This window comes from Oncorhynchus keta, chromosome 6 (genome assembly GCF_023373465.1).
Source record: "Oncorhynchus keta strain PuntledgeMale-10-30-2019 chromosome 6, Oket_V2, whole genome shotgun sequence".
Taxonomy (NCBI): domain Eukaryota; kingdom Metazoa; phylum Chordata; class Actinopteri; order Salmoniformes; family Salmonidae; genus Oncorhynchus; species Oncorhynchus keta.
In genome coordinates, this window is record NC_068426.1 from 11,337,741 (window position 1) to 11,476,200 (window position 138,460).

Consider the following 138,460-nt stretch of genomic DNA (forward strand, 5'->3'; position numbering starts at 1 on the left):
GCCTTCTAGATGGTAGCTGGTGACTAGATAGTGAACAGGCCAGGCCGTGGCCCGGGTGGTTTATGTCCTTGATGATCTTTTTGGCCTTCCTGTGACATCGGGTGCCTTATGTGTCCTGGAGGGCAGGCAGTGTGCCCCCGGTTGATGCGTTGGGCAGACCGGACCACCCTCTGGAGATCCCTGAGTTGACGTACCAGGCGGTGATACAGTCTGACAGGATGCTCTCAATTGTGCATCTGTAAAAGTTTGTTAGGGTCTTAGGGGCCAAGCCAAATTTCTTCAGCCTCCTGAGGTTGAAGAGGTGCTCTTGCACTTTCTTTACCACACTTGTCTGTGTGGGTGGACCATTTCAAATTGTCAGTGATGTTTACGCCAACGAACTTCAAGCTTTGCACCTTCTCCACTGCGGTTCCGTTGATGTGAATGGGTGCTTGCTCACTCTTCTGTGTCCTGAGGTCCACAATCAGCTCCTTTGTTTTGTTGACTTTGAGGGAGAGGTTATTTTCCTGACACCACTCTGCCAGGGCCCTCACATTTAGGCGGTCTCGTCATTGTTGGTAATTAGGCCTACTACTGTCGTGAATCAGCTGTGTAGTGCTAGTGCAAAAAAACAAAACGTGCACCCAGTGGGAGCCCCAGGACAGAGTTTGGGAAATTCTGCGCTAGACTACCTGCCGCCCCTGAGTTTACACAGGCAACCCAATTCTGACTTTTTTCAACAAATGTGTCTTTTGACCAATCACAGATCTTTCTCACGTTCCTCTGCCCAGGCATTGCTGATTCATGCCAGATCTTACAAACCCTGGATTTGGTATTTTACATACCGGCTAACAACATCTTATAGCAATCTGTCAGTCGATGAGGCACGCAATCATTAGTTGATGCATGCAACATCTGAGCAGGGGAACGTGACCTTTGTAACTGCTTTGTAATGTAAACTCATTTGGGCTATTACCCTTCATTGGCCAACTTTTTGACCTTTCGTCCAATGTACTAATCATTGGTTCCAAATAATTGGGTGTGGTTCATGTTTTAAAGTAAAATGACTGTAAATGATCTTTGGGAGATTTCTAAACGTGACACTACTAGGGGGAATACCATTGTCAAACAGGTAAATGTCTATCAGATTTTCTCTGACAAATTCCCCTTATTAGAGAAGAGTCTATTATCCCTGAGGTGCAATTCATTTTGCAGTACATAGTAAAAACTATAGACACATTAAATACAGCAATATGTGCACAACAAATATACCTCTAAACCAGACAAGAATAGTACGTCCCTACCCAAACAGAACACATTGAGGGATTGTATTATACTCAAATGTTAGGTCCCATAAACACAAAACCTACTTCACTTTTCTAGGGGCTGGTTTCCAGGACACAGATTAAGGCTAATCCTTAAAAAGCATAGTCAATGGAGATTCTTAATTTAAATCGTTTTTTTAGGCCAGCATTAAACTCTCTAGGAATCCTGCCCTAGAAGTTCCAACTAACCATTAGATCTCTTTAACAAGAAAATTGTTTACGGTTTAGTCACATGTTATCCATTATATTGACCAGATACTTAAGTGGCAGCTCTAACAATGAATTATAGTTAATGAGAGGGAAAATACGCGTGTGGACAGGCACAACTCCGATATAAAGTGTTTTTCTCAACGTGGCTGGGATGTCACATGTCCTACTTATATCAATCAGTACACTAGTGACAACCTGAACATTACAAAATGTATATTCGATCCAATAAGGCATACGTAGCAAATAAGCAATTACTTTTTTCGTTAATCAAATTCGAAACTCCTATTGACCTCCAGCAAAAACGACTCGCTTGGTGAGCGAATAAAACAAAGTTATGCTTCGCTTCGGCTCTTCCTCTCTGGTTGAATTGCTGCAGACACCTAAGATATTGTAGTTCCTCTTTGTGTTAAATAAAATATTCCACCAACAACTGCTGATGCTGATCAAGTCAGCCAATCAGAAATAATTTAATGAAACCAAACTGTCCAACCTGAGTTTATTTTATGAGTCAGGGACTTTCCTTGAATTTGACCAATCTCAATTTCCCTTCTCCTCGGACAGGTTATAAACGGTGTCTGTTTTGGGTGAGCCATTTCAGATTGAAACCCCCTTTAAAGGTTGTAACAGAGAGACTACTACAGGATGTCGGACCCACAGAGACAGCCCCTCATCGGAGCTTCCAGCGAGCAGACAGCAATTAATGTAGGAACTACGGCAGAGTAAGGAATATTACATACATTTTATCTTGTCAATGTCTTTATTCTAATTTTCTAACATTTACAGGGTAATTTCAAATAAATCGTGTTATGTCGAAAAAATATTCCCTGGGGAAAGGAAACAATGATCAAACTGACAAAAAAATTACTTTTTTTTGCCAAACTAAAAAGCATGATCATCACTTCTACGCTGGCCAAACGCCTATCTAGATATACAAATAGTTGAGCAGTATTAGTTTTAATCTGTGATTACATAAATTGGGCATATATACGCTGATAGATGTTATCTTTGTTTTAATGTGATTTAGAATCTAGATAAATTCCTGTGTCTGCCCAACGTCATTATTTTTGTTGTGAAAATAATATTACCGTCATAAAGAAGGCATGATTTAGTATGGTCTAGTAATTGATTCAAATCTTTTGTTTGTGCCACATACACATTTATATTGATTACTGTAATAGCGGAATTATACGAAAAGTCCCATCCATCAGACTTATAACAAAGCAATAAAGTATCCATCATGTTCTCAATGTCTATATTCTGTCTCCTCACAGAGGATCCAACAAGAGGGCCTTCAAGATAGCCGGTTTCACCCTCTTGGCCTGCCTGCTCATTGCTGGTCAGGCTCTGACGGCCTACTTTGTCCTGGGCCAGAAGAACGACATTAAAGACCTGCAGGAAGAGAGCAAATTCCTGAAGAATGAGCTGAGTCAAGGGCGCGCTGGTGAGGCAATATGCTCTGCTCAGGACCTGGTCCTGTAAAGTTCCAGTGTTAGTTAATGGCTATCAGAGCTACACCCTTTATTTGGAGCCTTTTGAACAGGAAATGAGTGAACTACCACTCAAAAAGATACTGTAGCTTATGTAGGCTAAACTTTGTAAATGTATATGAAAGTTTCTCTCTTTCTGTCTACAGCTGCTGTCCCCATGAAGCTGCATGTGCCCATGAACACCAAGCCATTGCTGATCGATGAGTCTGCTGATGAGGTCAGTCTTCAGCTAAAGAAATGACATGTTAAACTATGATTAGCATGATTAGCAGTCTCTTGAATATGCCTTTATTCTCAGTTCTGTCTTTCGGCTTCCCTTTTCAGGGGACATTTACCCAAGGGCCAAAGGAAGGTATGAAATGTTATTAATTGACATTTCAACTGTCATGCCAGTAAACCCCCCTTTCAAAGCTCCCCCGCCCCCTCTTTATCTCACTTCCTCTCTCATCAAGTAACATGTAGGTCTTTCATCAACACAGGATCAGTTTCTCCCACGCAGTGTCAGCTGGAGTCAACAGGGTTGAAGCCAGTGAGTATTGAATCCTTCCGACCCCAGTGTGATGAGCAGGGCAACTACCTGCTCCAGCAGTGCTTGAACGACAAACCCCTTTGCTGGTGTGTGGATGCCAGTGGGAAGCAGCTCTCTGGCACCGTAACCAGTGGGCCTGCTAGTTGCGGCGCCACATCCGGTAAGATCCTGTTTGAAGTTGATTATTCATTTTGAAGTTGAATATAGATGGATATTCATTTTTTATTATTATACTCAGATGTTGGGTCCCATAAACACTAGACCCACTTCACTCTTTTCTACTTTAGGGACTAGTTTCCCAGACAAAGATTAAGCCTTATCCTTGCGTCTGCTAAATGGCATATATTATTATTATTATTATTAAAAAACAGGCTCAATAGAGAATCTCCATAAGAATAGTTTAAGTCCAGGTGTTATCTTAATCTGTTTCTAAACAAACTGACCCTAGAAGTTCCAACTAACCATTTGATTTCTTGAACAAGTGCACTATTTTTGGTTTAGTTGCATCAGAGACAAGATATTTGAGTTCCCCTTTGTGTTCAAGAAAATCTTCCACTAACAACTGATGATGCTGATCAAGTCAGCCAATCAGAAATACTCAAATGAAACCAAACAATTCCAACCTGAAGTTCCCTTATGAATCAGGAATTTTCCTTGGACCTGACTAGTCTCAGTTTCCCTTTCTTCAGAGAAGATAGATATTAATGCATTTTTTTGTGAATTAATCCATTGTGGTTAATGCTCTTAGATTCTATATTATTATTATGTATTCATACTAGGGCTGTCACAGTTAATCCGTTAACTCAAATGTATTTTTGTCATTTTAGGGCACTATTTATTTTATGCAATAATTCACAGTCTGAAAGCATTCAAAATAGACTGAAAACATCCAAAATACATAATCTATTCAGCTAAAAACAACAGTGCGATGTCAAAACAAGTTTACATTGAGGTTAGATTTTGTTTACCATTACTTAGAACAAAATCAAGATGTCAATATGCTTGTAATGCCTTTTGTATAAAAAAAATGTAATTAGTTACATTTAAGCAAATTATGAATTTGCGATTAATCACAGCAAATACAGCGATTAACTCTCATAATAGTTTGACAGCCCTAATTCACATCCATTTTTACTACCTTTTGCAGCACTCAATCATGTGATGGCCATACCTGATGTGATGCTGAGTAGTAAGTACCCTTGTGGCATGTAATTTTCCAATAAAATAGGAAGCAATTAATCGTTGACCTTTCTTCAAGTATCGCCTGACTACATGTGTATGCTGTAAGGAACCATCTGGCTATTCTGTTGGTAATGTACATTTCTCTTTATTTACAGATGAGTAAAAACCAGTGAGCTGTGAGGACCAGTAAAACTGTCCCACTAGACATATCTACATTTCAGCACTTCCTTTCAGATTGCCCCGATTCTGTGGACATTCTAAATAATCCAGCACATGGATTTGGAAACTAACAAGTTCTCGTTTGTTGTAATTTCTTTATGGGTCTATTTAAGTAACCTATGATTTTGATACAATAAGGCCAGGTGTACTAACTGCTGCTCACTGCTTACCATAAAACTGTCATTCTAGCTAATAAAATTAAGTCAAAATAAATGCCACTGAAATGAAACACTTTATTTCAAGGGCTGCCATATAAATGAAATGTCATACCATTTCAAGTGTACACACCAAAGCAAAAGAAAATGTGCAGCTACATTTTGTCACAACAAGAACAGACATCACTGACATAGCATACCTCATGTATTGAAAACCAATTATAAATGCTCTGCTATTGGTGATTTCTCATGTCACTGTGAGATGAAACCGATATAGATTGCATGTTAGTGCTGAGAACATGAATAACTGTGAGCATCTCATTCTATTAGGCTCTCCAACATCTGTCAGTCTGATGACAATGGCAGTGGTTTTCAAATCTCTCCTCTGGCATTTTTAAAGTTTAGTTTTAGCTCTGAAATGGCCTGATTCTGATTCCCCTATTCAATGGTTTGATGATTAGTTGAACCAGGTGTGCTAGCTGTGGAATATTTAAAATACATGGAACAGCTGGGGGTCCTAGAAGCTAGGAGACTACAACCCACTCTGAGGACAATATCATTAACCTAATAGTGCATGGCTCAAGATTGGGCCTAGTAAACAAGTATTGTGGTAAATCAGAAACTTATCCCATGTAGTTTGTTCTGGCTGAGAAGGCAGTACTGAACATTAATAGAATTGCAATGCTTGAGCCAGATGTCCAGGGTTATATCAGTTGGTATATGGATTTACTTTGCTAAATCACAGGAACTCCTGGCAGGACCACCTGACCGATATGGATGCAAACTGCAGGTCGATAGTTCCCCTGCAGAGGTCACTGTGCACCATTATATAGACTGCATTGTGATGTACTCAGTGTACAGAACTATCAACCAGACACAAAAAACACTGGTCTACTAGGAACAGGTCAATACAGGTTTACAGTGACCTAAAAGTCAGAACATAGGCAGAGAACGTGCTAGGGACAGATCTGTAGATATTAACATAATATTCTCATGGTCATGTTTAACATATGGGTACTACAGTATGTTGTAAATATAATTTGGGTATAACAAGGGTTGGATGGTTAATCTACAAGCAAGACCAAATTGAAAGCTGTCCTGAGGCAAAGAAAATCTCCCCCTATAAAGCACCCACTTCCATCAGTAAAATCCCCATTGCATAAAACAAGAATATTATCTTTCCAGTTAATATATATATAAAAAATACATAAGCCCCTGAGGAGTATTGCACACATTGCAAGAGATGATTGTAAAGACGTGATGCATAATTCAAGCAACCATATTGGTTTTTCCTAAATTTCTCCACACAAACAAAACATAATTTTTCTGAATTCAGTACCATTGTGCAATCTAAAACTGAAGGCTGTGGAGTGGAGTAGTTCAATGGATCTTTTTTAGGGGGCAGTTTTTTTGGTTCAGTGACCCATCTTCTCCCCCAGAACCAGGGCTGCTATTTGCCGGGTCCTTTTAGAGTGTTGAAAAAGTCTTTCAGGGTTTGCTCGATGTTGGGCACACCAAAATTTTGAGCTGCAAAGATGCCTGTGCAAGTCCCAAGGATCACACCCAAAACCGCAGAGGATCGCAGCCTAGACACAATATATCCTGCCATGAAGCCCTTAAGGAAAGGAGAGGCCAGCACACTGCCACCCTGGAACAACAAAAAGTCACCCTCATGTTTGAAACACACAACAAACAGGTATGATGTTCATCTAAGGCCCATCTGACAGTTTGACAAGATGTATGGAAAACGTGTACTCTTATCTGCACATATACAGACCTGATCTATAACAACTACAGAAAAGTGAGGGTTTGTATGAGGTCATGTTTGCGTGAAAGCAGCCAGAGGCCTGCGTTTGTGTCAGACATCTGACCTGTGGGATCCCAGCCTGTACTTCCTTCTCCACACGCCGCTGAATGTCCTCTAGCTGGTCCTTGAGCTCTGCCAGGTCCTTCAGTGGTCTCAAGGGGTCCTGTTGTAGTACATGTCAAAGGTCAATGACATACATATCAAACAGGATTTCAGTTAATATATGAATCTTCTATAATTAGGCGTGGTTGGTCATATCCTGGGTGGCTACTGATAACTGGGAGAAGAAAAAAAATCTACAATGACAATATTAAGAGAACAGAATGCAGTAATTCTTAGGACCAAAATGTGAGCCTCAAAACAAGAAAGTAGGGTCAGCCCGCCCGCTCATTAGGCCGGCCCTCCACCAACGTTCCATCAATTTTTTTTTACATAAATCATGTAGCATATACAGTCTATGGTAGAAATAATGTGGTCTTTTCTGTAGCATACAGGATGGAGATAAAAATGTATGACAATGTAATGCGACAGACTTTTTTCATCATGCAGGTTTCTCCGATCAAATAGCCTAACCTAAATGGCGCCCAATCAAATAAACAAATGCACTGCCATGTTAAACAATGTATCCTAAACATGGGCCTGGTCAAAGTAAAATGGACAACCAGGATACTCACAACTGCTCTCCAGGAGTTACACCCCGTGGGCTAAATTGTCATTATCAGTGATTTAAAGTTCGTATCTCTCCAGGAGTTACACCCCGTGGGCTAAATTGTCATTATCAGTGGTTTAAAGTTTGTATCTCTCCAGGAGTTACACCCCGTGGGCTAAATTGTCATTATCAGTGGTTTAAAGTTCGTATCTCTCCAGGAGTTACACCCCGTGGGCTAAATTGTCATTATCAGTGGTTTAAAGTTCGTATCTCTCCAGGAGTTACACCCCGTGGGCTAAATTGTCATTATCAGTGGTTTAAAGTTCGTATCTCTCCAGGAGTTACACCCCGTGGGCTAAATTGTCATTATCAGTGGTTTAAAGTTCGTATCTCTCCAGGAGTTACACCCCGTGGGCTAAATTGTCATTATCAGTGGTTTAAAGTTCGTATCTCTCCAGGAGTTACACCCTGTGGGCTAAATTGTCATTATCAGTGATTTAAAGTTCGTATCTCTCCAGGAGTTACACCCCGTGGGCTAAATTGTCATTATCAGTGGTTTAAAGTTCGTATCTCTCCAGGAGTTACACCCGTGGGCTAAATTGTCATTATCAGTGGTTTAAAGTCATCAGTGGTTTAAAGTTCATATCTCTCCAGGAGTTATTGTCATTATCAGTGGTTTAAAGGCACCCCGTGGGCTAAATTGTCATTATCAGTGGTTTAAAGTTCGTATCTCTCCAGGAGTTACACCCCGTGGGCTAAATTGTCATGATCAGTGGTTTAAAGTTCATATCTCTCCAGGAGTTACACCCCGTGGGCTAAATTGTCATTATCAGTGGTTTAAAGTTCGTATCTCTCCAGGAGTTACACCCCGTGGGCTAAATTGTCATTATCAGTGGTTTAAAGTTCGTATCTCTCCAGGAGTTACACCCCGTGGGCTAAATTGTCATGATCAGTGGTTTAAAGTTCGTATCTCTCCAGGAGTTACACCCCGTGGGCTAAATTGTCATGATCAGTGGTTTAAAGTTCATATCTCTCCAGGAGTTACACCCCATGGGCTAAATTGTCATGATCAGTGGTTTAAAGTTCGTATCTCTCCAGGAGTTACACCCCGTGGGCTAACTTGTCATGATCAGTGGTTTAAAGTTTGTATCTCTCCAGGAGTTACACCCCGTGGGCTAAATTGTCATGATCAGTGGTTTAAAGTTCGTATCTCTCCAGGAGTTACACCCCGTGGGCTAAATTGTCATGATCAGTGGTTTAAAGTTCGTATCTCTCCAGGAGTTACACCCCGTGGGCTAAATTGTCATGATCAGTGGTTTAAAGTTCGTATCTCTCCAGGAGTTACACCCCGTGGGCTAAATTGTCATGATCAGTGGTTTAAAGTTCGTATCTCTCCAGGAGTTACACCCCGTGGGCTAAATTGTCATGATCAGTGGTTTAAAGTTCGTATCTCTCCAGGAGTTACATCCCGTGGGCTAAATTGTCATGATCAGTGGTTTAAAGTTCGTATCCGTATATTTCTGATAAACTGAACATTGAGAATTTGAGAATCTGAATTTCCGCTGTGTAAAAGCGTAGATTATTTTTGCAATAGGCTCCGCTTAACTCCTGGGTTGCTGATATTCTGAATTTAAATAGCCAAATTGATTAGTCACAGAAATCAGGACTAATAAAGCCAATGCAACTGCCTGTTTAACAAACCGTAAGCCTACCACATGGATGGGCATTCATAAAATTCCACTCTAGCCTACACCCCAGTAAGCACGGCCCAACGCCAGAGTCTTTCTTTGGTGCATTCCGGACCGGCCTTGACCTTTATGTTTGGTTCAAATTTTGTTCGGTCTGGACCAATCTTAATTTAGCCGAAACGTAGACTACATATAAAGTTGGTAGCACCTTAATTGTGGTAATGGCTGGAGCAGTCTGTTACATATACATGGTTTCCAGGTGTTTGATGCCATTCCATTTGCTCCATTACAGCCATTATTAGGAGCCGTCCCTCCCCTCAGCAGCCTCTTGTGATGGACGTCCATGTTTGGTTCAGATTTGGTCTGGTCTGAATTTGGTCCAAACATAGACATCTATACAACTTTCATTCAGAACTGAAAATGAATTCACGTCTGTAAAATAACTATTTCAACGTCCAGAAAATACGTATTTTTGCCATTCATTCAAAACCTACATTTAACCTAACTTCGGCGTCTGGAAACCACGTATTGTAATGAAACAGGCAGGGAGCAGGTCTCGAACCCTCGACCTTCTAGCCCGAAGTCCAGCGCGCTCTCGACTATGCCCCAAAATATGCTCGAGCAGCAGAGTCGATATCCGCGCTTATAAACCCTGCGTCGTTTCAACCTCATTTTGCTGGGACTTCGGACTAATCTAGTTTGTTTCACCTAGTGCAGCAGAACGGCCAAAATATATTCCATCCAAATCTTCTAATGGTTACTGTCACATTACCTACATTGTAAACTAAATCCATTATTCCGGGATGCTAATGCTTGTAGTAGTTTACGTTACTGTTTTACTTTCTTGATCGACTTTTGATTACTCTAGACTAGTGTACACAGCACAACTTTGACAGCTCATGGGAAATCTACAGGCCATAAATATGGCTTATGAGTATCGTGTTTCTATTCTACATTCTTACAGACATCATACCCAGTATAATAACGGCTGCAGTCGCACAATGGACTAGTAAATCAGGTTGTTGATACAAATGTTTAGTTAGCTAACATTAGCTAGCTAGTAGGCTAGCGTGACAACTCTTCCGCAAAAACATAAAGCTAGAAAAACCACGGTCACCTTATCTACATTGAACAGACCCGAAGGTAAATAACGTTAATAAACAAGTACTACAACTGCGAATAAAAGCTCAGATTTTAACTCCCCAATTTACGGCACTAACCTTGTCGTCCGCCATGTCTTCAAATCAATGCTCCGTCAGTCTGTACCACTGACTTATGACTGGGCTCGATTTTCTTTCCTGCTCGAAGACATTTAGTTATTTATTTTAATTTAACCATTATTTTATCCGTCATAGAGTCCAATGTATATTTTACAAATGAGCCATGAATGACAGAAATTACAAAATGCATGCAGAAAGAAAACAAGGGCATAAAAAACAAACACATTCATCAAGGTATTCAAGCTTTCTGAATTGCCATAGACACTAAAACATCCTCTCAGAATGCCGTATTCTGGAAGACGGTAACTCAAATCAGCGCCGACTGTTTTTACTGTGCTTACTTGCTACATCGGTGTTTCATTATCTTTACAATGTGTCAATGTTTTATATCTTGCTAGCTTTATGACATTGAGGCCAGTCATGTAGCCTGTGCACAGGTAACAGGACATACCAGGCGTAAAGTCAGCGTGTTTTATTATTAGTAAAAATCAACTGGTTTGAGACTTTTTTTTAAACTAGGGCCAATTTGAATTTGCCTGGCTACCCAGCTCCTTGCTCTGGCCTAACGCTATGCCACGGTCACGGACGTACATTTCTTCTCAGCAATGAAGTATGTAGCGAACCAGAGATATTAGAGAAAGGAGGAGATAGTAATCCTTACATGGCAATGAATGGAGGAACGTGTAACTCCCCACCCAGCAGACCGTTGACCAATCGCGTTCACGTAGTCATGTTGCGTCACGCAGTTGCTAAACTCATCTCCGATTTGTGTAATATCTGACTTCAGTGCTTTCAAGACAACTAGGAACTGGGAAAAAAACGAGCTCCAACTTCGAAAAATCTTTTGAACAGTCATCCAACTCGGAATTCCAACCCGGGAACTCAAGCCTCTTTCTCGAGCTCAGACTTTTCAACCCAACCTCATATTTTTCAGAGTTCCCCGTTGTCTTGACAGCACCAAAAGTCAGGGTATTGGTGCTTTCAAGACAAAAGACAAAAAAAACAAGGTCAAATCATGACACTGATGACCTTCAGGTTGGAAAGTCAGAGCTCAAGAATGATAAGAGTTTCCGACTTGGAATTCCGAGTTGGATGACCATTCAAAAAGATTTCAGTCAGAGCTATTTTTTAAAAATAAGTTCCCAGTTGTCTTGAATGCATTGAAGTCGGAAGTATGAGATTTACAGAGTTCTCAGTTGTTTTGAACGCAGCATATGAGTCTAGAAACCTGCCCTTTTCCCTTGAAATAATGTGTAATGGCACGATTCCAAAGCTATATGATATTACAGAGAACAAGTTAATTATCTCACATCACGAAATAGAGCCCCACAGTGGAGGTGTCATAGTACCCATTAAACCTAGCAGTCAAACAGGGAAATGGTTCCAATATTTTCTTCTCCATTCAGTTTTCCCATAGGGGATTTTAGAAACACTTAAAATAAGGTCTGTGTTTCGTGTAGGCTTACCTCTGCAATTACGTTTTGATAATCATGCAAATCTCTCTTGGACAAGGTGACTTATCAATATATTAGTCTCTGTCTGATTCGAAAATTATAATTAGCGTCAAAGTAGACATGCAAAACTACAAATCTCACAAGCTCCTGCATGTCACATCTCTAGCTGATGCCTTTGCTAACCAGTATTGTGTTAATTGTACAGAATTTATCTAACGTCAGATTGTATTTTTTTTTATACTAGGCAAGTCTGTGAAGAACACATTCATATTTACAATGACGACCTACTGCCTTGTTCAGGGGCAGAACAACAGATTTTTACCTTGTCAGCTACGGGATTCGATCCGGCAACCTTTCAGTTACTGGCCCAACACTCTAACCACTAGGCTCCCTGCTGCCCGTTTAATCCAGAGATTCTTACCTTTGCCTTGATTTGAGTCTTGTCCAGATCATCATGGCATTTGCAGCTATTTATGATAGCCACATCAGCAGCTAATTAGCAATTCATTTGTGTTGGGGGTAAATAGAGGCAAATATATTGATAAAAGTTACCTTGTCCTAAAGATATTTACAAGGTTATCAAAATGTCACGCCAGGGTAAGTTTACATGAAATAAAGCCCTTATTTCAAGTGTTTCTAAAATCCCCTATTTATTTTACCTTTATTTAACTAGTCAAGTCAGTTAAGAACTTGTGGGAAAATGATTGGAACCATTTTCATGTTTGACCGCTAGGTTTTGTGTATTATGACTCATACTGTGGTGCTCTATTCATGCTAATGTTGGGTTTTTCAGCTAGCGCCCAATAGACTCCAATTGAAGGAGTGCGCTCCTTGTCTCAGAATCGTCCAGCTACCCATTGACGACGCATGGGCAACGTTCACAATTGAGTTTCCCATCTCCTCAAAAGTATCTCTGAGCGAACACAGAACAGAGGAAGACTTCAGTTTTGTCGTCAGGCAAACTTTGTATCGTCTGCATAGAACGATCGCGCAGCGCGCACTCTCCCCTCATCATGTGCTATCAAGGGATAGCTTCGCGCGAGCTGGGAGGTGGTTGCCACGGCAACTCAAGTGAAGGTGAGAATCGGATGACGCAAGCAGACTGGACGATGACGGGCAGTGTGAGCCTTCAAGACGTGGATGCTGATTAAGGTGGACCATAGAAATAATGTAGGATGGAACTGTAGACCATGTGTAGCCAATGGCAGTCAAATGTTTTTCACTTTCCGTATAAGCATGCTCAGTAAAATTTAGTTGGCTATATGCAGCTAGGGAGTCGAGTCTTTTTTTGTTGATAAGTCATCATTCATCAAATTGTACTGGCCATAGAATGACATACAATCTCTCTGCCTTACGTTGCCCTGCCGAGCCAACCAACAATTTCTGCTCAGTTGATTTGTGGAGACTGGGATAAGGATCACTTTACTGTCAGATTGATGGCCATCACTTTAATTACACTAAAACATTGCATCTAGGTAAATGAGACGTTTTAGAAAAGCTACAGTAATTCCCTTTAAGGGATGCTGCTTGTAGAACACCTCTGCTCCCAACACCTTAGCATAGAGAGGCCCCCATCAGGAAAATGAAGATTTACATGAGCTATTCCTGTATTCTGTCAAATTTAAATGTTGCTGGCATTGCTATAAAAAAGTGCTCTTAATATTGCCCTCCCAAATATATATTTTTTTAAAACAGTAGACCATGACAGATGCGGGTTCTTTGTGTGGGATAGATTTATGTCACTAATCTTCCTGAGACATCCCATTTACACAGAGAGGTGTGTGTATCCCATCTCAAATTGAATGAAATCCTATTACAGCTCCCTCGCTACACAGACACTTGATATAGGCTACACCAATCGTATTAACTGTTTGAGAAAGTGTGTTTGTTTTGGTTTCTGTATTGCCCTTTTATTGGCCTCCATATTCCTATAGTATGTATTCTATATTCTAGAAAAGTACGATTTTGTGTCTGTTTGCTGGTGTGCACTTCACCCTTGACCCTAAAGTACATGTTCTGTGCCTCCTGCCCAGCCGTCCTTAAGGCACAGAGAGAGAGAGAGAGAGAGAGAGAGGGAGAGAGAGAGAGAGAGAGAGAGAGCAGAGCCAGGGGACAATCAGAGAGGGAGGGAGAGAGAGAAAAAGCTAGAGTGTGTGTGAGAGAGGTAAGGGGTGGGGGGAAAGAGGAGGAGGAGTGGCCGAAGCTGCAGGCACCACTGAGCACAATACAGAACGAGAGAGAGAGAAACGATAGGCGGCAGCAGTATAACAAACAGCATCCCTCCAGCACAGAGATAGAGATCATCAAGACAGAGAGAGATCATCAAGACAGACAGAGAGAGAGATCATCAAGACAGACAGAGATAGAGATCATCAAGACAGACACAGAGATCAAGACAGACAGAGAGACAGTTCATCATTACAGAGAGATCATAAAGACAGAGAGAGAGAGATATCATCAAAACAGAGAGGGAGATTTTCAAGACAGAGAGAGATCATCAAGACAGAGAGAAAGACAGAGATTATCAATACAGACAGGGGGATCTTCAAGACAGAGATAAAGCTCCTCAAGACAGAGAGGGAGAACTTCAAGACAGAGATAAAGCTCTTCAAGACAGAGAGGGAGATCTTCAAGACAAAGATAAAGCTCTTCAAGACAGAGATAAAGCTCTTCAAGACAGAGAGGGAGATCTTCAAGACAAAGATAAAGCTCTTCAAGACAGAGATAAAGCTCTTCAAGACAGAGAGGGAGATCTTCAAGACAAAGATAAAGCTCTTCAAGACAGAGAGGGAGATCTTCAAGACAAAGATAAAGCTCTTCAAGACAGAGATAAAGCTCTTCAAGACAGAGAGGGAGATCTTCAAGACAGAGATAAAGCTCTTCAAGACAGAGAGCGAGATCATCAAGACAGAGAGGGAGAAGGGATTATATTTTCATAGCTTTTACTCAGAGTGCTGGCCAGGGCTTGCACAAAGAGAGGAGAGAGTGACACAGACGGAGATAGAGAGTGGAGTGAAGATTTTAATCCTCTTGGCATGCGAGTGTGTCCCTGGCTGCTTGGAATGTGTTGCAGCTAACCCGGGGGCCAGGACGGAAGGAACAACTCTCACCATGCTGGGGAAGGATTACATGCTCGCCATCATCATCGTCAATTATGACGGTGAGTAGGCTACACACACACACACACGCACACACACACACGCACGCACGCACGCACACACACACACACACACACACACACACACACACACACACACACACACACACACACACACACACACACACACACACACACACACACACACACACACACACACACACACACACACACACACACACACACACACACTGTCCTGGGCTCCTCCATACTTTTTTCTCTTAGCCCTCATTCCTCAGAGGAAGTGGAAGAGAAGAGGAGGAGTGAGTTAGTGTTGGTCTGTAGGTGTGAGCTGATTAATTGTCCCACAAACACTGAAGAGTGATTGTTGGCGATACATGTACAGTTTAAGTGATCATGGAAATACAATGTTTATGAAGACTGAGTTAGATGATTGTGGTTTTGTTGAGAGGTCAGGTAGTGAACTATAGTGCCTCTGTTAGACGAAGAACATGTGGATCTATGAATGTTTTGTATTTAGCTTTGTATTAAAGATAATAATGGTGATGGTGGGTATTTCACGACCAGTGATGCATCATATATGTATGTATGTTGCTTCTGAGAAGTTTCATATATCACATTGGTACTAGCTGGTCTCGCTCAAAGCATTGGACCATAAGTCTCCTCCCCCCTCTCTCTCTGTCTCTGTCTCTGTCTCTCTCTCTCTCTCTCTCTCTCTCTCTCTCTCTCTCTCTCTCTCTCTCTGTCTCTCTCTCTGTCTCTCTCTCTCTCTCTCTCTCTCTCTCTCTCTCTCTCTCTCTCTCTCTCTCTCTCTCTCTCTCTCTCTCTCTCTCTCTCTCTCTCTCTCTCTCTCTCTCTCTCTCTCTCTCTCTCTCTGTGTCTGTCTCTCTCTCTCTCTCTCTCTCTCTCTCTCTCTCTGTCTCTCTCTCTGTCTCTCTCTCTCTCTCTCTCTCTCTCTCTCTCTCTCTCTCTCTCTCTCTCTCTCTCTCGACAATTCACAGTTTTCCCTTGCAATACCAAACGTCTGTCTAGTGAGTCCAGTCTGCAACGTGGTCCTTGAGGGCCTACCTACATGAATTCACAGGATGGCTGCTTAAAATTCTGTGCATCCGTATCTGTTTTGTGGTTTTAAAATATATCATGCCATGATTTTGAATTTTCTGTCCAACTTAGTGTCCCTCACCCTCCCCACAAACAGTAAACAAATACCAGCCCAGAGATGTTATTTATAGAGGACAGGATGTGTTGTTCACCTGTGTGACTGTGTGGGTTGCCATGTGACTTGGTGTTGTCTTGGTAACTGTTGCCCTCCTGGTGTAAGGAGCGGCTGTCAGCTAGTATATTATTGGGAGTATTGGACAGGACAGTAGCCAGTTAGCACAGTGTTTTGTTGTAAGCACAAAGGAGAGTGGAGTCAATGGAGAGAATAATCAGTTTGATGACTATAAAACATCGATATTACATTTAATGATTTATTCTACAGTATGTTATTGTAGTAATGATGAATTAAATGTCAAATCCAAAACATATTGGTGAGCAACAGCATTGTTAATATCCTATTAGTAGGCTATAGAAGGCTTGTCCCTCTGTTGTTAAACCTTTTTTGTTATGAACTTTTCCCTCATTCATAAGAAAAAACACCACCGGTTCCTGAAATAAAGCATCTGTCTTAACTGGGTATGTCATTGATCCCAAAATAACTCTCTTTGAAAGAGAGAGAGGGAGAGAGGGGAGAGAGGGAGAGTGGGGAGAGAGGGAGAGAGGGAGAGAGGGGAGAGAGGGAGAGTGGGGAGAGAGGGAGAGTGGGGAGAGAGGAGGAGTGGGGAGAGAGGGAGAGAGGGAGAGTGGGGAGAGAGGGAGAGAGGGAGAGAGGGGAGAGAGGGAGAGTGGGGAGAGAGGGAGAGTGGGGAGAGAGGGAGAGTGGGAGAGTGGGGAGAGAGAGGGAGAGAGGGGAGAGAGGGAGAGATGGGAGAGAGGGGAGAGAGGGAGAGTGGGGAGAGAGAGGAGAGAGGGAGAGTGGGGAGAGAGGGAGAGTGGGGAGAGAGGGAGAGAGGGAGAGTGGGGAGAGAGGGGAGAGAGGGAGAGTGGGGAGAGAGGGGGAGAGAGGGAGAGTGGGGAGAGAGGGAGAGTGGGGAGAGAGGGAGAGAGGGAGAGTGGGGAGAGAGGGAGAGAGGGAGAGTGGGGGAGAGAGCGAGAGTGGGGAGAGAGGGAGAGAGGGAGAGAGGGAGAGTGGGGAGAGAGGGAGAGTGGGGAGAGAGGGAGAGTGGGGAGAGAGGGAGAGTGGGGAGAGAGGGGAGAGGGGAGAGAGGGAGAGAGGGAGAGTGGGGAGAGAGGGAGAGAGGGAGAGTGGGGAGAGAGGGAGAGTAGGGAGAGAGGGAGAGTGGGGAGAGAGGGAGAGAGGGAGAGTGGGAGAGAGGGAGAGAGGGAGAGTGGGGAGAGAGGGAGAGTGGGGAGAGGGGAGAGAGGGAGAGAGGGAGAGAGGGAGAGTGGGGAGAGAGGGAGAGTGGGGAGAGAGGGAGAGTGGGGAGAGAGGGAGAGAGGGAGATTGGGGAGAGAGGGAGAGAGGGAGAGTGGGGAGAGAGGGAGAGTGGGGAGAGAGGGAGAGTGGGGAGAGAGGGAGAGAGGGAGAGTGGGGAGAGAGGGAGAGTGGGGAGAGAGGGAGAGTGGGGAGAGAGGGGAGAGAGGGGAGTATGGAGAGAGGGAGAGTGGGGAGAGAGGGAGAGAGGGAGAGTGGGGAGAGAGGGAGAGTGGGGAGAGAGGGAGAGAGGGAGAGTGGGGAGAGAGGGAGAGTGGGGAGAGAGGGAGAGTGGGGAGAGAGCGAGAAGGCGTCATACTTATGCTGGGCACGATAAACAGGGGCACGCTGTGTCAATAGGACAGTTTGTTAGAAAATAGTCTCTGCGATAGTAGCCTAATGTTAGTGTAGTATACACATCGTTCCTGCTATTGTTCTGTGTAACGAAGGGTTTTGGTGATGGATTATTTAACTGGTAAATCCAGTGTAAAAACTTGGTATATTGTCGAGTCAAGGATATACACTTTATATGATAGAGAGTTTGGGTGTGTGTTCGTATATGTGTGTGTGACTGTGTGTTGGAGGGGGTTAGGGTGTGGAATGGAGTAGATAGAACCCTCTGGAATATAAAACTGGTCCCAGTTTGTGCTTTAACCAACGTCATCTGACTGTCATTGTCACGCCATGTATGGGTTAGGTTGGACCCTGATTCAGTGCTGAATCCCAGATTGATGTTGTGATTCAGTCTGACCCATAATCCCTCTGGCAGAGAGAGCCTAGCTCTGACCTTGCACAGACACACAGCTGGGATTACTCTCTATCTCTCTCTCCTCCAGATGTACCTCTCGCTTTTTCTCTCTCGTTGTCTCTCTCTCTCCTCCAGATGTACCTCTCTCTCTCGCTCTGCAGTTTATCATATTACTGTTATTTATAGTCTCCGCTTAATTGCAATTTCTTGTCTCTAGTCTACAGCAGGGTGTTTTCTTACATTGTTACAGTATAAACATATTCTGTTATTTTGATCTAATTTGAAGCATTGCTCTCAGTTGAGACGGCTGAGGGGAGGACGGCTCATAATAATGGATGAAATGGAGTCGATGGAATGGTATCAAACACATCAGAGATGTGGTTTTCATGTGATTGATACCACTCCATTGACTCCATTTCATCCATTATTATGAGCCGTCCTCCCCTCAACAGCCTCCACTGCTCTCGTTTATAAATCGCATTACCCCTAAATATTCCATTTGTTAAGCTGTCCCAGTCCGTAATTCCCCATTCGGTTGTGTAAGGGGTAGTTCTGGGCAGAGAGAAAGATGAGAGCTACCCGACTGCAATCACTGCTTAATTACAGCTGTTTACAGCCTTGTGGGGAGCTCAGTCTTCATTGGCCATTTGGGAGTTATTTGGTAACAGGCTCAGTCCAAACGTGTGTTGAGAGACTCCAGTGTGTATCTGCATCTAGATTAGATAGGCCATGATTTATTTTGGTCACTGGTGTCATCAGTGACAATGACAAGGGGGTGAGGACCGTACTGCACCCCTCCTCCATAAAGTCACTGCATCCACTAGTCTCAAAGGAGACTTGAGGTATTTGAATGAGGTCCACGAGTAAATAAAGCCTGCCAAAATTGATGAAGCAAGATACTTGGGAACACTTCTCAAGTCCAGGCTGGCATCCATTACTGCACAGTAGGAAAGGCAATGTTGACAAAGCTATAGTTGACGGTGCATAGAGGACGAGCTAGTTTCTGCCGGTACCGGGAATATCAGTCACATTCATCCTCATGCGTCAATCTAATGTACATGTACAGCTCACACAACAATATCACGTGAAATCTCTCTACCCCGTTTAGCTTATTCGATTAGCTGATTTAGAGAAGTAGTTGCTATAGGAACTGATCACGCATTGCAGACTCACTCTCTGGGATTCATCAATAATTCACTAACATCGTCTCTCTGTCTCTCTCTGTCTCCGTCTATGTCTCTCTCTCTCTCTCTCTGTCTCCCTCTCTGTCTCTCTCTCTCCCTCTCTCTCTCTCTCTCTCTCTCTCTCTCTCTCTCTCTCTCTCTCTCTCTCTCTCTCTCTCTCTCTCTCTCACTCTCTCTCTGTCTCTGTCTCTGTCTCTCTCTCTCTCTCTCTCTCTCTCTCTCTCTCTCTCTCTCTCTCTCTCTCTCTCTCTCTCTCTCTCTCTCTCTCTCTCTCTCTCTCTCTCTCTCTCTCTCTCTCTCTCTCTCTCTCTCTCTCTCTCTCTCTCTCTCTCTCTCTCTCTCTCTCTCTCTCTCTCGCATTACTTTAGAGATCACCATTTGAAATGGCCAGGTATTACTCTCCTGTATCATTAGTGTTGAGAGAATACACCAATACTTCATGGACTTCATGGACTCCACTATTCAATAGAAAGCCCTCTGAGTAAGGAAAGCCATTACAGATACATGCAAACAGTAAACAATGGCTATTTTGTGTACTGTTTCAACATCGAAAAAAAGGTTTAATCAATACTATTCACTTACCATGGGAATTAAATGCACAGCACATTGAATCTGTTATTGGGAATAATTTTACAGTGGAGACTGGTTGAGAGCAGGGTACTGGGTGCAGGCCGGCTAGTGGTGACTGTTTAACAGTCTGATGGCCTGGAGATAGAAGCTGTTTCTCAGAACAGAGTCTCCCATAGAGATGGAGCCATTGGAACAGTCTCTCATAGTGTCCCATAGAGATGGAGCCATTGGAATAGAGTCTCTCATAGTCTCCCATAGAGATGGAGCCATTGGAACAGTCTCTCATAGTCTCCCATAGAGATGGAGCCATTGGAATAGGGTCTCCCATAGAGATGGAGCCATTGGGACAGTCTCTCGTTGTCTCCCATAGAGATGGAGCCATTGGAACAGTCTCTCATAGTCTCCCATAGAGATGAAGCCATTGGAATAGGGTCTCCCATAGAGATGGAGCCATTGGAACAGTCTCTCATAGTCTCCCATAGAGATGGAGCCATTGGAATAGGGTCTCCCATAGAGATGGAGCCATTGGAATAGGGTCTCCCATAGAGATGGAGCCATTTGAATAGGGTCTCCCATAGAGATGGAGCCATTGGAATAGGGTCTCCCATAGAGATGGAGCCATTGGAACAGTCTCTCATAGTCTCCCATAGAGATGGAGCCATTGGAATAGGGTCTCCCATAGAGATGGAGCCATTGGAATAGGGTCTCCCATAGAGATGGAGCCACTTGAATAGGGTCTCCCATAGAGATGGAGCCATTGGAACAGTCTCTCATAGTCTCCCATAGAGACCAAAAAAGCTGGACACTCACTCTGTACAAAAGTCAGTCAGAGAGGTATGATGATGCTATCTAGGATAGGATTGGTGCCACTATCTTGGTGAATGAGGTCAGTTGCATGGAAGATGATGATTCACTGTTTTGGATTGAAGTATTGTAATATGAGGATTATCCATCATCAGCCCTGGTGTCAGGTTATATAATACCAAATACCCTGGCATAAGATACAAATTCAGCGTAGCAGTAAGAATCCAGCATAGCAGTAAGAACTCAGCGTAGTATTAAGAATCCAGCATAGCAGTAAGAACTCAGCGTAGCATTAAGAATCCAGCATAGCAGTAAGAACTCAGCGTAGCATTAAGAATCCAGCATAGCAGTAAGAACTCAGCGTAGCATTAAGAATCCAGCATAGCAGTAAGAACTCAGCGTAGCATTAAGAATCCAGCATAGCAGTAAGAACTCAGCGTAGCATTAAGAATCCAGAATAGCAGTAAGAACTCAGTGTAGCAGTAAGAACTCAGCGTAGCAGTAAGAACTCAGCGTAGCAGTAAGAACTCAGCGTAGCATTAAGAATTCAGCGTAGCAGTAAGAACTCAGCGTAGCATTAAGAATTCAGCGTAGCAGTAAGAACTCAGCGTAGCATTAAGAATTCAGCGTAGCAGTAAGAACTCAGCTTAGCATTAAGAATTCAGCGTAGCAGTAAGAACTCAGCGTAGCATTAAGAATTCAGCGTAGCAGTAAGAACTCAGCGTAGCATTAAGAATTCAGCGTAGCAGTAAGAATTCAGCGTAGCATTAAGAATTCAGCGTAGCAGTAAGAACTCAGCGTAGCATTAAGAATTCAGCGTAGCAGTAAGAACTCAGCGTAGCATTAAGAATTCAGCGTAGCAGTAAGAACTCAGCGTAGCATTAAGAACTCAGTGTAGCAGTAAGAACTCAGCGTAGCAGTAAGAACTCAGTGTAGCAGTAAGAACTCAGCGTAGCAGTAAGAACTCAGCGTAGCAGTAAGAACCCAGCGTAGCAGTAAGAACTCAGCGTAGCAGTAAGAACCCAGCGTAGCAGTAAGAACTCAGCGTAGCAGTAAGAACTCAGCGTAGCAGTAAGAACCCAGCGTAGCAGTAAGAACTCAGCGTAGCAGTAAGAACTCAGCGTAGCAGTAAGAACTCAGCGTAGCAGTAAGAACTCAGCGTAGCATTAAGAATTCAGCGTAGCAGTAAGAACTCAGCGTAGCATTAAGAATTCAGCGTAGCAGTAAGAACTCAGTGTAGCAGTAAGAACCCAGCGTAGCAGTAAGAACTCAGTGTAGCAGTAAGAACCCAGTGTAGCAGTAAGAACTCAGCGTAGCAGTAAGAACTCAGTGTAGCAGTAAGAACTCAGCGTAGCAGTAAGAACTCAGTGTAGCAGTAAGAACTCAGCGTAGCAGTAAGAACCCAGCGTAGCAGTAAGAACTCAGCGTAGCAGTAAGAACTCAGCGTAGCAGTAAGAACTCAGTGTAGCAGTAAGAACTCAGCGTAGCAGTAAGAACCCAGTGTAGCAGTAAGAACTCAGCGTAGCAGTAAGAACCCAGCGTAGCAGTAAGAACTCAGCGTAGCAGTAAGAACTCAGCGTAGCAGTAAGAACCAGTAAGTGAACTCAGTGTAGCAGTAAGAACCAGTAAGTGAACCCAACGTAGCAGTACTCTGTGGGAGAAGGCATTCTAAGATGGGAGAACTCTGTGGGAGAAGGCTGGCTAAGATGGGAGAACTCTGGGAGAAGGCAGGCTAAGGTGGGAGAATTCTGTGGGAGAAGGTAGGCTAAAATCAGAGAACTCCGTGGGAGAAGGCAGACTAAGATTGGAGAACTCTGTGGGAGAAGGCAGGCTAAGGTGGGAGAATTCTGTACCAAATTGTCTCCTCGAGTGGCCATGTTCTCAGGGCTGAGATGAATTACAATTATGCACACAGCTTCATCATCCCCCGAAGATGCTGCACTGACTGACCCATCAATCAGCCGGTGAAATGTGCTGAATAGTGGTGTCATCCAGAGGCTGGTCCAGTCCTTAGCCCCATGCCCAGGAGGCCCGCCTGTCTACCTACCTGCCTAAAAAAAATAAAAGCCTGGAGTGTTCTGCCTCCCATCTTTCTCTCACACTGTTGTCTCATTGATTTTCTCTCCCTGTAACAGGGTTCAGCTGATCTGTTTCTGGGTCTAATCTTCTCATGCTGTCCATCCCAGGGATGTGTGGTGTTGTTTTTCATTGTCAGACACAAGGGTGACCAGGGTTAAACAGCGAGATGAATGGGGATGAGATGTACAAGGCATAAAATCATGTAAAATTAGCAATAAATGACAGACCAGACTTAAAGAAAAACTGGCATAAATGGTTTTTGCATGATTGATTTAGCACCTATTCGATTTAGCCTCTATTTGATTTAGGCTCTTTTTGATTTAGCCTCTATTTGATTTAGCACCTATTTGATTTAGCACCTATTCGATTTAGCCTCTATTTGATTAAGGCTCTATTTGATTTAGCACCTATTTGGTTTAGCCTCTATTTGATTAAGGCTCTATTTGGTTTAGCCTCTCTTTGGTTTAGCCTCTATTTGGTTTAGCCTCTATTTGGTTTAGCCTCTATTTGATTAAGGCTCTATTTGATTTAGCACCTATTTGGTTTAGCCTCTATTTGGTTTAGCCTCTATTTGATTTATCCTCTATTTGGTTTAGCCTCTATTTGGTTTAGCCTCTATTTGGTTTAGCCTCTATTTGGTTTATCCTCTATTTGGTTTAGCCTCTATTTGGTTTATCCTCTATTTGGTTTAGCCCCTCTTTCTCTCTCGTTCCGTGATAACAGCGAGAAAACTGTGGCATGCTGCTGAGAGAGAAACACCCATGCTCAGGCAAACCTGTCCCAAATGACACCCTATTCCCTATGTAGTTCCTGGTCAAAAGTAGTGCACTACATAGGGAATAGTGTTCCATTTAGGATGCTGTCCTCGTGTCACTTCTGACCCACTTCTTGCGTTCTATCTCTTTTTTTGTCGTTTTTCACCACTCCATTCACCCAGCTCTCCTTCGAGCACATTGAGTTAATGGCAGAATTAGTCCAAACTATATTGAAGTGTCCAAAGAAATCACTCTTCGTCTGCTGAGCATAAGGTATTTTTCTCTCCCATCACATCTTTTAATTGAGTCTTTATGTCTCTACTCCTCTCTGCACATTTTAAATAATTGATCTCCTGATTTACATATTCATTTGCCCTTCCAAACACAAATCTGTCCCATCGCATATTCAGTGTTAGGGGAAAACAAAGGAGGCGAGCCTCAGACACTAGTTTTGCCAGCCAGCCCTGTGTGATGCAGAGGGACTGTTCTGAATTCTACTCTGGTAATTGGTAGATTTATCATGTGGCCAGAGGATCTCACACGCCCTGCTGTGCTCTCCTCTGCCGGTCACGTGTAGCAGGGCCGTGAGAGCAAGGCCAGCCGTGGAGCTTACATAGGCTTTAGATTGGGTGAGGCTAATGCTAGATGCCGATGGGATGCAGCCCGCTGTGTACGAGAGACCTCAAAGAGCTATGTTTATGCTAGAGCCAGCCGTCATTATGAACATAATGAAATATTGACCTGACACTACTGTTACATTTTGACACCAAAATGCACTGCAATATTGGCCATGAGTGCTTCTTCATTAAGATGACTTACTGTCACCTGTCATCATTGTGCTTCCTACCTGTTCTGTGTTCTTCAGACAATATTTGGAACGACCCAAGCCTTGATTTGGACTCTGACCTACCGTCAGGGTGGCGCACCATCCGGGACAGCACTGGTACCTATTACTGGCACGTGGCCACTGGCGCCACCCAATGGCAGCACCCGTCCTACAGCACTGAGGAGGACCAGAACTCCATCAATGGCATCACTGCCGCGGACATCAAGGTTAGGGCTTCAACTTCTAAATAAAGTTCAGTCTCACCGTTTGACTTTCTGTCCTTTATTCTGAATGTGGTGCCATCACCTCTAATATTGTCTCTTGTCCTCTTTTCCAGAGCCTGGAGGCTGGGGGCAGACGTGAATCAAGGGCAAGGCTGACAGAGAGCCCATTGGCCTCCATAAATGACAGGTAGTCTTTCAAAATCCTCTGCAGACCCAAACCAACACTCATTCACCTGCGCAAGCCCTGTAGCCTTGTTACTGGGTTATGCTATCCACGATGGAGTAATGACTACATTTCAGTTGTGTGATGAAGGTTGTTCTACAAGGTGACTGGGTTGACTACATTTCAGTTGTGTGATGAAGGTTATTCTACAAGGTGACTGGGTTGACTACATTTCAGTTGTGTGATGAAGGATGTTCTACAAGGTGACTGGGTTGACTACATTTCAGTTGTGTGATGAAGGTTGTTCTACAAGGTGACTGGGTTGACTACATTTCAGTTGTGTGATGAAGGTTGTTCTACAAGGTGAATGTGTTGATGATGTAATCAAATGAGAGGGTTAGTGTTTTGGATGTATTCTCTCTCTCTCTCTCTTAATCCGTTCGATGGCTCCATGGCTCATGATGGCTTCACTGGCCTGGAAATGTGGCAGATCACATATCCCTATGCCTCCTGGAATACTTCCCCCACTATTCCATTCTCTGTGTTCTGATCTGAGGCCTGACATATTTGTCCCCAGGCTGATAAAGTCAGGAATAGATAAATCCTCTGAGATTTAGGCCCTAGTTCAGCACCACACTACATCATATCATTATTACAGTTCAGACATTGTACCATGATCTGAATACATACAAGCGATTAGGGAAAATACTGTTTGATGTAGTTCCTGAGGATGAGTCGTAACCATCTGTGGCACTTCTGTGTTCTTAGGTTTCTTTAGCGTAGACCGGTTGGCTGACAAGATCAAAAATGCTGCATGCGCATCGATGCGGCCGGAAGCCGTGCTTTGTTATGATTCTGAATGGTCATATCGCTAGCGACCATGAAAGGAGCAGCCTTGTGGGGAATCGTAGGTGGCTCGTTTCAGCTTGCATATTTTATTGATACCATGTTTTGAGGTGTTTTGACTGATGTCATGTCTATGCTAAAATGGCTCAAATTCGCTAGCTAGCTGTAACGATGTATTTGAGAGACAACAAGTGCTCATTGTGCAAATGTATTTATGTTTTCAATAAACATTGGAGACTACATCTAGTTTTCACGTTGTCAACATTCTAAGCTGACCCCGTCTGTTTTGCCGCCTCGTTTTTGTTGCTAAACAACCAACCCGTCTTATACAGCAAGGTCAAACCTGTTAGGTCAAATGCATCTTAGATCACCTTGATGGTTGTTCATAGGTTCTTTAATATTATGTATAGCTACCTTGCCTTTACCATTAAGGGAAAAAGCACTTAACAATTCAATTATCTGAAGTTATCTTATTTTAGCAGCCCCTTGAGGGACCCTGTGTTAATGAGCCAACCAATAAACACAGTCCCTGCTGCAGTGATTATGTTTTGAATCAGGATGCATTTGACACAGGGGAGCTTAATGTTCTGTATGGACAGAGATTGTGGAGAATAGTGAAACTCAGTTCACTGAGCGTACCATCAAGAAATGCATCGGTCTAATAATGGACACTTTATCTTATCCTGCTCTGCTTCACCAAAGAGTTTAATGGAAAGAGAGGGAGAGTCTTGGGCCCCTGGTTGCAGGAATAGTAGCCTCTTGGGATTGTCTCCAGTCAGCTGTATCAGGGAGGTAAATGTCTAACATCTCCACCTCTGAGTCAGCCGGTGTGAGGTGATCAGAAAAGCTCTCTGTTTATTTTTTATCATCCATGACCCACTCAACAGCTGTTTCCCCATCAAGAGCAGACAGGCAGGCAGCATCAAACTGTAAGGAAAGGCTTTACTTTCAAAGTCAAACACAAACAAACAGATGAACAAAGAACTAGATAATAACATCGTGTAATACGCCATACCAAACAGCATCTTACAGGGCAGCAGGGAGGGATGCAGAAAAGGCAACAGCGTAATTTGTGCTGTCGTGGTGGTAATCCTTCATGTCATTTGATTGTTCTGATAATCTCCCACAGGGTCTCCTGGCAGGACGATTATTTCTGCACCAACGTTGATCCTGACTCCAAGGTAGAGTGGGCTTTGATGTTGTCCAAACCATAGAAATACAGTAGAATCCTTAGAACGGGCCATTCATTTGAGGCAAGCCTGTTCTATAGATTACATTTCTATGGTCCAAATCCCTCTTCTTCTGCACTCACCAAAACAGCAGGTTCTGACCAATAACATCCATACCCAAGACCAATTTCAGGGGGGGTAAACACTTCTGTGCTCCTCCAGAGTATACTAATCTATTTTATCTGATTTTTAACTCATAACACTATTTTCTATAATTTATTATTTAAGGGTTAAAAGTGACCACATTTATAATGTTAGCTTTGATCAATATATTTTTGTTGTTGTTCAGGCTAGGCAGCTCTTAGAAGAATTATTGAGAGTCACCTCTTGAGTCAGGCAAGGAGCAGTGTTGATAGACTGTAGATACAGTGAATACATTATATAGAGGCATCATGTTGATAGACTGTAGATACATTAAATACATTATATAGAGGCATCATGTTGATGGACTGTAGATACATTAAATACATTATATAGAGGCATCATGTTGATGGACTGTAGATACAGTGAATACATTATATAGAGGCATCATGTTGATGGACTGTAGATACAGTGAATACATTATATAGAGGCATCATGTTGATGGACTGTAGATACATTAAATACATTATATAGAGGCATCATGTTGATAGACTGTAGATACATTAAATACATTATATAGAGGCATCATGTTGATAGACTGTAGATACATTAAATACATTATATAGAGGCATCATGTTGATAGACTGTAGATACATTAAATACATTATATAGAGGCATCATGTTGATGGACTGTAGATACATTAAATACATTATATAGAGGCATCATGTTGATAGACTGTAGATACATTAAATACATTATATAGAGGCATCATGTTGATAGACTGTAGATACATTAAATACATTATATAGAGGCATCATGTTGATGGACTGTAGATACATTAAATACATTATATAGAGGCATCATGTTGATAGACTGTAGATACATTAAATACATTATATAGAGGCATCATGTTGATAGACTGTAGATATATTAAATACATTATATAGAGGCATCATGTTGATGGACTGTAGATACATTAAATACATTATATAGAGGCATCATGTTGATAGACTGTAGATACATTAAATACATTATATAGAGGCATCATGTTGATAGACTGTAGATACATTAAATACATTATATAGAGGCATCATGTTGATGGACTGTAGATACATTAAATACATTATATAGAGGCATCATGTTGATAGACTGTAGATACATTAAATACATTATATAGAGGCATCATGTTGATAGACTGTAGATACAGTGAATACATTATATAGAGGCATCATGTTGATGGACTAGATACATTAAATACATTATATAGAGGCATCATGTTGATGGACTGTAGATACATTAAATACATTATATAGAGGCATCATGTTGATAGACTTTAGATACATTAAATACATTATATAGAGGCATCATGTTGATAGACTGTAGATACATTAAATACATTATATAGAGGCATCATGTTGATAGACTGTAGATACATTAAATACATTATATAGAGGCATCATGTTGATAGACTGTAGATACATTAAATACATTATATAGAGGCATCATGTTGATGGACTGTAGATACATTAAATACATTATATAGAAGCATCATGTTGATGGACTGTAGATACATTAAATACATTATATAGAGGCATCATGTTGATAGACTGTAGATACATTAAATACATTATATAGAGGCATCATGTTGATAGACTGTAGATACAGTGAATACATTATATAGAGGCATCATGTTGATGGACTGTAGATACATTAAATACATTATATAGAGGCATCATGTTGATAGACTGTAGATACATTAAATACATTATATAGAGGCATCATGTTGATAGACTGTAGATACAGTGAATACATTATATAGAGGCATCATGTTGATGGACTGTAGATACATTAAATACATTATATAGAGGCATCATGTTGATAGACTGTAGATACAGTGAATACATTATATAGAGGCATCATGTTGATGGACTGTAGATACATTAAATACATTATATAGAGGCATCATGTTGATAGACTGTAGATACAGTGAATACATTATATAGAGGCATCATGTTGATAGACTGTAGATACAGTGAATACATTATATAGAGGCATCATGTTGATGGACTGTAGATACATTAAATACATTATATAGAGGCATCATGTTGATAGACTGTAGATACAGTGAATACATTATATAGAGGCATCATGTTGATGGACTGTAGATACAGTGAATACATTATATAGAGGCATCATGTTGATGGACTGTAGATACATTAAATACATTATATAGAGGCATCATGTTGATAGACTGTAGATACAGTGAATACATTATATAGAGGCATCATGTTGATGGACTGTAGATACAGTGAATACATTATATAGAGGCATCATGTTGATAGACTGTAGATACATTAAATACATTATATAGAGGCATCATGTTGATAGACTGTAGATACAGTGAATACATTATATAGAGGCATCATGTTGATAGACTGTAGATACATTAAATACATTATATAGAGGCATCATGTTGATGGACTGTAGATACATTAAATACATTATATAGAGGCATCATGTTGATAGACTGTAGATACAGTGAATACATTATATAGAGGCATCATGTTGATGGACTGTAGATACAGTGAATACATTATATAGAGGCATCATGTTGATGGACTGTAGATACATTAAATACATTATATAGAGGCATCATGTTGATAGACTGTAGATACAGTGAATACATTATATAGAGGCATCATGTTGATAGACTGTAGATACATTAAATACATTATATAGAGGCATCATGTTGATGGACTGTAGATACATTAAATACATTATATAGAGGCATCATGTTGATAGACTGTAGATACATTAAATACATTATATAGAGGCATCATGTTGATAGACTGTAGATACATTAAATACATTATATAGAGGCATCATGTTGATGGACTGTAGATACATTAAATACATTATATAGAGGCATCATGTTGATAGACTGTAGATACATTAAATACATTATATAGAGGCATCATGTTGATGGACTGTAGATACAGTGAATACATTATATAGAGGCATCATGTTGATGGACTGTAGATACAGTGAATACATTATATAGAGGCATCATGTTGATGGACTGTAGATACATTAAATACATTATATAGAGGCATCATGTTGATAGACTGTAGATACATTAAATACATTATATAGAGGCATCATGTTGATGGACTGTAGATACAGTGAATACATTATATAGAGGCATCATGTTGATAGACTGTAGATACATTAAATACATTATATAGAGGCATCATGTTGATGGACTGTAGATACAGTGAATACATTATATAGAGGCATCATGTTGATGGACTGTAGATACAGTGAATACATTATATAGAGGCATCATGTTGATGGACTGTAGATACTGAACACGCTGTACATTATTATCTAGTCTGAATAGTCTCTGCTTATTCCCTTCTCTCTGCCTCCTCCCCACCTCTACCCCCCACTCCTGTCCCTCCTGGGTCTGTTGGCATGGTATGGTGTGGTTATGTTCATACGGTGTGCTGTGGTTGTGTTGGCATGGTGTGGTGTGGTTTTGCTGGCATGGTGTGGTTTTGCTGGCATGGTGTGATTGTGTTGGCATGGTGTGGTTGTGCTGGCATGGTGTGATTGTGTTGGCATGGTGTGGTTGTGTTGGCATGGTGTGATTGTGTTGGCATGGTGTGGTTGTGCTGGCATGGTGTGATTGTGTTGGCATGGTGTGGTGTGGTTTTGCTGGCATGGTGTGGTTTTGCTGGCATGGTGTGATTGTGTTGGCATGGTGTGGTTGTGCTGGCATGGTGTGATTGTGTTGGCATGGTGTGGTTGTGCTGGCATGGTGTGATTGTGTTGGCATGGTGTGGTTGTGTTGGCATGGTGTGATTGTGTTGGCATGGTGTGGTTGTATTGGCATGGTGTGATTGTGTTGGCATGGTGTGCTGTGGTTTTGCTGGCATGGTGTGATTGTGTTGGCATGGTGTGGTGTGGTTGTGCTGGCATGGTGTGATTGTGTTGGCATGGTGTGGTTGTGCTGGCATGGTGTGATTGTGTTGGCATGGTGTGGTTGTGTTGGCATGGTGTGATTGTGTTGGCATGGTGTGGTTGTGCTGGCATGGTGTGGTTGTGTTGGCATGGTGTGCTGTGGTTGTGCTGGCATGGTGTGATTGTGTTGGCATGGTGTGGTTGTGCTGGCATGGTGTGATTGTGTTGGCATGGTGTGGTGTGGTTGTGCTGGCATGGTGTGATTGTGTTGGTATGGTGTGGTTGTGCTGGCATGGTGTGGTTGTGCTGGCATGGTGTGGTTGCGCTGGCATGGTGTGGTTGCGCTGGCATGGTGTGGTTGTGCTGGCATGGTGTGGTTGTGCTGGCATGGTGTGGTTGTGCTGGCATGGTGTGGTTGTGTTGGTCAGTGTTTTGCAGTGCGCTCCCTGGGCTGGGTGGAGATTCCAGAGGAGGAGCTGATCCCGGGGAAGAGCAGTCTGGCTGTCAATAACTGCATCCAGCAGCTGTCCAGCAGCAAGGCAGAGGGCCGCGATGACACACTGGGCGCCTGGGGAGAGGTGAGAAAGGCGACATGGGGGGGGTTGAGAGAGTCTTCTCTGTCCTCCCTGTCCTCTCTGTCCTCCCTTTCCTCTCTGTCCTCCCTGTCTTCTCTGTCCTCTCTGTCCTCCCTTTCCTCTATGTCCTCCCTTTCCTCTCTGTCCTCCCTGTCCTCCCTATCCTCTCTGTCCTCCCTTTAATCTCTGTCCTCCCTTTCCTCTCTGTCCTCTCTGTCTTCTCTGTCCTCCCTTTCCTCTCTGTCCTCCCTGTCCTCCCTTTCCTCTCTGTCCTCTCTGTCTTCTCTGTCCTCCCTTTCCTCTCTGTCCTCCCTTTCCTCTCTGTCCTCCCGGTCCTCCCTGTCTTCTCTGTCCTCTCTGCCTCCCTTTCCTCTCTGTCCTCCCTGTCCTCCCTATCCTCTCTGTCCTCCCTTTCCTCTCTGTCCTCCCTTTCCTCTCTGTCCTCTCTGTCTTCTCTGTCCTCCCTTTCCTCTCTGTCCTCCCTGTCCTCTCTGTCCTCCCTTTCCTCTCTGTCCTCCCGGTCCTCCCTGTCTTCTCTGTCCTCTCTGTCCTCCCTTTCCTCTATGTCCTCCCTTTCCTCCCTGTCCTCTCTGTCCTCCCTGTCCTCTCTGTCCTCCCTTTCCTCTCGGTCCTCCCTGTCTTCTCTGTCCTCTCTGTCCTCCCTTTCCTCTATGTCCTCCCTTTCCTCTCTGTCCTCCCTGTCCTCCCTATCCTTTCTGTCCTCCCTTTCCTCTCTGTCCTCCCTTTCCTCTCTGTCCTCTCTGTCTTCTCTGTCCTCCCTTTCCTCTCTGTCCTCCCTGTCCTCCCTTTCCTCTCTGTCCTCTCTGTCTTCTCTGTCCTCCCTTTCCTCTCTGTCCTCCCTTTCCTCTCTGTCCTCCCGGTCCTCCCTGTCTTCTCTATCCTCTCTGTCCTCCCTTTCCTCTATGTCCTCCCTGTCCTCCCTATCCTCTCTGTCCTCCCTTTCCTCTCTGTCCTCCCTTTCCTCTCTGTCCTCTCTGTCTTCTCTGTCCTCCCTTTCCTCTCTGTCCTCCCTGTCCTCTCTGTCCTCCCTTTCCTCTCTGTCCTCCCGGTCCTCCCTGTCTTCTCTGTCCCCTCTGTCCTCCCTTTCCTCTATGTCCTCCCTTTCCTCCCTGTCCTCTCTGTCCTCCCTGTCCTCTCCGTCCTCCCTTTCCTCTCTGTCCTCCCGGTCCTCCCTGTCTTCTCTGTCCTCTCTGTCCTCCCTTTCCTCTATGTCCTCCCTTTCATCTCTGTCCTCCCTGTCCTCCCTATCCTCTCTGTCCTCCCTTTCCTCTCTGTCCTCCCTTTCCTCTCTGTCCTCTCTGTCTTCTCTGTCCTCCCTTTCCTCTCTGTCTTCCCTGTCCTCCCTTTCCTCTCTGTCCTCTCTGTCTTCTCTGTCCTCCCTTTCCTCTCTGTCCTCCCTGTCCTCCCTTTCTTCTCTGTCCTCCCGGTCCTCCCTGTCTTCTCTGTCCTCTCTGTCCTCCCTTTCCTCTATGTCCTCCCTTTCCTCTCTGTCCTCTCTGTCCTCCCTTTCCTCTCTGTCCTCTCTGTCTTCTCTGTCCTCCCTGTCTTCTCTGTCCTCCCTGTCTTCTCTGTCCTCTCTGTCTTCTCTGTGTTCCCTGTCCTCTCTGTCCTCCCTTTCCTCTCTGTCCTCCCTATCCTTTCTGTCCTGTCTGTCCTCTCTGTCTTCTATGTCCTCCCTTTCCTCTCTGTCCTCTGTCCTCCCTTTCCTCTCTGTCCTCCCTTTCCTCTCTGTCTTCTCTGTCCTCTCTGTCCTCTCTGTCTTCTCTGTCCTCTCTGTCTTCTCTGTCCTACCTGTCCTCTCTGTCCTCCCTTTCCTCTCTGTCCTCCCGGTCCTCCCTGTCTTCTCTGTCCTCTCTGTCTTCTCTGTCTTCTCTGTGTTCCCTGTCCTCTCTGTCCTCCCTTTCCTCTCTGTCCTCCCTATCCTTTCTGTCCTGTCTATCCTCTCTGTCTTCTCTGTCCTCCCTTTCCTCTCTGTCCTCTGTCCTCCCTTTCCTCTCTGCCCTCCCTTTCCTCTCTGTCTTCTCTGTCCTCCCTGTCCTCTCTGTCTTCTCTGTCCTCCCTGTCCTCTCTGTCTTCCCTGTCCTCTCTGTCCTCCCTTTCCTCTCTGTCCTCCCTATCCTTTCTGTCCTGTCTGTCCTCTCTGTCTTCTATGTCCTCCCTTTCCTCTCTGTCCTCCCTGTCCTCTGTCCTCCCTTTCCTTTCTGTCCTCTCTGTCCTCCCTTTCCTCTCTTTCTTCTCTGTCCTCACTTTCCTCTCTGTCCTCCCGGTCCTCCCTGTCTTCTCTGTCCTCTCTGTCCTCCCTTTCCTCTATGTCCTCCCTTTCCTCTCTGTCCTCCCTATCCTCTCTGTCCTCCCTTTCCTCTCTGTCTTCCCTGTCCTCCCTTTCCTCTCTGTCCTCCCTGTCCTCACTTTCCTCTCTGTCCTCCCTATCCTTTCTGTCCTGTCTGTCCTCTCTGTCTTCTATGTCCTCCCTGTCCTCTGTCCTCCCTTTCCTCTCTGTCCTCTCTGTCCTCCCTTTCCTCTCTGTCTTCTCTGTCCTCACTTTCCTCTCTGTCCTCCATTTCCTCTCTGTCTTCTATGTCCTCCCTTTCCTCTCTGTCCTCTGTCCTCCCTTTCCTCTCTGTCTTCTCTGTCCTCACTTTCCTCTCTGTCCTCCATTTCCTCTCTGTCTTCTTTGTCCTCTCTGTTCTCCCTGTCCTCTCTGTCTTCCCTGTCCTCTCTGTTCTCCCTGTCTTCTCTCATCTCTCCCTGTCCTCTCTGTCCTCTCTCCCTGTCCTCTCCCAGGGCCAGGACATGATGATGGTTCTGAAGAAGGATACCCTCAGCCTGATGGACCCAGTGGACCGCAGCCTTCTCCACTGCCAGCCTATCACTGACATCCGCGTGTGGGGCGTGGGCTGCAACAATGGCAGGTGGGCCAACCTGGGAAACGTATTGGGAAATACTCCCCAGTCCTCTCACCTTCTCTTTTCGTTTTGGTCAGTGTTGATACCTGAAGTTACATGTTGAAATACGGTACAATATGGTGAACCAACTAAGCACAATGATCTTGGGTTGATGGTCAGGGAAGACTGTTTAAAGTTGTTGTTATTGTTTATACTTGATGACATGGAAATATTCCATTGAAGAAAGGAAATAATTTATGAATTAGTGTTTTTATATGGGCTACACAGCCTTGGGTTTGGTTGGTAATTCAGCGTAGCAGACATGTCAGGTCTATTGTAGTACACTGGGAGTTGAGTGCATCTGAGGGCAGTTATATTTGGCTCTGTTCTTGCTGGAGAAAATTCATGCATTGACCTATTGGCAGTGTCAGTGGTACTACGTCTCAGACGCCGGCTGAGTAGAATAGACTAGCCCTGAGGAAGAGACATGCAAGGGTAGAGAATTAGAATTAGTTATTTTTTTGTATTTTTTATTTAACCTTTATTTAACTAAGCAAGTCAGTGAAGAACAAATTGATATTTACAATGACGGCCTACCCCGACCAAACCCAGACGACGCTGGACCAATTGTGCGCTGCCCTATGGGCCGGATGTAATACAGCCTGGACACAGAAGGACTGAAACTAGTGAAAATAAGTCAGTACAGCCGTGCAAAATTGTTACTGACAGTAGGCTTGTTGTATGAGGATCATAGTTATGAAGCAATACAACCGTTTTGTCTCCTAGTTAAGGTAGTTGTAATAATGAACTTTCTTTCTTTTTTAAATGCCACTCGTGAAAACAGAGACAGGTAATCACTCTTTTCTTGGTCAACTCATTTTCTGTTGACATCCCATGTGTGACTTTGCCAGCTTGCATCAGGGTCTCAAGAAGAAGAGCTCAGTGCTCCAGTAGGTCCGGCGTACTTTCTATAGTCCTGCTCTGTATTATTGCCTCATCAATAATGTAACATGCGTCTGCCCGACATGTTTCTCATGCACGTTCAAAGAAACACGTCTATTTCTTTCTCCATTTCTATCGACCGTTATGTCTTTATGTACCAAGCAGTTCTGTCCTTGTCTCAGAACAAATGCCCACCCAGCCTTATTTCAGACTGTTGTCTTGCACTATTCCCAAATGAATACTGCTGATGATTGAGCTATAATGTGAGAATCATAATGGACTATCTTCCTGGGGTCAATTCTGCTCAAACTCCATAATGATTGCATTCCTCTGAGAGCTGAATGGAGGATGCATCAATGTGTAAATTCATGTAACAGACTTTTCTACAACAGTTGGATGGGCCTTTGTGAAGATAAATGGACAAGGAGAGCTTGCTGGGTCATGTCCAAATGATGAGCCCCCCCCCCCCGTGCCTTAGCCAAGTCTCAAGGTCGCATCTGCCACTGTGACAAATGATCTTCATTTACACCTGGCTTCATAGTATTACACCCCAACAAAAGACATGGATTATTGCCATAAAACAACTCCCGTTCCACTGTGGATGGAATACAGAATATTGTACACACACACACACACACACACACACACACACACACACACACACACACACACACACACACACACACACACACACACACACACACACACACATCTTACCGTTTGTTGACACACCGCTGATGCCAAAGGGAAGCTCATCTGTTATTCCCTCTGACTCCAGTGTTTTCCTCAATATTTGAGTTCCTTTCCCAGGCATCAGCACATTCTGGTATGGCAGAGCCGTGGCCTACATAACAGCACTGTTGCTCCTGATCGTTTTAAGTGGGGAAACCCACTGAGGATGTTACAGGGACAATAGAGAGAATTACACCTCGACAACACTCACCGAGCCATTTCCCATTTAGCAGCTGCACATTGGGCACGGAACCGTTCTTCATTTACTAACTATGTGTCAGAGAGTTTACAGTACAATGTCAGTTGGGTGCTTTTACTCTGATACGTGATTACAGGACCATGTCCCTTTCTGATATGTGATTACAGGATCATGTCCCTTTCTGATATGAGATTACAGGACCATGTCCCTTTCTGATATGTGATTACAGGACCATGTCCCTTTCTGATATGTGATTACATGACCATGTCCCTTTCTGATATGAGATTACAGGACCATGTCCCTTTCTGATATGAGATTACAGGACCATGTCCCTTTCTGATATGTGATTACAGGACCATGTCCCTTTCTGATATGTGATTACAGGACCATGTCCCTTTCTGATATGAGATTACAGGACCATGTCCCTTTCTGATATGTGATTACAGGACCATGTCCCTTTCTGATATGTGATTACATGACCATGTCCCTTTCTGATATGAGATTACAGGACCATGTCCCTTTCTGATATGAGATTACAGGACCATGTCCCTTTCTGATATGTGATTACAGGACCATGTCCCTTTCTGATATGTGATTACATGACCATGTCCCTTTCTGATATGTGATTACAGGACCATGTCCCTTTCTGATATGAGATTACAGGACCATGTCCCTTTCTGATATGTGATTACAGGACCATGTCCCTTTCTGATATGTGATTACAGGACCATGTCCCTTTCTGATATGTGATTACAGGACCATGTCCCTTTCTGATATGTGATTACAGGACCATGTCCCTTTCTGATATGTGATTACAGGACCATGTCCCTTTCTGATATGTGATTACAGGACCATGTCCCTTTCTGATATGTGATTACAGGACCATGTCCCTTTCTGATATGTGATTACAGGACCATGTCCCTTTCTGATATGAGAACTTGGTGACAGAGCAATACATTCCCTGTCCATGTTGCTTAACGTGCCGAGAATAATGTCTGTCCATATGGATCCCTGGTATTTATAGACCTCTGATATCTGACACTGCCTGGTCCTGTCAGCTCCTGAGGGACGATGCCTGAGGTCACCCCCCCCCCCATCTCTTCTAAAATATGAGCCAGAGTAACTGATAGTATCAATGTTAAAAATAGTCTGTGTTGTCTGTATTCAGTGCTCAGTTGCTTAGTAGTCGTTTGATGATTGTGCGCTTGATCAAACAAACTGATGATGCTGGCTGGTGCACCGTTGGCTTTAGTTCAGTGTGCTAACGCAGTGATGTAGGACTAGTGCAAAAGGTGTGTATTCAATATGGCTTTCAATTCCTTTCCATTCTCTAGTCATACTAATGGAATTATATTGTTATACATACAGTACCAGATCGCCAGGTGAAGCAGGAAGTCAGCTATCCCCTCCACAATCCAGACCTATAGATAGTGCCTCTACTCTGTGTTAATCTATGCTGTTGTGTTCTGTTCCTTTCCAGAGACTTTGCCTTCGTGGCCAGTGACAAAGACACCTGTATGCTGAAGTGCCACGTGTTTCGCTGTAAAGCCCCAGCAAAAACCATTGCCACGGCTTTGCACAAAATGTGCTCAAAGGTAACCACAAAGTGAAGCATAGGAGGTGGTTTAACACCCCTTTAGTCCACCGTAGTAGTTTAGGTTCATTCTAGAGTGAGCCAGTGTGAATGCTGTGTCTGTGTGTATGTGTCCAGATCATGGCAGAGAAGACCACAAGAAGCCCATCTATGGCGCGCTCCCTCACCATGGCGACCATCTCCCCTGAGGACCTGCCACGCCAAGGTACAGTAGGTCACAGAGACCTTCAGTTACAGTCTGTAGGCGTTTTCTCAATGGAGCAATGTCCAGTTTATACAAGTTATCAACTCCATAATATCATGTGACGTTTTGATTCTTATGTTTTTACTGCAGTGGACTTCGTGGATGCAATGAGGCAGAGGGTGCAGAAGTTTGAGGTGCAGTACATCGGAAACCTGCCCGTCTCCAGGGCGATGGGTACTGTATTCTAATCTAGTCTATTATTAAACTGGCAAAATACCATCACATTTTTCATCTGTTTATTTATTAAAATAGCTCAAAGAAGAAAGACAATCTTCTCCTTCCTATATCAACCTTGAGACTCAACAGGGGAACACAAGATCTGTGATGTCTCATCAACAGATATGGAGGATTAGACAGCAGCCAAGACTCACAGGCATGTTTGAAATTGGGTTTGGATCATTTAAGAGACAGAGGACATCGTCTCATTATTATCAGCAAACGCGCCGAGTCACGTTGTGATTGTGAAGCTAGCGCTCAGGGTCACTCTGTCAGTTGGCAGTCCCTAGGTGTATTCACTACAAGCTCCAACACGGTAGCATCCATCAAGGTGCCCTGCCTGTCTGCTGTTAGCTGGACCTGCTGTTAGCTGGACCTGCTGACTGACCGACATAGAGCTTGTCCCAGATGCTTTATGTCTGGGGTATTATAGTCCACTGAGGTGTTCTTGATAGTGATGACAAGCCATTTGTCCTCATTTGAGATCACACACCTTTGCTATATTTTAACAATCACTGGAAGTTAGGCAAGGAAATCAGTTTGGTACAACGCAAAAGTCCTTGAAACTCTGAGCATGTTCTCTCACAACGGAAAAGAGCAGAGAATAACACTAGAAGCCCATCTATGGTTTTACCTCGCTTTTGGAGGTCACTGTGGCTGTGTTGTTGCTGAAGCAGCTGTATTAAGGTCCTCTATGTGGGATACTCTGGCAGGTATGGAGGTGCTGAACCGGGCCATAGAGAGCATCATGAACACCTCAGACAGTGACGATTGGGAGCCCATCGTCATCCACATCTCTGACAGTGTCCTGTCACTCTGGAAAGGAGAGGTGAGGAGGATTAATCAGGAAACCTGTAAACACTGGTGGTCAGACCAACCAATGAAATTACTACATTTCTCTGGCTACCTGTTGTTTCTCTCTCTCACTTAAAAAAAAATACTTTTGTCTCTCTCTCTATTTCCCTCTCTCTCTCACTTTCTCTTTCTCTCTCCCTCTCTCTTTCTTTCCTAGCCACCATGCTTTTACACCTGCATTGTTTGCTGTTTGGGGTTTTAGGCTGGGTTTCTGTACAGCACTTTGAGATATCAGCTGATGTACGAAGGGCTATATAAATAAATTTGATTTGATTTGATTTACCTTCTCTATGATTTCTCTTTCAGGATGGAGATGATCCATTTTGGGAATGTCAAGTGCGTTTGTTGACTTTTCTGGGTGTGGGGCATGATACACACACCTTTGCAGTGATAGTGGACGGCGGGACACAGCGGTTTGAGTGTCATGTTTTCTGGTGTGAGCCAGACGCAGGGATCATCTCTGAGGCTGTGCAGGCTGCATGCATGGTGAGTCACTTAGTTAGGGGTCCCCCTGAAGGATGAAACACAGTAATGGAGAACCAGTGGACAAAATGGATTCTGTAGACAAGCTGGCAGGAAAAATACTTGAATTTATACATGCTATCATGGCTGAATGATTAATATTTTAAAGGGAATTGGCAGAGAATGGTAGAGAATGTCATGGAGTCATGACTCATTTACGGTATCTTTCTAACATGAAGAGGGACATTATGGTCACTGCTTAACATGACTCCATTGTGTCCCCTGCAGGTCCAGTACCAGAAGTGCTTGGTAGCCCAGACTCCACCACCCAGGTCCAAAATGTGGCGGGCGGGTTCCAAGGTGAAGCGGGCCAACTCCATGGACGGCTTCAGTTTTCCAGCTCCCCGTCACCAAGGACTGTCCCCGCCCAAGGCTGGCTCCTCCACCACCAAAAAGGGCATGCTGGCGTTTTTTGAGACTTTCAGAAATAAACAGTCAGCCGTTTCCACACCATAGCAACCAGAGAGGGTGGGAGGGAGGGAGGGAGGAATGAGGGGAGGGAGCAAGCAATGGGGGGAGGGAGGGAGGGAGTAAGAGACAGAAGGGGAGTTGAGTTGAGTAAAGGGGGGTAGGGAGGGAGGGAGGGAGGGAAGGAAGGAAGGAAGGAAGGAAGGAAGGAAGGAAGGAAGGAAGGAAGGAAGGAAGGAAGGAAGGAAGGAAGGAAGGAAGGAAGGAAGGAAGGAAGGAAGGAAGGAAGGAAGGGAGTTGAGTAAAGGGAGGGAGGGAGCGAAGTGGTTGAGCGAAGGGGGTAGGAAGGGAGTTAGTTGAGTAAAGGGTTGCATATCAGATTTAGGGGAATAGTAGAATGAGTAGTTAGAGGGAGGACAATACAGATGTAACCAGCCATTTGAATGTGAAGTTTGAAGGCTAGCTGAGTTTCTATTTTACCAGGCAGGGATGGCCATTATCTTAAACAAAACAAACTGGCAGCATTTCTGCTTCTACTGTGTTTTTGTGAGTATACAACATATCTTACCTAGGCTGGTTTGTGGTACAGTAACATGGAGGTGCTGTACTCTCACATTCCATACCTTGTTTAAGTCACTAGGACCTAAACTTGTACTTTTATGACAAACTACAACCAAATACACAACAATAACCCCTTGCTTCTAAGTGAAACATACAGTATCAAAAACATATGGTGCAATAATGGACAACTCTTTAATATAGTTTTCTGGTATTGAACATCAGCTAAATGTAACAGTGACTTGATTCTTGTACAATTAATGTAGTTAGATAGGTTATATTAACTACATATACTGTTCTTTCTAATAAATGTAAAGTGATCTTTAACTTCAAATATATACATCACAGTGTGTCAACCTTATAGCTTTAAAGTCCTCCTGGCAGTTGACAACAAAAAGTCCTCTAATGTGAGATTAGTCGTCATAAAGATGGGACATAAGATATCACACTATATATTCCTCCATTAAGTCCTCTAATGTGAGATTAGTCGTCATAAAGATGGGACATAAGATATCACACTATATATTCCTCCATTATTGTAATTAGACATCATGACAAAATTGAGAATTAGACCGTTGAACATCCTAGGCCCCAGTTTGTCAACAGAAAATGAAGACGAACCGGATCCGGGCTTTGGTCCAACTCTCTATTTTGATGCAACATACTCAGACAGAATCCCTTTAGCTAAAAGTGGTGCCAGTCCTACAGTGGCCTTCCCATTAAAGAGAAAGAGTTTCAGTTCTGAAAAAAAGTTTGTGTTAGGACATACAACACAAAAAGCTTTGAAAGTGTTAAACAAAGGCTTAGATCTTTATATTTAATGGGGAGAGTGTTATTCCAATCCAACAGTTTGCTTGAAGCCCCTTAAAGCTTTACAGAAGCACTGCATGCTTTCGGACATGCTTGGGAATGAAATGCTTTGCTCAGGTACTTTCCATGCTATTGGCGATAAAAAAATATATATATATATATTGGCTCTCACAAGTAAAAGTGAAAACACTTAGAAATCAGGTCAATGACTAAACTCTAAATGCAACCAGTCACCACCACTGAAAGCTTGTTCCTAATGGAGGAAATACTAAACAGCATTTTCACGAGAGGAAACACCAACAAAAAAAACACAGAATTTATATCACTGTTGTGATTCACCCCAAAATAAAAACTTATTTGCACTTCATTGAATTAAATATGTTAGGGGTTATCAACCGTATGCGGGGTGAAAGGCACTTGGTTTAATGCATGCTGATTTTCTAAGTAATTTGCAATAGTAGGCCCACATTATGCTGTGAGACACTTGGACACAAAAAGAATGGCACTTCAGAGAGGTCATGCTATATGTTACTGATATGCAACTGCACCTTGCTCATTCTAAATATCTATTATATAACAAAACAACTCAGGTCTCCTTATTAAGGATCATGTCAAAGTTGGGAAAAATTAAAAGGCAGAGCTTTGGCATATAAGAACATGAATGGAGAAGTGATATCCTTATTATCCAGGAGAATTAGTTAGGGGCATTGGTTAGTGTCATAGGTCATGTAGCATTGGTTAGAGGTAGTGTCATAGGTCATGTAGCATTGGTTAGAGGTAGTGTCATAGGTCATGTAGCATTGGTTAGAGGTAGTGTCATAGGTCATGTAGCATTGGTTAGAGGTAATGTCATAGGTCATGTAGCATTGGTTAGAGGTAGTGTCATAGGTCATGTAGCATTGGTTAGAGGTAGTGTCATAGGTCATGTAGCATTGGTTAGAGTAATGTAATGTCATGTAGCATAGGTCATGTAGCATTGGTTAGAGGTAGTGTCATAGGTCATGTAGCATTGGTTAGAGGTAGTGTCATAGGTCATGTAGCATTGGTTAGAGGTAGTGTCATAGGTCATGTAGCATTGGTTAGAGGTAATGTCATAGGTCATGTAGCATTGGTTAGAGGTAGTGTCATAGGTCATGTAGCATTGGTTAGAGGTAATGTCATACATAGGTCATGTAGCATTGGTTAGAGGTAGTGTCATAGGTCATGTAGCATTGGTTAGAGGTAGTGTCATAGGTCATGTAGCATTGGTTAGAGGTAGTGTCATAGGTCATGTAGCATTGGTTAGAGGTAGTGTCATAGGTCATGTAGCATTGGTTAGAGGTAGTGTCATAGGTCATGTAGCATTGGTTAGAGGTAGTGTCATAGGTCATGTAGCATTGGTTAGAGGTAGTGTCATAGGTCATGTAGCATTGGTTAGAGGTAGTGTCATAGGTCATGTAGCATTGGTTAGAGGTAGTGTCATAGGTCATGTAGCATTGGTTAGAGATAATGTCATAGGTCATGTAGAATTGGTTAGAGGTAGTGTCATAGGTCATGTAGCATTGGTTAGAGGTAGTGTCATAGGTCATGTAGCATTGGTTAGAGGTAGTGTCATAGGTCATGTAGCATTGGTTAGAGGTAGTGTCATAGGTCATGTAGCATTGGTTAGAGGTAGTGTCATAGGTCATGTAGCATTGGTTATAGGTAATGTCATAGGTCATGTAGCATTGGTTAGAGGTAATGTCATAGGTCATGTTGCATTGGTTAGAGGTAATGTCATAGGTCATGTAGCACCTTAAGAAAATGTTGTTTTTGTAAATAAACTAGTAAATAAATATGTATCTCTCTATATATTTGCAGTACTTTAGCACAGAAGAAAATAGGATGTCATGTAAATGCTATTTTTTTTAATTGTGATTATTTCGCACAGTTGTATCTAACTAGGTCCACATTGTGGTGGTCTATGCTGGAATAATAAATTGCTCGTAAATCCTGTTCTTTTCTGTTTCCTGTGTGTGGCATTAATCAAAGTTTAACTTCAACTCCTCTTACATGATTCCATATGTGTTATTTCATAGTTTTGATGTCTTCAATGTTATTCTACAATGTAGAAAATAGTAAAAATAAAGAAAAACCCTTGAATGAGTAGGGGTGTCCAAACTTTTGACTGGTACTGTATATTTTTAGACTGCAAATTGACCGCAAGAAGCCCAAACAGCTATAATATTAGACTAAAACCTTGATTACCTTTGGGGACATTGCACTGCGTAGGGTGCTGTTTTTTTGGACGTTAAAACGGGTTAAAACGGGTGCTCATTCAAAATCCCATGACACTTATTGTAAGAGTAGGGGTGTTCATCCCAGTGTCATGGCTAAATTCACAACCTGGCCACATTCCATCATGGCCACCTAATAATCCTCCTCATTCCTATTTGGCATACAGTGCATTCAGAAAGTATTCAGACCCCTTGACTTTTTCCACATGTTGTTACGTTACAGCCTTTATTATTAAATGGATAAAATATTGTTTTTATTCATCAATCTACACACAATACCCCATATTGACAAATCAAAAACAGTTTTTAGATTTTTTTGGCAAATTATTTATTTTTTTTAACCAGAAATACCTTATTGACTTAAGTATTCAGACCCTTTGCTATGACACTTGAAATTGAGCTCAGGTGCATCCTGTTTCTGTTGATCATCCTTGAGATGTTTCTACAACTTGATTGGAGTCCACCTGTGGTAAATTCAATTTAATGGACATGATTTGGAAAGGCACACACCTGTCTATATAAGGTCCCACAGTTGACAGTGCATGTCAGAGCAAAAACGAATCCAGGAGATGCAAGGAATTGTCCGTAGAGCTCCGAGACAGGATTGTGTCGAGGCACAAATCTGGGGAAGGGTACCAAAAAATTGCCAAACTGAGCAATTGGTGAGAAGGGCCTTGGTCAGGGGTGTGACCAAGAACCTGATGGTCACTCTGAAAGATCTCCAGAGTTCCTCTGTGGAGATGGGAGAGGCTTCCAGAAGTACAACCATTTCTGCAGCACTCCACCAATCAGGCCTTCATGGTAGAGTGGCCAGACGGAAGCCATTCCTCAGTAAAAGGCACATGACAGCCCGCTTGGAGTTTGCCAAAAGGCACCTAAAGGACTCAGACCATGAGAAACAAGAGTCTCTGGTCGGATTAAACCAAGATTGAACTCTATGGCCTGAATGCCAAGTGTCACGTCTGGAGGAAACCTGGCACCATCCTTTTGGTGAAGCATGGTGGTGGCAGCATCATGCTATGGGGATGTGTTTCAGCAGCAGGGACTGGGAGACTAGTCAGAAATGAGGGAAAGATGAATGGAGCAAAGTACAGAGAGATCCTTGATGAAAACCTGCTCCAGAGCGCTCAGGACCTCAGACTGGGCGAAGGTTCACCTTCCAACAGGACAACGACACTAAGCACACAGCGAAGACAATGCAGGAGTGGCTTCGGGACAAGTCTCTGAATGTCCTTGAGTGGCCCAGCCAGAGCCTGGACTTGAACCCGATTGAACATCTCTGGAGAGGCGCTCCCCATCCATCCTGACAGAGCTTGAGAGGATCTGCAGAGAGGAATGGGAGAAACTCCCCAAATACAGGTATGCCCAGCTTGTAGCGCCATATATGTCTTTTATTATATAAATGTGCATAAATGTCTAAAAAACATTTTTTGCTTTGTCATTATGGGGTATTGTGTGTAGATTGAGGGAATAAAAAAAAATAAAAAACACTTTAGAATAAGGCTGTAACGTAACACAATGTGGGAAAAGTCAAGGGGTGTGAATACTTTCCGGATGCACTCTATATCACTCTTCACCTCTCCACCTGACGGCTGATGTGTGGTGAGCGTTCTGACACAAAAAGGGTTGCCGTGCATCACTGAGGTGGATGCTACATATTGATGGCGAATGTGGTGAATTTCTCTCTGCTATATAAAGCACTTTGAGTACCTCAGTTGGTAGAAAAGAGCTATATAAATTCAATCAATATATTATTTGGATACGATCACATACACTGCCATTCAAAAGTTTGGGGTCACTTAGAAATGTCCTTGTTTTTGAAAGAAAAACATTTTTTTTTTATCCATTAAAATAACATCAAATTGATCATGAATACAGTCTAGACAAAAATGACTATTGTAGCTGGAAACGGCTGATTTTTAATAGAATATCTACATAGGCGTACAGAGGCCTATTATCAGCAACCATCACTCCTGTGTTCCAATGGCACGTTGTGTTAGCTCATCCAAGTTTATCATTTTAAAAGGCTAATTGATCATTAAAAAAACATTTAGCAATTACGTTAGCACAGCTGAAAACTGTTCTAATTTAAAGAAGCAATAAAACTGTCCTTCGTTAGACTAGTTGAGTATCTGGAGCATCAGCATTTGTGGGTTTGATTACAGGCTCAAAATGGCCAGAAACAATGTCCTTTCTTCTGAAACTCATCAGTCTATTCTTATTCTGAGAAATGAAGGCGAGAAATTCCCAAGAAACTGAAACTCTCGTACACCGCTGTGCACCAAATACATTAGTGTCTAGTTTGAGAAACCGACGCCTCACAAGTCCTCAACTGGCAGCTTTATTAAATAGTACCAGAAAAACACCAGTCTCGTGAAGAGGCGTCTCCGGGATGCTGGCCTTCTAGGCAGAGCTACTCTCCAGTGTCTGTGTTCTTTTGCCCATCTTAATCTTTTCTTTTTATTGGCCAGTCTGAGATATGGCTTTTACTTTGCAACTCTGCCTAGAAGGCCAGCATCCCGGAGTCGCTTCTTCAATGTTGATGTTGAGACTAGTGATTTGCGGGTAGTATTTAATGAAGCTGCCATTTGAGGACTTGTGAGGTGTCTGTTTCTCAAACTAGACACTAATGTACTTGTCCTCTTGCTCAGTTGTGCACTGTGGCCTCCCACTCCTCTTTCTATCCTGGTTAGAGACAGTTTGCGCTGTTGTGTGAAAGGAGTAGTACACAGCGTTGTACGAGATCTTCAGTTTCTTGGCAATTTCTCATATTTCTGATCAATTTGATGTTAATTCAATGGACATTTTTTAAAGGACAGGACATTTCTAATCGTCCCCAAACTTTTGAACGGTAGTGTGTCTTTCTATTATGCGTGGGAATACTTGGGAACAGATTTCTGAAATTAAAACATCTTGGAGCTGATTGCCTGGTGTTTTTACAGTCTTATGTCAACAATGAAAATATCTCCCCCACTCAAAAAATCTCTGAAAACTTGGACAAAATTCAAACCGCTGACCACTAGTTGCTGAACGTTTTCCCACCATCTAATATTGTAGCGTGAGGAAATCTAATTATGGGTTGGGCCGAATTATGCTAATTTTCTCAATAAATGTTTCTGTTCCCAAAACTAGAATATGTTACAAACACAGTGCATTGCGTTTTATAGACTTTGACGTTTTGCCAAAGTTGTAAAAAAAATTGCGTTGTTTAGATGGAGTGCAAGGTGGAATTGAGTTTGTGTACACGCGCACTTCACATAAGAGGCGTTCCCTAACGGAAATATGCAAATAAATGATACAACGCACCAATAGCCGTTGCCAACCTCATTGATTATTCTGCTCACTATGCTTCATTTGCTCCCACTGTAACACACACAGACACTACCTTGGGTTAGTTATAAATATGTTGTATTTATGTTCGACTCACCAACCGGATATGCGTTATGTCAATGTTTAACATCCTGTCCACGTGTCCGGGAAAACGAGTGGAGAGTTTATTTTGTTTTGTGAAATAAGCAATGGAGGCTGAGGACCTTTACATCAAACCAGGTATTTTCTGTCCAATTGAATGCTTCTATTGTGTTAATTTATCTAGAATATGTAATTACATACATGTTGGTGGTATTAGTTTACTGCAACTCTACTATGGTGAGAACTAGCAGAAGCAAGCCAGTTTGATAGTTAGCTAGCTAGCTAACAAAGTTATAAAAACTTTTTGAATATGCTTTTGCCTTTACTTAATGCTCTTCACCTTTAGTTGTCTCCTCAGTGCTTTAGGGCATCTAGTTTGAGTATGACTACTGGTACATCACATTATGTTGGTGACGATTATAAGCAGTTTTGATCACGTGTATGACTGAATGTGTACTACAAGCTAACTGGTTAATGGTTGTTTCATCCATCTGTTCTCAAATTCTGATAGGTCTTTTGAAATAAAACTCTCACTGGCTTTATTACCCAAGGTAACCAGGAGCGGGGCTGGAATGACCCTCCACAGTTTTCCTACGGTTTGCAGACAGCAGCACAAGGTGCACCCAAGAGGACCCCTCTCAACAAGAGAGTGCCCCCACCTCAACTCACTGGATCCCCCAGTACGTTCTCTAGACTGTCGGAAAGAAATGTATATATTCACACCTTTAACATGTTTAGAAATCCATTAATCTTTGGGAGTATCATGGTACTTTGATGTCTACTCAGGGGCTGTGTGATTGTCTTTCCGATGTCTGGACTTTCCCTAAAATGTCAGAGGAGATGATGAATCATCCTGGTTCTATTTATCCACAGTAGTGGTGCGGGGTCCGCTGTTTGTTCACCTGCCCTCAATTGCCAACAACTCATCCGCAACCGCCTGACTATATGTGATAAAGTGAAAATCCCAACCCTAACTCTAGAATAGGCGCTATAGGCTACAGTCAGACTGCAGAACAATTTTTTTGACATGGGGTGCAGGATTTTTGTTTTGCCTGATTTTTAGATACGTTTCTGGTTATAATTTCAGACATTTTGGTAGCTATTTGTTAGTACATTTTTCTATAATTAGATGCATGTAGCTCTTTTGTCATATGTTGCCCTAGAAGACTAAATAAACCGTTGCTCAACAGAATAATGTCATAGATCGATAGAATGAATGCTTCAATATAGTTGACATTGGCTCAATTCTGTCATCTTTCACGGAGCAAAGATGTTTAGGGACCGGGTAGAAAATACAATAAAGCAAAAACAAACAGGAAAGATTTTCTGTGCAAAATGTCCAAATGACGTCAATTTGACTGGTTGCAAGGAAAAAGAAAGCTGAAAACCACCCAATGTGTTTCTGATAAGATTTCAGAATATTGCATGTTTTATGTGGTTGAAATGCTATCAGATATTATTATGCTTTGCTGATGAAGACCGCACCTCTTTGTATCTCTGAGCATTGCATTCTCTCAAGATGCAGAAATAAATCATTTCTCCACTCTCTTGTTCCCAAGTCCCAATTTTGCCTACATTTGGTGTATAATTTTACACCAATAAATGCATAATTCTGCAGGAGTTATCATTAAGGCTGTAGCCCTACTCACATGGGACTAGTATTACTACAGAACGTTGGTTATGTATTTATTTCCCAGAATGTCTGTTATTTCAGAGGATGATTTGGATGGGATATGTTTTTTTTCCAAATGACAGTTGACGGGAAGACTGGAAGTTTTTTTTAAATTTTATAGTTGTGATGCTATTTGAACAAGTCCAGGCAATAACAGGCTACACTGATAACTCAAGCTTGGTTCCCAAGTTTCTAAACTATACCAAACCATCATTGGTATAGTGTCACCATAATATTTGAATTGAGGAAGTGTGATCGTAGTCATTATGATATTGTAGGCTATGGAGGAGAAAGTGAACTTGTTCCAAACGTTTAGCTCAGTTGTATGCTGCTTTGCCATCTATTAACAGCAAGGGTAGCCTAGTAGTTAGTGTTGGACTAGTAACCGGAAGGTTGCAAGTTCAAATCCCCGAGCTGACATGGTACAAATCTGTCGTTCTGCCCCTGAACAGGCAGTTAACCCACTGTTCCTAGTCCGTCATTGAACATAAGAATTTGTTCTTAACTGACTTGCCTGGTTAAATAAAGGTAAAATAAAAAAGAAAGAAAAATCATTCCCTGTGAAAGTTGATACATGTAGGCCCTTCATATGGCTATGCGCAGCACTTTGTTCAATTCATCCAATCAGTTATTGTTTTCTTGCTTAAACTGTGAGCAACACCTGTAAAACCCAGACATTTGTCTTAAAACACGGGGATGTCGATTCGCACAGGTCTAGTATTATCAGAGGTCTTTGGAGTTTGCCAAAAAACAGACGGTTATTCTGGTTAGTCAATGTACAAATTTAATTTTCCATTGAACCCATCTAAACAGTAGGCTACAGTTTCCTTGACATGCCATAGGCCTATTTGAAGTCCCGTCTTGTAACTGTCTAATTTGTATAGTGCCTCACAATAATCACACATAACAGCCGTCATTACTATCATCCGCTTTCCTCCCTTCAACAAATCTTTCCCAAACATGACTTTTCTGTCCCTCCCTTCTCTTTATTTTCAACTCTCCTTTCGCAACTTTTGTCTTATTGAATTAAACCGCAGATATAACTGTGGCTAATGAGTCATACCACACATCACTAATCCACAGGTCCGGTCCCAGGAACTTCTCCAACCTCAACAGTTCCAATGACTCCTCCTACCAACCCACTGGTCCCTCCTCCATGTAGTATGAACATGTCCTCTCGGCCATGTCAGGTTGCAGCCCCTCCTGTTGGTGGGGTGATGATGATGGCCACATCTCCACCACCTTGCCATGTGGTAGCGCACACAGAGTCTGCCAGTGACCAATCAGAAAGTGAGCCAGATGTCGACAACGTAGTTACTCTTCTCAACTGGGCACTGACAGCTTGTCGACACACAGTCAAAGTAAGAAGGATTTCTCTAGCTCTAGAATTCCCAGCCACAGTTGACACACCATTTACAAATAGCACTGTGTATGTAGTTCTGTCATTTCGGTTAACCCAAAACCTAAATTGAGTGTAATTTTTGTCAGATGTCATCTGGCCATGATAAATTTGTAGCTCTGTTATTGTGTACAGGGTGACTCACTGCTTTACCAACCAAAATGCTGAATGTTTGACATGTGCCCCTTGCAGAAACAGGTGTGTGACGATGTGGCAAAGCGCTTGAAGCTCTTTGAGGACATGTGGAGGTCTGGGAAGTTGTCACTTCCTGTTAGACGAAGAATGAATGGACTGGTGCAAGGTAGGAGAACCTGTTCACTTTGATAGATGTCATATTTCTGCTGAGGAAAAAAATACAGTGCCTTGCGAAAGTATTCGGCCCCCTTGAACTTTGCAACCTTATGCCACATTTCAGGCTTCAAACATAAAGATATAAAACTGTACATTTTGCACGCCCAATTTTTCAGTTTTTGATTTGTTAAAAAAGTTTGAAATATCCAATAAATGCCGTTCCACTTCATGATTGTGTCCCACTTGTTGTTGATTCTTCACAAAAAAATACAGTTTTATATCTTTATGTTTGAAGCCTGAAATGTGGCAAAAGGTCGCAAAGTTCAAGGGGTCCGAATACTTTTGCAAGGCACTGTACATGGGTCAATAAGCGGCTCACCCATTTAAATGAAAGAAATTCTTTGAAATGAGCCAAAACGCATCTGTGCTGCTTCTGTCTTTATGCTCCTGTCAGAGTTGAAGAGCTGGAACTGGGACGCTGCTGATGAAGTCCATCGGGCTCTGATGGTTGACCATGTTAACGAGGTCAGTCAGTGGATGGTGGGGGTCAAACGTCTCATCGCTGAAACGCGCAACTTGAACTCAGATCTTCTGCACAGACAGGAGGTAGACCAGAGTCTAGACACCAGCAGCACCGCTAACTCCAACTAGATCAATAATTACACTTGTGGAACTTTTTTATTAGGTTGTGGCATCCGGAGGCCTCTCGGTCGTCCTTATGAAAGCTGTTGAAATTCTTAACTTTTAGGCTATCTCTGTCTTTTGATTTTGCAAATATTTTGACATGGGTTTCATGTAGTTATGCAATATGCTTTTTTAAAAATATTTTTTAACATTCTATGAATTTCATTTGATCGCAGTGTCGATTGCTATTACCGAGATCCACCCATTCAGACAATACAAAGAGAGCTTTTATCTATAAATAACATTGTTTACGTTTGGTAGCCTTTCCTTGTCGTGACTTGTTTGATTTTTAAGGTGCTTATATCAAAGATGGCAGTAAAACCATATTTATTTTGGCCATTCTCTGGTGTATAGTCTCCCTTGGACAGCCTTGTAAAAAGTATTTCTGGAGCTGGGACTAAGATCACTTTATTCATCCAATTGTACACGGTACTATGTATTATTCCTGATGCATGAGAAAGCTTAACACTTGACAGTTTTCAATGACCTGTCACCCCCCCTGTGTGCTGTACATAATCATAATAGCAATAACTACAATAATGTAAAAGCCATCATCTGCTTATGTTGGCAGTGGCATTGCACTTTAAGATGGACCATACATGAGAAGACAAAATAAATCAGATTTGTGGTGAAAATAATACCTGTTTTGTTTTTATACATTTAGTTATGTATCAGGTAAGTTAATGAATTTGATCGCAGACTGTTATTTCTGTCTGTTCTGTAGTTAGACAATGAGGATGTTCCAGCTTTTCATACTGGTTGGTCTTCCTCCATAGAGACAGATGCCAGGAAAAGCCACAAATTCTCACCAATAGGTGGCGTCTTAGGCCTATTTATCACTGGCGGCCGTGTTGAATGGATTTCTAGAGAAACTTGGGCACTTTGAGATGGGTGGAAACAAGATTTTCATTTTCTAGACATGAGGTGTGGCTTCGTTTTGACCATGTGAAGACTGTGACGACAACAACAACATTGTTTATTGTTACTATGTGAGACTGTTTATTGTTGCTAAGTGAGAGTAATTCATGTGAACTCATCACGAATAACGTCATACATCTGAAAATTGCTCCAGTCGACATGAAAGATTGGCGCATGTTTGTGAAAAGAATATGTTGGAGTAAGGTCTGAATGTTTTAATCAAGTGGTAATTGAGCTTAAAGGAGGAGAGATTGCTGATTCAGATCTCCTGTGCTTTATCGGAGAGAGTGCGATTGCATGTTGGCAGGGTTGAGGTTTTGTTTAGTACAATCTGTGTTTACTGATTCCCAATACTGTATCTCTCTGTGGTACTGAATAACCTGTTGTCTGGGTTGGGACTAATACTGTATCTCTCTGTGGTACTGAATAACCTGTTGTCTGGGTTGGGACTAATACTGTATCTCTCTGTGAAAAAATATCTGTGTTTTGTAAATGCAGATACTAAAAATAAAAAATCTTATTGTAAATTCTGCTAGGCTACAAATTATGAATGTAATGGGGCTAATTTTGTGCTTCAGTTGCACTTCTCCACTCAGATGAAATATCTTTGCTCTCCTCATTGGATCTCTAGTGATGAGCATTCCGAGTCTTTTCAGTGAACCAGCTCATTTGGGTCCGTTGGCTTATTTGGTTCAAAATCCTTACAAAATGATTTAGAACCATGATATGCAGAACCACCTAGAACCCATCTCCAATACAAAGCCCCAAAAGTAGGCTCCCATTGTGTCCAATGAAATCCATTTTTACCTGGCCAAATTAGATCACCTGCTTTTTTTTTTTTTACCGCTGAGCGTGAACCAGAATATATGCTCTCTCCCCACTAATTATTGTTTCTGCAGTGCGGATTCACCCTCAGAGAATCATTTTGTAACGTGTCTGCAGATAGTCGTTGTTTTGATCTTTAAAAAGCAGTAGTAGCAATATGCAAATCAGGGAGCCAAATGAACGTCTCTTTCACCGATGTGTTTCGGTTCCCGACGTTCACCAAAAAAGATCTGTTCAAAAAGAGGCAGCATTTTGACTGATGTGTAGGCTACTTTTCTACCGTGCGTTCCTCCTGGGTAGCTTTTCTCCTGTAGCAAATACACATTTATTCATTTATTTTACTTTTACTAGGCAAGTCAGTTAAGAACAAGTTCTTATTTTCAATGATGGCCTAGAAACAGTGGGTTATAACTGCCTGTTCAGGGGCAGAACGACAAATTTGTACCTTGTCAGCTTGGGGATTCGAACTTGCGACCTTTCGGTTACTAGTCCAACGCTCTAACCACTAGGCTACCCTGCCACCCCGGCACGGTTATCTTCAACCAAAACATTATGAAATGTAGCTAGCTGCATTCTTTTTTTTATGGTAAACATTTGAAATATGATGGCCAAGCATCGTTTTAGAAAAACATATCTTGCTTTTAACATTGTAAGCTAATTTACTTGTGTGGTTGCCAGCCAAATAGGTGTTGCACTTCTGTTGTCATTGACAAAAAGATTTTCTGCCAAATATGTTGCACTAATGTATTTATTTTGTGTGAAGAAAAGGTATAGTTGCACTCCCCTACCTGCTCCCCTTCTTCCCCTCCTGCTCCCACCCCCCCAATGGACATTTATCATTGTTACAGGTGTAAACATGTACACCTCAACACAGTCGTGAAGAGGGTACGACAACTCCTCTTCCCCCTCAGGAGACTGAAAAGATTTGGCATGCACCCTAAGATCCTGAAAAAGCACCATCAAGAGTGGCTGCATCACGGCAACTGCTCGGCATCTGACCACAAGGTGATACAGAGGGTAGTGCGCACGGCGCAACACGGGGGCCGAACTCCCTGCCATCTAGGACCTCTATATCAGGCAGTGTTAGAGGAAGGCCCTAAAAATTGTCAAAGGCTCCAGCCACCCAAGTCAAAGACTGTTCTCTCTGCTGCCACACGGCAAGTGGTACGGAGTCCGGGACCAAAAGGCACCTGAAAAGTTTCCGACTTCAAGACTGCTGAATTTGTTGATCAAATGGCCACCCGGACAATTTACATTGACCCTCTTGATTATTTATTAAATAATCTTAATTGTTTGTTGTGTTACTTCGTTTTTTTATTTAGTAAATATTTGTCTTTTTAACTTTGCGTTGTTGGGAATGGACTTGTAAGTAAGCATTTCACTGTAAAGTCTACACCTTTTGTATTCAATGCATGTGACCAATGCATTTTATTTTTATCTATTGTAATTCATATTGTATTTTTTATTATTGCTTCAATCACTTCGCTTTTTGACCTGCACTGTTGGAGCTCGGAGTTGAAGGATTTCACTGTATCCTGCTATTAAATCTGCGACCCTGTTCGTGTGATGACTAAACTCATCTAGTCTAATAAACAATGGTGTCTGGTGTACTGTAGTAAACTCTGTTGTAGGCTAATCATGGAAGGTTGGACATACAACAGCCCTGGCAGCCACTGTCGTCACAAGGCCTTGTGTCAAAACCACTCCCCTGTCATTATTTATTTGGTGAGAACATTTACATAAAAAGTATTGGGAAGCAAACTTAAATTTAATGAAAGGAATGTGCATTTATAGTGTTGATTTCAACACCTACTGCATAGTCTACAGTGCAAGCAGCCACGCTGTGGAGGTTGAGAAATGATCTTGTGTTATTACACACATCACACCATGCCAGGGCATCAGCACTCCTTAAATCCTGAGTGGCTGGCTGTTGTATCGGATGTTTTCTCATCCAAACAATGGTGTATTGAATTGTGAAATGCCTTTCATGGATTAGTTCTTACATTTCCTGATTCATCTCCAGATTACTGGTAGGTGGTTGTTTTCATTCCACAAAGTCAACATTACAAAATCCTGGTCAAAGTGAAAGCATTAACATTATCTGACGCAGTTACACCTATAAAAACAGTTTCATGTTAGAGTTAACTGATGCTATTTCTTTGTATCTTGCCCAGATCTTAGTTTGGTCTCCATGGTTTGTGTGTGGAGGAGTCTAGTTTACCGCCACCTACAGTACACAATCAACTGTTTTAAAGTTTCCCCGTTAGCTCCTGAGAAAAGGCCCATCTTTTTTGTTTGTTCAACAACAGTTATTTTTGTTAAATTTGTTTATCAACCATTTTGTTTGCACCGTTACTTGTAGAGGAAGGTCCAGTAGGTCATGGTGCATTCTGAAAGTATTCAGACCCCTTGAATTTCCCCACATTTGTTATGTTACACACAATACCCCATAATGACATCAAAATACCCCATAATGACATCACAATACCCCATAATGACAACACAATACCCCATAATGACAAAGCGAAAACACCCCTTTTTAGAACATTTTTCTAACTATTAAAAATGTAAAACAGTATTCAGACCCTTTTGCTATGAGACTCAAATTTGAGCTCCGGTGCCATCCTGTTTCCATTGATGTTTCTACAACTTGATTGGAGTCCACCTGTGATAAATTCAATTGATTGGACATGATTTGGAAAGGCACACACCTATATATATAAGGTCCCACTGTTGACAGTGCATGTCAGAGCAAAAACCAAGCCATGAGATTGAGGGAATTGTCTGTAGAGCACCAAGACAAGATTGTGATCTGGGGAAGGGTACCAAAACATTTGAAGGTCTTCAAGAACACAGTCATTCTTAAATGGAAGAAGTTTGGAGCCACCAAAATTCTTCCTAGAGCTGGCTGCCCTGCCAAACTGAGAAATTGGGAGAAGGGTCTTGGTCAGGGAGGTGACCAAGAACCCAATGGTCACTATGACAAAGCTCCTTAGTTCCTCTGTGAAGAAACTTCCAGATGGACAACCATCTCTGCAGCATTCCACCAATCAGGCCTTAATGGTAGAGTGGCCAGACAGAGGATACTCCTCAGTAAAAGGCACATGACAGCCTGCTTGGAGTTTGCCAAAAGGCACCTAAAGACTCTTAGACCATGCGAAGCAAGATTCTCTGGTCTGAAGAAACCAAGTCCGAACTCTTTCGCCTGAATGCCAAGCGTCACGTCTGGAGGAAACCTGGCACCATCCCTATGGTGAAGTATGGTGGTGGCAGCATCATGCTGTGGAGATGTTTTTTAGCGGCAGAGACTGGGAGACTAGTCAGGATCGAGGGAAAGATGAACTGAGCAAAGTACAGAAGTACTTTGACGCAGCCCGTCTGGTGTTCAACCTTCCCAAGTTCTCTCACGTCACCCCGCTCCTCCGCTCTCTCCACTGGCTTCCAGTTGAAGCTCGCATCCGCTACAAGACCATGGTGCTTGCCTACGGAGCTGTGAGGGGAACGGCACCTCAGTACCTCCAGGCTCTGATCAGGCCCTACACCCAAACAAGGGCACTGCGTTCATCCACCTCTGGCCTGCTCGCCTCCCTACCACTGAGGAAGTACAGTTCCCGCTCAGCCCAGTCAAAACGGTTCGCTGCTCTGGCCCCCCAATGGTGGAACAAACTCCCTCACGACGCCAGGACAGCGGAGTCAATCACCACCTTCCGGAGACACCTGAAACCCCACCTCTTTAAGGAATACCTAGGATAGGATAAAGTAATCCTTCTCACCCCCCTTAAAAGATTTAGATGCACTATTGTAAAGTGGCTGTTCCACTGGATGTCATAAGGTGAATGCACCAATTTGTAAGTCGCTCTGGATAAGAGCGTCTGCTAAATGACTTAAATGTAAATGTAATGTAAATGTACTTAATGAAAACCTGCTCAGGACCTCAGACTAGGGCAAAGGTTCACCTTCCAACAGGACAATGACACTAAGCACGCAGCCAAGCCAATGCAGGAGTGGCTTCGGGACAAGTCTCTGAATGTCCTTGAGTGGCACAGCCAGAGCCTGGACTTGAACCTGATCAAACATCTCTGGAGAGACCTGAAAATACCTGTGCTGCAACGCTACCCATGCAACCTGACAGAGCTTGAGAGGTTCTGCAGAGAGGAATGGGAGAAACTCCCCAAATACAGATGTGCCAAGCTTGTAGCGTCATACCCAAGAAGACTCGAGGCTGTAATCGCTGCAAAGGTGCTTCAACAAAGTACTGAGTAAAGGGTCTGAATACTTACACTACCGTTCAAACGTTTGGGGACACTTAGAAATGTCCTTGTTTTTGACAGAAAGGCATTAATGTCCATTAAAATAACATCAAATTGATCAGAAATACAGTCGACGTCAACAGTGAAGAGGCGACTCTGGGATGTGGCCTTCTAGGCAGAGTTCCTCTGTCCAGTCTCAACATCAACAGTGAAGAGGTGACTCTGGGATGTGGGCTTCTAGGCAGAGTTCCTCTGTCCAGTCTCAACATCAACAGTGAAGAGGCGACTCTGGGATGTGGGCTTCTAGGCAGAGTTCCTCTGTCCAGTCTCAACATCAACAGTGAAGAGGCGACTCTGGGATGTGGGCTTCTAGGCAGAGTTCCTCTGTCCAGTCTCAACATCAACAGTGAAGAGGCGACTCTGGGATGTGGGCTTCTAGGCAGAGTTCCTCTGTCCAGTCTCAACATCAACAGTGAAGAGGCGACTCTGGGATGTGGGCTTCTAGGCAGAGTTCCTCTGTCCAGTCTCAACATCAACAGTGAAGAGGTGACTCTGGGTCTCAACATGTGGACTCTGGGATGTGGGCTTCTAGGCAGAGTTCCTCTGTCCAGTCTCAACATCAACAGTGAAGAGGTGACTCTGGGATGTGGGTTCCTCTGTTCTAGGCAGAGTTCCTCTGTCCAGTCTCAACATCAACAGTGAAGAGGCGACTCTGGGATGTGGGCTTCTAGGCAGAGTTCCTCTGTCCAGTCTCAACATCAACAGTGAAGAGGTGACTCTGGGATGTGGCCTTCTAGGCAGAGTTCCTCTGTCCAGTCTCAACATCAACAGTGAAGAGGCGACTCTGGGATGTGGGCTTCTAGGCAGAGTTCCTCTGTCCAGTCTCAACATCAACAGTGAAGAGGCGACTCTGGGATGTGGGCTTCTAGGCAGAGTTCCTCTGTCCGCTGTCTGTGTTCTTTTGCCCATCTTAATCTTTTCTTTTTATTGGCAAGTCTAAATATGGCTTTTTCTTTGCAACTCTTTTTCTTTGCAACTCTGCCTAGAAGGCCAGCATCCTGGAGTCACCTCTTTACTGTTGATGTTGAGACTGGACAGAGGAACTCTGCCTAGAAGGCCAGCATCCCGGAGTCACCTCTTTACTGTTGATGTTGAGACTGGTGTTTTGTGGGTAATATTTAAGGAAGCTGCCAGTTAAGGACTTGTGAGGCGTCTGTTTCTCAAACTAGACACTCTAATGTACTTGTCCTCTTACTTTTCACCGGGGCCTCCCACTCCTTTCTATTCTGGTTAGAGCCAGTTTGGTCTGTTCTGTGAAGGGAGTAGTACACAGCAGTGTACGAGATCTTCAGTTTCTTGGCAATTTCTTGCATGGAATAGCCTTCATTTCTCAGAACAAAAATAGACTGATGCGTTTCAGGAGAAAGTACTTTGTTTCTGGACATTTTGAGCCTGTAATCAAACCCACAAATGCTGATGGTCCAGATACTCAACTAGTCTAAAGAAGGCCAGTTTTATTGCTTCTTTAATCAGACAACAGTTTTCAGCTGTGCTAACATAATTGCAAAAGGGTTTTTGACTTTTAAATGATCAAGTTGGATTAGCTAACACAACGTGCCATTGGAACACAGGAGTGATGTTTGCTGATAATGGGCCTCTGTACGCCTATGTAGATATTCCATTAAAAATCATCCGTTTCCAGCTACAATAGTCATTTACAACATTAACAATGTCTACACTGTAATTCTGATCAAAGTAGAAAAAGTCAAAGAGTCTGAATACTTTCCGAAGGCACGTCATTCATAACACAGCTAAATCAGCCTCACAGTCGCAGCCAGTACATGGTCTTCTTCTCTGACAAATAGCTTTAAGCAGAAGTGATGGGAACTAAACACTTCCTTTAGACCGGGCCTGGGCAGTTCCAGCCCTTGGGGGGCTGATTGGTGTCACTCTTTTCCCCCATCCCTAAACACTACCTTTTGACAGAGCTCCAGAGGCTAGTTTGACAGAAATCAGTTATTTCTTAAAATGTAGCCCACTGGGCAAAAACTAGTTAAATCAACATTGTTTCCACGCCATTTCAACAAAATAATTTAATATGATGACTTTAAATCAACGTGGAAAACTGATTGGATTTGCAAAAAGTAATCAACTTAAGAGAATTTCATATTTTTTTCCACCCAACTTTTAACCTAAATCAAATGACATGGTGCCATTTAAAAAATAAAGATTTCACATTGAATTGATGTTAGTTGACAACTCAACCAAACGTAAATCAAAACTAGATGTTGATGTCTGTGGGGAGTGTCTGTCTCAGGAGACCTCTATGTTTGAACAGGTGATGCAGGAAAGGAAATTGACAGGATATCCATACTTATATTTGGTTGTATATGTGAAGATACTGTGAGACTGAGTTGTCCATGCTGTTGCTGCTGTAAAGAACTAACACCCAATTACAGTATTCATGCTGGGTTGTTAACCTCCCTCTCTCCAGATGAGGGGCAAAGCAAGTCAATCATTTTCTCCTGCTGTGGTGGTGATTGCTGAGACCATAGGCACTCATATACCCCTAGCAGCATTCATACACCCCTAGCAGCACTCATACATCCCTAGCAGCACTCATACACCCCTAGCAGCACTCATACATCCCTAGCAGCACTCATACATCCCTAGCAGCACTCATACACCCCTAGCAGCACTCATACACCCCTAGCAGCACTCATACAGCACTCATACACCCCTAGCAATAGGCACTCATCCCTAGCAGCACTCATACACCCCTAGCAGCACTCATAGCAGCACACCCCTAGCAGCACTCATACATCCCTAGCAGCACTCATACAGCACTCTAGCAGCACTCATACACCCCTAGCAGCACTCATGTACCCCTAGCAGCACTCATACGCCCACTAACGATAGGCACTACATACAGCACCCTAACGCAATAGGCACTCATAGCAGCATACACCCCTAGCAGCACTCATACATAGCAGCACTAGCAGCACTCATACACCCCTAGCACATAGCAGCACTCATACACCCCTAGCAGCACTCATACACCCTTAGCAGCAGGCACATCATACACCCAGTTATTTTTGTACAGAGGTGAGCTAGTAAATGAAGCACTCATACATCCCCAATAGCAGCACTCATACACCCCTAGTAATAGGCACTCATACGCCCCTAGAAGCATTCATACACCCCAAGCAGCACTCATACACCCCTAGCAATAGGCACTCATATGCCCCTAGCAGCACTCATACACCCCTAGCAGCGATAGGCACTCATACGCCCCTAGCGATAGGCATTCACACGCCCCTAGCAATTGGCATTCACACGCCCCTAGCAATAGGCACTCATACGCCCCTAGCAGCAGGCACTCATACGCCCCTAGTGATAGGCACTCATACACCCCTAGCAATAGGCACTCATACGCCCCAAGCAACAGGCACTCATACACCCCTAGCAACAGGCACTCATAGCAGCAGGCACTCACCCCTAGCAACTCCTAGGCACTCATACACCCCTAGCCACAGGCACTCATACACCCCTAGCAGCATTCATACACCCCTAGCAGCACTCATACATCCCTAGCAGCACTCATACACCCCTAGCAGCATTCATACACCCCTAGCAGCACTCATACATCCCTAGCAGCACTCATACATCCCTAGCAGCACTCATACACCCCTAGCAGCACTCATACACCACTAGCAGCACTCATACACCTCTAGCAGCACTCATACACCCCTAGCAGCACTCATGTACCCCTAGCAGCACTCATACGCCCCTAACGATAGGCACTCATACGCCCCTAGCAATAGGCACTCATACACCCCTAGCAGCACTCATACACCCCTAGCAATAGGCACTCATACACCCCTAGCAGCACTCATACACCCCTAGCAGCACTCATACACCCCTAGCAGCACTCATACACCCCTAGCAGCACTCATACACCCCTAGCAGCACTAATACACTTACAACAGTTTTATTGCTACCTCTCCATTTGAATGTAGACAGCTGGTTTCCATCTTATTCTGCCACTCTGTACTTCTCTCTGTCAGTTATTTTTTGTACAGAGGTGAGAACTAGTAAATTAACTTGTCCAGCGTCTCATAATGTGTGCCAAATCTACAGGTTGCTGCAATGAGTTGTTTATTCAGAATAATTCATGGTGGTTATTAAGACTTCACAGGGCAGATTCAGACTTGACTGTCCTGGCCACAGGCATAACATAGTATGTTTTCCATCATTTATACCAGGAAGATTTAGGAAGAGCATCAATGAGAACTGTGTGTCTTCCCATTCCTCCCCTTCAATCATAGTAACTGTTGATTGAAAGTAAGAGTTGTTGCTCCAGGTTTAGGAACAACACAAAGCTGGAAGAGACTCTTCACAGGGCAGATTCAGACTTGACTATTCTGGCCATAGGCATAACATAGTATCTTTTCCACAATTTATGCTAACAGGATTTAGGAAGAGCATCAAAGAGAACTGTGTGTCTTCCCATTCCTCCCCTTCAATCATAGTAACTGAGAAAAATACATTTCATGAGATCAATTGACACTTTAATTGACACTTTGAGACAGTGGTGTAGCCTTGAAATTGAGATTCACAATATTGAACTTTGTAAAAACAAAAAAAAGTGACCTTTCCGCTAACAAAACATATAATACCCTTGACAAAGAGTCAACCGTCTAAAGTACTGTCTCTACTCTGTAGGCCTACTTATAAACCAAACTATTTGGATTATCACAAACAAAAGCTACTATCACTGAGTTTAGCTATGCAGACCTGTTTCTGTACAGAGGGCTGCGCTGGTTTAGAGTACCAACTGTGGATGGCAGTTTCTAAAGACACAAGCCAGACGTGAATTAGATCTCTCTGCAATTGACCTCGAGATAGTGTTTATTGTTCCAAACACATACGGCTGGTATGAGGAATTTGAGACAAAGGTCTTGGATCCCTTTTCACTGCAGGAGTGTTGTGTTTTTCAATTCCTTTGTTTTGTGCTTGGAGACATCACATCACACTCTCCATGGTGCCAATCTGGTCTGGTTCCCATAGTCTGTTGTCAAACTTCTTGTCACAAAACTCTTATCAAACACACAACCGTACACATTTACCAAAGCCAATCAAGTTTGTATTTTATTTTATCAATAGCGTGTATTTTAAATACAATACAAATAGGATATGACATTAAAAACACACTTTTCATTCACAGACACCACTGACTACAGTCACACGTTTTGTACAATACAGTATATGCATGGGCTTTACATTTCAGTATTTTGTCTTCCTTCTCATGTCAGGGCGTTTCTTCCCAGTTACGTCATCGTCATCTCGGAGAGCTGCAGGGTCACTTGCAATAAATATCAATGTCAGATAATCTAAAAATTATTTCATTTTATGGAATGAATATTTTTTTTCATTTTAACAGCCACACATAATGAATCTGAGGCAATGTCAATAATGTCCATGATTCTGACCATGACCTGCAGTATATAGATGACTGCATCGTTGTGTGCTTCATTGTATGTTCCCTGGTCTGACGATGGAGAGCCTCGCGGCCTATCAGGAGAATTCATTAAAAAAACATTCCCCTATTCTAGCCTCCATCTACCGGCTCTACATTGCAAACACACCGCCTCGTTTCCACCATACAGTTACAGTACATTGACCCTAGAGTTTGGCACCAGTGCTGGTAATGCCAGCTTTGTCAGTTCCACTCCCCTGACCTCATGTGGTTGGGTATGCACTGGCAGACGTAGTGGCTGTAGTAGAAGCCTGTTGGACAGCTGTTGTGTGGCTTTCTGCAGGGCAGCCGGTAACAGCTTGGTGTAGGGGAAGAGAAACAGACAGAACTGTTGGTTTTACGCAATGTAATGTAGTTTCAATATAACTGTGGGCTGCGTGCATGACCCTGCATGTGTAGGCTACTTATGCGCGTGCGTGTAATCTGGGACCAATCCCCATAGCCTTAATGATTCTTTCCAGTGTTCAAAAAAAATCTCTTGCTGGAGAGGGGAATTCTGTGCTTACTGGAAAATCTTGTTTCTCCATTCCAAAGAAATGTGTCAGGTGCCTTGCCTCAGCTTCATGTTAAGGGAAGTAAGCAGGATATGAATTCTCACGCTAGAGTTGTACTTCTTATGTAAGTCTTGTTACTATCGAGAAGTGTTTTGTAATATTTCTGTAGTTATCGTTACGTTTAACAGATGTGTAGAACTGTGAACTATGTGGATTTGACGTTCCACTGAAATGTGTATTGCTCATTATAGCATACAGTATTTAACATTATACAATACAGTATTTAACATTATACCCATTCAGGATTTAACATTATACCCATTCAGGATTTAACATTATAGCAGACAGTATTTAACATTATACCCATTCAGGATTTAACATTATACCCATACAGGATTTAACATTATACCCATTCAGGATTTAACATTATACCCATTCAGGATTTAACATTATACCCATTCAGGATTTAACATTATAGCAGACAGTATTTAACATTATACCCATTCAGGATTTAACATTATAGCATACAGTATTTAACATTATACCCATTCAGGATTTAACATTATACAATACAGTATTTAACATTATACCCATTCAGGATTTAACATTATAGCATACAGTATTTAACATTATACCCATTCAGGATTTAACATTATACAATACAGTATTTAACATTATACCCATTCAGGATTTAACATTATAGCATACAGTATTTAACATTATACCCATTCAGTATTTAACATTATACCCATTCAGGATTTAACATTATAGCATACAGTATTTAACATTATACCCATTCAGGATTTAACATTATACAATACAGTATTTAACATTATACCCATTCAGGATTTAACATTATACCCATTCAGGATTTAACATTACACCCATTCAGGATTTAACATTATAGCATACAGTATTTAACATTATACCCATTCAGGATTTAACATTATACAATACAGTATTTAACATTATACCCATTCAGGATTTAACATTATACCCATTCAGGATTTAACATTATACCCATTCAGGATTTAACATTATACCCATTCAGGATTTAACATTATACAATACAGTATTTAACATTATACCCATTCAGGATTTAACATTATACAATACAGTATTTAACATTATACCCATTCAGGATTTAACATTATACCCATTCAGGATTTAACATTATACCCATTCAGGATTTAACATTATATCCATTCAGGATTTAACATTATACCCATTCAGGATTTAACATTATACAATACAGTATTTAACATTATACCCATTCAGGATTTAACATTATACAATACAGTATTTAACATTATACCCATTCAGGATTTAACATTATACAATACAGTATTTAACATTATACCCATTCAGGATTTAACATTATACAATACAGTATTTAACATTATACCCATTCAGGATTTAACATTATACAATACAGTATTTAACATTATACCCATTCAGGATTTAACATTATACAATACAGTATTTAACATTATACCCATTCAGTATTTAACGTGATAGCATACAGTATTTAACATTATAACATACAGTATTTAACATTATACCCATTCAGGATTTAACATTATACCCATTCATAACATTATACAATACAGTATTTAACATTATACCCATTCAGGATTTAACATTATACCCATTCATAACATTATACCCATTCAGGATTTAACATTATACCCATTCAGGATTTAACATTATACAATACAGTATTTAACATTATACCCATTCAGGATTTAACATTATAACATACAGTATTTAACATTATACAATACAGGATTTAACATTATACCCATTCAGGATTTAACATTATAACATACAGGATTTAACATTATACAATACAGTATTTAACATTATACCCATTCAGTATTTAACATTATAACATACAGTATTTAACATTATACAATACAGGATTTAACATTATAACATACAGTATTTAACATTATACAATACAGTATTTAACATTATACAATACAGTATTTAACATTATACCCATTCAGTATTTAACATTATACCCATTCAGGATTTAACATTATACCCATTCAGGATTTAACATTATAGCAGACAGTATTTAACATTATACCCATTCAGGATTTAACATTATAGCATACAGTATTTAACATTATACAATACAGTATTTAACATTATACAATACAGTATTTAACATTATACCCATTCAGTATTTAACATTATACCCATTCAGGATTTAACATTATACCCATTCAGGATTTAACATTATAGCATACAGTATTTAACATTATACAATACAGTATTTAACATTATAACCTGACCAAATTTACATAGAAATGTGAGTTATAGATCTGTAATTCTTATTGAAAGCAAGTCTAAGAAGCAGTAGATCTTTTCTATGTGCTCTATTTCTATGCATCCCATTATTAAGTTGAGTTTTTGTGTCTTTTACTTTACTTTCGGTTTTGCACACCAGCTTCAAATAGCTGAAATACTATATTTTTGGTTATTGAAAATACACTGTCCTCGGTTGCAACACTCACTACGAGTTCCAAACAGCCTCTGGAAGCAACGTCAGCACAAGAACTGTCTGTCGAGAGCTTCATGAAATGGGTTTCCATGGCCGAGCAGCTGCAGACAAGCCTAAGATCACCATGTGCAATGCTAAGTGTTGGCTGGAATGGTGTAAAGCTCGCCGCCATTGGACTCTGGAGCAGTGGAAGCGCGTTCTCTGGAGTGATGAATCACGCTGCACCATCTGGCAGATGCCAGGAGAACGCTATCTGCCGGAATGCATAGTGTCAACTGTAAAGTTTGGTGGAAGAGGAATAATGGTCTGTGGCTGTTTTTCATGGTTCAGGCTAGGCCCCTTAATTCAAGTGAAGGGATATCTTAACGCTACAGCATAAAAGAACATTCTTGATGATTCTGTGCTTCCAACTTTGTGACAACAGTTTGGGGAAGACCCTTTCCTGTTTCAGCATTACAATGCAATGTGAACGAGGTGAGGTCCACACAGAAATGATTTGTTGAGATCGGTGTGGAAGAACTTGACTGGCCTGCACAGAGCCCTGGCCTCAACACCATCGAACACCTTTGGAATGAATTAGAATGCCAACCTCGAGCCAGGCCTAATCGCTCAACATCAGAGCCCTGACCTCAACACCATTAAATACCTTTGGAATGAATTAGAATGCCCACCTTGAGCCAGGCCTAATCACTCAACATCAGAGCCCTGACCTCAACACCATTAAATACCTTTGGAATGAATTAGAATTCCAACCTCGAGCCAGGCCTAATCACTCAACATCAGAGCCCTGACCTCACTAATTTTCCTGTGGCTGAATGGAAGTCCCCGCAGCAATGTTCCAACATCTAGTGGAAATCCTTCCCAGAAGAGTGGAGGCTGTTATAGCAGCAATGTTCCAACATCTAGTGGAAAGCCTTCCCAGGAGAGTGGAGGCTGTTATGGCAGCAATGTTCCAACATCTAGTGGAAATCCTTCCCAGAAGAGTGGAGGCTGTTATGGCAGCAATGTTCCAACATCTAGTGGAAATCCTTCCCAGAAGAGTGGAGGCTGTTATAGCAGCAATGTTCCAACATCTAGTGGAAAGCCTTCCCAGAAAAGTGGAGGCTGTAATAGCAGCAAACTAACCCCATATTAATGCCCATGATTTTGGAATGAGATATTCGACGAGCAGGTGTCCATATACTATTAGTCCAGGTCGCAATTGTAAATGAGAACTTGTTCTCAACTGGCCTACCTGGTTAAATAAAGGTGAAAAAAATTAAAAAAATGTGGTGTATATTTATTTCACAGTGGTTTAGATGTTGTGTTTTGCTCTTTTCAAATAAAAATAACTGTCCCTATAACAGTAATAGCTTTTTGTTCCCACGCTGTCCGATCCAAATTAGGTCAAACAACACATATTATTACCACCGTGACAGCATCATAGTTCTGGGGGGTTCTATAAAGGTCTATGGGGACATCCAGCATCATATGAAATAAATACCTTCTGTGTTAGATTCTATTTCTTACCTACAGTTGTGTGCGTTGAACCTCTTGCCCTCTAGCAGGCAGGTCTGAGGGCTATCCCTGCACTGGCACAGGCACGTCTCTGGGTTGAGAGGCTGGCTACGGGGGCACTCTGCCCGGCACACACAGCCACACAGCTCTGGGTCCCAGCGTTGGTTGGGAGGGCAGGTCCCCGGGGCGGGCTGGTCCTCACAGAGACACTCACAGGACACCTGGTCTAGACGCCAGCCCGGCCCACAGCTGGCCTCTGTCAGACCGTTCTCACACACACACTCACAGCTGTCCTCGTCCAGGACTTTGTTTGGGCCACACAGCGCCAGCAAGGCCGACTCCAGGGGTTCTGCACCAGATGGTGGAGAGGAGAGATGCTATTGAGTGTCCCTTATTGACAGACGTCATGTGGTTTAGTACATGTCACTTCAATGTATATCGTCCTAATTTGCCAACTCTCTGACCTATGAGGTATCTCTGGGTGTTGGCGAACAGAAACAACTGTACTGGGCTTGTATGGGTATGGAGTTAGTTTAACTTACCCAGCTCTCTCTCAGAGAAGAAGCTTGTGTCCATGGGAACACACAGGCAGCTGGTGGGGTCCCAGACCAGTCCTGTACTGCAGGGAACATCTGGCGGAGAACACCTGCAGAGGGAAGCAGGGACACACAGGCCAGGATCAGATCAGAGGTCTTTTCTTGGCTTAGGGGGACTGCTTGGCTACTCTCACAAAGCATTCCTGTGAAGGGGCTGGACACCATGGGCGGCATGTGGCTCCTCCCTGTGAGAGGGAACTGAATCTGGCTCTCCTCCCTGCTGGCCTTGGCCTGGCAGATAGCCTACACACAGCAGTCGAGAGCAGTTAGTCGACACAGGGAGAGGAGAGCAGGGGGAAACATGGCCTCTTCCACATGGCTTCAGTTCAAAGGCAAATGCACACTCAAAGCACTTTGGACCAAATATCTGATGATCTAGCTCATTCCCTTGCATCGTCACACCCTTGTTGTTGTCCACATCAGATAGGATCAGATGGAATGTTTCAGTATCCTTGTCTAAAGTCAGATAGCTATATTGTTACATTGTACCTTCTCACATTGATTTTTTTTTTGTAATTTAGCAGACGCTCTTATCCAGAGCGACTTACAGGAGCATAGAGAGTGAAGTGCCTTGCTCAAGGGCATATGGACAGAATTTTCACCTAGATTGCTTGGGGATTCGAACCAGTGGCCTTTTGGTTACTGGCCCAAAGCACTTAGCCGCTAGGCTACCTACCTAAAAGATGTTGTTCAACATGAACCAAACGGTATTGCTATTGAAAACGGTATTGCTATTGAAAACGGTATTGCTATTGAAAACGGTATTGCTATTGAAAACGGTATTGCTATTGAAAACGGTATTGCTATTGAAAACAGTATTGCTATTGAAAACGGTATTGCTATTGAAAATGGTATTGCTATTGAAAACGGTATTGCTATTGAAAACAGTATTGCTATTGAAAACGGTATTGCTATTGAAAATGGTATTGCTTAATAATAATTGTGTGTGTGTCCACATTGTATCTCGATCTGCAGGGGCAGATGTTGCGTCTCGAAGGTGACTACTCCTCACTACTCACTCACACGGTGAGGTGGGCTGCAGCAGCCCTCCTGATGACAGAGTGCTGGGGCCTCTTGGACAGACACTCACAGGATGTGTGGTTGACGAACGCCACCATCACCACAGAGTGTTCACGGTGAGTCATCTCCAGCAGCTGAGTCCACAGGAGAAACAACACCGTGTCAAAGACTGGTGTTCAGATTTGGGCTCTACCTTATATCCTTTCTTACTGTATACTATGAAACGACAACTCACTTAAATAGATATGTTGAAATGTGTTAATAGAATGTCCTTACTAATGTTATTACAGTTTAAGAGCAACTTTACTTGAGTGTCAGCATTGTTGAACATTTTGAATGATATCTAGTTTGTCCTCTGTTGCTCACCGTCTTGTTGCTGTAAGTATGGCTGGTGTTGGTGCAGTACAGACCCTCGTGGGTACAGCAGCCCCCACAGCGGTGCACAGACACACAGCGAGGCATGTAGAAGTGACGTGTGCTCTCTGGGTACTCTTTAGACACCTCCAGACACACCTCCCGAGGACTGCACATGGTACGCTGGATCTCCTCCAGAATAACTGGGGACGAATGGAGGAACAGCAACAGACAGGTTATCAGGGACGAATGGAGGAACAGCAACAGACAGGTTATCAGGGATGAATGGAGGAACATTAACAGACAGGTTATCAGGGATGAATGGAGGAACAGCAACAGACAGGTTATCAGGGATGAATGGAGGAACATTAACAGACAGGTTATCAGGGATGAATGGAGGAACAGCAACAGACAGGTTATCAGGGATGAATGGAGGAACAGCAACAGACAGGTTATCAGGGATGAATGGAGGAACAGCAACAGACAGGTTATCAGGGATGAATGGAGGAACAGTAACAGACAGGTTATCAGGGACGAATGGAGGAACAGCAACAGACAGGTTATCAGGGATGAATGGAGGAACATTAATAGACAGGGTATCAGGGATGAATGGAGGAACAGTAACAGACAGGTTATCAGGGATGAATGGAGGAACAGCAACAGACAGGTTATCAGGGATGAATGGAGGAACATTAACAGACAGGTTATCAGGGATGAATGGAGGAACATTAACAGACAGGTTATCAGGGATGAATGGAGGAACATTAACAGACAGGTTATCAGGGATGAATGGAGGAACATTAACAGACAGGTTATCAGGGATGAATGGAGGAACATTAACAGACAGGTTATCAGGGATGAATGGAGGAACATTAACAGACAGGTTATCAGGGACGAATGGAGGAACATTAACAGACAGGGTATCAGGGATGAATAGAGGAACATTAACAGACAGGTTATCAGGGATGAATGGAGGAACATTAACAGACAGGTTATCAGGGATGAATGGAGGAACATTAACAGACAGGTTATCAGGGATGAATGGAGGAACATTGACAGGGTATCAGGGACGAATGGAGGAACAGCAGCAACAGACAGGGTATCAGGGACGAATGGAGGAACAGCAACAGACAGGGTATCAGGGATGAATGGAGGGACATTAACAGACAGGTTATCAGGCATGAATGGAGGAACATTAACAGACAAGTTATCAGGGACGAATGGAGGGACAGCAGCAACAGACAGGTTATCAGGCATGAATGGAGGAACATTAACAGACAGGTTATCAGGGACGAATGGAGGAACAGCAGCAACAGACAGGTTATCAGGCATGAATGGAGGAACATTAACAGACAGGTTATCAGGGACGAATGGAGGAACAGCAGCAACAGACAGGGTATCAGGGATGAATGGAGGAACATTAACAGACAGGTTATCAGGGACGAATGGAGGAACAGCAGCAACAGACAGGTTATCAGGCATGAATGGAGGAACATTAACAGACAGGTTATCAGGGACGAATGGAGGAACATTAATAGACAGGGTATCAGGGATGAATGGAGGAACATTAACAGACAGGTTATCAGGGATGAATGGAGGAACATTAACAGACAGGGTATCAGGGATGAATGGAGGAACATTAACAGACAGGGTATCAGGGACGAATGGAGGAACAGCAACAGACAGGTTATCAGGCATGAATGGAGGAACATTAACAGACAGGTTATCAGGGACGAATGGAGGAACAGCAGCAACAGACAGGGTATCAGGGATGAATGGAGGAACATTAACAGACAGGTTATCAGGGATGAATGGAGGAACATTAACAGACAGGTTATCAGGGATGAATGGAGGAACATTAACAGACAGGGTATCAGGGATGAATGGAGGAACATTAACAGACAGGGTATCAGGGATGAATGGAGGAACATTAACAGACAGGGTATCAGGGACGAATGGAGGAACAGCAACAGACAGGTTATCAGGGATGAATGGAGGAACATTAACAGACAGGTTATCAGGGATGAATGGAGGAACATTAACAGACAGGTTATCAGGGATGAATGGAGGAACATTAACAGACAGGTTATCAGGGATGAATGGAGGAACATTAACAGACAGGTTATCAGGGACGAATGGAGGAACAGCAGCAACAGACAGGGTATCAGGGACGAATGGAGGAACAGCAACAGACAGGTTATCAGGGATGAATGGAGGAACATTAACAGACAGGGTATCAGGGACGAATGGAGGAACATTAACAGACAGGGTATCAGGGATGAATGGAGGGACATTAACAGACAGGTTATCAGGGACGAATGGAGGGACAGCAGCAACAGACAGGTTATCAGGCATGAATGGAGGAACATTAACAGACAGGTTATCAGGGACGAATGGAGGAACAGCAGCAACAGACAGGTTATCAGGCATGAATGGAGGAACATTAATAGACAGGGTATCAGGGATGAATGGAGGAACATTAACAGACAGGTTATCAGGGATGAATGGAGGAACATTAACAGACAGGTTATCAGGGATGAATGGAGGAACATTAACAGACAGGGTATCAGGGATGAATGGAGGAACATTAACAGACAGGTTATCAGGGATGAATGGAGGAACATTAACAGACAGGGTATCAGGGATGAATGGAGGAACATTAACAGACAGGTTATCAGGGATGAATGGAGGAACATTAACAGACAGGTTATCAGGGATGAATGGAGGAACATTAACAGACAGGTTATCAGGGATGAATGGAGGAACATTAACAGACAGGGTATCAGGGATGAATGGAGGAACATTAACAGACAGGGTATCAGGGATGAATGGAGGAACATTAACAGACAGGTTATCAGGGATGAATGGAGGAACATTGACAGGGTATCAGGGACGAATGGAGGGACATTAACAGACAGGGTATCAGGGATATAAAGAATATCCTGACTGATATGGAATACAATAGAACATCCGGAACATTCTGTTCTTGACCATCTTAAGTCAAATCAAATCAAATCAAATTGTATTTGTCACATACACATGGTTAGCAGATGTTAATGCGAGTGTAGCGAAATGCTTGTGCTTCTAGTTCCGACAATGCAGTAATAACCAACAAGTAATCTAACTAACAATTCCAAAACTACTGTCTTATACACAGTGTAAGGGGATAAAGAATATGTACATAAGGATATATGAATGAGTGATGGTACAGAGCAGCATAGGCAAGATACAGTAGATGGTATCGAGTACAGTATATACATATGAGATGAGTATGTAAACAAAGTGGCATAGTTAAAGTGGCTAGTGATACATGTATTACATAAGGATGCAGTCGATGATATAGAGTACAGTATATACGTATGCATATTTGTTTTATTTTTAATTTTACCTTTATTTAACCAGGCAAGTCAGTTAAGAACAGTTATTTTCAATGACGGCCTGGGAACAGTGGGTTAACTGCCTGTCCAGGGGCAGAACGACAGATTTGTACCTTGACAGCTCGGGGGGTTGAACTCGCAACCTTCCGGTTACTAGTCCAACGCTCTAACCACTAGGCTACGCTGCCGCCCCCATATGAGATGAATAATGTAGGGTAAGTAACATTATATAAGGTAGCATTGTTTAAAGTGGCTAGTGATATATTTACATCATTTCCCATCAATTCCCATTATTAAAGTGGCTGGAGTTGAGTCAGTGTCAGTGTGTTGGCAGCAGCCACTCAATGTTAGTGGTGGCTGTTTAACAGTCTGATGGCCTTGAGATAGAAGCTGTTTTTCAGTCTCTCGGTCCCAGCTTTGATGCACCTGTACTGACCTCGCCTTCTGGATGATAGCGGGGTGAACAGGCAGTGGCTCGGGTGGTTGTTGTCCTTGATGATCTTTATGGCCTTCCTGTAACATTGGGTGGTGTAGGTGTCCTGGAGGGCAGGTAGTTTGCCCCCGGTGATGCGTTGTGCAGACCTCACTACCCTCTGGAGAGCCTTACGGTTGAGGGAGGAGCAGTTGCCGTACCAGGCGGTGATACAGCCCGCCAGGATGTTCTCGATTGTGCATCTGTAGAAGTTTGTGAGTGCTTTTGGTGACAAGCCAAATTTCTTCAGCCTCCTGAGGTTGAAGAGGCGCTGCTGCGCCTTCTTCATGATGCTGTCTGTGTGAGTGGACCAATTCAGTTTGTCTGTGATGTGTATGCCGAGGAACTTAAAACTTGCTACCCTCTCCACTACTGTTCCATCGATGTGGATAGGGAGGTATTCCCTCTGCTGTTTCCTGAAGTCCACAATCATCTCCTTAGTTTTGTTGACGTTGAGTGTGAGGTTATTTTCCTGACACCACACTCCGAGGGCCCTCACCTCCTCCCTGTAGGCCGTCTCGTCGTTGTTGGTAATCAAGCCTACCACTGTTGTGTCGTCCGCAAACTTGATGATTGAGTTGGAGGCGTGCGTGGCCACGCAGTCGTGGGTGAACAGGGAGTACAGGAGAGGGCTCAGAACGCACCCTTGTGGGGCCCCAGTGTTGAGGATCAGCGGGGAGGAGATGTTGTTGCCTACCCTCACCACCTGGGGGCGGGCCCGTCAGGAAGTCCAGTACCCAGTTGCACAGGGCGGGGTCGAGACCCAGGGTCTCGAGCTTGATGACGAGCTTGGAGGGTACTATGGTGTTGAATGCCGAGCTGTAGTCGATGAGCAGCATTCTCACATAGGTATTCCTCTTGTCCAGATGTGTTAGGGCAGTGTGCAGTGTGGTTGAGATTGCATCGTCTGTGGACCTATTTGGGCGGTAAGCAAATTGGAGTGGGTCTAGGGTGTCAGGTAGGGTGGAGGTGATATGGTCCTTGACTAGTCTCTCAAAGCACTTCATGATGACGGAAGTGAGTGCTACGGGGCGGTAGTCGTTTAGCTCAGTTACCTTAGCTTTCTTGGGAACAGGAACAATGGTGGTCCTCTTGAACCATGTGGGAACAGCACACTGGTTTAGGGATTGATTGAATATATCCGTAAACACACCGGCCAGCTGGTCTGCGCATGCTCTGAGGGCGCGGCTGGGGATGCCGTCTGGGCCTGCAGCCTTGCGAGGGTTAACACGTTTAAATGTCTTACTCACCTCGGCTGCAGTGAAGGAGAGACCGCATGTTTTCGTTGCAGGCCATGTCAGTGGCACTGTATTGTCCTCGAAGCGGGCAAAAAAGTTATTTATTCTGCCTGGGAGCAAGACATCCTGGTATCTGACGGGACTGGATTTCTTCCTGTAGTCCGTGATTGACTGTAGACCCTGCCACATGCCTCTTGTGTCTGAGCCGTTGAATTGAGATTCTACTTTGTCTCTGTTCTGACGCTTAGCTTGTTTGATAGCCTTGCGGGGGGAATAGCTGCACTGTTTGTATTCGGTCATGTTACCAGACACCTTGCCCTGATTAAAAGCAGTGGTTCGCGCTTTCAGTTTCACGCGAATGCTGCCATCAATCCACGGTTTCTGGTTAGGGAATGTTTTAATCGTTGCTATGGGAACGACATCTTCAACGCACGTTCTAATGAACTCGCACACCGAATCAGCGTATTCGTCAATATTGTTAACTGACGCAATACGAAACATATCCCAGTCCACATGATGGAAGCAGTCTTGGAGTGTGGAGTCAGCTTGGTCGGACCAGCGTTGGACAGACCTCAGCGTGGGAGCCTCTTGTTTTAGTTTCTGTCTGTAGGCAGGGATCAACAAAATGGAGTCGTGGTCAGCTTTTCCAAAAGGGGGGCGGGGCAGGGCCTTATATGCGTCGTGGAAGTTAGAGTAACAATGATCCAAGGTTTTTCCACCCCTGGTTGCGCAATCGATATGCTGATACAATTTAGGGAGTCTTGTTTTCAGATTAGCCTTGTTAAAATCCCCAGCAACAATGAATGCAGCCTCCGGATAAATGGTTTCCAGTTTGCAAAGAGTTAAATAAAGTTCGTTCAGAGCTATCGATGTGTCTGCTTGGGGGGGGGGGGGATATATACGGCTGTGATTATAATCGAAGAGAATTCTCTTGTTAGGTAATGCGGTCTACATTTGATTGTGAGGAATTCTAAATCAGGTGAACAGAAGGATTTGAGTTCCTGTATGTTTCTTTCATCACACCATGTCTCGTTAGTCATGAGGCATACGCCCCCGCCCCTCTTATTACCAGAAAGATGTCTGTTTCTGTCGGCGCGATGCGTGGAGAAACCCGTTAGCTGCACTGCATCGGATAGCGTCTCTCCAGTGAGCCATGTTTCCGTGAAGCAAAGAACGTTACAGTCTCTGATGTCCCTCTGGAATGCTACCCTTGCTCGGATTTCATCAACCTTGTTGTCAAGAGACTGGACATTGGCAAGAAGAATGCTAGGGAGTGGTGCACGGTGTGCCCGTCTCCGGAGTCTGACCAGAAGACCGCCTCGTTTCCCTCTTTTTCTGAGTCGTTTTTTGGGGTCGCAGCATGGGATCCATTCCACTGTCCTGTTTGAAAGGCAGAACACAGGATCCGCGTTGCGAAAAACATATTCTTGGTCGTACTGATGGTGAGTTGACGCTGATCTTATATTCAGTAGTTCTTCTCGACTGTATGTAATGAAACCTAAGATGACCTGGGGTACTAATGTAAGAAATAACACGTAAAAAAACAAAAAACTGCATAGTTTCCTAGGAACGCGAAGCGAGGCGGCCATCTCTGTCGGCGCCTCGCTAATAATGCTGCTGCATTAGGATTAGGCTATGTTGCTTGGTTGGTTGCAACATCCAACGACATTGTACCCACATCTACAGTTAGAGTTTTGGAATGGTTCATTTCCTTTTGGAAAGCCCATTCCAATAATCACAGAGCCACACTGCCACAAACTAAGCCACATTATGAGAGATGTCATTTGATGAAGGATTGAATTCAACAAATCATTTCCTTTTTAGTGCAATCTCTGTTGTCAGATGACCACCATAATTATGTGCCTCTTTAACTGTTAGGAACATGAACAAAGTCCTTTCTTTCTCCTTTTAACACAGACACCCATTTGTGGGTTTGGGGAAAGAGAAATGGGGTTATCACACAAAATTCTGCACCCTGTGGGATGGGAAGACAACTTTCTTTCTCTATCGGTGTAGGCTGTTATTAGGGCCAATTAACTGAAGAGCCTTACCGTCAAAGGTGCCGTCGTCAGACTTGTACAGTGCCCCCTCCCTGGGCTTGCCCCAGGCCCAGACGTCGTCTTCAGGATGGAGAGGAGTGGAGGTGCGCTGGGTTTTCCTACGTAGGCAATGCTGCACCAGACTGTACTCTGGGTACAACAGCTCCACCAGCTCGTCCACATTGGACACTGTGTCTAAATCACTGAGTCCCTCCCCAACCAGCGGGGCCTATCGAGGAACAAAATGAACAGATTTATATATTTGATCTAACAAAATTCAATCAAAATCAGTTGATTATGCACTGCAATATACTATGTACAAATTTATTGAGTGTCTCAAGAGAGTTTATTTAGTGTCTCAAGAGAGTTTATTGAGTGTCTCAACAGAGTTTATTGAGTGTCTCAACAGAGTTTATTGAGTGTCTCAACAGAGTTTATTGAGTGTCTCAACAGAGTTTATTGAGTGTCTCAACAGAGTTTATTGAGTGTCTCAACAGAGTTTATTGAGTGTCTCAACAGAGTTTATTGAGTGTCTCAACTCTCAACAGAGTTTATTGAGTATCTCAACAGAGTATATTGAGTATCTCAACAGAGTTTATCGGGGCAGCAGGTAGCCTAGTGGTTAGAGCGTTGGGCCAGGAACTGAAAAGATGCTGGATTGAATCCCCGAGCTGACAAGGTAAAAATCTGTCGTTCTGCCCATGAACAAGGTAGTTAACCCACTGTTCCCTGGTAGGCCATCATTGTAAATAAGAATTTGTTTTTAACTGGCTTGCCTAGTTAAATAAAGGTTACATATATATGTATATGTATATATAATCAATAAATATACACTGCTCCAAAAAATAAAGGGAACACTAAAATAACACATCTTAGATCTGAATTAATTAAATATTCTTATTAGATACTTTTTTCTTTACATAGTTGAATGTGCTGACAACAAAATCACACAAAAATTATCAATGGAAATCAAATGTATCAACCCATGGAGGTCTGGATTTGGAGTCACACTCAAAGTTAAAGTGGAAAACCACACTACAGGCTGATCCAACTTTGATGTAATGTCCTTAAAACAAGTAAAAATGAGGCTCAGTAGTGTGTGTGGCCTCCACGTGCCTGTATGACCTCCCTACAACGCCTGGGCATGCTCCTGATGAGGTGGCGGATGGTCTCCTGAGGGATCTCCTCCCAGATCTGGACTAAAGCATCCGCCAACTCCTGGACAGTCTGTGGTGCAACGTGGCGTTGGTGGATGGAGCGAGACATGATGTCCCAGATGTGCTCAATTGGATTCAGGTCTGGGGAACGGGCAGGCCAGTCCATAGCATTAATGCCTTCCTCTTGCAGGAACTGCTGACACACTCCAGCCCCATGAGGTCTAGCATTGTCTTGCATTAGGAGGAACCCAGGGCCAACCGCACCAGCATATGGTCTCACAAGGGGTCTGAGGATCTCATCTCGGTACCTAATGGCAGTCATGCTACCTCTGGCGAGCACATGGAGGGTTGTGCGGCCACCCAAATAAATGCCACCCCACACCATGGCTGACCCACTGCCAACCGGTCATGCTGGAGGATGTTGCAGGCAGCAGAACCTTCTCCATGGCGTCTCCAGACTCTGTCACGTCTGTCACGTGCTCAGTGTGAACCTGCTTTCATCTGTGTAGAGCACAGGGCGCCAGTGGCGAATTTGCCAATCTTGGTGGTCTCTGGCAAATGCCAAACGTCCTGCACGGTGTTGGGCTGTAAGCACAACCCCCAGCTGTGGACGTCGGGCCCTCATACCACCCTCATGGAGTCTGTTTCTGACCGTTTGAGCAGACACATGCACATTTGTGGCCTGCTGGAGGTCATTTTGCAGGGCTCTGGAAGTGCTCCTCCTTGCACAAAGGCGGAGGTAGTGGTCCTGCTGCTGGGTTGTTGCCCTCCTACGGCCTCCTCCACATCTCCTGATGTACTGGCCTGTCTCCTGGTAGCGCCTCCATGCTCTGGACACTACACTGACAGACACAGCAAACCTTCTTGCCACAGCTCGCATTGATGTATCATCCTGGATGAGCTGCACTACCTGAGCCACTTGTGTGGGTTGTAGACTCCGTCTCATGCTACCACTAGAGTGAAAGCACCACCAGCATTCAAAAGTGACCAAAACATCAGCCAGGAAGCATAGGAACTGAGAAGTGGTCTGTGGTCCCCACCTGCAGAACCACTCCTTTATTTGGGGTGTATTGCAAATTGCCTATAATTTCCACCTGTTGTCTATTCCATTTGCACAACAGCATGTGAAATTTATTGTCAATCAGTGTTGCTTCCTAAGTGGACAGTTTGATTTCACAGAAGTGTGATTGACTTGGAGTTACATTGTGTTGTTTAAGTGTTCCCTTTATTTTTTTGAGCAGTGTATATATTTATATATTTAATCTCAACAGAGTTTGAGTATCTTAACAGAGTGTATTGAGTATCACAACATACACTTCCGTTCAAAAAATTTGGGGTCACATAGAAATGTCCTTCGTTTTGAATGAAAAGCACATTTTTTTGTCCATTAAAATAACATCAAATTGATAAGAAATACAGTGTAGACATTGTTAATGTTGTAAATGACTATTGTAGCTGGAAATGTCTGATATTTAATGGAATATCTACATAGGTGGACAGAGGCCCATTGTCAGCAACCATCACTCCTGTGTTCCAATGACATGTTGTGTTAGCTAATCCAAGTTTATCATTTTAACAGGCTAATTGATCATTAGACCACACTTTTATAATTATGTTAGCACAGCTGAAAACTGTTGTGCTGATTAAAGAAGAAATCAAACTGGCAGCTTCATTTAATAGAACCCGCAAAACACCAGTCTCAACGTCAACAGTGATGTAGCTTTCAAGGCAGAGTTGCAAAGTAAAAGCCATATCTCAAACTGGCCAATAAAAAGAAAAGATTAAGATGGGCAAAACAACACAGACATTGGACAGAGGAACTCTTCCTAGAAGGCCAGCATCCCGGAGTCGTCTCTTCACTGTTGACGTTGAGACTGGTGTTTTGCGGGTACTATTAAATGAAACTGCCAGTTGAGGACTTGTGAGGCATCAGTTTCTCAAACTAGACACTCTAATGCACTTGTCCTCTTGCTCAGTTGTGCCCCGGAGCCTCCCACTCCTCTTTCTATTCTGGTTAGAGCCAGTTTGCTCTGTTCTGTGAAGGGAGTAGTACACAGCGTTGTATGAGATCTTCAGTTTCTTGGCAACTTGGCTTCAGATACTCACCTAGTCTAAAGAAGGCCAGTTTTATTGCTTCTTTAAATCAGCACAACAGTTTTCAGCTGTGCTAACATAATTGCAAAAGGGTTTTCTAATGATCAATTAGCCTTTTAAAATTATTAACTTGGATTAGCTAACACAACGTGCCATTGGAACACAGGAGTGATGGTGGCTGATAATGGGCCTCCAGCTACAATAGTCATTTACAACATTAACAATGTCTAGACTGCGGATCAATTTGATGTTATTTTAATGGACCAAAAAAATGGCTTCTCTTTCAAAAACAAGGACATTTCTAAGTGACCCCAAACTTTTGAACGGTAGTGTACACATGAGTTTGATTAGGAGAATACAATTTATTAAGTCAGAATCAGAAATGTCTATATTGCAATCCATCCCTAGGGCATCACTGTAACATTATCACTGTCTGCCTCAGAGATCAACACCCAACAAGCAGCCTGGGTGCTACCTTGTCATTCTGGAAACAAATGCTGTTGTTGTATCTATCCGAGTTGGTAAAGCTAGACTGGCACTTTGGCAGCGACACCATGGAAACTGAGCCAGTATGGGGAAACTAAGCAATGCAAGATCATATTTTTTCCAATGAGATTAGCCAAGTTCTTTCTTATAGATAAGGAACAAGGTTATTATGTCTGTTATAATCAAAATTCTGCGTATTCCGATGGATGCCTTGAGTTCACTATTGGTAAATATATGTATGTAAGTATTTATACAGTACATTAAAACATTTGGACACACCTACTCATTCCAGGGTTTTTCTTTATTGTTACTATTTTCTACATTGTAGAATAAGAGTGAAAAACGATAAAACTATAAAATAACACATATGAAATCATGTAGTAACCAAAAAAGTGTTAAACAAATATAAATATATTTTATATTTGAGATTCTTCAAACAGCCACATTTGCCTTGATGACAGCTTTACATACTCTTGGCATTCTCTCAACCAACTTCATAAGGAATGCTTTTCCAACCGTCTTGAAGGAGTTCCCACATATGCTGAGCACTTGTTGGCTGCTTTTCCTTTACTCTGCGGTCTAACTCATCTCAAACCATCTCAATTGGGTTGAGGTTGGGTGATTGTGGAGGCCAGGTCATCTGATGCAGCACTCCATCACTCTTATTTTTGGTCAAACAGCCCTTACACAGCCTGGAGGTGAGTTTTGGGTCAATGTCTTGTTGGAAAATAAATGATAGTACCACTAAGCGCAAACCAGATGGGATGGCGTATCGCTGCAGAATGCTGTTGTAGCCATGCTGGTTAAGTGTGCCTTGAATTCTAAATAAATCACAGACAGTGTCACCAGCAAAGCACCATAACACCTCCTCCTCCTCCTTTACAGTGGGAAATACACATGCGGAGATCATCCGTTCACCCACACCGCGTCTCACAAAGACACACAAGGCACTGCAACCTACATGATCTGACATAGTCTTCAGAGTGAATGTTTTATCATCTCACCCAACCTATTGTCAGTTTACCTCACTATTGTTATAACGTAGCCACAGCTCCGAATGGCTCTTGAGTGGAATGTAACCATCAATAGTCACTTTGCTTGTGTATCAAACAAATCCTCACTGGACTCTATTATCCAAATTGACAATCCCTCAATCCCTCTCTCCATTCAACCTTTTCAATGGTAGACATGTTTGTCTAAAGGTGTGGCCTACCACCCTCAACAGGGGAAATAGACATGCACATTAAGACTTATTCATTCATTCACCTTCAATGACACACAATGTAGCCACAGAGGAGGGGATTGTATTGCCAAATAAAGACACACCCACTGTAGTGAAACCAACAACTACGCCCTGAGTAACGAGTGTGGGAAACTGCCTGTCTTGTCTGTTTATTGAACGATAGATATTGCTTTAGTCAACAAACTGAATTAGTCAACAAACTGAATTAGTCAACAAACTGGATTAGTCAACAAACTGAATTAGTCAACAAACTGATGTAGTCAACAAACTGAATTAGTCAACAAACTGATGTAGTCAACAAACTGAATTAGTCAACAAACTGAATTAGTCAACAAACTGATTTAGTCAACAAACTGATTTAGTCAACAAACAGATTTAGTCAACAAACAGATTTAGTCAACAAACTGAATTAGTCAACAAACTAATGTAGTCAACAAACTGATGTAGTCAACAAACTGAATTAGTCAACAAACTGAATTAGTCAACAAACTGATGTAGTCAACAAACTGATGTAGTCAACAAACTGAATTAGTCAACAAACTGATGTAGTCAACAAACTGAATTAGTCAACAAACTGAATTAGTCAACAAACTGATGTAGTCAACAAACTGATGTAGTCAACAAACTGAATTAGTCAACAACTGAATTAGTCAACAAACTGATGTAGTCAACAAACTGATGTAGTCAACAAACTGAATTAGTCAACAAACTGATGTAGTCAACAAACTGAATTAGTCAACAACTGAATTAGTCAACAAACAGATTTAGTCAACAAACTGATGTAGTCAACAAACTGAATTAGTCAACAAACTGAATTAGTCAACAAACGGAATTAGTCAACAAACTGATGTAGTCAAAAACTGATGTAGTCAACAAACTGATGTAGTCAACAAACTGAATTAGCCAACAACTGAATTAGTCAACAAACTGAATTAGTCAACAAACTGATGTAGTCAACAACTGAATTAATCAACAAACTGATGTAGTCAACAAACTGATGTAGTCAACAAACTGAATTAGTCAACAAACAGATTTAGTCAACAAACAGATTTAGTCAACAAACTGAATTAGTCAACAAACTGATGTAGTCAACAAACTGATGTAGTCAACAAACTGAATTAGTCAACAAACTGAGGTGGTCATCAAACTGATGTGGTCAACAAACTGAATTAGTCAACAACTGAATTAGTCAACAAACTGAATTAGTCAACAAACTGATGTAGACAACAAACTGAATTAGTCAACAAACTGATTTAGTCAACAAACTGAATTAGTCAACAAACTGATGTAGTCAACAAACTGATGTAGTCAACAAACTGAATTAGTCAACAAACTGATGTAGTCAACAAACTGAATTAGTCAACAAACTGAATTAGTCAACAAACTGATGTAGTCAACAAACTGATGTAGTCAACAACTGAATTAGTCAACAAACTGAGGTGGTCATCAAACTGATGTGGTCAACAAACTGAATTAGTCAACAAACTGATGTAGTCAACAAACTGAATTAGTCAACAAACTGAATTAGTCAACAAACTGATGTAGTCAACAAACTGATGTAGTCAACAAACTGATGTAGTCAACAACTGAATTAGTCAACAAACTGATGTAGTCAACAAACTGAATTAGTCAACAACTGAATTAGTCAACAAACTGATGTAGTCAACAAACTGAATTAGTCAACAAACTGATGTAGTCAACAAACTGATGTAGTCAACAAACTGAATTAGTCAACAAACTGATGTAGTCAACAAACTGAATTAGTCAACAAACAAATTTAGTCAACAAACTGATGTAGTCAACAAACTGATGTAGTCAACAAACTGAATTAGTCAACAAACTGAATTAGTCAACAAACTGAATTAGTCAACAAACTGAATTAGTCAACAAACTGATGTAGTCAAAAAAACTGATGTAGTCAACAAACTGATGTAGTCAACAAACTGAATTAGTCAACAACTGAATTAGTCAACAAACTGAATTAGTCAACAAACTGATGTAGTCAACAACTGAATTAATCAACAAACTGATGTAGTCAACAAACTGATGTAGTCAACAAACTGAATTAGTCAACAAACAGATTTAGTCAACAAACAGATTTAGTCAACAAACTGAATTAGTCAACAAACTGATGTAGTCAACAAACTGATGTAGTCAACAAACTGAATTAGTCAACAAACTGAGGTGGTCATCAAACTGATGTGGTCAACAAACTGAATTAGTCAACAACTGAATTAGTCAACAAACTGAATTAGTCAACAAACTGATGTAGTCAACAAACTGATGTAGTCAACAAACTGAATTAGTCAACAAACTGAATTAGTCAACAAACTGATGTAGTCAACAAACAGAATTAGTCAACAAACTGATGTAGTCAACAAACTGAATTAGTCAACAAACTGAATTAGTCAACAAACTGATGTAGTCAACAAACTGATGTAGTCAACAAACTGAATTAGTCAACAAACTGATGTAGTCAACAAACTGAATTAGTCAACAAACTGATGTAGTCAACAAACTGATGTAGTCAACAAACTGAATTAGTCAACAACTGAATTAGTCAACAAACTGATGTAGTCAACAAACTGATGTAGTCAACAAACTGAATTAGTCAACAAACTGATGTAGTCAACAAACTGAATTAGTCAACAACTGAATTAGTCAACAAACAGATTTAGTCAACAAACTGATGTAGTCAACAAACTGAATTAGTCAACAAACTGAATTAGTCAACAAACTGAATTAGTCAACAAACTGATGTAGTCAAAAAACTGATGTAGTCAACAAACTGATGTAGTCAACAAACTGAATTAGTCAACAACTGAATTAGTCAACAAACTGAATTAGTCAACAAACTGATGTAGTCAACAACTGAATTAATCAACAAACTGATGTAGTCAACAAACTGATGTAGTCAACAAACTGAATTAGTCAACAAACAGATTTAGTCAACAAACAGATTTAGTCAACAAACTGAATTAGTCAACAAACTGATGTAGTCAACAAACTGATGTAGTCAACAAACTGAATTAGTCAACAAACTGAGGTGGTCATCAAACTGATGTGGTCAACAAACTGAATTAGTCAACAACTGAATTAGTCAACAAACTGAATTAGTCAACAAACTGATGTAGACAACAAACTGAATTAGTCAACAAACTGATTTAGTCAACAAACTGAATTAGTCAACAAACTGATGTAGTCAACAAACTGATGTAGTCAACAAACTGAATTAGTCAACAAACTGATGTAGTCAACAAACTGAATTAGTCAACAAACTGAATTAGTCAACAAACTGATGTAGTCAACAAACTGATGTAGTCAACAACTGAATTAGTCAACAAACTGAGGTGGTCATCAAACTGATGTGGTCAACAAACTGAATTAGTCAACAAACTGATGTAGTCAACAAACTGAATTAGTCAACAAACTGAATTAGTCAACAAACTGATGTAGTCAACAAACTGATGTAGTCAACAAACTGATGTAGTCAACAACTGAATTAGTCAACAAACTGATGTAGTCAACAAACTGAATTAGTCAACAACTGAATTAGTCAACAAACTGATGTAGTCAACAAACTGAATTAGTCAACAAACTGATGTAGTCAACAAACTGATGTAGTCAACAAACTGAATTAGTCAACAAACTGATGTAGTCAACAAACTGAATTAGTCAACAAACAAATTTAGTCAACAAACTGATGTAGTCAACAAACTGATGTAGTCAACAAACTGAATTAGTCAACAAACTGAATTAGTCAACAAACTGAATTAGTCAACAAACTGAATTAGTCAACAAACTGATGTAGTCAAAAAACTGATGTAGTCAACAAACTGATGTAGTCAACAAACTGAATTAGTCAACAACTGAATTAGTCAACAAACTGAATTAGTCAACAAACTGATGTAGTCAACAACTGAATTAATCAACAAACTGATGTAGTCAACAAACTGATGTAGTCAACAAACTGAATTAGTCAACAACTGAATTAGTCAACAAACTGAATTAGTCAACAAACTGATGTAGTCAACAAACTGAATTAGTCAACAAACTGAATTAGTCAACAAACTGATGTAGTCAACAAACTGATGTAGTCAACAAACTGAATTAGTCAACAACTGAATTAGTCAACAAACTGAATTAGTCAACAAACTGATGTAGACAACAAACTGAATTAGTCAACAAACTGATTTAGTCAACAAACTGAATTAGTCAACAAACTGATGTAGTCAACAAACTGATGTAGTCAACAAACTGAATTAGTCAACAAACTGATGTAGTCAACAAACTGAATTAGTCAACAAACTGAATTAGTCAACAAACTGATGTAGTCAACAAACTGATGTAGTCAACAAACTGATGTAGTCAACAACTGAATTAGTCAACAAACTGAGGTGGTCATCAAACTGATGTGGTCAACAAACTGAATTAGTCAACAAACTGATGTAGTCAACAAACTGAATTAGTCAACAAACTGAATTAGTCAACAAACTGATGTAGTCAACAAACTGATGTAGTCAACAAACTGATGTAGTCAACAACTGAATTAGTCAACAAACTGATGTAGTCAACAAACTGAATTACTCAACAAACTGATGTAGTCAACAAACTGATGTAGTCAACAAACTGAATTAGTCAACAAACTGATGTAGTCAACAAACTGAATTAGTCAACAAACAAATTTAGTCAACAAACTGATGTAGTCAACAAACTGAATTAGTCAACATACTGAGGTGGTCATCAAACTGATGTGGTCAACAAACTGATGTAGTCAACAAACTGAATTAGTCAACAAACTGATGTAGTCAACAAACTGAATTAGTCAACAAACTGATGTAGTAAACAAACTGAATTAGTCAACAAACTGAATTAGTCAACAAACTGATGTAGTCAACAAACTGAATTAGTCAACAAACTGAATTAGTCAACAAACTGATGTAGTCAACGAACTGATGTAGTCAACAAACTGATGTAGTCAACAAACTGAATTAGTCAACAACTGAATTAGTCAACAAACTGAATTAGTCAACAAACTGAATTAGTCAACAAACTGATGTAGTCAACAAACTGAATTAGTCAACAAACTGATGTAGTCAACAAACTGAATTAGTCAGAAAACTGATGTAGTCAACAAACTGAATTAGTCAACAAACTGAATTAGTCAACAAACTGATGTAGTCAGCAAACTGAATTAGTCAACAAACTGAATTAGTCAACAAACTGATGTAGTCAACAAACTGAATTAGTCAACAAACTGATGTAGTCAACAAACTGATGTAGTCAACAAACTGATGTAGTCAACAAACTGATGTAGTCAACAAACTGAATTAGTCAACAAACTGATGTAGTCAACAAACTGATGTAGTCAACAAACTGAATTAGTCAACAAACTGATGTAGTCAACAAACTGAATTAGTCAACAAACTGAATTAGTCAACAAACTGATGTAGTCAACAAACTGAATTAGTCAACAAACTGAATTAGTCAACAAACTGATGTAGTCAACGAACTGATGTAGTCAACAAACTGATGTAGTCAACAAACTGAATTAGTCAACAACTGAATTAGTCAACAAACTGAATTAGTCAACAAACTGAATTAGTCAACAAACTGATGTAGTCAACAAACTGAATTAGTCAACAAACTGATGTAGTCAACAAACTGAATTAGTCAGAAAACTGATGTAGTCAACAAACTGAATTAGTCAACAAACTGAATTAGTCAACAAACTGATGTAGTCAACAAACTGAATTAGTCAACAAACTGAATTAGTCAACAAACTGATGTAGTCAACAAACAGAATTAGTCAACAAACTGATGTAGTCAACAAATTGATGTAGTCAACAAACTGATGTAGTCAACAAACTGATGTAGTCAACAAACTGAATTAGTCAACAAACTGATGTAGTCAACAAACTGATGTAGTCAACAAACTGAATTAGTCAACAAACTGATGTAGTCAACAAACTGATGGAGTCAACAAACTGATATAGTCAACAAACTGAATTAGTCAACAAACTGAATTAGTCAACAAACTGATGTAGTCAACAAACTGATGTAGTCAACAAACTGATGGAGTCAACAAACTGATATAGTCAACAAACTGAATTAGTCAACAAACTGATGTAGTCAACAAACTGATGTAGTCAACAAACTGAATTAGTCAACAAACTGATGTAGTCAACAAACTGAATTAGTCAACAAACTGATGTAGTCAACAAACTAAATTAGTCAACAAACTGATGGAGTCAACAAACTGATATAGTCAACAAACTGAATTAGTCAACAAACTGATGTAGTCAACAAACAGAATTAGTCAACAAACTGATGTAGTCAACAAACTGAATTAGTCAACAAACTGAATTAGTCAACAAACTGATGTAGTCAACAAACTGATGTAGTCAACAAACTGAATTAGTCAACAAACTGATGTAGTCAACAAACTGAATTAGTCAACAAACTGATGTAGTCAACAAACTGATGGAGTCAACAAACTGAATTAGTCAACAAACTGATGTAGTCAACAAACTGAATTAGTCAACAAACTGATGTAGTCAACAAACTGAATTAGTCAACAAACTGAATTAGTCAACAAACTGATGGAGTCAACAAACTGAATTAGTCAACAAACTGAATTAGTCAACAAACTGATGTAGTCAACAAACTGAATTAGTCAACAAACTGATGTAGTCAACAAACTGAATTAGTCAACAAACTGATGTAGTCAACAAACTGAATTAGTCAACAAACTGAATTAGTCAACAAACTGATGTAGTCAACAAACTGATGTAGTCAACAAACTGAATTAGTCAACAAACTGAATTAGTCAACAAACTGATGTAGTCAACAAACTGAATTAGTCAACAAACTGATGTAGTCAACAAACTGAATTAGTCAACAAACTGATGTAGTCAACAAACTGAATTAGTCAACAAACTGATGTAGTCAACAAACTGATGTAGTCAACAAACTGAATTAGTCAACAAACTGATGTAGTCAACAAACTGATGTAGTCAACAAACTGATGTAGTCAACAAACTGATGTAGTCAACAAACTGATGTAGTCAACAAACTGAATTAGTCAACAAACTGAATTAGTCAACAAACTGATGTAGTCAACAAACTGAATTACTCAACAAACTGATGTAGTCAACAAACTGATGTAGTCAACAAACTGAATTAGTCAACAAACTGATGTAGTCAACAAACTGAATTAGTCAACAAACAACAAATTTAGTCAACAAACTGATGTAGTCAACAAACTGAATTAGTCAACAAACTGAGGTGGTCATCAAACTGATGTGGTCAACAAACTGATGTAGTCAACAAACTGAATTAGTCAACAAACTGATGTAGTCAACAAACTGAATTAGTCAACAAACTGATGTAGTAAACAAACTGAATTAGTCAACAAACTGAATTAGTCAACAAACTGATGTAGTCAACAAACTGAATTAGTCAACAAACTGAATTAGTCAACAAACTGATGTAGTCAACAAACTGATGTAGTCAACAAACTGATGTAGTCAACAAACTGAATTAGTCAACAACTGAATTAGTCAACAAACTGAATTAGTCAACAAACTGAATTAGTCAACAAACTGATGTAGTCAACAAACTGAATTAGTCAACAAACTGATGTAGTCAACAAACTGAATTAGTCAGAAAACTGATGTAGTCAACAAACTGAATTAGTCAACAAACTGAATTAGTCAACAAACTGATGTAGTCAACAAACTGATGTAGTCAACAAACTGAATTAGTCAACAAACTGAATTAGTCAACAAACTGATGTAGTCAACAAACAGAATTAGTCAACAAACTGATGTAGTCAACAAACTGATGTAGTCAACAAACTGATGTAGTCAACAAACTGAATTAGTCAACAAACTGATGGAGTCAACAAACTGATATAGTCAACAAACTGAATTAGTCAACAAACTGATGTAGTCAACAAACTGATGTAGTCAACAAACTGATGTAGTCAACAACTGAATTAGTCAACAAACTGATGTAGTCAACAAACTGAATTAGTCAACAACTGAATTAGTCAACAAACTGATGTAGTCAACAAACTGAATTACTCAACAAACTGATGTAGTCAACAAACTGATGTAGTCAACAAACTGAATTAGTCAACAAACTGATGTAGTCAACAAACTGATGGAGTCAACAAACTGATATAGTCAACAAACTGAATTAGTCAACAAACTGAATTAGTCAACAAACTGATGTAGTCAACAAACTGATGTAGTCAACAAACTGATGGAGTCAACAAACTGATATAGTCAACAAACTGAATTAGTCAACAAACTGATATAGTCAACAAACTGATGTAGTCAACAAACTGAATTAGTCAACAAACTGATGTAGTCAACAAACTGAATTAGTCAACAAACTGATGGAGTCAACAAACTGAATTAGTCAACAAACTGATGGAGTCAACAAACTGAATTAGTCAACAAACTGATGGAGTCAACAAACTGAATTAGTCAACAAACTGATGGAGTCAACAAACTGATATAGTCAACAAACTGAATTAGTCAACAAACTGATGTAGTCAACAAACTGATGTAGTCAACAAACTGAATTAGTCAACAAACTGATGTAGTCAACAAACTGATGTAGTCAACAAACTGATGTAGTCAACAAACTGAATTAGTCAACAAACTGATGTAGTCAACAAACTGATGGAGTCAACAAACTGAATTAGTCAACAAACTGATGTAGTCAACAAACTGAATTAGTCAACAAACTGATGTAGTCAACAAAATTAGTCAACAAACTGAATTAGTCAACAAACTGAATTAGTCAACAAACTGAATTAGTCAACAAACTGATGTAGTCAAACTGATGTAGTCAACAAACTGAATTAGTCAACAAACTGATGTAGTCAACAAACTGAATTAGTCAACAAACTGATGGAGTCAACAAACTGAATTAGTCAACAAACTGATGGAGTCAACAAACTGATATAGTCAACAAACTGAATTAGTCAACAAACTGATGTAGTCAACAAACTGATGTAGTCAACAAACTGAATTAGTCAACAAACTGAATTAGTCAACAAACTGATGTAGTCAACAAACTGAATTAGTCAACAAACTGATGTAGTCAACAACCTGAATTAGTCAACAAACTGATGTAGTCAACAACCTGAATTAGTCAACAAACTGATGTAGTCAACAACCTGAATTAGTCAACAAACTGAATTAGTCAACAACTGATGTAGTCAACAAACTGATGTAGTCAACAAACTGATGTAGTCAACAACTGAATTAGTCAACAAACTGATGTAGTCAACAAACTGAATTAGTCAACAACTGAATTAGTCAACAAACTGATGTAGTCAACAAACTGAATTACTCAACAAACTGATGTAGTCAACAAACTGATGTAGTCAACAAACTGAATTAGTCAACAAACTGATGTAGTCAACAAACTGAATTAGTCAACAAACAAATTTAGTCAACAAACTGATGTAGTCAACAAACTGAATTAGTCAACAAACTGAGGTGGTCAACAAACTGATGTGGTCAACAAACTGATGTAGTCAACAAACTGAATTAGTCAACAAACTGATGTAGTCAACAAACTGAATTAGTCAACAAACTGATGTAGTAAACAAACTGAATTAGTCAACAAACTGAATTAGTCAACAAACTGATGTAGTCAACAAACTGAATTAGTCAACAAACTGAATTAGTCAACAAACTGAGTCAACAAACCGTAGTCAACAAACTGATGTAGTCAACAAACTGATGTAGTCAACAAACTGAATTAGTCAACAAACTGAATTAGTCAACAAACTGATTTAGTCAACAAACTGATGTAGTCAACAAACTGATGTAGTCAACAAACTGAATTAGTCAACAAACTGATGTAGTCAACAAACTGAATTAGTCAACAAACTGATGTAGTCAACAAACTGAATTAGTCAACAAACTGAATTAGTCAACAAACTGATGGAGTCAACAAACTGATATAGTCAACAAACTGAATTAGTCAACAAACTGAATTAGTCAACAAACTGATGTAGTCAACAAACTGAATTAGTCAACAAACTGATGGAGTCAACAAATTGATGTAGTCAACAAACTGATGTAGTCAACAAACTGAATTAGTCAACAAACTGATGGAGTCAACAAACTGATATAGTCAACAAACTGAATTAGTCAACAAACTGATGTAGTCAACAAACTGATGTAGTCAACAAACTGATGTAGTCAACAACTGAATTAGTCAACAAACTGATGTAGTCAACAAACTGAATTAGTCAACAACTGAATTAGTCAACAAACTGATGTAGTCAACAAACTGAATTACTCAACAAACTGATGTAGTCAACAAACTGATGTAGTCAACAAACTGAATTAGTCAACAAACTGATGTAGTCAACAAACTGAATTAGTCAACAAACAAATTTAGTCAACAAACTGATGTAGTCAACAAACTGAGGTGGTCATCAAACTGATGTGGTCAACAAACTGATGTAGTCAACAAACTGAATTAGTCAACAAACTGATGTAGTCAACAAACTGAATTAGTCAACAAACTGATGTAGTAAACAAACTGAATTAGTCAACAAACTGAATTAGTCAACAAACTGATGTAGTCAACAAACTGAATTAGTCAACAAACTGAATTAGTCAACAAACTGATGTAGTCAACAAACTGATGTAGTCAACAAACTGATGTAGTCAACAAACTGAATTAGTCAACAACTGAATTAGTCAACAAACTGAATTAGTCAACAAACTGAATTAGTCAACAAACTGATGTAGTCAACAAACTGAATTAGTCAACAAACTGATGTAGTCAACAAACTGAATTAGTCAACAAACTGATGTAGTCAACAAACTGAATTAGTCAACAAACTGAATTAGTCAACAAACTGATGTAGTCAACAAACTGATGTAGTCAACAAACTGAATTAGTCAACAAACTGATGTAGTCAACAAACTGATGTAGTCAACAAACTGAATTAGTCAACAAACTGAATTAGTCAACAAACTGATGTAGTCAACAAACTGAATTAGTCAACAAACTGATGTAGTCAACAAACTGATGTAGTCAACAAACTGATGTAGTCAACAAACTGAATTAGTCAACAAACTGAATTAGTCAACAAACTGATGTAGTCAACAAACTGAATTAGTCAACAAACAGATTTAGTCAACAAACTGATGTAGTCAACAAACTGATGTAGTCAACATACTGAATTAGTCAACAAACTGAATTAGTCAACAAACTGAGGTGGTCATCAAACTGATGTGGTCAACAAACTGAATTAGTCAACAAACTGAATTAGTCAACAAACTGATGTAGTTAACAAACTGATGTAGTCAACAAACTGATGTAGTCAACAACTGAATTAGTCAACAAACTGAATTAGTCAACAAACTGAATTAGTCAACAACTGAATTAGTCAACAACTGAATTAGTCAACAAACTGATGTAGTCAACAAACTGAATTAGTCAACAAACTGAATTAGTCAACAAACTGATGTAGTCAACAAACTGATGTAGTCAACAAACTGAATTAGTCAACAAACTGATGTAGTCAACAAACTGATGTAGTCAACAAACTGATGTAGTCAACAAACTGATGTAGTCAACAAACTGATGTAGTCAACAAACTGAATTAGTCAACAAACTGAATTAGTCAACAAACTGATGTAGTCAACAAACTGAATTAGTCAACAAACTGATGTAGTCAACAAACTGAATTAGTCAACAAACTGAATTAGTCAACAAACTGATGTAGTCAACAAACTGATGTAGTCAACAAACTGATGTAGTCAACAAACTGAATTAGTCAACAAACTGAATTAGTCAACAAACTGAATTAGTCAACAAACTGAATTAGTCAACAAACTGAATTAGTCAACAAACTGAATTAGTCAACAAACTGAATTAGTCAACAAACTGAATTAGTCAACAAACTGATGTAGTCAACAAACTGAATTAGTCAACAAACTGAATTAGTCAACAAACTGAATTAGTCAACAAACTGATGTAGTCAACAAACTGATGTAGTCAACAAACTGAATTAGTCAACAAACTGAATTAGTCAACAAACTGAATTAGTCAACAAACTGATGTAGTCAACAAACTGAATTAGTCAACAAACTGATGTAGTCAACAAACTAAATTAGTCAACAAACAGATTTAGTCAACAAACTGATGTAGTCGACAAACTGATGTAGTCAACAAACTGAATTAGTCAACAAACGGAATTAGTCAACAAACTTAGGTGGTCATCAAACTGATGTGGTCAACAAACTGAATTAGTCAACAAACTGAATTAGTCAACAAACTGATGTAGTCAACAAACTGAATTAGTCAACAAACTGAATTAGTCAACAAACTGATGTAGTCAACAAACTGATGTAGTCAACAAACTGAATTAGTCAACAAACTGAATTAGTCAACAAACTGATGTAGTCAACAAACTGAATTAGTCAACAAACTGAATTAGTCAACAAACTGAATTAGTCAACAAACTGAATTAGTCAACAAACTGATGTAGTCAACAAACTGAATTAGTCAACAAACTGAATTAGTCAACAAACTGAATTAGTCAACAAACTGAATTAGTCAACAAACTGAATTAGTCAACAAACTGATGTAGTCAACAAACTGAATTAGTCAACAAACTGATGTAGTCAACAAACTGATGTAGTCAACAAACTGAATTAGTCAACAAACTGAATTAGTCAACAAACTGAATTAGTCAACAAACTGATGTAGTCAACAAACTGAATTAGTCAACAAACTGAATTAGTCAACAAACTGATGTAGTCAACAAACTGAATTAGTCAACAAACTGATGTAGTCAACAAACTGAATTAGTCAACAAACTGATGTAGTCAACAACTGAATTAGTCAACAACGGATGTAGTCAACAAACTGAATTAGTCAACAACTGAATTAGTCAACAACTGAATTAGTCAACAAACTGATGTAGTCAACAAACTGAATTAGTCAACAAACTGATGTAGTCAACAAACTGAATTAGTAAACAAACTGATGTAGTCAACAAACTGATGTAGTCAACAAACTGAATTAGTCAACAAACTGATGTAGTCAACAAACTGATGTAGTCAACAAACTGATGTAGTCAACAAACTGATGTAGTCAACAAACTGATGTAGTCAACAAACTGAATTAGTCAACAAACTGAATTAGTCAACAAACTGAATTAGTCAACAAACTGAATTAGTCAACAAACTGAATTAGTCAACAAACTGAATTAGTCAACAAACTGAAGTAGTCAACAAACTGATGTAGTCAACAAACTGAATTAGTCAACAAACTGAATTAGTCAACAAACTGAATTAGTCAACAAACTGATGTAGTCAACAAACTGAATTAGTCAACAAACTGATGTAGTCAACAAACTGATGTAGTCAACAAACTGATGTAGTCAACAAACTGAATTAGTCAACAAACTGAATTAGTCAACAAACTGATGTAGTCAACAAACTGATGTAGTCAACAAACTGATGTAGTCAACAAACTGAATTAGTCAACAAACTGATGTAGTCAACAAACTGAATTAGTCAACAAACTGATGTAGTCAACAAACTGATGTAGTCAACAAACTGATGTAGTCAACAAACTGAATTAGTCAACAACTGAATTAGTCAACAAACTGATGTAGTCAACAAACTGATGTAGTCAACAAACTGATGTAGTCAACAAACTGATGTAGTCAGCAAACTGAATTAGTCAACAAACTGAATTAGTCAACAAACTGATGTAGTCAACAAACTGATGTAGTCAAAAAACTGATGTAGTCAACAAACTGAATTAGTCAACAACTGAATTAGTCAACAAACTGATGTAGTCAACAAACTGAATTAGTCAACAAACTGAATTAGTCAACAAACTGATGTAGTCAACAAACTGATGTAGTCAACAAACTGAATTAGTCAACAAACTGATGTAGTCAACAAACTGAATTAGTCAACAACTGAATTAGTCAACAAACTGATGTAGTCAACAAACTGATGTAGTCAACAAACTGAATTAGTCAACAAACTGAATTAGTCAACAAACTGAATTAGTCAACAACTGAATTAGTCAACAAACTGATGTAGTCAACAAACTGATGTAGTCAACAAACTGAATTAGTCAACAAACTGATGTAGTCAACAAACTGATGTAGTCAACAAACTGATGTAGTCAACAAACTGATGTAGTCAACAAACTGAATTAGTCAACAAACTGATTAGTCAACAAACTGGTCGACAAACTGAATTAGTCAACAAACTGAATTAGTCAACAAACTGATGTAGTCAACAAACTGATGTAGTCAGCAAACTGAATTAGTCAACAAACTGAATTAGTCAACAAACTGAATTAGTCAACAAACTGAATTAGTCAACAAACTGAATTAGTCAACAAACTGAATTAGTCAACAAACTGATGTAGTCAACAAACTGATGTAGTCAACAAACTGAATTAGTCAACAAACTGAATTAGTCAACAAACTGATGTAGTCAACAAACTGATGTAGTCAACAAACTGATGTAGTCAGCAAACTGAATTAGTCAACAAACTGAATTAGTCAACAACTGAATTAGTCAACAAACTGAATTAGTCAACAAACTGATGTCGTCAACAACACTAGTCTAATACTTTCACAGGCCTATTTCTGAACTGAAATCAGAGTTCTGTGCATAATACAGGTTCACCATGCAGAAAAAGCATTCATCTGGGGAATTGTTATCTGTCCCGTTAACGTACAATATGACACATAATCCAAGAGCAGAAACCTGTTGTTAGTTACTCACCTTGGTTTCCTCCTCGCCTGGGTAATACTCATCATAGTCATATCCATGAGTGAGATTTGTGACATTGAGAATCCATACGGCTAAAGATAACATCCACATAGTGTGTCGATGATGAAAGGGGGGAGCAGGTGGAGGGGGAGATGATGAAGGATCAGCTAATGCACCACAGTTGAACTCTCATCCCACAGAGCACAAGGATTTCCTCTTTCCTTAGCCAGGAACTGACCTTGAGTGTGGATACGATGAGCCCCGTAGAGTGTGGATACGATGAGCCCCGTAGAGTGTGGATACGATGAGCCCCGTAGAGTGTGGATACGATGAGCCCCGTAGAGTGTGGATACGATGAGCCCCGTAGAGTGTGGATACGATGAGCCCCGTAGAGTGTGGATACGATGAGCCCCGTAGAGTGCCTTTCAAACACACCATTTCCCCCCCAGGAAAGATATTCTTTCACTTCATACAGCATGTATCATTGTATTCTTTCCAAGTGTTTCCACAACCTCTGCCATCGAGTTTCCCTCGGAAGGCTTTGTATTTGGATCAGATTCTTTGTAGATTAGGTTAATCAGAAAAGAGGTGTAGAGATTGAGAGGCCAGATCTCATAGACGTCCTGTAGGTCCAGATGTGATGAGTGCAGTATGTCTCCTGTGAAGCTAGAGTACAGAGGAGGTGAGGGCAGACACGTGTGACAGGAGACAGGCTCCCTCAGCAGTGTACTCCTCTCTCTCTCTCTCTCTCTCTCTCTCTCTCTCTCTCTCTCTCTCTCTCTCTCTCTCTCTCTGTCTCTGTCTCTCTCTTTCTCTCTCTGACTCTCTCTCTCTCTCTCTCTCTCTCTCTCTCTCTCTGTCTCTCTCTCTCTCTCTCTCTCTCTCTCTCTCTCTCTCTCTCTCTCTCTCTCTCTCTCTCTCTCTCTCTCTCTCTCTCTCTCTCTCTCTCTCTCCCACTCTCTCTATTTTGGGAGGAGCTGCCACCTCCTCTCCAGACTGGGAGTTAGTGTTTGTGTGTTTGTGCATGTGTGGGTGTGTGCCTTGAGTACGCTTTTTAAGGTGCTATATTTTCCATATCTGTAATCTCTATATGTTTGAACACCCACTCTGTATATTTCCCTATAACATGCTGAGCAAATGTCGTCCTCTCTTATCACCTGGCCTCCTGCCTCTCAGGCGGGTCTACTGTACTGCTCTGTATAGATCACCTAGCCTCCTGCCTCTCAGGCCAGTCTACTGTAATGCTCTGTATAGATCACCTAGCCTCCTGCCTCTCAGGCGGGTCTACTGTACTGCTCTGTATAGATCACCTAGCCTCCTGCCTCTCAGGCTGGTCTACTGTATAGAGCACCTGGCCTCCTGCCTCTCAGGCCGGTCTACTGTACTGCTCTGTATAGAGCACCTGGCCTCCTGCCTCTCAGGCCGGTCTACTGTATAGAGCACCTGGCCTCCTGCCTCTCAGGCCGGTCTACTGTACTGCTCTGTATAGAGCACCTGGCCTCCTGCCTCTCAGGCCGGTCTACTGTACTGCTCTGTATAGAGCACCTGGCCTCCTGCCTCTCAGGCCGGTCTACTGTACTGCTCTGTATAGAGCACCTGGCCTCGTGCCTCTCAGGCCGGTCTACTGTATAGAGCACCTGGCCTCCTGCCTCTCAGGCCGGTCTACTGTACTGCTCTGTATAGAGCACCTGGCCTCGTGCCTCTCAGGCCGGTCTACTGTACTGCTCTGTATAGAGCACCTGGCCTCCTGCCTCTCAGGCTGGTCTACTGTATAGAGCACCTGGCCTCCTGCCTCTCAGGCCGGTCTACTGTACTGCTCTGTATAGAGCACCTGGCCTCCTGCCTCTCAGGCCGGTCTACTGTACTGCTCTGTATAGAGCACCTGGCCTCCTGCCTCTCAGGCCGGTCTACTGTATAGAGCACCTGGCCTCCTGCCTCTCAGGCCGGTCTACTGTACTGCTCTGTATAGAGCACCTGGCCTCCTGCCTCTCAGGCCGGTCTACTGTACTGCTCTGTATAGAGCACCTGGCCTCGTGCCTCTCAGGCCGGTCTACTGTATAGAGCAACTGGCCTCCTGCCACTCAGGCCGGTCTACTGTATAGAGCACCTGGCCTCCTGCCTCTCAGGCCGGTCTACTGTACTGCTCTGTATAGAGCACCTGGCCTCCTGCCTCTCAGGCCGGTCTACTGTACTGCTCTGTATAGAGCACCTGGCCTCCTGCCACTCAGGCCGGTCTACTGTACTGCTCTGTATAGAGCACCTGGCCTCCTGCCTCTCAGGCCGGTCTACTGTACTGCTCTGTATAGAGCAACTGGCCTCCTGCCACTCAGGCCGGTCTACTGTACTGCTCTGTATAGAGCACCTGGCCTCCTGCCTCTCAGGCCTGTCTACTGTACTGCTCTGCTCAATGCTATAAGAAACAGCACATACTTAACTGCATGATGTCCCTATGGCTATAAGCTGTATGATCGTCTACTATCCTCCTCAACGCTCTCATCGCCAACAGGCCACAGTAAACTTCAGATATGCCTTGCCTGTCTTCATAAATCACTGATGTTTCGACATCACCCTATTAGGTTTTACCCTTGATCTGTACCTTTCACTCTATTTCAGCATTTCCTTGGGTGTCAGTGTTGTCACGGTGATCTGTGGAGTGAATATTCCTACAACAACGGCTCTTTTGGATGATTGAGCTACAGAAATAGTTGAACAGTAATAGGGCTGTTTATGAGTTAGTATGCTGTATGAAACGATTTTCAACATTTTTGGTCCTCTGGTATTAACGCAATGCTCTTTAATCAATGTAAGAGTTGATGCAATCTCACATCTTACTTGTTGAACGCTTGAGTCCCCCTTGTGTACAACTGCTGTACATCCGTCATCATGCGTCATGCTGCTGGCGCAGGGACAGCCAGTCAGGCTGCCAGCCACCAAGGCAGCCAGGCAGCGAGCACAGCTCAGCTCTGACCAGCCAGTTAAATAAAGGTAAAAAATAAAATAAAGTCAGCAGCTTGTCATTGTATACTGTAAGCTCAGCAGCTCTATTGGGACAATGAAGATTTGTCCAGTTTGTAGAATTGACAATATGGCAAATAGTGATGATGTGCTCTTCCCTCAGCCACCTACCTCTCTTTTCTCCACATGTTGAACATCACATGGTATGGTGAATGTAAAATGAGATGAATACAAATCCTGTTTTTAATGTGGCGCAGAGTGCTGTAGGTGGATGTTCCAGTGCACAGTAGCAGGTCTTGTCAGTGCATATCTTAGATATCTGTGTGCAGTAAATCTCTTACAATCGGGGACGTGTTGGAGCTTGCACCTAACGCAACTCAGAAATGTGAACTCTCCTATGAGACAAAGACCAAGGTGTGAAGGAAGGGGAATTCCAATATGGCTGAAATGGTAGACAATAACCATAAAATAATAAAATAAAATCTACACTGCTAACGTTAGAGTCTGAGAACGAACAAGAGATTTCAAATGGAGAGATGGATGAATCCATTTTAAAGGATGTGCCAAAGCATAATGTCGATGTACCTGTTTTATAAACTACACATTGATAGATGCAACAGATCTTTGTAGATTCTCTTAACAGATGTGATCTGATGACAACAAAGTGTTGCCAGTCAACAGATGGAGAAGCACCAGTTTTATTCTGCCAAATAGAAGACAAAGATAACTAAGTGTCATCTCAGTTCGTACAGACCAACTTGGACTCAGAGGTAGATGTAACATTGTAAATGTAAATACAGCCACTCCAATTAGTATGATATGTTACATTTCGTATAGTATGTATTCATTTGTGGATGTCCATCATCTATTTCGTATGATATGTTACAAATTACAATTTGTATAATATGTTAAGAATTTGCAAAATGTATGATATGTTACAAATCCCAATTTGTTGTGGCTAACGTCAGCTAGGTCACTATACATTTACTATGTCATGTCTAGTTTATGAGACCAGGCTGTGTAGACAGACAAAGGCTGCAGGTGAGACATGAGAACAAGGCGGAAGGAAGCTATTCAGATCTATGCTAAGATCCAGTAAATCTCTGTGATGAGACAGGCAGACAGCTCCCAGGAACCTCCTCCGGCTCTGGATTTACTGGCAGGAAACTCAGTGGAATGTTGTGTTTCTTCCACATACACTGTAGACCATGGCCTGGGGCCCTCAATGAGTTCATAGAAAAACATTAACGTAAACCCACACACCACCAATGCAATAGGACCTAGAGTAGTACGGATCCATGTTCCCGTATGTACTCATTAGAGATGGATGATTCAGATTTCAGATGGAAATTCTGAAAGGGAAGCCATTATTTGGCTTTATTTTGAAATGCGACCCGTCACAGGAAGCTAGGCGTATGCTGCACGTCACTTCTTCACAGAAGAGGTTTTTTAATTATATTATTATAATTTATTTATTTTGGCAGAAATGCCTTCTGGAACATATGAACTTTCATGTGCCTTGAAAATAAAGTTGTATTCCATCTGTAAATATGAAATAAATATAGTTAAATTATGAGCCTATGTAACGGATGTGAAACGGCTAGCTTAGTTAGCGGTGTGCGCTAAATAGCGTTTCAATCGGTTACGTCACTTGCTCTGAGACCTTGAAGTAGTAGTTCCCCTTGCTCTGCAAGGGCCGCGGCTTTTGTGGAGCGATGGGTAACGATGACTGTTGTCGTTGTGTGCAGAAGGTCCCTGGTTCGCGCCCGGGTATGGGCGAGGGGACGGTTTAAAACAATTATACTGTTACACCTAGTTGGTTTAGCCATGGAAAAATACAGGGACCTTCCAGGTAGCCATGAGTTAATGGATGGGCTGGACATGCTGCGAGATGAGTTTGTTTTGGTCTGCCATATAGCATGCCTCTGTCTATAACGTGAGCTGTTCAGTACTGTATGTGTTGATATTCCTTTCTGACACAGCGTTTATGAAAGATATAACGTTAGCCATCAATAACTACAAACGTGTTTCTACTTTGGTCAACAACATTGATGCCCTGAATTTAGCAGGCGCTATCGACAGATCAGCTGGAAAAAGTTGTTGGGTTACTTTCTGCACAAGCCACGGTCAGTGTTAACTGGAGTGACTTGACACAACGCTGGCCAAACAAGACGTAGCTACAAACAGAACGGAGTTAAATGGTTCCAGTCTGCTGTGAAGCGTCCACCCATGTAGAGTGCATTCGGAAAGTATTCAGACCACTTGACTTTTTCCACATTTTGTTAAGTTACAGCCTTACAGTGAGGCAAAAAAGTATTTAGTCAGCCACCAATTGTGCAAGTTCTCCCATTTAAAAAGATGAGAGAGGCCTGTAATTTTCATCATAGGTACACTTCAACTATGACAGACAAATTGAGGGGAAAAAATCCTGAAAATCACATTGTAGGATTTTTTATGAATTCATTTGCAAATTATGGTGGAAAATAAGTATTTGGTCACCTACAACCAAGCAAGATTTCTGTCTCTCACAGATCTGTAACTTCTTCTTTAAGAGGCTCCTCTTGTCCTCCACTTGTTACCTGTATTAATGCATAGTTTTGATATCTTCACTACTTTTCTACAATGTAGAAAATAGTACAAATAAAGAAAAACCCTTGAATGAGTAGGTGTGTCCAAACTTTTGACTGGTACTATTTATATATATAAATACAAATGTGTCTGTTTGTCTGGTATTTAAGTGTTGACAGACAGTAGACACCACGTTTATGCTGGAAATGGCGACACATTTAAATTGATAATATTCTGAAATGGAAGTTGTTTTCTGTTTGTTGTGGGTCGCACCAATTGCTGTCACCTCTTTAGTCAGAATGTGTTTCACCTTTAGTTGGCTCTCCCTATTTGATTTCTAGACAAACAATCCTTATTCTATTTTTGATTTTGCTCCACTATTTCTTTTACTTCCTGTCTTTAAGTTTGGTGTGGGTTTTAATTTTGTTTGCCTGTTCTGGGGCAAATTTTGTGGGTGCTCATGGTGGGTGTATTTTAGGCCCTAGTTGTTTTTGCTAGTCAACTTTCTGTGGACACTCCTACGAGTGTCTTCCAGAACCCCTCCTAAAACCCCATCTGTTTCGTTTTGGTTGTGGTTACTGACTCTTTGTTAGTTTCCCCTTCTCTTCGAGTTTATTTGGTTTTCTTGCTGGGGAACAAAACATTAGTCTAAAATTATCAGTCAGTTAGGTTAGTCTAAAGGTAGTCTCAGGTTAGTCTGAAGTTAGTTTTAAGCTATTATCAGGTTAGTCTCATGTTAGTCTCATGTTAGTCTTGTGTTAGTAAAACGTTAGTCTAATGTTAATCTCAGGTTAGTCTCAAGTCATTATCAGGTCAGTCTCAGATTAATCTAAAGTTATTATCAGGGTAGTCTCAGTTTAGTCTAATTTTAGTCTCAAGTTAGTCTCAGGTTAGTCTCATGTTAGTCCCAGGTTAGTCTCAATTTAGTCCAACGTTAATCTAAGGTTAGTCTCAGGTTAGTCTAAAGTTATCAGGTTAGTCTCAGGTTAGTCTAAAGTTAGTCTAAAGGTGTTATCAGGTTAGTCTCAAGTTAGTCTAAAGTTGTTATCAGGTTAGTCTCATGTTCGTCTCAAGTTAGTCTAAAGTTGTTATCAGGTTAGTCTCATGTTAGTCTCAAGTTAGTCTAAAGTTGTTATCAGGTTAGTCTCATGTTCGTCTCAAGTTAGTCTAAAGTTGTTATCAGGTTAGTCTCATGTTAGTCTCAAGTTAGTCTAAAGTTGTTATCAGGTTAGTCTCATGTTCGTCTCAAGTTAGTCTAAAGTTGTTATCAGGTTAGTCTCATGTTAGTCTCAAGTTAGTCTAAAGTTGTTATCAGGTTAGTCTCATGTTCGTCTCAAGTTAGTCTAAAGTTGTTATCAGGTTAGTCTCATGTTCGTCTCAAGTTAGTCTAAAGTTGTTATCAGGTTAGTCTAAAGTTAACGATGTAATAGAATGAGAAATAAGAGTGATATCTCACAGTGAGAGGATGTTGGTGAGGATCAATCTGTGAGAAGTTGCATGTAACCTTTAGCCTCGCAAGCAGCCTGATCTCGCGAGCTTACATGCATGTTCACTGAATGGATAACGGGAATCAGTCTGGTAATTATGAGGCTACGTCACCTTAGGCAACATATTGAGATGTAGCTGGGTGGCTAGTTTCTTACAACTCTGTTAAATTGTGTGCAATGGTGCTGCTCCCTAGTGGTATAAACAGTCACATGCCGTTGATGGTTATAGTAGGGTAACTGTTCATAAAAGATCAGCATACATTACAGTTATTCCTCTGTGGTTAGTCATCAATCATTTGTACTCTTTTTATATCCAATCTCTCTTGTCCATTTTTACTTTTTTATGGTTCGTTCTTGTGGTTATGAAGGGGTATGTGCCATCTTCCAGAATTGCAAAATAGTTTAGCAGGAGAAGTAACTTGAATGTTTATGCAATGTCTAGGTTCTTGTTTTTCAAGAAATGAGGGTAAACTCAGCACTTCCTGATAGTAAAAATAAATGGGTTCGCTTCTCCGAAATTGTATATATATATGTAAGAATATTTTGGGTGGGTGTGCATGGAAAACATACCCTTTACCATGAGTGGCTATGGGGTCAAAGAAATGTATAGTAGCCTACCTGATAGAATAACTTTGCAGGGAATATATGATACTCCAACAACTAAGTATTATGACCTGGTATCAGGAATTAATAGAAGGTAGGAAATTAATTTGAGCTTATTGCTCTTAAAAATTTTTTTTTATTTGATTACATAGTTACAGTACATTTCCATGCATTGGTAAAATGTTCTTACACTCAAGGCAAGACCAATAATGCAGTAATTGTTTTGTTTCATTGTTACAAGCACTTTTAATAGGGAAAATATGTTGCTACAATTCATAATAATATACGTACAATACCAGTCAAAAGTTTGGACAAGCCTACTCATTCAAGGGTTTTTCTTTATTTGTACTGTTTTCTACACTGTAGAATAATTGTAAAGTTATCAAAACTATGAAATAACACACATGGAATCATGTAGTAACCAAGAAAGTGTTAAACAAATCAAGATCTTGAAATGTTCTGGATTGACTGACCTTCATGTCTTAAAGCAATGATGGACTGTCATTTCTCTTGGATAATTTGAGCAGTTCCTGCCATAATATGGACTTGGTCTTTTACAAAATAGGGCTATCGTCTGTGTACTACCTTTTCACAACACAACTGATTGGCTCAAACAAATTAAGAAGGAAAGAAATTCCACAAATGAACTTTTAACAAGGCACACGTGTTAATTGAAATGCATTCCAGGTGACTACGTCATGAAGCTGGTTGAGAGAATGCTGTCACCAAGGCAAAGATTGGCTACTTTAAAGAATCTGAAATATGAAACACTTTTTTTGGTTGCTACATGATTCCATGTGTTATTTCATAGTTTTAATGTCTTCACTATTATTCTACAATGTAGAAAATAGTAAAAATAAAGAAAAACCCTTGAATGAGTAAGTGTGTCCAAACTTTTGACTGGTACTGTACATTTCTTTAACTCTCATCCCTTTGGAACGAGCCAAAGCAAAACAAAACTAATCTCCAAAACAGCAAAACGTGTTCAAAATTAATTGTGAGCCAAGGCTACACACTGGCTAAACACAAAACCTTGAATCAACACCATAATATAAAAACGTTTTCGCAGTAACTATGTCTTGTGTTACTTAGGCATGTTGAAACGTCGATCTCAGTACAGTAGACCTGGTGTTGAGAACTTTGAGTATTGGAAACAAATGAAACTGCATATGTAAGTGCCTCTATTCTCCAATCATTTTAAAATAGATGCATTAAGCAGTGGCTCACTAAGCAGTATTCATGGCAGGCTTCACCAAAAAAAAACGTACCAAGAAAAAAACATGAAACAATTTCCTTTCATCTGTCTGTGTTTCATAATTTTCTTTCCAGTCGCAAGAGGCTGAATGTATCCCACCAGAGAAAGCATCCGAGCGAGTCAAACAGCACCCCTCTGTCTCTGTATGTGTAGCTCATCTATCTGATGCTGTCTGGTGAAAAAGACTATGACATTGTTGCCTCCCATAGCATTGAATGCAAGGGAATACAGCAAGCAATTGACCTCTCTTGATAAAAATGACAATTCAATAATAACCAATCAGCGGTGAGCTCAACTGAGTGAGCTAAACTGAGTGAGCTAAACTGAGTGAGCTCGACTGAGTGAGCTAAACTGAGTGAGCTAAACTGAGTGAGCTAAACTGAGTGAGCTCGACTGAGTGAGCTAAACTGAGTGAGCTAAACTGAGTGAGCTAAACTGAGTGAGCTAAACTGAGTGAGCTCGACTGAGTGAGCTAAACTGAGTGAGCTAAACTGAGTGAGCTCAACTGAGTGAGCTAAACTGAGTGAGCTAAACTGAGTGAGCTCGACTGAGTGAGCTAAACTGAGTGAGCTCAACTGAGTGAGCTAAACTGAGTGAGCTAAACTGAGTGAGCTAAACTGAGTGAGCTAAACTGAGTGAGCTCGACTGTGAATGGTCCTGGCACACACAAAAAAAAGCATCAAGGGAAGCCAGCTTGGATTTGATTTACACAAATAACATCAGATCAACAGCAAAACGTCATTGACAGAAACAACTTGAATTGTCATTGTTAGACTAGCGAGCAAACATTTTAGCCAGGTCGCCTAGGACAACTAAAAGCGTGTACTGTATGCCAGAGTGATAGACCGCTCGGCCTCAGACCTATATATCACTGTATCTTCTTATTGTCTCGGCCTCAGACCTATATATCACTGTATCTTCTTATTGTCTCGGCCTCAGGCCTATATATCACTGTATCTTCTTATTGTCTCGGCCTCAGGCCTATATATCACTGTATCTTCTTATTGTCTCGGCCTCAGACCTATATATCACTGTATCTTCTTATTGTCTCGGCCTCAGGCCTATATATCACTGTATCTTCTTATTGTCTCGGCCTCAGACCTATATATCACTGTATCTTCTTATTGTCTCGGCCTCAGGCCTATATATCACTGTATCTTCTTATTGTCTCGGCCTCAGACCTATATATCACTGTATCTTCTTATTGTCTCGGCCTCAGGCCTATATATCACTGTATCTTCTTATTGTCTCGGCCTCAGACCTATATATCACTGTATCTTCTTATTGTCTCGGCCTCAGGCCTATATATCACTGTATCTTCTTATTGTCTCGGCCTCAGACCTATATATCACTGTGTCTTCTTATTGTCTCGGCCTCAGACCTATATATCACTGTATCTTCTTATTGTCTCGGCCTCAGGCCTATATATCACTGTATCTTCTTATTGTCTCGGCCTCAGACCTATATATCACTGTGTCTTCTTATTGTCTCGGCCTCAGACCTATATATCACTGTATCTTCTTATTGTCTCGGCCTCAGACCTATATATCACTGTATCTTCTTATTGTCTCGGCCTCAGACCTATATATCACTGTATCTTCTTATTGTCTCGGCCTCAGACCTATATATCACTGTATCTTCTTATTGTCTCGGCCTCAGACCTATATATCACTGTGTCTTCTTATTGTCTCGGCCTCAGACCTATATATCACTGTATCTTCTTATTGTCTCGGCCTCAGGCCTATATATCACTGTATCTTCTTATTGTCTCGGCCTCAGACCTATATATCACTGTATCTTCTTATTGTCTCGGCCTCAGACCTATATATCACTGTATCTTCTTATTGTCTCGGCCTCAGACCTATATATCACTGTGTCTTCTTATTGTCTCGGCCTCAGACCTATATATCACTGTATCTTCTTATTGTCTCGGCCTCAGACCTATATATCACTGTATCTTCTTATTGTCTCGGCCTCAGACCTATATATCACTGTATCTTCTTATTGTCTCGGCCTCAGACCTATATATCACTGTATCTTCTTATTGTCTCGGCCTCAGACCTATATATCACGGTGTCAAGGCATATGAACTAACAGGTTATAGAGCAAATCATGCAATTATCACAACACACAGGTTGTAATAGGTTGTTTTTCTCCCTGACTTGGGTTCCCCTAGGGAATTTTTACTCATGCATAGCTAGCTACCTGGCATTAAGTTGTCACAGTCCGATCAGAGTTTGTAAAATATCTTGATCTGTGTAAATATAAAAGTTAAATGGGTAGAATAATGTCTGGGGTTATGGTCATGTTCTGTACATAAAATGTTTAAGGCATACATGCTTAGTTCCTTTTAAAACGGTTGTTGCTGACTGGAACTTCGCTTTTAACTTCGTAAAAAATGTACTGTATGACACTAAAACCATGTTCTGTACAGTGAGAGTCAAGACATTTGGATCATTTTGTGTGTGTAGTCCATCCAACTCTTGGCTCTGACCGGCAGACAGTCATCTATGAACGTATAGTAATGGAGGATGGCCTGATGTGCTCTCAGCAGAACTGGTAGTTGTTATTCCTCATCATCAGGGGCTGTGAACGTATAGTAATGGAGGATGGCCTGATGTGCTCTCAGCAGAACTGGTAGTTGTTATTCCTCATCATCAGGGGCTGTGAACGTATAGTAATGGAGGATGGCCTGATGTGCTCTCAGCAGAACTGGTAGTTGTTATTAATGGAGGATGGCCTGATGTGCTCTCAGCAGAACTGGTAGTTGTTATTCCTCATCATCAGGGGCTGTGAACGTATAGTAATGGAGGATGGCCTGATGTGCTCTCAGCAGAACTGCTAGTTGTTATTAATGGAGGATGGCCTGATGTGCTCTCAGCAGAACTGGTAGTTGTTATTAATGGAGGATGGCCTGATGTGCTCTCAGCAGAACTGGTAGTTGTTATTCCTCATCATCAGGGGCTGTGAACGTATAGTAATGGAGGATGGCCTGATGTGCTCTCAGCAGAACTGGTAGTTGTTATTCCTCATCATCAGGGGCTGTGAACGTATAGTAATGGAGGATGGCCTGATGTGCTCTCAGCAGAACTGCTAGTTGTTATTAATGGAGGATGGCCTGATGTGCTCTCAGCAGAACTGGTAGTTGTTATTAATGGAGGATGGCCTGATGTGCTCTCAGCAGAACTGCTAGTTGTTATTAATGGAGGATGGCCTGATGTGCTCTCAGCAGAACTGGTAGTTGTTATTAATGGAGGATGGCCTGATGTGCTCTCAGCAGAACTGCTAGTTGTTATTAATGGAGGATGGCCTGATGTGCTCTCAGCAGAACTGGTAGTTGTTATTAATGGAGGATGGCCTGATGTGCTCTCAGCAGAACTGGTAGTTGTTATTAATGGAGGATGGCCTGATGTGCTCTCAGCAGAACTGGTAGTTGTTATTAATGGAGGATGGCCTGATGTGCTCTCAGCAGAACTGGTAGTTGTTATTAATGGAGGATGGCCTGATGTGCTCTCAGCAGAACTGGTAGTTGTTATTAATGGAGGATGGCCTGATGTGCTCTCAGCAGAACTGCTAGTTGTTATTAATGGAGGATGGCCTGATGTGCTCTCAGCAGAACTGGTAGTTGTTATTAATGGAGGATGGCCTGATGTGCTCTCAGCAGAACTGGTAGTTGTTATTAATGGAGGATGGCCTGATGTGCTCTCAGCAGAACTGCTAGTTGTTATTAATGGAGGATGGCCTGATGTGCTCTCAGCAGAACTGCTAGTTGTTATTAATGGAGGATGGCCTGATGTGCTCTCAGCAGAACTGGTAGTTGTTATTAATGGAGGATGGCCTGATGTGCTCTCAGCAGAACTGCTAGTTGTTAGTAATGGAGGATGGCCTGATGTGCTCTCAGCAGAACTGCTAGTTGTTAGTAATGGAGGATGGCCTGATGTGCTCTCAGCAGAACTGGTAGTTGTTATTCCTCATCATCAGGGGCTGTGAACGTATAGTAATGGAGGATGGCCTGATGTGCTCTCAGCAGAACTGGTAGTTGTTATTAATGGAGGATGGCCTGATGTGCTCTCAGCAGAACTGGTAGTTGTTATTAATGGAGGATGGCCTGATGTGCTCTCAGCAGAACTGGTAGTTGTTATTAATGGAGGATGGCCTGATGTGCTCTCAGCAGAACTGCTAGTTGTTATTAATGGAGGATGGCCTGATGTGCTCTCAGCAGAACTGCTAGTTGTTATTAATGGAGGATGGCCTGATGTGCTCTCAGCAGAACTGGTAGTTGTTATTAATGGAGGATGGCCTGATGTGCTCTCAGCAGAACTGGTAGTTGTTATTAATGGAGGATGGCCTGATGTGCTCTCAGCAGAACTGGTAGTTGTTATTAATGGAGGATGGCCTGATGTGCTCTCAGCAGAACTGCTAGTTGTTATTAATGGAGGATGGCCTGATGTGCTCTCAGCAGAACTGGTAGTTGTTATTAATGGAGGATGGCCTGATGTGCTCTCAGCAGAACTGGTAGTTGTTATTAATGGAGGATGGCCTGATGTGCTCTCAGCAGAACTGCTAGTTGTTATTAATGGAGGATGGCCTGATGTGCTCTCAGCAGAACTGCTAGTTGTTATTAATGGAGGATGGCCTGATGTGCTCTCAGCAGAACTGGTAGTTGTTATTCCTCATCATCAGGGGCTGTGAACGTATAGTAATGGAGGATGGCCTGATGTGCTCTCAGCAGAACTGCTAGTTGTTATTCCTCATCATCAGGGGCTGTGAACGTATAGTAATGGAGGATGGCCTGATGTGCTCTCAGCAGAACTGGTAGTTGTTATTAATGGAGGATGGCCTGATGTGCTCTCAGCAGAACTGGTAGTTGTTATTAATGGAGGATGGCCTGATGTGCTCTCAGCAGAACTGGTAGTTGTTATTAATGGAGGATGGCCTGATGTGCTCTCAGCAGAACTGGTAGTTGTTATTAATGGAGGATGGCCTGATGTGCTCTCAGCAGAACTGGTAGTTGTTATTAATGGAGGATGGCCTGATGTGCTCTCAGCAGAACTGGTAGTTGTTATTAATGGAGGATGGCCTGATGTGCTCAGCAGAACTGGTAGTTGTTATTAATGGAGGATGGCCTGATGTGCTCTCAGCAGAACTGGTAGTTGTTATTAATGGAGGATGGCCTGATGTGCTCTCAGCAGAACTGGTAGTTGTTATTAATGGAGGATGGCCTGATGTGCTCTCAGCAGAACTGGTAGTTGTTATTAATGGAGGATGGCCTGATGTGCTCTCAGCAGAACTGGTAGTTGTTATTAATGGAGGATGGCCTGATGTGCTCTCAGCAGAACTGGTAGTTGTTATTAATGGAGGATGGCCTGATGTGCTCTCAGCAGAACTGGTAGTTGTTATTAATGGAGGATGGCCTGATGTGCTCTCAGCAGAACTGGTAGTTGTTATTAATGGAGGATGGCCTGATGTGCTCTCAGCAGAACTGCTAGTTGTTATTAATGGAGGATGGCCTGATGTGCTCTCAGCAGAACTGGTAGTTGTTATTAATGGAGGATGGCCTGATGTGCTCTCAGCAGAACTGGTAGTTGTTATTCCTCATCATCAGGGGCTGTTCGTCTTCTTCGTGGTTCAGTGTCTGATCACAATCCTCGCTAATCTTAGCTTGGTCACTCTGCTCTCCTGACTCCTGCTGTGGCGTCTTATTCTGCACATTCCTGTAGGTCTGGCAGAAGAAAGGATACTTTGTGTCAAATTAAAAGTGTTGATGTCCCCAAACCATTTTACCCACAAAATGATATTATTCTTACTTCTAAATACATTTTAGGAGTACAGAAAATCCTGCTTTAGGAAATAAGAAGACGTTAGCGGAATGCTAAGTGAGAGACTGTAAATGTGAAATGTAAAAAGACTCTACAGTGGGTCACTTAAGTCCATCTGACCTGGTCTGGCTGGTCAGGCAGTAGACTCTGGATAAGCTGACCAATGGTACTGAAGGTTGGACGCACTGTTGGTTCCATGTTCCAACACATCTTCATGATGGTGTATCTGAGGAGAACTCTCAGTTTCAGATACTGCAGCAGGTTCTCAGGTTACATCATCTCTTTTCGCCGATCTTGAGGTATAATACTCACATCTCTGGAGGGGCAAAGTCCGGCTGTGACATGTGGCATCCATCTTTGATCATCTTGTAAAACCGGGTGTCCACCACAATATTAGGATATGGGCTCTTACCTAGAAATAACAACAAAACATTTATGGAAAAAATTAATATAAAAAATATATATATATAAAATATATATATAAAAGACTGATTCAACATAAGACATAATTTTTGTCATCACGTGCCAGAGTGACCTAGCCTGATCCCAGATCTGTTTGTGCTTTTGCCGACTTCATTTTCATTGGCAAGCGAACAGACAGACTGGCACCCATGCTAAGTGCCAGAAAGACCCACCCAGAGAGAAGACCTCCCACAGCAGTATCCCATAGGACCAGACATCACTCTGCACTGTGTACACACAGTCAAAGATGCTCTCGGGGGCCATCCACTTCACTGGCAGACGGGCCTGGGAAGAAACATAGTTCACAATCATTGGAGAACCTGAGATTCCTTTAACTAAAGTGATTTCTTTATTTCTTTATATTGTTTTTATTAACTCACATTTCCTTTCACCACATAGTTGGAGTCATTCTCGATGTCTCGAGCGAGCCCAAAGTCGCAGATCTTAGCCACGTGGCCACCGGTCAATAGGACGTTCCTAGCGGCCACGTCCCTGTGAATGCACTGCAAAGACAACATTGGTTTCACTCATATAGTCATGTGTCAATCTGCATGTTACACTACATGCGTTGACTTTAAATTACAATGACCTTTTTCTATTACGTTTTTGGATGCAAGGAAGTCCATTCCCTGAGCCACCTGATAGGAGACCCTCAACAAGTCTTCTATGTCCAGCGACCAGGTGTCTGTCTCTGGATCCTCACATAAAGAACCTATGATGGAGAGAGAGAGAGGAAGAGAGAGACTATATGACACTTAACAGTGTATATTACCACCCTTCACTCCATAACCTAGCAGAGAGACAGAGAGAAAGATCGAGGAAGAGTGTATAACGCCCTTCCACTCCACAACCCTCTCCGTGTTACTGCAGTGTGTAGATGGATGTTAATTTACCCATAGGGCAGTATTCGGGCCTCTGCGCTGGATGCATGTCCTGGTAGTTGTCTGAGTTGGAGCAGGAGATCCCACTGTCACTGCAGACACATAAAGTACTGAGAGGTTACTCTACGGTCTACACTGGACAGTTACACTGAGTGAACAAAACATTAAGAACACCTGCTCTTACCATGACATAGACTGACCAGGTGAATCCAGGTGAACGCTATGATCCCTTAGTGATGTCACTTCTTAAATATACTTACATCAGTGTAGATGAAGGGGAGGAGACAGGTTAAAGAAGGATTTTTAAGCCTTGAGACATGGATTGTGTATGTGTGCCATTCAGGTGATGAAGCGCCTTTGAACAGGGTGTGGTAGTAGGTGCCAGGTGCACCGGTTTGTGTCAAGAACTGCAACGCTGCTGTGTTTTTCACGCTCAACAGTTTTCCGTGTGTATCAAGAATGGTCCACCACCCAAAGGACATCCAGCCAACTTGACACAACTATGGGAAGCATTGGAGTCAACATGGGCCAGCATCCCTTTGGAACGCTTTCAACACCTTGTAGAGTCCATGCCCCGACCAATTGAGGCTGTTCTGGTGTTTCTAATGTTTTGTACACTCAGTGTATTCTGTGTAGAAATTAAAATGTACAGTCAGTGATAACGTAGAGACCATGACGTGCGTCAAGTGACATGAATGCCTTGTTAGTATAGAATGTAGATTTTGATACGACACCACAGAGAGCAATGCATAAAATGAGGGCAGGAGAGGTCACTGGCTAGATGAATACAAAGCGTTGTCACCTGGTTGACGGTATATAAAACATGTGTGGAGACTGAAACTTGTGCCTCACATCTATTTCTCATTTCTCGTTTTGGTGCACTTTCACTAACCCAGAAACCATGTCTCTGGTGGGAGAATGGAGAAAGGAGAGTGAGTTGAGACTAGAGGCATGTTAGTGATCGTTCAGCCCACCTCCTGACACGAGACTCCTGGCTACATGTGTTCTTGTAGTGATCACTATCCCCTGGAACCTCTGGTCCACTCAGGATGGAGTCCAGGAACAGCTTGGCCTTGCCACGCAGGAAGTTCAGCAGGTCGCCATGGCTACAGTACTCTGTGATCATCAGCATTGGGCCTGTGGTCGAACACAACAATGAGATGACCTATTTGGTTAGCTAATTAAACTCACCCAACAAGTCATGTTACCTTCTTCTATGGAAATGCAAGTACAGAAAAGAGTTTGTCGCACCTCCTTGAGTACACGCCCCCAACAGGTTAACAATGTTGTCATGACATCCCAGGTGACTGAGGATCTTCAGTTCTGACATCAGAGCTTCTCTCTCCTCTGAGTGGGCGCTTGCTGAGGAGGAGTAGCAGCTCTTTCATTATTGCATTTACTGAGATACTGCTTCATCTATGATGGGAACTACTTTCATGCCAGCATGTATCCAATAGCAGTTATGTATTGTACAATCATTTTGACTTCCTTCTGTAAATTAAAAGCAATGCTGCAGGGTTAAAGATGTTCACGAACAGTATGAGGAGGCTAACTCACGCTTGAGCATCTTTACTGCCACACGGGTGGTCATGTTGTCATCGGTCCCCAGACCATAGGCAGTGGCCTCCACAACTTTCCCAAAAGCCCCTGCTCCCAGAATCTGGCCTGGAAGAGTCAGGCATTACTGTTTCATGTACTGATGTCTGTTTCAACCCCCAAAACGACAATAAAACATACCAAGCCTCAGCTTGTCACGGGGGAACTCCCACTTCTTGTTATAAGGAAGTTGAGTAGGATCAATAAAGGTGTAGTTATTCCCATCATTGGCCTCGATGATCTTCCACCGGACTTCATATTTGGGTTTCTATGAGAGAAAACATATGTTGTGTAATGGTCTAACTGCAAATGTATTTGGGCAGTGAAAGCCAAGTGAACGAGTCAGTAAATGCAGCTCACCTGCTTGTATTTGTACAGGACGATGACAAGCAGAAGGAACAGAAGGGCTGATGTGCTGGTGGCTCCAATGAGAGTGGGGGTGAACAGCTCGGACATTACAAATGTTTTTGTAGTGGCAGCAACAACATCTAAAACATAGCAAACAACACAGTACATTTGAATGCCCTTGAAGTCAGCTCATGACATTATTCAATACTGAACAGGGAAATGAGAAATAACACTACCGGTGGCAAACTTTTGTTTGTGCAGTATACTATATAGGTGTAATGGCCGTCTTACGCGATATGAAGATGTCCCGATTTTTGCCAGCAAAGTTAAAGGCGACACACTCCACTGTGAACTCCTCAGTTGAGGGACTGAGGGTCAGCTCACTCTGCACCTCCATGGTGCTGGTGAAGAGAGGCTGCACCTCCACGGTGTCATTGTCCCCATCACACCTGAACACAGAGGAACGTCAATATGAGCAGAGACACTAGGCCTATTTCATTTAAGAGTGAAACTGCTCTATCTGCTTATTTTACTATTTTACTCTACAAAACTCTTGGCTTATTGTTATCCAGTTAGATAACCTACAATCAATCAAATTGAGTATATAGAGCCCTTTTTTACATCAGCAGCTTTTATTTTACACCTACGTGCTTTGTATTCCTGGGCACTGGTACCAGAGGATTGTGGGAGCTGGGTATCCAGAGGAGGTGCAGATCAGGGTGGTAGAATTCTTCAGGCTGAGCATCGCATTGGGTTTCTCTACTCAGTCAGAGAGGACAGACAGCATCAAATCAAATCAAATTTATTTATATAGCCCTTTGTACATCAGCTGATATCTCAAAGTGCTGTACAGAAACCCAGCCTAAAACCCCAAACAGCAAACAATGCAGGTGTAAAAGCACGGTGGCTAGGAAAAACTCCCTAGAAAGACTACTCACACTGTGTAAGTCATCATCACGTCACTCTCACAACACACGGAACAGTTTTGCTCCATATTTTCTCTCTAGTTTGATAGTCGGTGTGACCGGTCACATTGGAATAAGATATCTTACGGTAGACTTCGATATTGAAGGTGATGGAGCTGTTGAGGCGCGTGCTCCTGGTGTGGAGGGTGTACTGGCCCCTCTCCTCAGACCTGACTCTGTGTAGCAGCAGGCTGCTCTCGTACCTACAGGATGACAGGACAGGATCAAATAACAGCACCGGCTCCTGTATTTATTCAGCATCTTTTTAGAAATGATGTGGTATACACATTCAGAAGCAGGGTAATTATTGGGAAAATAATGACCTGTTATTGTCTTGGGCGGTCCATTTGTCGCCATGAGTGGAGATATTGTGACTGTGAGACATGGGCACGTCCCACCAATGCTTCTTGATTTGGGGATAGGCCTCGATCAGAATATTTATCTCAAGGTTCTCCCCTTCTTTCACATTGACTAAGGAGCCATTTTGGTATAGATTGGGTGACAGGCGGGGTATGAACCTAATGTAAGGCTCATCTGAAGAAGGGAGAAAGACAAACAGAGAGAACATTAAAGATAACATTATTTTGATCACAAACTTCAACAAAACTTAACATTTTAAATTATCACACCACAATTTCCTTTGAGGATGCTGAGCTGAGTTTCACTTTTAAAACAGGTTTCCATGTTTGGTGTTTGTGGAGATCAACACTAGCCTTGTACTACCATCCTGATCTCGCGGGCTTACATAAATATGTTCCCATGTAGCCAAACATATTAGATGCTAGCCAGACATATTAGATGCTAGCCAAACATATTAGATGCCAGCTAAACATATTAGATGCTAGCCAAACATATTAGATGCTAGCCAAACATATTAGATGCTAGCCAAACATATTAGATGCTAGCCAAACATATTAGATGCTGGCCAAACATATTAGATGCTAGCCAAACATATTAGATGCTAGCCAAACATATTAGATGCTAGCCAAACATATTACATATTAGCCAAACACATTAGATGCTAGCGAAACATATTAGATGCTAGCCAAACACATTAGATGCTAGCCAAACATATTAGATGCTAGCGAAACATATTAGATGCTGGCCAAACATATTAGATGCTGGCCAAACATATTAGATGCTAGCCAAACATATTACATGTTAGCCAAACACATTAGATGTTAGCCAAACATATTACATGTTAGCCAAACACATTAGATGTTAGCCAAACATATTACATGTTAGCCAAACACATTAGATGCTAGCCAAACATATTAGATGCTAGCCAAACATATTAGATGCTATCTAAACATATTAGATGCTGGCTAAACATATTAGATGCTGGCCAAACATATTAGATGCTGGCCAAACATATTAGATGCTAGCCAAACATATTACATGTTAGCCAAACATATTACATGTTAGCCAAACATATTAGATGCTAACCAAACACATTAAATGCTAGCTAAACATATTAGATGCTGGCCAAACATATTAGATGCTGGCCAAACATATTAGATGCTGGCCAAACATATTAGATGCTAGCCAAACATATTAGATGCTAGCCAAACATATTAGATGGTAGATCAACACCCCCTTTCCCTAATGCTTACCTACGACCTCCAGGTAGGTGGTGGCCCTGTTGGCCCCAGCCTCATTGATGGCTGTACAGGTGAAGTTTCCTGTGTCAGACATGGTCACAGCCGGGATAGTCACAGTACTGGTGATGTGGACCTGCTTGTCCTGTATTACTTTTTGAAAGACGTTCAATGTCTGCATATATAAAAAATATATAAAAAACAACATATCAGTTCAGATCTTCAGACATATACTGTATCATACAAGCTAATGGGAAACATATATGATTTAATGATAGAAATTGAGGACAGGTTACTGTTTAACTTACTTTGAGGGAGGAGTGTTTCCAGGTGACGTTGTAGAAGTGGTTAGGGTTACTGGTGATGCAGGGAATGAGGAGCTCCTCTCCAACAATACTAACATACCCATCTACCTCAATTAACACAGACGGTGGCCAACGCAACCCTGGAACAGACACATAGAAGTAGATGTGTTTAGATGCTTTGGGACTAATAACCTCAATGCAATGTCCAAAAAATACAAAATGCACAGACATCTACTTCATCTTACTTTGAACGACATTGATAGTGATGTCTTTGGAGCGTGTTGTGACCCCATTGATCTTCGCGCTGCATATGTAGTTTGCACTGTGGCTGGTCAGAAGGTGTCTGATGAGGATCCCTCTCCTGGGATTGACAGTGTAGTTCATGTCGGGGGGTGTTGGGTCTCCGTTGGCCATATGGAGGGACAAGTCTGTGGCACTGGGGTCTGTCAGCTGACAGAGGAGAAGATCCACGCCCTCCTCAACATCTCTCATGTTGCGGGGGGTAACCAGGACGTTATTGGGATCTGTAAGGAACATAACAGGTCGAGCAATGTTGACTTAATTTGTGACATATTAGCTGATAAACATACAGTGTTGTGTGTGGCTTTGGCATCTGGACAGATAATAATAATGATAATTTATCATTTCTAGAGCGCGTTTCCCACTCTCAACGTCCATAAAAGATGTCATGTCATGAAAACACGTACCTTTCACATAGATGTGGACCTCTGAGAACAGGTCTGGTTGGTTGTCATACACACACTTGTATGTGCCAGTGTAGTCTGCTGTAAGGTACCTGGTGGTAATCATACTCCCCTGTTTAGAGTTCCTCCTTTTGAACGCTGTGGTAGACCAGGTGGCGGTGCTGTCCCCCTCACAGGTCAAGGTGAATGACGTTCCTAAAAGCAAAGTCCTCTCAGCCTCCCTCAGCAACACAGAGTTCAGCCTGATTACTGGAGGACTTCGCTCTGTCAACAAACCAAAGACAGAACCAGGAATAAACAATCAATATTAACAATCCCTCACATGTCCATCACATGTTTCCTCACATGTTCCTCACATGTTTCATGGAATATAGACATAGACTACGGTAATAACAGATTTCAATGAATTATCACATTTGTAACTCTAAAACAGAGACCCAACACCCCCCGACATGAACTACACTGTAGTGGATGCCCCACTGATTTGTATTTATTCAGTTTATATATTTCATCTTCAACTTCAATCATTACATTTTTTCTAAATATGTGAACAGTTTATTGTACAGATGGTTGTTTTTCAGCGTGGGGGTTGAAAATGTTTTGAACATTTTAAAGACCTCCACTGAAAAATATAACACTGATCCATCCTTGCATAAGGAGGGTGGAGTAATAGTCAGACGGAATTGAGTCATCAGCAGTAAATGCAGAGCCAGATAGATAGAACAGGATCTACCTTGGACAGAAGAGGAAGAACAATTTAAAGCTACAATATGTAACTTTTTTTGGGGCGACCCCACCAAACTCACAAAGAAATGTGAGTTATAGATCTGTAATTCCCATTGAAAGAAAGTCTAAGAAGCAGTATATCTGTTCTATGTGCTCTATTTCTATGCCTCCCATTCTTAAGTTTAGTTGTTGCATCTTTTACTTTCTAGTTTGTACACCATCTTCAAACAGCTGAAATTACAATATTGTTGGTTATTGAAAAGATATTTCACTGCAGTTTGGATTCTACCATGATTCTCTACATGGTTTGCTTTGCCACATTAACTGGAATTAGGTAAAGTATTAGAATTTTAGCAACCAGGAAATGGCGGCGCATCACAAAGAAGACTTGTAAAATAACTGTTATTTTGAATCTGTTTATTTGGTTTTTAGGCGATTCAGAGAGTGATACTATACATTGGTAATCAATCATGGATGTTATAATCTAAAACAGTAAAAAATAAACAAATCAGATAATGTGATTTAGTATTGGGATATCAGACTGTGATTGGTTCATCAGTTAATTGTTAAATCCATACAAGCAAATTGACTTGATCAATGCATTATATATTGTATGCCTTATTGACCAAATTTGGTTTAGTAGCATGTTATTGCCCACAATCTGAAACTGGATTGAACTGCTGCTTAGTTTGTTATGAAGCTTATTCCTCCTGATTGGACAGCCTGTCTCATGCAGGTTAAGATTTTAGCATGTCATTGGCTGGCAGCGTTGGGTTTCTTGGCCAGGTCCTGGAGGTGGGTGGAGATGCGGGACACCTGCAGCAGCAGGGCCTGGTGGTTCTCCACCAGAAGACTCTGGTGTCTGCCCAGGTTCTGCAGGTTATTCAGGTGCTGAGCTCCCTGGTCCTTCATGGCTTTCAGAAGGTTGATGACCTCCCTCTGGCCACTGGACACCTCTCTGTGCTCCTGGACCAGCTGAGACAGCGCCTTGACCACCTCTCCTTTCCAGGTAGCAGCTTCTCGCTGGTCCCGGGTATGTTGGGAGAGTAACTGTTTCAGCTCATCCACTCCACAGCATAGAGGCGTAGGGGCTACCACCGGGTCTGGGGGAGCCTGACTGAACTCTGGGTTGGCTGGGAGGAAGACTGGTTTAAGGTCCCCCATGGTCATGCCAACTGGTTCACTGGCAGGGGGTTCTTTGTCACCTGAAAGAGGGTGAAAACAAATTGTCTCATTGTTGAGTGAAGACTTCCCATTTTAATACAAAGAAACAAACCTGCAAGAAAAATACATTTTATTTGACTGTACAACACAGTATATCACTTGTATTGTATAAAATACTAAAATGGACATCAAACAATCCACTTACTTTGAATCAGTGAAGCGCATCGTCTTGAATTTCTCCTCTGTCAGGCATGATGCCAACACTTCAGTACCAGAGTTATGTAATTTGCTGTTACTGACATATAATTTTATCATATGGTGAATTGTGAGTTATTTCAATTTCAATGCCTTAGGTATCATCGATAGAAAGGTGGTGATAAAAATAATTTCCTTGGTATACATCAACGTCACCAGAGATAATTATTTTTGCAATAAAGGGTTTTCTGTCTATTTCATATTTGAGTGTTTTTTTTCAGGGAAAAAAAGGGGAAATGAGAGTGTTCCTAAGAAGGGTTGAAGCATGTGTCTTTTTGTGTGTGGAATTATTTTTAACGGAACCCCCGATAGCATCTAGCTCCAGGAAACACATTGTGCTCGGGACTTGCTGGACGGATCCAGGTCATCGGGGTGCCTGTTTCCCAATCCCACTCTCACTTCTGCTTTTTCTGGGGAGGCGGCGGAGTGGGGGGAACCACCAGGAGCTGGACATGTTCTGTTAGCTCTGTGTCTACCCCCCACCCCCTGTGACCCCTCCTGTCCCCCCTGCTCTCAGATGCCAGAACCCACAAAGCTAAACACCTGCTCTCACTGTAACAGTCTTCACTATGACATTTTATCCATTTGAGTCCAAATTCTGTTACATCCATGGTTACATTTTGGGGGAAAAAAAGATGAATTGTCATAAAAATGTAATTAAGATTAAATCGCATGTATCTATTCTGTTAAATATTTTAAACAAATGTATTTGACTGTTTTGATGGCAATTTTATCAATGCAAAATACAAAAAAAGTTGGTATTTAAAAAAAATATCAAAACAACTCATGAACATTTAAATGAGGTCTCGTTGGTTAAAACAAATCATGACACATCTCCTGAACAATATTCAGAGAACAAAGGAGCTGATTTTAAAACACTTCCTACAGTCTCACATTGATTAATGTGCTTACCTTGTGCTGTGCAGAGCATGATGCCCAGGAAAAGGGCTAGGAAGAGCATATTCTGTCCCTCTCACTGTCTCTGTTGGTCTCTGTCTATATGTCTGTCCTCTGGGTAGTCTGTCCGCTCTACTCAAGGGTTGTTAAGGAACTGGTTGACTGGGGTGGCTTGTCAGTCTTGATATCAATACAACTTCCCCTAACTCACCTCCCACAGTGCTTACAGCCAGTACATATTAAAGTAGTTTGTGTGTTCTGAATTCTTTTGATGGATGAGTCGTTGTCTTTTAGTAAAGTATAACAATGTTTATACAACGTATTTACAGACGGCCAGTTAAGTTAGACATGAGTGGAAATAAGAGTAAACATTTTTACGACATGTATTTGAAATAGAAATAAGTCAAATTCCACTGAAACACCTTGCAGTACATTTGCTGTGTATCAATGTAGGCATGTCAATTAATATAGGGAGTTAATTAAAAATAGATATGTGTACTTTTCTTCCCATCTAAGAAGCTTAGATATCGACAGCATTCTTCAGCTTATTCAGAATGGTCCCTCACAGCGTGTTTTTCCATCTTACTATTACGTAGGATACCGAACAGAACAGGGAAAACAACGGTTACAGTATTGCAAAGTGCATATATACCTTTCATTGCTTTGTTATATAGGTACAGTACAAACTATATATATATATATATGATTTATACAATACAGAGAGCACAAATTGAAAGAGGACACAATTCTAAACAATAAAAGCACTTCATTTGATTTTCAAAGACATTAGAAAAATCTTTTAAACATCATGAAAACTACGTCATTTAATACATCTCAAGAAATTGCATGTGAAGTATCAAATGCCGCCCTTTCAATGTGTTTGAGTTGACACTCAAGGATACTAGCCATAGACCTTTCAGTACAGAGCTGGAAGTTCAACAGTATTCTGTATAAGACAATGCTCTAGCCAGGCAAACAGATTAGGCACAACAAAGATATTTTGTACTATTTATGAAACAAATGAATTCTGACATTTACAATCAGTGTCTTTAATATGCTACTGAAACCTGATGGAACATCCCTGACCAACAAATAGCATGAGAACCTTTGGATTGGGTAGACCTGCTTCTAGTTTTTACGTGTGGAATGATCTAGAATACCCTTTAGTGCTTAATGTTTTTAATCAATAATTCAAAACTTGATTTAGTTTTAAATTGGTAAGGCATTTGATAAGAATGAGAGGGGCAAATATAAGAGTTACATTACTGCAAACTTACAGAAAATGTGAACAGGAAATGTGAATTATTAGCAACAGGAAATGTGAATTATTATGTGGATTATAATTAATGGACATTTTTGTAAAGGGTTGCTCCATTTTTTTGTATGGGAAAATCAAGTCTGAAATTTGAAGTGGAAATAAAAAAACTCAGATAAACCTCAAATACACTACAAGTTCTCCTGCAACAGGATGATCAAATTAAGATCCTACATCTGTACATTCTATATAAATGATGTATTCTCTCTTCAAATATACTTTTCTTTACAATTTGACAACTTTGATTAGATAACAATTGCATGTAATAATGACAGTTTCCATTGACATTTTTATTTATTTAACTAGGCAAGTCAGTTAAGAACAAATTCTTAGTTACAATTACGGCCTAGGAACAGTGGGTTAACTGCCTGTTCTCGGGCAGAACGACAGATTTGTACTTTGTCAGCTCAGAGGTTTGAACTTGCAACTTTCCGGTTACTAGTCCAACGCTCTAATATATATAATAATAATAATATATGCCATTTAGCAGACGCTTTTATCCAAAGCGACTTACAGTCATGTGTGCATACATTCTACGTATGGGTGGTCCCAGGGATCGAACCCACTACCCTGGCGTTACAAGCACCATGCTCTACCAACTGAGCTACAGAAGGACCACTAGGCTACCCTGTTTTTGTAAATCATAAAATGAAAATGGAAAAAGTACCTTTTTACATTTTTTAAAATGTATTTTTACCCTTATTTTACCAGGTAAGTTGACTGAGAACACATTCTCATTTACAGCAATGACCTGGGGAATAGTTACTGGGGAAAGCAGGTATATATCCCTAATATACAAAAATAATGACGAGAAATATAATAACCAGATAATGTTTCCTAAAAGGGCCTGCAACATTCGTGTTTAACTAACACACATTGTCATGTGCAACATTGTTCTGTATAATAGACTCCTCTAACATCAGCTCCCTAATGAGGCTACAGGAAACTCTCCTCCACTTCAGGGATGCATGGAGACTGGGGGAGACAATCTTCTTGTGTGAGGGCAGATGCAGTTGAAGTAAGAAGTTTACATACACCTTCGCCAAATACATTTAAACTCCGTTTTTCACAATTCCTGACATTTAATCCAAGTAACAATTCCCTCTCGTAGGTCAGTTAGGATGCCCACTTTATTTTAAGAATGTGAAATGTCAGAATAATAGAAGAGAGAATGATTTATTTCAGCTTTTATTTCTTTCATCACATTCCCAGTGGGTCAGACGTTTACATACACTCAGTTAGTATTTGGTAGCATTGCCTTTGATAACTAGGGTAAAACGTTTCAGGTACCCTGGCACAAGCTTCCCACAATAAGTTGGGTGAATTTTTCCCCATTCCTCCTGACAGAGCTGGTGTAACTGAGTCAGGTTTGTTGGCCTCCTTGCTCGCACACGCTTTTTCAGTTCTTCTTATACATTTTCTATAGGATTGAGATCAGTGCTTTGTGATGGCCACTCCAATACCTTGACTTTGTTGTTCTTAAGCCATTTTGCCACAACTTTGGAAGTATGCTTGGGGTCATTGTCCATTTGGAAGACCCATTTGCGACCAAGCTTCAACTTCCTGACTGATGCCTTGAGATGTTGCTTCAATATATCCACATAATTTTCATGCCTCATGATGCCATCTATTTTGTGAAATTCACCAGTCTCTCCTGCAGCAAAGCACCCCCACAACATGATGCTGCCACCCCCATGCTTCACGTTTGGGATGGTGTTCTTCGGCTTGCAAGCCTCCCCTTTTTCCTCCAAACATAACGATGGTCATCATGGCCAAACAGTTCTATTTGTGTTTCATCAGACCAGAGGAAGGTTTTCCAAAAAGTATGATCTTTGTTCCTATGTGCAGTTGCAAACCTTAGTCTGGCTTTTTTGGCGGTTTTGGAGCAGTGGCTTCTTCCTTGCTGAGCGGCCTTTCAGGTTATGTCGATATAGGACTCGTTTTACTGTGGATATACATACGTTTGTACCTGTTTCCTCAAGCATCTTCACAAGGTCCTTTGCTGTTGTTCTTGGACTGATTTGCACTTTTCGCACCAAAGGACATACATCTCTGGGAGACAGAACGCATCTCCTTCCTGAGCGGTATGACGGCTCCGTGGTCTCATGATGTTTATACTTGCGTACTATTGTTTGTACGTGGTACCTTCAGGCGTTTGGAAACTGCTCCCAATGATGAACCAGACTTGTGGAGGTCTACAATTTTTTTCTGAGGTCTTGGCTGACTTCTTTTGATTTTCCCATGATGTCAAGCAAAGAGGCACTGAGTTTGAAGGTAGGCCTCCAATTGACTCAAATTATGTCAATTAGCCTATCAGAAGCTTCTAAAGCCATGACATAATTTTCTGGAATTTTCCAAGCTGTTTAAAGGCAGTCAACTTAGTATATGTAAACGTCTGACCCAATGGGTAACGGAGTTCAGTGAATTATAGGTGAAATAATCTGTCTGTAAACATTATTGGAAAAAATACTTGTGTCATGCACAAAGTAGATGTCCTACCCGACTTGTCAAAACTCTAGTTTGATAACAAGTCATTTGTGATGTGGTTGAAAAATGAGTTTTAATGACTCCAACCTTAGTGTATGTAAACTTCCGACTTCAACTGTACCTCTTCCTCTGTGCTGCCTACTGGCTCTTCTAGGAAGGTTTCTGGCTCAACTAGGGAGGCTCTATCAGTATTATAATGGTCAGTCATGCTATTAATGGAAGGTAGAAAAAAAAGAGTGGTTTTACTTTATTACGGCTTTATTACTCTCAGAGGAAAATCAATAAACAGTGTTATCGTAAGCCTGAGTGTCACTGACCAATTATTGATAACAATAAGCAAGAAACAAAAACCCAACATCCAAAAAGCTTTGAAGGAAAGCTGCCATGACATGAGGCAGTGCAGAATTGGGCAATCGTCAAATTCTGCCCCTGACTCACACAGTCACGCAGTCACACTTCCTGTGGCAAACTGGCAGCCACAGGTTTTACAGATTAGACACACACTCTGTGGAGAGAACGTCCTATGTTACCTTGATGTACTCTGTGTGGCGGTGTTCAGCACCTCACCACCTCCTGCTTCTGCCTCTATGACTGCATGGATATCTGGGATGTTGATGATGTATTCAGTCTGGGAGGGGCCAGCCTCCTCCCAGGTCTCTCCTGTCTTCTGCCCTCCTAGATCCCCCGAGGAGACTGGTTCCCTGCTGGTCTAGGTTTGGTTTTGACTACAGCGTGGTCGCTCTTCGGGAAAGCTCTTATTCACCTGGGTGTATTTCTTGGATGGGTTTGGAAATTATATGTATCTACTAATTGTAGATATACATGAGAAATCAACATATTAAATGGCCATAGTGTTGAGGATGATCTATCATGGTTGTCTTTACCTTTCTGTAAGTCTTAGTCAGCAGGTTTCCCATCGAATGAGCTAGAGAGGAGAACTGTGGCCTCTTCTCCAATTTCTCATCAACACTTACACATGACATCATAGCTCATAGCTCACATCATCAAACTCAGAGTTAATGTCACCTTGTCCTATGCTTTACTTACAACCACAAATATTCCTACAGACAAAGAGAGACGGATGAGGCCTCAGATCTTGTCTGTAGCATGAGTGGGTTTGGGCATCCTATAGCCTCTCTTCAATGCAGTGTAGAACTGTTGATTCACGGGAATGTCAGGATAGGGCATTCCTCCTGAAGTTAGGCAAAAACAGAGCACATAACAAATATCGAGACATGTATTCATAAATGATCTCTAGTTGCAATAAATTAAAATACATCCGTAATATGCAGAGAATATTCTATTTACCTAGGGTTAAGAGGGTCGCCCCCAGGTGATAAGGGTAGGTAACAACACATCCACCACGCTGATCCTCAACACTGGGGCCCCTCAGGGGTGCCTGCTCAGTCCCCTCCTGCACTCCCTGTTCACTCATGACTGCACGCCAGGCACAACTCCAACACCATCATTAAGTTTGCCAATGACACAACAGTGGTAGGCCTGTCAACGACAACGGCAAGACAGCCTGTGGGGAGGAGGTCCAAGACCTGACCGTGTGGTGCAAGGACAACAACCTCTCCCTCAATGTGATCAAGACAAAGGAGATGATTGTGGACTACAGGAAAAAGAGGACAGAGCACGCCCCCATTCTCATCGACGGGGCTGTAGTGGAGCAGGTTGAGAGCTTCAAGTTCTTTGGTGTCCACATCACCAACAAACTAATGGTCCAAGCACACCAAGACAGTCGTGAAGAGGGCACATCAAAACCTATTCCCCATCAGGAGACTGCAAAGATTTGGCATGGGTCCTCAGATCCTCAAAAGGTTCTACAGCTGCACCATTGAGAGCATCCTGAATGGTTGCATCATTGCCTGGTATGGCAACTGCTCGGGCCTCCGACCGCAAGGCACTACAGAGAGTAGTGCATATGACCCAGTACATCACTGGGGCAAAGCTTCCTGCCATCTAGGACCTCTATACCAGGCGGTGTCAGAGGAAGGCCCTAAAAATGGTCAAAGACTCCAGCCACCCTAGTCATAGACTGTTCTCTCTGCTACCGCATGGGAAGCGGTACCAGAGTGCCAAGTCTAGGTCCAAGAGGCTTCTAAACAGTTTCTACCCCCAAGCTATAAGACTCCTGATGATCTAATCAAATGGCTCCCCAGACTATTTGCATTCCCCCCTCCTTCACACATCTGCTACTCTATGTTGTTATCATCCATGCATAGTCACTTTAATAACTCTACCTATATGTACATATTACCTCAATTACCTCGACTAACCGGTGCCCCCACACATTGAGTCTGTACCGGTACCCCCCTGTATATAGTCTTGCTATTGTTATTTTATTGCTGCTCTTTAATTACTTGTTACTTTTATTTCTTATTTGTATTTGTTTCATATTTTTTTAACTGCATTGTTGGTTTGCAAGTAAGCATTTCACTGCAAGGTCTAAACCTGTTGTATTTGGCGCATGTGACTAATAACATTTGATTTGATTTAATCTCCCAAAGCAGAATGCCAAAAGACCAAACATCACTCAAGGTTCTGTAGAGTGCCACGCCCTGGCCTTAGTATTTTGTGTTTTCTTTATTATTGTGGTTAGGCCAGGGTGTGACATGGGTGATTATGTGTTTGTCTTGTCTAGGGGTTTAGTAGATTAATGGGGTTGTGTTTAGTATAGTATTCTAGGTACGTCTATGGTTGCCTAGAGTGGTTCTCAATCAAGAGGCAGGTGTTTATCGTTGTCTCTGATTGGGAACCATATTTAGGCAGCCATATTCTTTGAGTATTTCGTGGGTGATTGTTCCTGTCTCTGTGTTTGTTGCACAAGATAGGGCTGTTTTGGTTTTTCACATTTTTTTGTTTTGTAAATTGTTTGTATTTTGCATCTTTCATTAAAGATGTATAAAGATAACCACGCTGCATTTTGGTCCTCCTCTCTTTCACCAGAAGAAAACCGTAACATAGAGGTTCTGGAAGATACTCTCTGGAGCCATCCACTTCAGTGGCAGGAATGTGTACAATATCAGAGACATACATTAATATATGCCATTTAGCAGATGCTTTTATCCAAAGCGACGTACAGTCATGCGTGCTGTTAGGTAATCCACTGAGCTGCAGCAGACATTAGGTTAACTATTGAGCTACAGAGGACATTAGGTACCCTATTGAGCTGCAGCAGACATTAGGTACCCTATTGAGCTGCAGCAGACATTAGGTTAACTATTGAGCTACAGAGGACATTAGGTTAACTATTGAGCTACAGAGGACATTAGGTTAACTATTGAGCTACAGATGACATTAGGTAACCTATTGAGCTACAGAGGACATTAGGTTAACTATTGAGCTGCAGCAGACATTAGGTTAACTATTGAGCTACAGAGGACATTAGGTTAACTATTGAGCTACAGAGGACATTAGGTTAACTATTGAGCTACAGATGACATTAGGTAACCTATTGAGCTACAGAGGACATTAGGTACCCTATTGAGCTACAGACGACATTAGGTAACCCATTGAGCTAGAGGACATTAGGTATCCCATTGAGCTAGAGGACATTAGGTACCCTATTGAGCTACAGACGACATTAGGTAACCCATTGAGCTAGAGGACATTAGGTACCCTATTGAGCTACAGATGACATTAGGTAACCCATTGAGCTAGAGGACATTAGGTACCCTATTGAGCTACAGACGACATTAGGTAACCCATTGAGCTAGAGGACATTAGGTACCCTATTGAGCTACAGACGACATTAGGTAACCCATTGAGCTAGAGGACATTAGGTACCCTATTGAGCTACAGACGACATTAGGTAACCCATTGAGCTACAGAGGAAATTAGGTACCCTATTGAGCTACAGACGACATTAGGTAACCCATTGAGCTACAGAGGAAATTGGGTAACATATTGAGCTAAAGAGGACATTAGGTAACCTATTGAGTTATAGAGGACATTAGGTAACCCAATTTAGGTCAAGACAGGTGTAATATAGAATTACAGATGTATTTGTGGCAAATTACCTTCTGTTTGTGGTACAGAGACACAAATTGACATTGTTTTGGTAGTCTGACCAAAGTCTTGTACCGTCTATACCATAAAGACTCTGGGAAAGCTGTTTCACATCCTCTCCTGAGCTACCGCAACAAAAAAACCTCAGTTGAAAAGAGTCCGCAGCCCAGATTTCGCATAACTCAAAGATATTCTGGCAACAACAACTTCAATCCAGTGGGAAGTTTTAGTGTTTAAAAAACCCTCGGAACATTTTCGATGCCAGCTTTTTTAGCTAAAACATATTTTACATTCAGGATGTACAGAACCAACAAGACAAAAAAAAATAGTTTGCGCAAAGTATGTGAAATTAACCCACTTCTGGAAGTTCCTTATAAAAACAGTGTTTCAGTTTCAATCACTTTCACCTCAGAACATAATGGCTGTTTGATGGTTACTTCCCCTCCATGTGCAAAGCTGTCATCAAGGCAAAGGGTGGTTACCTTGAATAATATCAAATATCAAATATATTTTGATTTGTTTAACACTTTTTTGGTTACTCCATGATTCCATATGTGTTATTTCATAGTTTTGATGTCTTCGCTATTATTCTACAATGTAGAAAATGGTAATGAATAAAGAAAAACCCTGTAATGAGTAGGTGTGTCCAAACTTTTGACTGGTACCGTATTTTTTTTATCCAGTCGGAGAAACCCTCCAAACAGTCATTCCAACCCCTCGGAGGCATCCGCATGGTCCTAAAGTCACCGTTTCCCTGTTTTGTATCACATTCCCCAGTTACAGTTGTGCCCCTGCTACACACACTATACTTCTTTAAATGGCCTGTACACAAATACACTACAATAAAAGCTAAACAAATGAAGTCAACCTACCTTGTAGGCAACGGTAGCTGGTCTGGCGGGATTTCGGCAGCCTCCGACACACGTCTACACTGTTGGCATAGGTTCAAATCCAGCCTACTTGTCACGCCCTGACCGTATAGAGCGTTTTATGTCTCTATTTTGGTTTGGTCAGGGTGTGATTTGGGTGGGCAGTCTATGTTCTATGTTCTATGATTTTCTATTTCCAGGTGGTTGGCCGGGTGTGGTTCTCAATCAGAGGCAGCTGTCTATCGTTGTCTCTGATTGAGAACCATACTTGGCTACCCTTTTCCCCCACCTGTTTTGTGGGAAGTTAACGTTGTCTTTGTTCAGGGCACATAGCCCAAAGCTTCACGGTTTGTCTTTGTTCAGGGCACATGGCCCAAAGCTTCACGGTTTGTCTTTGTTCAGGGCACATAGCCCAAAGCTTCACGGTTTGTCTTTGTTCAGGGCACATGGCCCAAAGCTTCACGGTTTGTCTTTGTTCAGGGCACATAGCCCAAAGCTTCACGGTTTGTCTTTGTTCAGGGCACATGGCCCAAAGCTTCACGGTTTGTCTTTGTTCAGGGCACATGGCCCAAAGCTTCACGGTTTGTCTTTGTTCAGGGCACATGGCCCAAAGCTTCACGGTTTGTCTTTGTTCAGGGCACATGGCCCAAAGCTTCACGGTTTGTCTTTGTTCAGGGCACATGGCCCAAAGCTTCACGGTTTGTCTTTGTTCAGGGCACATGGCCCAAAGCTTCACGGTTTGTCTTTGTTCAGGGCACATAGCCCAAAGCTTCACGGTTTGTCTTTGTTCAGGGCACATAGCCCAAAGCTTCACGGTTTGTCTTTTTGTTCTTCGTTTTGTCTGCGTCATTTTTAAATAAAGTTAAAATGTACGCTTACCATGCTGCCCTTTGGTCCAGTCCTTCAGCCAGCCGTGACACTACTGCCCTTCGACACAACCTCTTTCCTCACTCTCATCCTCTCTATCTCTGTTCAATAAAGTAAAATACCTTATATATATATATTAAAGAACTCATTCTGCGTTTGGCTATGTAGTTGGAGTTGTTCATGACGTCATGGGCCAAGCCAAAATCACAGATCTTAACCAGCTTTTCCTCGCAGACGAGAGCGTGAGGACAGGGACAACAGTTCAGACAAGCTGTTATTGAAGTGCCTTGTGGGTTCAGTAAGATTATTTCCACGCGGCATCAGTAATGAATGAATGTTTGATGTGACATGGCATGAAAAGTCATTGCATGATCCGGTATTAATGAGATGGGATTGTGAATCAATCTGTTAAAAGCCAGCTGTAATGAGTCATATGTTCTTGGATGACAGGAAGTCCATGCCCTTAGCCACCTGGTAACTGAACCCCACTAGATCAGTGCATCTCAGAATAGGGGAGTCACTGATAACGCCATGTCTGCTCTCTCTTGGCCTGAGCAACATAACAGAGAACAAACAATAGTCACAAACTCTGAGACAAGCTGATGGTTTTGATCAAAGTACTGTTTAAAAAGCAATGTCTGGTTACACAAGAGGTTGAAACATTAACAATAATTTTATGGAAGCCGCTTGCATGTCAAACATCAAGGTGGAGTGAGAGGCTTCCCTATTTTGGTCTCTTAATTTCAACATCAGAGACAATGTCTACCCACCATCTGTCTGACAGGGAAGTTTAAATGTTTCCAACACGATATCAGGCTGAGGGTTAGTCTCCATTATAACAGGGTGGGGGTTAGTCTGTTTCCATTATAACAGGGTGAGGGTTAGTATGGATCACACTATAACAGGGTGAGGGTTAGTCTGTTTCCATTATAACAGGCTGAGGGTTAGTCTGTTTCCATTATAACAGGGTGAGGGTTAGTCTGTTTCCATTATAACAGGGTGAGGGTTTGTCTGTTTCCATTATAACAGGGTGAGGGTTAGTCTGTTTCCATTATAACAGGGTGAGGGTTAGTCTGTTTCCATTATAACAGGCTGAGGGTTAGTCTGTTTCCATTATAACAGGGTGAGGGTTAGTCTGTTTCCATTATAACAGGGTGAGGGTTGTCTGTTTCCATTATAACAGGGTGAGGGTTAGTCTCCATTATAACAGGCTGAGGGTTAGTCTGTTTCCATTATAACAGGCTGGGGGTTAGTTTGGTTCACTCTATATCAGGCTGAGGGTAAGTGTGAGGACTGTTGGTAACATGGAAAAAGGCAGTCAGGCGCAGGACACAGTTCCCCGATCTGGACGTCCGCGGGATGCCAACAGGTTATCCATCCGGATGGATAGGTCTACCAGCTGGTCCAGGTTCAGTGTGGTGTCCCTGCAGGCTAACTCCCTACAAATGTCCTCGCGTCAACTACACCTGTAGCGGTTGTTCAGGGCCCGCTCATTCCATCCTGCGCTGGCGGCCAGAGTTCTAAAATCCAGAGCGAACTCTTGAGCGCTCTTCATCCCCTGTCTTAAATGGAATAAACGTTCCCCCGCTGCACTCCCCTCAGGAGGATGATCGAAAACTGCCCTGAAGCGGCGGGTGAAATCTTCGTAATTGTCCTACTTTGGGCCTTCTTCTCCCCAGATGGCGTTGGCCCAGACCAATGCTTTTCCAGTCAGACAAGAGATGAGGGCGCTCACTCTCTCGCGTCCTGAGGGAGCTGGCTGAACAGCTGCCGGGTAGAGCTCCAGCTGGAGTAGGAACCCATGGCACCCGGCAGCCGTGCCATCATATACTCCCGGGAGCGAGAGTTGAATCCCACTGGATTCTGATGAAGGAAGTGTGGATCTCTGGATTGGTTGTTGTGGAAGCTGGGAAGGTGCTGATGGGTGAACCGGAAAACCACCTCTCTCCAATTGGTCCATGGTTTGCAGCACGCGATTCGTGGCTGTACCAAGACTCTAGCATGGTCGCGTGCTGCTGAACAGGCTCCTCATCTCTTCCACCATTGGGAGAGGAGGGCTGGCTGTACCTGCTGACTCCATTTGTTGGTGCGTTTTTCTGTGAGGACATTGGTAACATGGAAAAATGCAGAGTCAGGCGCAGGACACAGTTCTGAGTAATCATCCAAAATGTTCTCCAAAATAAGTAAGATTCCAACAAGGAACAAACACAATAATCCCAAGCACGAACAACGAGAACCCACATGACAAACAATAACGCACAAACAGAGAGGGAAATCAGAGGGTTAAATAAGGAACATAATTAATGGAATAGAAACCAGGTGTGTATGATCAAGACAAAACAAAACGAAAATGAAACATAGATCGGTGGTGTCTAGAAAGCCAGTGACGTCGACCGCTGAACACTGCCCAAAGAAGGAGAGGGACCTACTTCGGCAGAAGTCGTGACAGTAAGTATTGTTTCCACTATATCAGGCTGATCGTTAGTATTTTGCCCAATATATCAGGCTGAGGGTTAGTATGGTTTCCACTATAACAGGCTGAGGGTTAGTATGGTTTCCACTATAACAGGCTGAGGGTTAGTCTGGTTTGCACTATATCAGGCTACGGGTTGGTATTGTTTCCACTATATCAGGCTGATCGTTAGTATTTTGCCCAATATATCAGGCTGAGGGTTAGTATGGTTTCCACTATAACAGGCTGAGGGTTAGTATGGTTTCCACTATAACAGGCTGAGGGTTAGTATGGTTTCCACTATAACAGGCTGAGGGTTAGTCTGGTTTGCACTATATCAGGCTACGGGTTGGTATTGTTTCCACTATATCAGGCTGATCGTTAGTATTTTGCCCAATATATCAGGCTGAGGGTTAGTATGGTTTCCACTATAACAGGCTGAGGGTTAGTATGGTTTCCACTATAACAGGCTGAGGGTTAGTATGGTGTCCACTATAACAGGCTGAGGGTTAGTATGGTTCACACTATAAAAGGCTGAGGGTTATAATTGTTTCCACTATAACAGGCTGAGGGTTAGAATGGTTAGCTCTATATCAGGCTGAGGGTTAGTGTTGTTTCCACTATATCAGGGTGAGGGTTAGTGTTGTTTCCACTATAAAAGGCTGAGGGTTGGTATTGTTTCCACTATATCAGGCCGAGGGTTAGCATGGTTTCCACTATATCAGGCTGAGGGTTAGTAACGCCCACACTATAACAGGCTGAGGGTTAGTATGTTTCCCAATGTATAAGGCTGAGGGTTAGCATGGTTTCCACTATATGAGGCTGAGGGTTAGCATGGTTTCCACTATATCAGGCTGAGGGTTAGCATGGTTTCCACTATATCAGGCTGAGGGTTAGTATCGCCCACACTATAAAAGGCTGAGGGTTAGCATGGTTTCCACTATATCAGGCTGAGGGTTAGTATCGCCCACACTATAAAAGGCTGAGGGTTAGCATGGTTTCCACTATATCAGGCTGAGGGTTAGTATCGCCCACACTATAAAAGGCTGAGGGTTAGTATGGTTTCCACTATATCAGGCTGAGGGTTAGTATCGCCCACACTATAAAAGGCTGAGGGTTAGCATGGTTTCCACTATATCAGGCTGAGGGTTAGTATCGCCCACACTATAAAAGGCTGAGGGTTGGTATTGTTTCCACTATTTCATGCTGAGGGTTAGCATGGTTTCCACTATATCAGGCTGAGGGTTAGTATCGCCCACACTATAAAAGGCTGAGGGTTAGTATGGTTTCCACTATATCAGGCTGAGGGTTAGTATCGCCCACACTATAAAAGGCTGAGGGTTAGTATGGTTTCCACTATATCAGGCTGAGGGTTAGTATCGCCCACACTATAAAAGGCTGAGGGTTGGTATTGTTTCCACTATTTCATGCTGAGGGTTAGTATCGCCCACACTATAAAAGGCTGAGGGTTGGTATTGTTTCCACTATTTCATGCTGAGGGTTAGCATGGTTTCCACTATATCAGGCTGAGGGTTAGTATCGCCCACACTATAACAGGCTGAGGGTTAGTATGTTTCCCAATGTATCAGGCTGAGGGTTAGCATGGTTTCCACTATATGAGGCTGAGGGTTAGCATGGTTTCCACTATATCAGGCTGAGGGTTAGCATGGTTTCCACTATATCAGGCTGAGGGTTAGTATCGCCCACACTATAAAAGGCTGAGGGTTAGCATGGTTTCCACTATATCAGGCTGAGGGTTAGTATCGCCCACACTATAAAAGGCTGAGGGTTAGCATGGTTTCCACTATAAAAGGCTGAGGGTTAGTATGGTTTCCACTATATCAGGCTGAGGGTTAGTATCGCCCACACTATAAAAGGCTGAGGGTTAGCATGGTTTCCACTATATCAGGCTGAGGGTTAGTATCGCCCACACTATAAAAGGCTGAGGGTTAGCATGGTTTCCACTATATCAGGCTGAGGGTTAGCATGGTTTCCACTATATCAGGCTGAGGATTAGTATCGCCCACACTATAAAAGGCTGAGGTTTAGTATGGTTTCCACTATAACAGACTGAGGGTTAGTATGTTTCCCAATGTATCAGGCTGAGGGTTATTATGGTTTCCACTATATCAGGCTGAGGGTTAGTATCGCCCACACTATATCAGGCTGAGGGTTAGTATGTTTCCACTATAACAGGCTGAGGGTTAGTATGTTTCCCAATGTATCAGGCTGAGGGTTAGCATGGTTTCCACTATATCAGGCTGAGGGTTAGTATCGCCCACACTATAAAAGGCTGAGGGTTAGCATGGTTTCCACTATATCAGGCTGAGGGTTAGTATCGCCCACACTATAAAAGGCTGAGGGTTAGCATGGTTTCCACTATATCAGGCTGAGGGTTAGCATGGTTTCCACTATATCAGGCTGAGGGTTAGTATCGCCCACACTATAAAAGGCTGAGGGTTAGCATGGTTTCCACTATATCAGGCTGAGGTTTAGTATCGCCCACACTATATCAGGCTGAGGGTTAGTATGTTTCCACTATAACAGGCTGAGGGTTAGTATGTTTCCCAATGTATCAGGCTGAGGGTTAGCATGGTTTCCACTATATCAGGCTGAGGGTTAGTATCGCCCACACTATAAAAGGCTGAGGGTTAGCATGGTTTCCACTATATCAGGCTGAGGGTTAGTATCGCCCACACTATAAAAGGCTGAGGGTTAGCATGGTTTCCACTATATCAGGCTGAGGGTTAGTATCGCCCACACTATAAAAGGCTGAGGGTTAGCATGGTTTCCACTATATCAGGCTGAGGGTTAGCATGGTTTCCACTATATCAGGCTGAGGGTTAGTATCGCCCACACTATAAAAGGCTGAGGGTTAGCATGGTTTCCACTATATCAGGCTGAGGTTTAGTATCGCCCACACTATAAAAGGCTGAGGGTTAGCATGGTTTCCACTATATCAGGCTGAAGGTTAGCATGGTTTCCACTATATCAGGCTGAGGGTTAGTATCGCCCACACTATAAAAGGCTGAGGGTTAGCATGGTTTCCACTATATCAGGCTGAGGTTTAGTATCGCCCACACTATAAAAGGCTGAGGGTTAGTATGGTTTCCACTATATCAGGCTGAGGGTTAGTATCGCCCACACTATAAAAGGCTGTGGGTTAGCATGTTTTCCACTATATCAGGCTGAGGGTTAGTATCGCCCACACTATAAAAGGCTGAGGGTTAGCATGGTTTCCACTATATCAGGCTGAGGGTTAGTATCGCCCACACTATAAAAGGCTGAGGGTTAGTATGGTTTCCACTATATCAGGCTGAGGGTTAGTATCGCCCACACTATAAAAGGCTGAGGGTTAGCATGGTTTCCACTATATCAGGCTGAGGGTTAGTATCGCCCACACTATAAAAGGCTGAGGGTTGGTATTGTTTCCACTATTTCATGCTGAGGGTTAGCATGGTATCCACTATCTCTACCTTGTCCTTGGTTGCTGTCCTGATGGTAGGTTGTCTCGTAGGCCGACAGCTCAATGCCTGCATACTTGACGTTATCGCTCAGCTCTTGCACGGGGACATAATTTAAAGAATCATCCCTAGTCATGTCCATGTAAACCCCATTGCTCTCTCTGACAAACACGAAGGGGCACAACAGTCAGTGCCAGTATGTCTTTGATTGTGAAGTGCTGCACATATCAGCATCCCTGCATTTAAACAAATCTGTGTAGTACTGCAAGAAGGTGTGCCTTTTGCTGTGGAGGTAGTCAACCAAGTCGCCGTAGCGACAGTACTCAGTGATTAGGTATATAGGACAGTTGTTAATACACGCACTTTGACTGACGTGGTAATTATGTTAAGGCCTAGATTCAAACCTGAACTGTGGAAGATCTGCATTCCGGTGCGCTTGATTGACATTTAAATAACATTTCCATTTGAGCTGACATATGCAGCGTTTATCATGAATACGGTCTCCAACAACACAAAAACATTGCCTGTAAAAGGTGCACAGACGAATAAAGGTAATTGGATAGAATCTAACCCGAAGTCGTTAAAGTTGTGGTATGCTTCCCACTTCCCACCTCATTTGGTACAGGTCCCAAGTAGGTTGACAATGTTTACATGGGGCCCAAGGGGACTAGTTATTTTCAGCTCAGATATCAGAGGCTGAGTCTCACTTCTTCTTGCTGTGGTTGTCCGTCAAATGCAATAGGAGAACACACAGCATTGCAATACTATTCCGTGGTAGAGAAAGAGGACATAGGCCTGTGGTTTGCGTGTACATTTTAGGATTTCGTTTTGTTTTGAAGTTGTTGGTGACGCATAAAGCACTTACACTTGAGCATCTTCACCGCCACTTAGATGGTGGACTGGGTGTGACCAAATCCGTATGCTGTGGCCTCCACGACCCTCCTGAACGTGTGACCTAGTGTGACAGAAAATGAGGTGCACTGTTAGCTTAGCCAAAGCCAAATATTTCAATAAAGTATGATTTATACAGTATATAGGCTACGCTATTCACATAATTATGCTAAAACATATTCACTGACTTACTGAGTTGTAATATTCCCTCACTCAGGACCATGCTGTCTCGGGGCACCTCCCACTCACAGTCATAGGGCAGGTGCATAGGGTCGATGTAGGTGCACTCGTGGCTGTCTGAGCTTACTGACTCCATCACCTTCCATCAAATCTCATAGCGGGGCTTCTGAAGGCAGAGAACAAAAGCCTGTCAGAGTTTTATAAATTATATATATATATATATATGATATACTTAACTGGGAGATATGTCGGGAGATATGTCTTGGACAATTAAAGAGTGCTGTTGATTCCACGTAAATACATAGAATCAGATTGATTCAACGTACCTAGAATAACTAGGCCATCCTACACCCACACAAATGTTTGTCATGACATCAAGGCTGTGACTTAGGTGGCAGTTCAGTTCCACATGAAGGCTCTTTAGACCTGCTAGCCAGGCTCCAGTCCGTTATCGTCATCATCCCTAATGTTACAGTCTCATCTTCAACAGTAGCATCACTATCAACACAAATGTGATGGGAAGTGACGTTGGGTCCTTGAAAAGCACTAAATACGGTAGGGCCCATATGTTAGTATTAGGAGATAGGTTTCTGTGTGCGTGTCACCTTTCTCCAGAGGGCAATGAGGAAGATGACAATGATGACTACGAGGACTAACACTGCAGCCAGCACAGCCACCTGGGAGAACAGAGCTGCAGACACACACACAGAGATAGGAGCTCATACAACAGGTGGTCCTCTGTAGCTCAGTTGGTAGAACATGGCTCTTGCAATACCAGGGTAGTGGGTTTTGATTCTCAGCACCACCGATACTTAAAATATGTATTTGGATAAAAGCATCTGCTAAATGGCATGTTATGTACTCTTTTAGCCACAGAGTATTTTCATCAGTTTATCAAAAATTATTTTACATCAGTTGTTGATAGTTACTGTAAATACTTATTTTCATTGTGTCATAGTCCTTGACTTCAATCCATGCTGAGTCAGTGCTTACAGTTGGAGACGAGTTTGATGTCCCAGGCCCTGTGACCTCTGTCGTTGCGGGCTTCACAGCGTACTGACATAACACTGTTCATGGCCTGAAAGGTCAACAGGCTGCGGACCTGGTAGACTCCTCAGGTCTCAATGTGTCTCAAGCTGCTCATCTGAAT

The 138,460-nt window shown here is 41.8% G+C and overlaps 9 protein-coding genes across 13 annotated transcripts; 4 read left to right on the top strand and 5 right to left on the bottom strand.

Annotated features, from left to right (window-relative positions):
• The first annotated feature begins 2,024 nt into the window (after positions 1-2,024).
• cd74b (CD74 molecule, major histocompatibility complex, class II invariant chain b) lies at positions 2,025-5,144 on the top strand. Its single transcript, XM_035771655.2, has 7 exons — positions 2,025-2,233; positions 2,786-2,955; positions 3,148-3,218; positions 3,326-3,353; positions 3,481-3,690; positions 4,678-4,719; positions 4,868-5,144. The coding sequence occupies exons 1-7, from the start codon at positions 2,157-2,159 to the stop codon at positions 4,873-4,875; spliced, it is 606 nt and encodes a 201-aa protein (XP_035627548.1). The 5' UTR covers positions 2,025-2,156; the 3' UTR covers positions 4,876-5,144.
• LOC118384939 (SLC35A4 upstream open reading frame protein-like) lies at positions 5,145-11,059 on the bottom strand. Of its 4 annotated transcripts, none has more exons than XM_035771658.2 (4): positions 11,042-11,059; positions 10,451-10,528; positions 6,958-7,056; positions 5,145-6,734 (listed from the first exon to the last, which is right to left on the bottom strand). In XM_035771658.2, the coding sequence occupies exons 2-4, from the start codon at positions 10,463-10,465 to the stop codon at positions 6,537-6,539; spliced, it is 312 nt and encodes a 103-aa protein (XP_035627551.1). In that variant the 5' UTR covers positions 10,466-10,528; positions 11,042-11,059; the 3' UTR covers positions 5,145-6,536. The 4 variants fall into 4 exon arrangements, with proteins under 4 accessions (XP_035627551.1, XP_035627549.1, XP_035627550.1 ...); XM_035771656.2 differs by lacking the exon at positions 11,042-11,059 and adding an exon at positions 10,902-11,013; XM_035771657.2 differs by lacking the exon at positions 11,042-11,059 and adding an exon at positions 10,792-10,828.
• Positions 11,060-14,173: 3,114 nt separating this feature from the next.
• Positions 14,174-40,258, top strand: apbb3 (amyloid beta (A4) precursor protein-binding, family B, member 3). The gene is made up of 12 exons (XM_052520661.1): positions 14,174-15,064; positions 24,543-24,730; positions 24,841-24,914; positions 26,866-26,917; positions 31,439-31,588; positions 34,391-34,518; positions 37,845-37,959; positions 38,076-38,163; positions 38,293-38,376; positions 39,132-39,247; positions 39,580-39,759; positions 40,024-40,258. The coding sequence occupies exons 1-12, from the start codon at positions 15,016-15,018 to the stop codon at positions 40,249-40,251; spliced, it is 1,452 nt and encodes a 483-aa protein (XP_052376621.1). The 5' UTR covers positions 14,174-15,015; the 3' UTR covers positions 40,252-40,258.
• Positions 40,259-41,670: 1,412 nt separating this feature from the next.
• LOC127930825 (uncharacterized) lies at positions 41,671-43,545 on the top strand. The gene is made up of 4 exons (XM_052521754.1): positions 41,671-41,688; positions 42,270-42,492; positions 42,537-42,635; positions 42,739-43,545. The coding sequence occupies exons 1-4, from the start codon at positions 41,671-41,673 to the stop codon at positions 43,347-43,349; spliced, it is 951 nt and encodes a 316-aa protein (XP_052377714.1). The 3' UTR covers positions 43,350-43,545.
• Positions 43,546-47,138: 3,593 nt separating this feature from the next.
• Positions 47,139-52,731, top strand: LOC118384942 (steroid receptor RNA activator 1-like). Its single transcript, XM_035771660.2, has 5 exons — positions 47,139-47,375; positions 47,789-47,917; positions 49,993-50,270; positions 50,501-50,609; positions 51,054-52,731. Exons 1-5 carry the CDS (start codon positions 47,345-47,347, stop codon positions 51,248-51,250), a joined length of 744 nt encoding a protein of 247 aa, XP_035627553.1. The 5' UTR covers positions 47,139-47,344; the 3' UTR covers positions 51,251-52,731.
• A 9,683-nt stretch (positions 52,732-62,414) lies between these two features.
• Positions 62,415-96,974, bottom strand: LOC118384943 (vascular endothelial growth factor C-like). Of its 2 annotated transcripts, none has more exons than XM_035771661.2 (7): positions 96,422-96,974; positions 76,424-76,640; positions 69,298-69,488; positions 68,935-69,065; positions 67,858-67,961; positions 67,328-67,664; positions 62,415-63,113 (listed from the first exon to the last, which is right to left on the bottom strand). In XM_035771661.2, the coding sequence occupies exons 1-7, from the start codon at positions 96,659-96,661 to the stop codon at positions 62,999-63,001; spliced, it is 1,335 nt and encodes a 444-aa protein (XP_035627554.2). In that variant the 5' UTR covers positions 96,662-96,974; the 3' UTR covers positions 62,415-62,998. The 2 variants fall into 2 exon arrangements, with proteins under 2 accessions (XP_035627554.2, XP_035627555.1); XM_035771662.2 differs by having other exon boundaries at positions 96,196-96,562.
• A 6,924-nt stretch (positions 96,975-103,898) lies between these two features.
• LOC127930826 (mucin-2-like) lies at positions 103,899-109,728 on the bottom strand. The gene is made up of 3 exons (XM_052521755.1): positions 109,709-109,728; positions 106,433-109,005; positions 103,899-106,392 (listed from the first exon to the last, which is right to left on the bottom strand). Exons 1-2 carry the CDS (start codon positions 109,726-109,728, stop codon positions 108,087-108,089), a joined length of 939 nt encoding a protein of 312 aa, XP_052377715.1. The 3' UTR covers positions 103,899-106,392; positions 106,433-108,086.
• Positions 103,899-117,970, bottom strand: LOC118385739 (macrophage colony-stimulating factor 1 receptor 1). The gene is made up of 21 exons (XM_052520663.1): positions 117,733-117,970; positions 117,271-117,549; positions 117,029-117,165; positions 116,736-116,895; positions 115,446-115,656; positions 115,210-115,325; positions 114,805-114,916; positions 114,449-114,606; positions 114,170-114,297; positions 113,951-114,077; positions 113,771-113,878; positions 113,465-113,575; positions 113,188-113,350; positions 112,226-112,305; positions 111,935-112,044; positions 111,713-111,835; positions 111,506-111,617; positions 111,183-111,282; positions 110,991-111,096; positions 110,610-110,773; positions 103,899-107,587 (listed from the first exon to the last, which is right to left on the bottom strand). Exons 1-20 carry the CDS (start codon positions 117,833-117,835, stop codon positions 110,621-110,623), a joined length of 2,697 nt encoding a protein of 898 aa, XP_052376623.1. The 5' UTR covers positions 117,836-117,970; the 3' UTR covers positions 103,899-107,587; positions 110,610-110,620.
• Positions 117,971-118,855: 885 nt separating this feature from the next.
• LOC118384944 (uncharacterized) lies at positions 118,856-120,947 on the bottom strand. Its single transcript, XM_035771663.2, has 2 exons — positions 120,787-120,947; positions 118,856-119,660 (listed from the first exon to the last, which is right to left on the bottom strand). The coding sequence occupies exons 1-2, from the start codon at positions 120,833-120,835 to the stop codon at positions 119,209-119,211; spliced, it is 501 nt and encodes a 166-aa protein (XP_035627556.1). The 5' UTR covers positions 120,836-120,947; the 3' UTR covers positions 118,856-119,208.
• Positions 120,948-138,460: the final 17,513 nt, after the last annotated feature.

What these genes read in the sequence shown, in the direction of transcription:
- cd74b (XM_035771655.2), top strand. Translation starts at nt 2,157, where the DNA reads ATGTCGGACCCACAGAGACAGCCCCTCATCGGAGCTTCCAGCGAGCAG. An exon ending in AATGTAGGAACTACGGCAGA is followed by an intron (nt 2,234 to 2,785) that starts GTAAGGAATATT and finishes GTCTCCTCACAG; the next exon opens with AGGATCCAACAAGAGGGCCT. An exon ending in TCGATGAGTCTGCTGATGAG is followed by an intron (nt 3,219 to 3,325) that starts GTCAGTCTTCAG and finishes TTCCCTTTTCAG; the next exon opens with GGGACATTTACCCAAGGGCC.
- LOC118384939 (XM_035771658.2), bottom strand. An exon ending in TACAGGCTGGGATCCCACAG is followed by an intron (nt 6,735 to 6,957) that starts GTCAGATGTCTG and finishes TTGTTGTTCCAG; the next exon opens with GGTGGCAGTGTGCTGGCCTC.
- apbb3 (XM_052520661.1), top strand. Translation starts at nt 15,016, where the DNA reads ATGCTGGGGAAGGATTACATGCTCGCCATCATCATCGTCAATTATGAC. An exon ending in TCACTGCCGCGGACATCAAG is followed by an intron (nt 24,731 to 24,840) that starts GTTAGGGCTTCA and finishes CCTCTTTTCCAG; the next exon opens with AGCCTGGAGGCTGGGGGCAG. An exon ending in CACTGGGCGCCTGGGGAGAG is followed by an intron (nt 31,589 to 34,390) that starts GTGAGAAAGGCG and finishes GTCCTCTCCCAG; the next exon opens with GGCCAGGACATGATGATGGT.
- LOC127930825 (XM_052521754.1), top strand. An exon ending in GGTTAGAGGTAGTGTCATAG is followed by an intron (nt 42,493 to 42,536) that starts GTCATGTAGCAT and finishes CATGTAGCATAG; the next exon opens with GTCATGTAGCATTGGTTAGA. An exon ending in GGTTAGAGGTAGTGTCATAG is followed by an intron (nt 42,636 to 42,738) that starts GTCATGTAGCAT and finishes TGTCATACATAG; the next exon opens with GTCATGTAGCATTGGTTAGA.
- LOC118384942 (XM_035771660.2), top strand. Translation starts at nt 47,345, where the DNA reads ATGGAGGCTGAGGACCTTTACATCAAACCAG. An exon ending in TCAACTCACTGGATCCCCCA is followed by an intron (nt 47,918 to 49,992) that starts GTACGTTCTCTA and finishes ACTAATCCACAG; the next exon opens with GTCCGGTCCCAGGAACTTCT. An exon ending in AATGAATGGACTGGTGCAAG is followed by an intron (nt 50,610 to 51,053) that starts GTAGGAGAACCT and finishes TGCTCCTGTCAG; the next exon opens with AGTTGAAGAGCTGGAACTGG.
- LOC118384943 (XM_035771661.2), bottom strand. Translation starts at nt 96,661, where the DNA reads ATGCTGTATGAAGTGAAAGAATATCTTTCCTGGGGGGGAAATGGTGTG. An exon ending in ATACTTACAGCAACAAGACG is followed by an intron (nt 69,066 to 69,297) that starts GTGAGCAACAGA and finishes CTGTGGACTCAG; the next exon opens with CTGCTGGAGATGACTCACCG. An exon ending in TTCAACGCACACAACTGTAG is followed by an intron (nt 63,114 to 67,327) that starts GTAAGAAATAGA and finishes CCCTACACCAAG; the next exon opens with CTGTTACCGGCTGCCCTGCA.
- LOC127930826 (XM_052521755.1), bottom strand. Translation starts at nt 109,728, where the DNA reads ATGAGGAATAACAACTACCA. An exon ending in ATGAGGAATAACAACTACCA is followed by an intron (nt 109,006 to 109,708) that starts GTTCTGCTGAGA and finishes AACAACTACCAG; the next exon opens with TTCTGCTGAGAGCACATCAG.
- LOC118385739 (XM_052520663.1), bottom strand. Translation starts at nt 117,835, where the DNA reads ATGATTACCACCAGGTACCTTACAGCAGACTACACTGGCACATACAAG. An exon ending in ACCGCCCAAGACAATAACAG is followed by an intron (nt 115,326 to 115,445) that starts GTCATTATTTTC and finishes GTCATCCTGTAG; the next exon opens with GTACGAGAGCAGCCTGCTGC. An exon ending in GACTTTGCCCCTCCAGAGAT is followed by an intron (nt 111,097 to 111,182) that starts GTGAGTATTATA and finishes AGTTCTCCTCAG; the next exon opens with ATACACCATCATGAAGATGT.
- LOC118384944 (XM_035771663.2), bottom strand. Translation starts at nt 120,835, where the DNA reads ATGCTCTTCCTAGCCCTTTTCCTGGGCATCATGCTCTGCACAGCACAA. An exon ending in CATGCTCTGCACAGCACAAG is followed by an intron (nt 119,661 to 120,786) that starts GTAAGCACATTA and finishes ACCCTCTTTCAG; the next exon opens with GTGACAAAGAACCCCCTGCC.